The sequence below is a fragment of the Podarcis erhardii genome (genome assembly GCF_964252035.2).
Source record: "Podarcis erhardii genome assembly, chromosome: 2".
NCBI classification, from domain to species: domain Eukaryota; kingdom Metazoa; phylum Chordata; class Lepidosauria; order Squamata; family Lacertidae; genus Podarcis; species Podarcis erhardii.
In genome coordinates, this window is record NC_138498.1 from 98,500,188 (window position 1) to 98,621,279 (window position 121,092).

General features: G+C 42.7%; 2 protein-coding genes across 2 annotated transcripts; one reads left to right on the forward strand and one right to left on the reverse strand.

The window, feature by feature from the left end:
* Positions 1–53,734: 53,734 nt before the first annotated feature.
* LOC309336837 (uncharacterized protein) lies at positions 53,735–105,121 on the reverse strand. The gene is made up of 11 exons (XM_081853233.1): positions 105,008–105,121; positions 102,081–102,240; positions 99,564–99,655; positions 95,734–95,966; positions 85,925–86,161; positions 84,093–84,170; positions 82,130–82,343; positions 75,901–76,109; positions 72,823–72,895; positions 61,055–61,172; positions 53,735–54,692 (listed from the first exon to the last, which is right to left on the reverse strand). The coding sequence occupies exons 1-11, from the start codon at positions 105,021–105,023 to the stop codon at positions 54,497–54,499; spliced, it is 1,626 nt and encodes a 541-aa protein (XP_081709359.1). The 5' UTR covers positions 105,024–105,121; the 3' UTR covers positions 53,735–54,496.
* A 3,886-nt stretch (positions 105,122–109,007) lies between these two features.
* Positions 109,008–118,016, forward strand: LOC309336977 (2-epi-5-epi-valiolone synthase-like). The gene is made up of 5 exons (XM_081853545.1): positions 109,008–109,310; positions 112,290–112,923; positions 114,433–114,666; positions 115,973–116,225; positions 117,331–118,016. The coding sequence occupies exons 1-5, from the start codon at positions 109,144–109,146 to the stop codon at positions 117,411–117,413; spliced, it is 1,371 nt and encodes a 456-aa protein (XP_081709671.1). The 5' UTR covers positions 109,008–109,143; the 3' UTR covers positions 117,414–118,016.
* Positions 118,017–121,092: the final 3,076 nt, after the last annotated feature.

Consider the following 121,092-nt stretch of genomic DNA (forward strand, 5'->3'; position numbering starts at 1 on the left):
TGTTACTACTTAGCAGGAAGTTGGGTGCGGCATCTCCAAAGGGCCTGGTGAAATAAAAAGCTCTTCAATTGGCACTAGAAATATCTTAATGTGGTGCCAGGTGAGTCTTTTTCAGGAGAGCATTCCACAACAGGGGTACCACCACTGAAAAGGCCCTCTCTTCAGCAACCACCTGCCTCATCTTTTGAGGAAGGTGAAGAACATCCCATGCCTTTAGCAGGAGGTAAATTTTCAGGTATATGACGAATTCTGGCAAGTGGTTAGAAGTCATCTTTTTCTCAGGGTTACACAGTGAGGCCAATTGCTTGTAGTTTTAGGGTAGACAAAAGAAAATAGTTCTTAACCCAACACTTTATTTATTTGTAAAATTAGTTCTGGCTACCTTTTGCAGCATAGCCCACCACCCAAAGCAACTTAAGCATAATAAAAAGCACACACACACAATAATTCAAACCCTAATAAAACACAGCAGCTAAACAGTAAATTGACACTTGAGCTAGATGTGGCAGCAGTGTGAATTTCAGCAAAGATATGCAGGCAGGCTATGAATTCTAAAATAACTTTTTTAGCTGTAGAACGATAACTTTTTAAAAATTTTGTTTTCTTATTTTTGACAACAATCACTCCTCCTCCCCCATATGCAGGAGAAATTCTAGCATTATTTTTAGGACTGGAGTCAGCTTATCTTCCTAATGGATTTTATATATAAACACATATTCCACATTGTTGGTTATTATCAATAATGGATGATGTTACATCCTTTGATAATTAAAGATTTATTCATATGACCTTTTACAACACACACATACAGGCTTTGTTTTGGGTCAAGGAAAATTAAACGAATTAGAAACCAGGTACTCATTACAGCAAAGGTGTCTTCTAAAGTGAGTTTTAAAGAATGTGCTTGGGTTTGTTTCTTTTGCAGAACGTCAACCGTGTTTTCACATTAGAGGTTTTCACTGTATTATAATGTGTCATACCTATTTGTGTCTTCTTAGTGTAAGGTAAAGGTAAAGGTACCCCTGCCCGTACGGGCCAGTCTTGACAGACTCTAGGGTTGTGCGCTCATCTCACTCTATAGGCCGGGAGCCAGCGCTGTCCGCAGACACTTCAGGGTGACGTGGCCAGCGTGACGAAGCTGCTTCGGCGAACCGGCACCAGAGCAGCACACAGAAACGCCGTTTACCCTCCCGCTATAAAGCGGTCCCTATTTATCTACTTGCACCCGGGGGTGCTTTCGAACTGCTAGGTTGGCAGGCGCTGGGACCGAGCAATGGGAGCGCACCCCGCCACGGGGATTTGAACCGCCAACAATGCGATTGGCAAGTCCTAGGCGCTGAGGTTTTACCCACAGCGCCACCTGCGTCTTCTTAGTGTAGATTGGCCTTAATAGAAAATGAGGCCACATTTAGGGAAGAAGTTGCTCTAAAACATTTCGCCAGATACCTCCCCATCCTGTCCCCCATGACCATATGAGCCCTCCAGATGTTTTGGGGCTACAATTCCCATCATCTCTGACCACTGGTCCTGTTAGCTAGGGATGATGGGAGTTGTAGTCCCAAAACAGCTGGAGGGTCAAGTTTGGCCATGCATGCCATATGAGAGACAATAAGAGCATTCTGGGTGCCAACATATTGGTGGGAATTAGACAAAAGTTTCCAGATAAGAGCAGAAGAAAATACATTTTGTTTACTTCTGTTGTTGTTAAAAATGATAGTCTGGAGAGATTTAATGGAAATTCTTATTCCCCCCCCCCCAAGGGTCTTGGAGCTGTGAAAGAAATGAACCCACGAGAGTCACACAAATTAAAACGCTAAAATCCTGTGAAATACCAAGCAAAGAGAAATGAGAAAGTTAGTTGTTCTGAAGTCAGATTTATAAACTGCTTTGCAGATGTTGTTTACTTTTCAGGTATCTAGATTTCACTGAGAGTATACAACCTGTGTTCATAAAACACCTGAAGGCTATTCTCTGGTTGACAAAAAGCATATGGCAGCAACTGGAATCTCCTAATCCAAATCCATTCTCCTAAAAAGCGCTGACTGAAATTTAGCGGCCAACCCAGAATAGGGGCAAAGTGAGCAGCAATTGTGGCTTTGCTACATGCTGACAGGCAGCTTTGGGGATGTCTGATTCCCCCAACCCCACCTCCTTTTCAAAATTGCAAAACTAGCTGGAAAAGGGAGCATATTAGGAACAGAATACTGGGCTAGATTTCTTACATGTTTCTCTTAATGGAGTTGAATTGATTTAAAACACTTTGCCATGGGGAACCCACAACTTAAATGATTTAAGCTGTACAATATCCTGACACAAACAGATGTGTTTTCTTTTCCAAAGATATTTTTTTAAGTATAGTTGCCACATGAAGCTAATTGTAAAATCTTTTGGAAGCGGTATTAAGAAGATGATTGCTCTTCCTTTTTCAAACGTAAAATCTATATGGGGGGGGGGGGAATATGCATTCCAGTTGGGATTTGAATAAGCGCATGAGGAATATCTTGAGCAGCCCAACCCCAACCCCTTTTAGCAGTTTGGCTGGGAGACAAATTAAATGGAGCAAAGGCTTCGATCTTCTGCCCATTCTGGGAGCAAGCACCATCAACCTCAATGAGACTTACTTCTGAGTACACGTTTATAGGATTGATCTTCAACTGTATTTATTTATTAGATGGAAAAGATCCTATTGTCTCTTCTTAAAAGATAAATAAACAGCATTTTAAGATCATTGTGTATGAGTCAGATGTGCTAGGGGGGAATGGCCTCCTCAGAAATGGATCCTTAAAGTGGCCTTTGTTTGTGTGAATGTTCTACTCAGTTACAAAGAGCTCTGGCGAAGACTGACAGCCTGTCCTTCTTAACTGCAGTGCTTTTGGAACAAGCCAGAGGGATATTTCTGGCAATGTCCACACTACAGATAATCACACCTTCTCTAGAAAAAAATCCAATCTCTGGTTCCCTTTGGTTTCATCTGCAAGTTGAAGTTAGCAACAAAATATGTCTACAGGTTCTCCCCCTCCTCAATCTCCACAACAGCCCTGTGAGGTAGGTATCGCTCAAGGTCACCCAGAGCAGATTTGGGGGCAGCATGGAAGACACGTGGGGAAAGGAGAAAGGGGGAAATCCCATTGTGCAAGCAGAAGGCATTCTGCCCACACATTTATTTAGTTGAATACCACCCATACTTCCCCCAAAGAATTTGGCGATTGGAGAGAGTGCTAAGAAATTTCTGGTAGCCTCTCCCACCATGAGAGAGCCACAATTCCCTGAGTTCCTGTTAAACCAATTTCAGCCTGTGATGTAGATAATCCCATCCAAAATGGGACACCATAAATGTCCCTGGATATACAGTGGTATCTCAGGTTAAGAACTTAATTCATTCTGGAGGTCTGTTCTTAACCTGAAACTGTTCTTAACCTGAGGGACCACTTTAGCTAATGGGGCCTCCTGCTGCCGCCGCGCCGCCGGAGCACATTTTCTGTTCTCATCCTGAAGCAAAGTTCTTAACCCGAGGTACTATTTCTAAGTTAGCGGAGTCGGCAACCTGAAGCGTCTGTAACCTGAAGCGTCTGTAACCTGAGGTACCACTGTAGTTCTCCTTGTGAGGTCTGCAGAAGAAATTTATTCTTTCTTCTTTCCAAGACCCATTTCTACAACACTTGCTTTTATGAAGCTACAAGTATGACTCCCACAACCCATAGAACATTATTGTCCACGGCAGGCCACCAGGAACGGATAAACAGGGGCGGCAGGGCTAGCTTGCCTGCATGACGAGCGTCCTTAGCCACCCACCACCCATGTGGCAAGCGTGGGAGGGGGCGCCACTAGCCTCCTGCGGCATCATCGTCCCTAGCGGCCCGCCACCCGCACAGCAGGTTTCCGGGGGTGCTGCCTGCACAGCGAGCGGGGGTGGGTGGTGCGGTGATGTCACCCACTCTCACGGCTAACACCCGGTGCTCACCGCACCCTCCGCAGCCATCTTCCTCTGCCAGTGTGGATAAGAAAAGGAAAAGTTCTTACCAACTGCTTTTTATTCAGTATTCACGGAGAGAGGCTTGGAATGCAGCCTCTTGGCATAATGGTGTTGCCCTGAGTGAGTCTCCACCCCCTTCCTCTCTCCTTTCATGCATCATTACTATGGGTGCTGAGAAGGGCCCTCTAAGAGCCAATGTGGTGTAGTGGTTAAGAGCGGTAGATTCGTAATCTGGGGAACCGGGCTCATAATCGTAATCTGGTGAACCGGGTTTGCGGCGCCGCTCCTCCACATGCAGCTGCTGGGTGACCTTGGGCCAGTCACACTTCTTTGAAGTCTCTCAGCCCCACTCACCTCACAGAGTGTTTGTGGTGGGGGAGGAAGGGAAAGGAGAATGTTAGCCGCTTTGAGACTCCTTCGGGTAGTGATAAAGCGGGATATCAAATCCAAACTACTCCTCCTCTGCCTCTGAGCTCTCTACACTCCTACGTTCAATGCTTGCCAGATTCTGGGAGGGGGGGTCTGGAATGCTTTCTAAAGACATTGTGTCTGTCAGCTGTCCCCCCTTCGGTGCTTCTTCCTCCTCCTCTCCCATTATTTCCCAGCTTTCCCCCTCATCTGCCTCTAAGCTGCGATCTCCCTCAAACCCTTGTTGTAATTCTGAACTGTCTTCTCCTTCTCTGGAAAGCTCAGGCTGGGGAGGCTGTCTCCACCATTCCTCCTCTGCCCAGTCCCTGACATTTATGGACGATATTTGATATAGATATGGAACCTATTACATAGATTTTAAAATTGATTGCCCCACACTTGTGTATTTTCTTTGTTGTTAGTATTGTTCTATTTGTTTTACTTTTCTGTACCCTAAAGTTGATGTAAAAAATAAAAAAGGATGACTCCACCCACCCATTCTTCTTTATTTACATTACTAGTGAATGTTTTTAATCCCAAAACTATGAATGGGAGTGGGCCTCACTCACAACTCTCTGAGGCAAGGGTAACCAATGTAGTGTCGGAATCTCTACTCGGCCAAGCCGATAAGGCCTCATCTTCCTCCGAGCCAAGCCTTTGAAATTGCCTCCAACGTGTTTAAAGACCTCAAGCCTTTGATGAGGCTCCAAGGCACATTCTTTCATTCAGCATAGTTCCCAGCACAGGGAAGAGATGAGAGGTTTGGGCTACGTTGTAAAGAGTTTTATTTCTAAGCTACGCAGTCAGAAAAGACATCCTCTCTCTATGAAAACAGAGAGCAACCGAACAAAGGAACAAATGAAAAAAAGGAAACAGGAAACCACCAACGTCACATCCCGTCTCCTTTCCTGTGAGACTGGAAGGTCTCTGGAATGTAAACAGAGTCCTGTGACTCCAAGCAGCTGCTCAGTGGCAAAACAGAAACTAACATGTAGTACTCTCCAGATGTTTTGGACTACAAGTCCACAGCCAGCATGGTCAATGGTCATGGCCAGTGTAGTTCAAAATATATTGAAAGACACCTATCCCAGCTCTGAGGCATCTGAAATGTTCACATTTTGAAAGGGCATTTTAGACTAATGGCATAATTCTAATCTGTCTAGGTTAAAGGGAACTCAAGGATTTACTTATGAAGAGATGAGCACAGGTTTGCAGTGTTAGTGAGGAAGGAGAAGTTATATAATAGATGCTTTGGCAAAACAACATGTCCCCATACTCATATGAAGTGATCACAATACAAATGGAGATGCGATTTTGTAAGCAAACAAGAAAAATTACCATAGGCAACAATAGAAAGATATTCACAATGAATATCCCTCCCTAACTTTGCTGTGCATTTTCCCACTTAGAAATAGAAATAATGGAAGGGGAAAGAGCAGCAGATATTATTAGATCAACTGCATAAAAAGGATTCCATTAGTATATCGCAGATGAGAAATGAAAGGATTTACATCCAATATTAGTATCATAAAATTGTGCAGTTAAAGTAACATCCACTTTGGAAGAGGCTAAGAATTGTTAACAACAGTGCAGGAAAACCGCTGTAATTTTTGTTTATACTTTCAAAACTCTTGCTTCATTGCTTGCCGAATTTATCCCTTTGTGGCCGAAAATACTTGTATTTTGTATTGAAAGCTAAGCAATTTGTGCACAGCTGCCTTACGGTAAACTCCTTTGTTCATTTCTCTTCCAGTGAATTATCATTGTCCCCCTCTTTTTTATTTGAGTAAATATAGATGTTCCAAATAAACTATAAAGCTGCAAATCCACCTACCTGGGAATGAGCACAATGGGACTTACTTCTAAGTAGGCATGCATAGGATTGCATTGCTTCTCCTAAATTAAAATCAGTACTAGGCTCCAATCCATTTACTTCAAAACATTGCATAAAAGTGAATAATAGCAAGTAAATACATCTTTAGTTAAAATAATAAATTTGAGGTTACACCGTGTGACTTAGTGGAGTATGATGAGGTATGTGGATAACTATCATATATAATTACAGCAACACCACTTTCTCTCAGTATCTCCCCACACAGTCTGGTCCTGCTTTAAGGCATTTGCCATAGCGTGATAAAGAGAATGTCATTCCCCCCTCATATTTTTTTAAAGAAGAAACTCAACAAAAGGGGGTGAAGGGGACCAGATTTATATGTATCTTGCAGTCTTTGATACCACCCTAGCCAGTGGCTACACTATTGTGGTGACATGGAGACCTGGATATCCAAAATATTGGCCCCTCCTCAGAAACTGGAAGAAATATCTCCCATTGTGACTGCTGAAGAGTTACACTCAGACTGAATCAGGTAAGTGTTGGAGATCAATGAGACTGAGGGTATGTTCTGTCATATGTGGTGGACCTGTAAAAGGGTAAAAGAGTACTGGGAAATAATGCATACTGAATTGAGAAAAAAAAATGTTTTAAAGTACTTTTCAAAACAACAACAACAACAACAACAACAACAACAACAACAGAGTCCTTTTTGTTGGGGATAATTCAGACGGAAATTCCCAGGTGTCAGAAAAGGTTATTTATGCATGCCATTACTGCAGCTTGTGTTTTGTTAGCCCAATGTCAGGAATGAGCCAGCTCCAAGCAAAGGATTGCAGCCAACAGGAGAAAGCAGCCAGGAACAGAGAGTCTTCAGAAAGGTCATCTTGAGCAGTGATGCCGGAGGCTTTGTTAGAGCCGTCTGGAGCTATCTGTTTGTTTTTGCAATAAATCCTCCTTTTTAATACCTACTGTGTTATCAAGCTGGGAACCTGGACTCCTGCCACACAAAAATGAAAAACGAGCAAGTCCCAACTAAAGAAGAATGGCAGCGTAAACTGATGGAATATGTACATCTTGCGGACCTAGCATATAAAATAAGAGAACAAGAAGAACATACATTTGAAGAAGATTGGAAAATGTTTATTGAATATATGGAGGAAAATTGTGTATAGAGTCATACCTCTTATTACGTTTGCTTCAGGTTAAATCTTTTCAGGTTGCGTCCTGTGGTGACCCGGAAGTACCGGAAAGGGTTGCTTCCAGATTTCGCCACTCGCGCATGCACAGACGCTCAAAATGGCGTTATGCGCATGCGCAGAAGTGGCAAGTCACAACCTGCGCACGTGCAGACACGCAGACGCGGGTTGCGTTCTGCTCATGCTGCAAATGAGGCTCTGGAACGGATTCCGTTTGCAACCAGAGGTACCGCTGTATTTGAAAACATGGCAAGCATTAAGATAAACTCAACAGTGTAAATAAGTTTTGGTGGATGTAGTAATGGAATACTGAATGGTTTAGTTTATATAAAATATGCAGGGATTTATGTTATGCAAAATGAACCATGGAAAGAGAAGAAGTGAAGTCATTGATATTTTAAGGTTGTTTAAATGAATATTCTAAAATGTAAAACAGAAAATTTAATAATAATATATATATATATATATATATATATATGCTTTCGTAGATTTTCACGGGTACAGGAATGCAGGTTTTGGTGTCCTCGGGTGTCTTCCCGTGTAAAAGTTGGGGTGTCTAGGCGACGTTTCGACGAGGTCTCACTCGTCATCTTCGTCGAAACTCGTCGAAACTTCGAGGTCTCACTCGTCATCTTCGTCGAAACGTCGCCTAGACACCCCAACTTTTACACGGGAAGACACCCGAGGACACCAAAACCTGCATTCCTGTACCCGTGAAAATCTACGAAAGCAAATTGAAGATGACGAGTGAGACCTCGTCGAAACGTCGCCTAGACACCCCAACTTTTACACGGGAAGACACCCGAGGACACCAAAACCTATATATATATATATATATATATATATATATAAAGAGTTATGCTCAAGGTCCAAGTAGCAGAAGACGCTTTGAGATTTTGGTGGAAATGGTCAGAAAGGTAAGGAAGATATTAATCCCTCAGGGATCAATTATTAGACTGTGTATGTAAACACTTGGCCACCTCATGAGAAGAGAAGACTCCCTGGAAAAGACCCTGATGTTGGGAAAGATGGAGGGCACAAGGAGAAGGGGACGACAGAGGACGAGATGGTTGGACAGTTTTCTCGAAGCTACCAGCATGAGTTTGACCAAACTGTGGGAGGCAGTGGAAGACAGGAGTGCCTGGCGTGCTCTGGTCCATGGGGTCACGAAGAGTCGGACACAACTAAACGACTAAACAACAAATGTAAACACTGTAAATAGGGCTGTGCGTGTGATTGGTGTGAATGAGTGTGAACATAGGAGTGTGTAAATAGGGTGTATCGGGAATGTACAAATGGGTGGGAAATAGGGATACAGTGTTGATACATAATGGGAAAAGCAAGATATTTCTCAAATTCTCATGGATGCTTGCCTGTCTCTGTCCTATTTCTCAACTTGTTAAATTGTGTGTCCCCATAATGCTAAGGACACTTCATTGAGCCTAACGAAACTAAATATGTTGCACAAGCATAGGCGCCGACTCCATGGGGCCTGAGGGGGCCTGAGCCCCCTCAAAAATTCGTTTGGGGGGGCTCTGCCCCCCCAATAATTTAAGAAAATTATTAGTTATATTATGCTTTGTAAAATCACAAAATTATGTTGGTATTTTTTATTTTCCTTGTTTGACGATAGTTACCTTTTAAAATACATTCAGTAATGAGTTAAAACAAAGCCACTCCCGATCTAGAGAGGGGGTGGGGTTCCGGGCTCTCGACCCATCAACAATCTTGCGGGGCTTTCGTCAGCCCCGCGAGAAGCGGGGATTCCCCCTAGCTCATTAATATTCACCGCCCACGGCGGCAGCCAATCAGCTGCCGCAAAGGGCGGGCCCTCACAGGTTCACTTAAGCTCAGGGCAGCCCGGGGCTCGCCCCTTTCGTTCCCCCAGCAGCAGCGGTTTGGAGGTCTTGGGCCCCCCCAATATTTTTTATAAGTCGGTATGGCCCCCCCCCCCAATATTTTTTATAAGTCGGCGCCCCTGTGCACAAGTGCAGAAAAATCACTGGTAGGATGAAATTTACCCCGGGCTGTCCACAAGAGACCAAAAGACCAAATAACTGACAGAAGTCTGACTTCATTTTATAGAAATGAGTAGGCTGTTCTTTGCAGGTTTCATCTTGTGAATCAAATGTGCCTTTTCTTATGATATAACCACCACTTATAATTCCACATTTGAATCCGGACTTCTATTATTAAAAGAGAGTTTCTTGTAACCAATACACATCATAAAGCCATTATCAAGTGACAAGGGAACTGGAAAGATCCAGCTCCCTTCCAAACGTATATGCACAAGGTATATTTTTAGCTACATTAAGCCAGCCACATGCAGTTCCACACACTTATGCAATTCCAACATAAAAAAGTAATCCATAATATTCCAGAGGAACAAATCCAATTCTTAACCGCCTACATTTTCATACAAGTCCGCCAAAACCCATTCCAAAATCCTCTCCATCTCTTTGACAGCTAGTGTTGGAGCAAAAGACCGGAGTCCTCTTAAATGGTCGTTGAGCTTCCAGAGACTTTAAATCTAATAGTCCATAGCCTAGCACTGATCCACAAGCACTGAAGTCATGCAAAAAGTATTCTACCTTTATGAAAGATATACTATGCAGAGTTTAGCGTGGAACACAGTATAGTCCAAATCGATTTCCACCCCTCTAACGGATTCCAGCTGGGGGAAAAAAATCACATTGGTAGCCTTTTTTCAGTCACCTTACAGGTTGGTACCTATTCAGCTGACAAGGGTGTTACTTTTGTATTAAGCATATGGAAATGCTCCCAATTGTGGGAGCTATTTTCGGAGGTCTGCAAAACAGGAAAGGATTTGTACCTTTTTCAAAGACTAGCTGTCTCAATATGCAAGACTCAAAACATAGCAAGCCTTATAAAAAGATATCACTACTACAGTGTCCATTGCAGCAGTTGGTGGTATATATATTTCTCCTTTTGTGGTCTGTCTGTGGTAGTTAGATCTATGTTAAGGGCTGCTTTATGTCCTGAATACCTCATACTGTGCTACTTTTTAAATCCTAATAGGCTTTATCCAACAAATTCATTTCATAAGCGGAACAACATCCAGTGGCCCCCTCCATCTTCTCCATGTAGTGCCCGCCCCCCACAACCCCACATTCATTCTGGAGGTTTGGCAGAATCCAATAGCAGCTTTGGGGACGGTGTAGGTGCACCTTGGGAGAAGAGTGAGAGGAAGTTCTACAAGCAGAAGTTACTCTGCTGTGCAATAATTTCATTGGATAAACTGTTGCATTGTGTATTTCATTCTTATTTGTAAATTGATTTACAGTGGTACCTCAGGTTAAGAACTTAATTCGTTCCGGAGGTCCTTTCTTAACCTGAAACTATTCTTAACCTGAAGCACCACTTTAGCTAATGGGGCCTCCTGCTGCTGCCATGCCGCCGGAGCACGATTTCTGTTCTCATCCTAAAGCAAAGTTCTTAACACCAGGTACTATTTCTGGGTTAGCAGAGTCTGTAACCTGAAGCGTCTGTAACCTGAAGCGTATGTAACCCGAGGTACCACTGTATTTGTGTAAAATGACCGAGAAGCTTGATATATCGGGTCCTCCTCACAGAGGGCACGTGTTGCGGTGAGATAATCAGAAGTGACCTCACTGTTGTGTGGGTAGGAGCGATTGGATAGCCACAACAACCCGATTGGAGGTCCCTCGGTTGATGGGCAGATCTGGCCAATGGGAATTTTGTGTTTTAACCGAGTGATCTTTATGTACCGCTGCACGTTGCGTTGAGCTTCCTCTTTTTGCTTCGTGCACCGGATCACCCGCCCACCCCTCCCTATATTTAGGGTCTAGCTTTGACCTTGCTTTGTCGTCATGGGTCGTCTGCTTTGGGGGCAGGGGCCTGGTAGGAATTTTCCCATTTGGCAGATTGGCTGGTGCCATTTGGGTTTAGAAAATCGTCACAACTTTATACGGTTTGGAGGTTAGGCATTGGTTATATGTTGGTGTGGAGAGGAGGTCGGAGAACCAGACCCCTCCCATGGCAAAAGGTATTCCGTTAAAGGAATCCAGGGACTCACCATGCTTTTGTCAACCCCTTTCAGGGGGTAGGACCACGCAAGAGTCCCTGGGAGCATTTTGGGGTGAGCTTGAGTCATGTGCCTGCACCAATGCGCCCCCATGGTGTTTTCCTGCACTGATGATATGGTGGGGCCCAGTTGTCAGTGCTGCATCCTGCTGAGGTCAGGCGCAGCTTAGTCGAACTGATGCCTAAACAAACCACTCACTATCTGTAATCAATAAAGTTGTGGCCAAAATTACACCAATAACCTAAAACTAAATTCCGTGTCATGTGCGTAATTATTTATGGGGTAGCTCCTGGGGTCTTCACACGCAAATAGTGAAGGTGGAATACAGAAGCTGTATTCTGTTTATAGGCCATCAGAAGGCAATCGTTTCTGCAGAGCAGCTTTTCCCAACTTGGTGCCCTCCATATATTTTGGACTACGGCTCTCAGCAGCCTCAGCCAATACAGATATTGGGGACTGCAGGAGGCAGGAGAGGAAGAAGTCCTATCCCATCCCCTTGATATCACCCAAAAGGTCTACAGCTCAGCAATGGTACATTAATGCCATGAACAAGATGCCAGCCACCCAGACAAGTGCAGAGCCACCATTTCCCATTTCCCCCTGATATAAGGAGCGAGACTGGCATGTAAGCTAAACTAAATGTATTTTTTATATAATTATTCTGTGAACATTGGAGGCTGTCCATTCTTTCACAGGTGGGAGACTGGAATAACCTCAAAAGTGTGGTTTGGGGAGTAGAAATAGCTCTCTTTTCTACCTGTAGCCTGTACTACAGGCAGCCGTCAAGATCATATTCCTAACACCTGAGATCTGGCTCCCCATAGCTACCTAACTTTACATCTTGTTTCTGCAAGGCTAGAGCTGTAAAAGGGAACCCTTTCGTCTCATTTTATTTAATTCTCCTAATTCATTTTGCATGTGTTCAGGAATGAGCACAACTGCTAACGAGCAGTGCTTGATAAAAGGCACACTTGCCTCTCTCTAGCTCTTTCTGTTTCTCCAATGAACTTTTCTAAGCTTCAGAGCATAAAGACAATCTTTACTATGTGGGGAAAGTCACCTTTCACACGAGCCACCTTTCCCTATTTAACAGCTATTTAGGCCCCCAATCAAAGTCCCAGCATTAGGTCATTCTCTCTCACTTGTTCCCTCATTTCTAGCTTTACACTTTAGCAGTTTTAAACCGAACTTGCTGATTGAGTTGGGTTTTTAGGGCAAACTATAGTAATATTGGAACTCTGGCACTTGTAAATTCCCCTTTAAAAATACAGGCGACCATGCTAATGCCTACTGCACTATCAATAAATCCATTGTATGTTGGTCCTGAACTTGTTCTTTGGAATCTGAGATGGCCCCAATGCCTATGGCAACAATAAAGAACTAGGAAGATACAGCTGCTAAGAGCGAGATTTTGGAAATATGTAGAAAGTGCAAAGAAAGAAAGATGGTATTGACCAAGTATGGACAGACACTGGCCATAGTGAGAAACTGACCTATAAACACACACACACACACACACACACACACACACGAAACTATTTGGCAAAACTATTTTCTGTGCCAATGCTGAACACATCTGTGTGATCCCAGTAAAATGGACCAGCATCTGGAACTTGTAACTGCTTCTCAGTACCAGTAAATATGTTCATCTGAAAGACCTCCAAATATCTGGGTACAAAGATAAAAGCAGGCTCATGAATTCTCACTCATACTCCAGCCTGGTGCCCTCTAGATGTTCTGGACTACAACTTCCATCTTTCCTGACTCTTGGCCATGTTGACTACATCTGATGGGAGTTGTAGTCTGGAGGACAGCAGGTTAGGGATGGCTGCATTAGAGTATTAACTTACTTATTTGATTCATTTCTAGACCACTCGTCGGTTAAGTGGTTTACAAATTTGTTAAAAATACAAAATAAAACAGGGAAAGATTAAAAATATTACCAACAACAAAGCCAACCTAAATGCAATCATGGGCACAAGCATCATAAAATAAATATAAAGCAAACAAAATAAATTAGTGCAAGAAATTAGAAAGCACCAAAAATAGGAAGGTTTGTTGTTAGGTACTTAAAAGTATTGGGAGGCACACCTGTAACAACAACAAAAAATTGAATGTGCTAATTTATATGCCTATAAGTATTGCCAGCTATCTTTGTATTTATTCACAGCTGGGCCAAATTAGGGGAGTTTTACTGGTAATTTGGTTGACAACAGTAAACATCTAGTTCATGTGTGCTATGGGAATTGAAATCAAGAGACAAGTTTGAGATATTGCATCTTCCCAGATGGCTAGCTAACATTAGCATCATTCCTGAAGTAAATGTAACATATTGCTAGGATTTCTTGCTTCCTAAAACTTCACTTCAGTATCCACTTGTATAGAGCTACTTTTATGCAAACTGAGATGGAAATTTCATTGGATTATTCTTCCTTTGCAGGAGGGGTGGGAAGGAAAATTCAGCTCATTTGGGGAAGGAGGATAAATATTGCAAAGTGTTTAAGGGGCAGTGCCATTCATCTTAGTGGATTTTGTTGTTGTTGTTTTTATGGTTGGGTATGAGACCCTATTGCATCTAAATGGGTTTGAAACTGGTCTAAAGTCTTGGTGTCAATGCACACTCAGCACAGAGGATAGAGACCAAACTTTTCTTGCCAATACAGTCTCCCTGCTCTCCACTCGGAAATAAATTGATGTTCAGCATTGGCACCTCTCTAAGTTGTCAAAACATGATAGGCCCTGCCAGAACATTAGTAACATATTCTAGATCTTCTATACATCCATCATAAGAAAAGCAACAACATGTCACCACTATGCCAACTGCAGGCTATACCAGCGTTGACGTATTAGTCTGCTCACCACCGATTGTTATAAATACAAGACAGCCGCTAGATTTATGCTGATACTACAACAATGGGGAAACATGAAGATGACTGTATTCTTTTTGATACAGGCAGTCAGGGTCATATTTTGTTAAGAGTATTTCCAGGAAGCTCGGGAAAGCGCTGACCCACTGGTGCAAATAGGCCTTGCCAAGAAGCCAACTCAGACCTTAGCTTGTAACATCCTTCTACATAAAATATCACATTAAGATAAACCCCATAACAGCCAGTCTAGCATTTGCCCCCAATCTTTAAGTGAGTCTTTAAATCACACACAGTTTTAAATCAGGAGTGGGCTCCCCCACCCCTTTATAAATATAAGAAAAGCTACAGGTCAAGCAAAAATCACAACTCGCTATAGGAATGGTGCCATGGCATTTGCAGGCCATTGTTTTGCACAGATCCTGGCATAATAATAAAAAAATGACGCAGTGAAATAAACAGGAATTCTTATCATTTGTCCTTCTGATGCTAGGAAAAAGGGCCTGTAAAAAAAAATGGAGTAAAGCTATGTCAGTCTTTGAGGGAGAAAGTAAGCCTTGGATTGTAGAGTTACTGAGTACGTTCAGTTGAATCCAAGCAAGCCATTCTACTTGTGCAACAGAATTTCACCTTCTGCTCCTCTGCCTGATTTCCTTTCTTCCTCCTTCCCAATGAACTCTTGAGGGTTGGGGGAAACACCAGATCAGAGCTGGGTTTGTGGGATGCACAGAAAGAAAAAAGAGATGTCATCCTGTTCATGCAATGGCTTTGTATTTCTCAAACTTCCAGCGAACCAATTTAAAAAGTTAACAGCCACAATAAAGAGACTGTTGCAAACAGAGGCATGTGGCATGTCTGTGTAGGGGATGTGACATTTGAACAGCCACCCCACCTCCCACAGCATGCACCAATTACATGGAGAGCCTCTAAACCACAACTACATGCTTATGGCAGCTCCTGGGACTAGCATAAAGAGTCTGGAGTAATCTAGTTGATGAATCTTGGTAAGGAACACTGGATTATTGTGTATTTGATAAGCGGTAATGGCCCAGAGACCTTAAAGTGGGCATACTTGTACTATCCTTTGTAGCAGTTACAAAAGTGCCTGAAATACATCTAAGTACCTTTCAAAATGTTGCAGCTCCCATGTTGAGCTGCCGTTTTCAACAACCATAATTACCATAACCATTAAAATCTCCCGTGTTTTAAGAAAGCGGAAATACAAAATATGCACCCTGAACTGAACAGCTGACTTGATCTCCAGTCATTGCACTTTGTACCTCAAGTGCTCAAAGTGGCTGGTTTCAATAGCTAACATTTTAATCGAAAGCTCTGATTATCCATAGTCCCTCTCCAAAAATCTCTGTTATCTAATAAAACATGAAACTGTGAAGGTTGGCCTAAAATAAGCCCAGTAACCCTGCAGCAATAAACAGATGCCATTTGTGCTCCTTTTCATGGAATGAACAGGGTATGATTATGACGTTAAAAATAAATTTGTGTTCCCCTTTCCTTCAGATGGATGCAGGTGGAACTATAAAACCTTTCTTATATGAGTCAGAGAACCACGGCTGGCAGGGCTAATGGCACAACTTTAAAAATAGAGCAGTAATTAAATGAAATAACAACTAGAGAGAAAAAATGTCTTTCTTTTTCCAGAAACTGGTCCAATGACTATTGCTTGAAATTAATTAAAAATATTTTACCTGGACCTCTATCATAAATGCACTTAATGAAAAGTTGGCTGAAACTACCCAAGAGCAAACTACCAGAAAGTCTGTTTAGTAAATTCAGTTCCTGAATGAGAACCAACTAAATCGGTGTTATATGTTTCCTCATAGATACTGGATTCTTTAGGCTGAAATTCTGTATTTATGTAACTCAATGGTACTTAACTTCTCAGGAGGTATGTCTAGGACTGCACTGTTAAGCTGCACAAGATTTGTGTGGAAAAGTGGGTAAATGAAGACACTCAATGATTCATCTTAGAGCAGAAATCAAGAGGACACAAAAAGGACACAAGAGGCAGCACAATGCAGGGAAGTGTAACTTGTGTACATATGAGCCCGTTCTCCAACTGTCAGATTGGAGTGTGCGTGTGTGTAAGGTGAGGGGAAATGACTCCATTGATTGCTATCAGGGCTTTCCATGCAACTAGGACTCGTCTACACTTCCACTCAACCCGTACCTTCTAGGCATGGGTCCAAGCAATTTCCCCCTTTCCCTGCTCCTTTCCCAGGGAAAGCCTGCTCTTTTGTGCTAAATTGGAGCAAACATCAATCCAGAGAAAGAGAGAGCCAGTGTGGTGTAGTGGTTAAGAGTGATAGACTCATAATCTGGTGAACCGGGTTCACTTCCCCGCTCCTCCACATGCAGCTGTTGGGTGACCTTGGGCTAGTCACACTTCTCTGAAGTCTCTCAGCCTCACTCACCTCACAGAGTGTTTGTTGTGGGGGAGGAAGGGAAAGGAGAATGTTAGCCGCTTTGAGACTCCTTCGGGTAGTGATAAAGCGGGATATCAAATCCAAACTCTTCTCTTTTTCTTCAAATTGCTGTTTGCTCCAATTGGGCACTAAAGAGCAGTTTTCCCTAGGGAACAGCCAGGGGACAAGAGGCACTGTGGATAAGCCCTACATTTTATTCAGAGCAGGGATGTGGGTGGCACTGTGGTCTAAAACACTATGCCACTTGGGCTTGCTGATCGGAAGGTCGGCCATTCGAATCCCCATGACGGATTGATCTCCCGTTGCTCTGTCCCAGCTTCTGCCAACCTAGCAGTTCAAAAGCACACCAGTGTGAGTAGATAAATAGGTACTGCTATGGTAGGAAGGTAAACATCATTTCCGTACGCTCTGGTTTCCATCACGCTGTTCCATTGTGCCAGAAGCGATATAGTCATGCTGGCCACATGACCTGTAAAACTATCTGTAGACAAGCGCCAGCTGCCTCAACCTGAAAGTGAGATGAGCGCTGCAACCCCATAGTCACCTTTGACTGGACTTAACTGTCCCGGGGTCCTTTAACTTTTTAAATCTTTATTCAGAACAAACCCACTGAAATGAATGAACATGACTAAGGGTGTGTCCACATTACTGTTCACTGCAGCTCCAGTGCACTTCCACCACTTAGCTTCACAAGATGTTAGCCACAACCCATTTGTATCCTGTAGCTTTTTGAGAAATACTCCTCTTTGAACCTTTCCCTCTCAAACCAGCTTCCATCTAATATGCTGTGGTTCAACTGTGGTGTAAGCAGTTCAGGCAGCATTTGCACACATGCAGGTGACGGCACATGTGCAGATGAAAGCTTCACTGGAGGAAATACTGGGTGCTTGTGTGCATTAGCCTTTGTAAGGGTTTTCTGATAACTGCAGTTTGTTTAACAAGAAGCTTCATGAATATGTTGAGAACAGGCCCCCTCCTTCCTGTAACATTTACCAAATTACTTCGACCAAAATCACCTGCCAACAGGCAAGCGATGTTATTTTTCATCCTGCCACTTTGCGCACAAAGAAAGGGCAAGCAGCTTTTGACAAGAAACCTTTTTTGAAATGTAACCCACTCAGGCTACAATCCTATTCATGTTTGCAGGTGAGTTAGAGCCACTGAAACCAAGTCTTTCTTCTGAACAAGCATGTTGATGATCAGCTAGCTGTCAGGGTGTATTGTGACTATTATTACCTATTAGAACATTGTGGCATCATCATACACAAGCAAAACATCTGTGTGAGATAGTTTGAGCAGCTGAGGGACTGGTCCCAACAAGCAGCCATTTTCTTGAGGTCTAGAGCAGACGCCTATCCCATCTCCTGAAAACTGATCTTCTTGATGGGACATTTCAGTGACTGAACCTGAGACCTCCTGCATGCAAAGTCTGGGCTCTCCCAGCACACAGAACTGCACTGCACAGGTATGAAATACAGCTGTCACAGTCAAACACAACAGACAGCTTTCATCTCATCTGCCATCGCTTGGAACGCTTCCCCATAGAGGTGAATTACATGCTCATCAGTCAAGTCACACTGAGTGATGTACACATATGTGTGTGAAACTGGCTCCCATTCTCAGCCATGAGCTTTAGCCCTTCACCTTCCTGACAACATGACATGTTGCAAAGCATTCATTTCAATCCCCTCTAATAAGCTGGATACTACATGGGATTTTATTTACGGAAGTTTACTGCTCGAGGTAATGAGGGGTGAAATAAAAATCTATTGACTGTGGCTCATGAACAATATGAGTGCAGCCATTTTTATCGTTGACTTTACTACAGATGAAAAACTCATTGATTATCACTTTATTGTTTATCGTTAGTGCTTGTACTTAAGGCGTCTGAATCCTTGCACAGAAGTATCATAAATAATAGCACGGCTGTTGTGGATCCGGGATATAACTTGGACCATAATGTTTAGTGTGAGTAGTAAAATATTGCTAAGATGATGTGGGGGCGGTGGTGAGGGAGAAGGAAGGAAGGGGTGAGCCCCCTCCCTTTAAGGGGAGCCATTTCTTCCTGCAGGACATTAATGGCAGATGCAAATTAAAAGACCACACTCTTTTATAGAGAAAAATCACGCTCGTTCCATCATTGTCAATGACAGGTTTTTCAGCGCTCTATCACGAAACAATTTTAGCTTTAGATGGTACAGAAACCAAATGGGAGAGGGATTTGGGGGTGGGCATTTCAGATGATATATTACATTTTATATGGAAAGTTGAATGTTCTTTTTCAGACCTATTTCATTAAAGGAAAGTAATTAGTGAGGCATCATGGTATTTGACCACATGTAGATTATCTAAGATGTTTAGGGTGCAAGTGATTGGTAATGCAGGTACAGACAAAAAACAGGGACATGTACAATCATAGAGAAACAGAAAAAGCTCTCAGTCTCTACCCAAAGACCTTTTCAGGTGAGGGCACCCAGAGGAGAGCTCCAGCGGTAAGTTAAGCAGCTCAGCAAATTCACACACATATATATACACAAGCTCATGGAAAGGAGACCCAGCTTCAATCCACCATTTAATTTTATCTGGCAAGAATCTTTTAAGAATTGTTGCCCTTCCTTGAACTCACCAAGAAGCTGTTTAGGAAAACAAGACGAAATCTCCTAGAATCATTTTAAAAGGAGGCGAGCTATAAAAAGAATGCAAAGCATCATTCAAAGCTCAGAGTGTGCATTGTTGTCTATAAAGGAAGCTATGTCTCCTGCACATAAGGTCCAGTGGCATAGTGGGGGGGGGGACCATGGGGGCCGTAGCTCTGGGCTCACAATCTGGGGGGGATGAAACCAAGCGTGTGTGTATTGTTTATATATTGTATTGTATGGTGTTTTCTTTCTTTTGCTTCTTCTTTTTTTCTTTTCTTTTTCTTCTTTTTTGTAAGGTTTAAAAGTAATAAATATTATTTTTTTTAAAAAAAGAAACCAAGCGCGCGCATACACCCTGCAAAGACCCCTCTCATGCCTTGCCTGTGGTGGGGGCTGGGGAGCACAGAGGTTGAAGATCACCCTCTGCATGTCCTGCCCCTGCCTGGCATGCTCTCCTTTGCCAGGGTCAGTCCTGACTCAGGGACAGAGAGGGGCTGTGGCATGTGAGGAAACTCTTGCTTCCTCTAGCGGAGAGAGGGAAGTGGGCAGCAACGCTGGACTCTCCTACTGGGGTGTGTGAGTGTGTCTCTGTGCCGGTGCCGCAGTAGACTCCCTCTTTGTCCGGCCCCCTTGGGGGGGGGGCATCCTGCACACCTGACCCAGGTACTATTTAGATACGCTCTGCCACTGACTAAGCCAAACTATGGCTTCATTCGTGGTAGTTCAGCAAGGGAAGGGTGAGTGAATAAGCCACAAATTTCTGACTATGCTTGCTTGTTTATGCTCAGCCACAGTTTGGCTTTCTAGCATATGTGAACAAGGCCAGAGATAGATACAGATATATATATCTGTCATATATGTGTGTCTAGCATGTCTGCCCATCCACCATTTTAATTAATTCACTTTGGGTGCAGCCCAGCCAGACTGAAGCACTTGTAGGTCCTACGCGATTAACCCTTCCATTGAAACCAATGAGACCTAAATGTTTACGTTTGTCTAGATCATGCCCCATTTGTAGAGAAACACCTATGCTTCATTTTAGCCACTGTGATTATGTCATGCAGCTAGATTTTAGCTGAAAGTTAACACCGCTTGCTTTTTAAAGAGTTTGGGGTGGGTCATAAATTCAAATGAAAAGTCAACTCACACTGCATTTCAAGGGTTACATCATAAGAAACTAACCAGTTCATTTCTGATGAGTGGTAAATAAAATATTTCCAACATCTGCACAAAACATGTCTATACTCATTAGTTCAATTTTCCCAATTAAACTCAGGTTTTAGTGGTCAAAAGGCGTAGATCTCAGTCAATTCACTGATTTGGTTACAAAAATAATGAAACCCCCAGTAGTCTATTCAGGCATTTACTCTGAGCACGGAAGCATTTAAAATATCAAGTTATCCCGTTTAATGCATACAACTTGTTTCCAGAGGTTTAAAGAATGTCATAATCAGCCAACACACCACAACTGTACTTAAATGTATTATTCAGCGTAAGTTTGATGTTTTCTGAACCTGAACTGTTCTCTATGTAGCCAAAGTCAATAACCTATCTAATCAAAGCCCTGCAAAGCAATAAGAGCCTCTAGGTTTCTGCTCCTATTAAACGCAGGCCACTCTAGCTCCACTTTTCCAAAACTATCTTAACTCTAAATTTATTAGCCTGCTCTGCCAAGGTTACTTTTAAGCTGGCATGAATGCTGTATACTGCCAGCATTTTGTTAGGGAGTAAATTATTTTCTGCAATTATCAGAATGAGTGAGCCAACGCTTTAATAGAAAGCACAAAGCAGGAGAGGCCCCAGGCTGGATCATCCATAGGTACGTTTCCCACCACAAACTTGATCACAAGTTTGATTTCACTTTGATTAGACTTGTCACATAAAGGGGAAATGAATATTGGCATTTGATCATTCCTTAATTCTACATTAAAATGACAATAATCTTACAGGCATTTTAAAATCAACAGTTAAGAGATTCAGCCATTCTTCCATATGTTTAGTCCTGAACCATGAAAAAACCATTCTCATCGTAAAGAGATCAGTGAGCATTATGTATTCCTATGATATTTTAATCAGTTTCATACCAAACCTAGTGAATTCTCATAATATTGTAAACCTCCTATAATCTCATTAAATCAGTGACCCTGAAACTGTGACACACACACACACACACACACACACACACACACACACAGAGAGCTTATCATCAGAGACAGGTTTATAAGCCTCAAATTGTATAAATTTACCTTTCCTCTGAAAAATCAATTGCACTGCATTCGTATAAACACAGCATGAGTCTTCTTTAGCTTTTTCCAGCTGGTCCTATTTACTAAGCATGACACAACACATTTCTCCTTGTTCAGACTCTCATTTGCTTCTTGAAAAAAGAACTTTCTTTGAATGTGTTCTTTTCTAAGCTCCAGCAGTATTGTATATTCATGATCCCATAGTCCAAAAATCAATAGTTTCTGTGGCTCCTACTAACTTGAAGTGATTCTTCAAACCCAGGGATAAGAGCAATATTAGCAGATTCTTAAATGAATTCCACCTCTGTACCCATGAAGTGCAACACCCAGATTTTAAAGATCAAAGAGCTACACAGCAGGGATGTAGCCTTTGCTTATTCCTTTGGTACAGACATTCCTTGTCTGAGTGCTAATTTCTGTTTATCTGAAAGAATGGCTGATGAAATGCACTAGATGGAGTATTTCCAGTAAATAAAACTTAACATAGTTTAAGCAAGTGCTTTATTTCCTTGACTCCAAATGAACACCACAGTTTGTGTGTTTGGTAATTTAAAACTAGGCACATTGCAAGCAAACACTATTAACGTCAATTATATCCACTATGTCTCTCTAGGCGAAAGAAATAAACCCTGCACAAATCCAGAGTGGAGTCCCTAAGATAGTTGGATGATGACTTGTACGCCTCCTTCTGGCAACCCTGCAGCCAAGCTGGTGTGAAATGTATTGCTCTGCTTTCCTTTGGACCACACTAGCAAGGCCAAGAGGGGGGGTTTGTTGTCTGGGCAGCCAAGGACCTCTGTACACACTGTCCAGGCTTGTGCCCTTGCAAGGTCACTGCTGATAGCACAACAGTTTGACTTCACAGTGCACACTGTTGTTTCTCGAGACAGATGGATGCCAACAACATTTAGGAAAGCGTCTATAGGATTGCAGCCTAAGAATCCTAATAGGAGGCACACATTGGGCTGGTTCACAAATTGATGTGTCAACCATGGAACAAAACACAATGTTATTAAGCCAAATAATTTCAATAAATTGCTAAGAGAAGATGCCTCAAGCAATCTCTCAGAAAACTGAAGGAGACTGATTTCTCAAAATGCATTTTTATAGTATCTATTTGTACAGCTAACTTTTTGCAAGAGGTGACCTGTTCCTTTGCAGTTTTTCTTTCTCTTTTGTCTGTATGAGGGTGGAGTTACATCACGCTGGCTAGGGCTGATGGGACTTGGAGTCCAACAGCGGCTGGATGTCTGTGCAATGTATTCCAACACTCCCTGGGGTTAGATTCACCCCAAGAAAAATGCTAATGGATACAGCCAAAGGGGTGTGTATGTGAGAGGTCACAGCCCTCATTATGTCAGTTATGCTTTCTGGAATTCAAGACTAGAGAATGGCAAAGTCTGCCCCTAGATTCTGTGTTACTTACCTTTTCCATTGCATTTTATTAGAGTTCTTAATGATGCATGTTCATGGTGGCTCCTGTCATTTATCATGTATTCTGTGGTTAAACATATGTAAGCTGAACATAACAGCAAAGCAGACATTGATGCAGGATCGTCTTCTGAAAGCATTGCTCTTGAACTGTCTACAGGTCTCAAGATTAAGTGTGAAATCTGACAGGGAGTATACATATTAAGAGTACATGTTGACAGAGTGATTTGGTTGATAGTTTTAACAGTAACACATCGATTACATTTCCATATTATGCCCCCTTGCAGCATAGCTTATTGGTGTTTGCATTTCGCATCTTACGTGGGCACACTTTTTCCTCAGCGCAGGATGCAACAGGCACTATTTTCCCCCTCATGGGTTCACAATTGAGTCCTAACTGGGTGACTGGGGTAGGGGCAAGGCTAGCTCAAGAGGTGAGGGGCCTCCCAGTAAAATGCTTTTTGGTGGGCCCTCTGGTCAGTTGGCCCTTTGGTTATGACCCTACATGGTGACAGCGGTGGATGGCTGGGAAGCTGCCATTTTGAATTTTCCTCAATGTGCCCGGTGTATCCTTTTGAAAAATTTAAAAGGCCCACCCCAGCAAAGGACATCAGTGCCAGTGGGCCATAAGGGATGCTGGAGCCCTGGCAGCTGCCCAAGCATGTTGGTGCTGATGAGTTGTGGCTCTCCTTAGAGCTGATGGTGCCATTCTTCTCCAGCCAGGCACTTTCCAACTAAGCAGAAGAGGTTGTAGCAAATATCCCCAGAGTTACTTTCACAGAGTCCAGAATGGTGCATGTGAGTGGGGGAATTTAGAGTATGACTAAAAGGAGGGGACATGTTCTCCTCTTGTCCTGACTCGATTTATATTATGAAATATGTTGTTCTTGTATTGTGGCATGCTAGCTGCCTTGAGAAAGTAGGTGGGAATTAAGTTTTTAAAATAAATAATAAGAGGGAAGGGGGGGGGGACCAATCCAACACTTCCTTTTGTGAATGGAAGAATATGTTCATTGTCATTGGGCAATTTCTTGGCAACTCGTTATACCTTAACGTAGAGAGTTAATGGAGCAAGTTTTATCTGATATTATTTCTTTTTAAAAGATAAAGGTCTTAAACATTAAACCTTCAGCCAAAGACTTGTCTCTTAATCAAATGAAGTTGCTGCTCCAGCTATGGGTTTATGTTCTTTAGAAGGATTCCAGATTGCATGTTGTTTTTATAGTCTACCTGCATAACTACCTCCTACAGTATTTAAATTTTGTAATTTTCCGCTCCTAATGCTACCTAAATGCACACAGAACACTTTACATGTATCCATTTAATATCACAGTTACGTCTCATTTAAATATCTGTTTTTCAATAGCTTATTACTTGTAAATGTTTTTCAACAGATAAATGCTTAAATTTCATTTGATGTGGTTTTTTAAAAAGATTTTACAGAGGAAAATGATTAATGGTCCAGGAAGATGTATTTATGCTATCTGTTTATCTGCTTCACCCAGATATATCAGTGTTTTGAAAACTAAAGTACTTACATGCCGTTGCTTTTTATAGATGTTGGATTTTTAAGGCTTTAACAATATTGTTCATGTGAAACAAATTCCCTCTTTATTGCCAGTGATAAAACAAACATGACATATAAGATATGCATCATGTGTTAATGCAGAATTGTTTTTCCTCCTAAAAACTATTTCATATCCCTTAAAACAAAAACAAAACAAAAAAAGCAGGGAGATGGGACAGGATCTCCATTTCCCATTAGATTTCTGCCAGTTCAAAAAATACGAGGGGGGAAAGGATGGGAAATGGTGGTAATTACTGTGGCAATGCATACAACTATTATTAGGGTGCCCCACCACCTTCCCCTGCTCCAAATTAAGGTATTCATGGTGAAAATGTTGTCTGAAAATGTGTCTATGAATTTAGCTGCCTCTTCATCATAAATATTTTTAGTTTTTGTTCAACAAGGTCACATTCACACCATATATCTAAAGAACTCTTGTACTGCTTCAACAGACACTGCACCCTGCAAAGAATGCTGGGAACTGTTGCTAAGGAAGCTGAGAGTTATTAGGAGACCCTCCTCATGACTTCCCATGATACTTTGAGGCATAAGAGGGGCATAATAAATGTGCTTTAAATGTATGGTGTGTTTGTGACCTAAGAATTCGGCATGGTTATATGAATTATCCCCAAATCCTTTGTACTGAGAAGTACATCTGGGCAAGATTAGATTTACAGCAAAATCCTAACTGTGTCTACCCAGAAGTCAGTTCCATTGAATCAAATGGGGCTTACTCCAAGGTGATGTAATGGTAAGTTCAGGGTGACCTAGGTTGAAGTCTCCACTCAGCCATGAAGGTAACCTTGGGCCACTCACTCTTTCTTAGCCTCACCTATCTTTCAGGGCTGTTGTGGGGAATACAATAACTTTGTAAGCCTGAGCTTTCTTGGAGGTTGGTGGGATAACCATGTTCCATAGGACTTAGCTTGTCCTATGGAACACATAGTATGGTGTGTTTTGTTTACTTTTTTAGGTGACTCTAAAAGTGGAGGTCTTTGCAAACATCTATCAAGAGACACTGTTTCACAGGAACAAGCACTGCTACCCTGCCCTCCTAGCTACCTAGGACTCAATTCAAGGTGTTGTTTTAAGACTCTGTAGCACTCCAGATGTTGCTGGACTACAAGCTTACTTGGCTGCTAATATCTCCTTCATTGGCTCCTTCTGTTGCCCTGGGACCTTTTCAATTGTGGCACCTCGGTTCTGGAACATTCTTTCCAGGGAACAGCATGCACCACTAGTTTATATCTTGCTTTCTTTATATGCTAGGTGGGTCTTTTTATTTGCCCGTCCCTGCCTGATTCTACCTCTGGCCCAGCTATGTTTACTTCCAGCTTGTGTGGAGGTGGAACAAGGACAGAGATCAGGCCTGCTTGTCACCAGCCCATCACACAGACATTTCATGTTTCCGCTAGTTCTATAAAAGGCTCTGGTAAACTCATCTTAATATTTATTTAATAATGAAGATTTGAGTGTGTGCATGTATCTTAAAAAAATAAAATACTGACCAGTGAAAACTTAAGATTTTATCAGTCCTATCAAAATGGATCTGGACGAGCCACCTTAATCACAAGGAACATTAATATGCATCTTATTTCATGTGATACCCATGATTAAGAGAAGAAAGAGGAATGCTTGATTGGAAGATAGGCCTTGCTAGCTCCCCTACAAGCCAATTTGACTACAGCAGAGCTAATTAAAGATGTCTCCTGTATATAAAATATATCATCTCCAGATAACAGCATATTGCTAAATTTTTCATCTTATTAAAAGCTTACATTAAGGTTTTCCCAACATAAATTTTGACCATGGACAGGTGCTATTTGAGGAGCCTGACAATGGGGATAACTTAGATTAGGTTGACACTGCCAAGAGATGTATCACCCACAGCTGTCTTAAAGGGAAGAAGGATGAGGAATCCATTCTCCATTATTGCCTAATGCTGATGGGCTGACATTATCTCCAGAAAGCTGCTCTTCCTTTCTCCCCTCTCTTTCGGGCAATTGCGCATACTACTCTAAGCCTAAGAGCTCTTTCCATTTTGGATTTGATGGAGAGGCATAGGCTCTCTGGAATAACACTCATGCCTCAAGGAGCGAGGCAATGTCACCTCTGGAGATGAAACATGCCACTCTTTACACCCAGTCGCAAATGCACATGTTGCTTAAAAGCAATAGGGAGGTGAAGCAATGGAGATTTACCCACCTCTTCATCCCTATTAATTCATTCCTTAATTAAGCTGAACAGAAATGAGAGTTGGATGAAAACAGAAGGGCAAGGTTAGGCATCGAGTCTTTTACCTGATGCGAAATGTATTAGTTTTGATATGCGTGCTGGCTTTATGTGGGTTTGATGCTCCCAGTGTATGTCACAAGGATGGAGTAGGGGACAGTAATAAGCCATAAAATACATTATGGGCTGGACTTCAGGGGTCCCCATTCTTCAACTCTTTTATGTGGAAGAAGACCCCTTCCAACAGAGAATGGAAGATGAGTCCACCTGGGTTATCTAATCCCAAAGACTGATTGCCACAGTGGCCAACTGGCTGGTGTTCCTCTGATGGTAGGACTCCAATAGCAAAAGGATAAAGGGGGGGGTAGGCCATACCAAGGGCATGCAGGAAGAACCAACTTCACAAATATAAGATTGGGGGAGGGACAGGCACCTGGCTTATTAATAGTACATGTGAAAGTGATCTAGGGGTCTTAATAGAGCACAAGCTGAACATGAGTCAACAGTGTGTTGCAGCAGCAAAAAAGTGAATGCTGTTCTAGGCTGCATCAACAGACGTCTAGCGTCCAGATCAAGGGAAGTAATAGTACTGCTCTATTCTGCCTTGGTCAGACCACACCTGGAATACCATGTCCAGTTCTGGACACCACAATTTAAGAAGGATATTGACAAGCAGGAATGTGTGCAACCAAGATGATGGAAGGTGTGGAAACCAAGCCTTATGAGGAGCACTTGAAGGAGCTGGGTATGTTTAGCTTGGAAAAGAGGAGACCAAGAGGAGATATGACAGCCCTCTTCAAATATATCAAGGGCTCTCACATGGAAGATGGAGCATGCTTGTTTTCTCCTGCTCCGGAGAGTAGGACCCGAACCAATGCTTTCAAATTACAAGAAAGGAGATTCTGACTAAACATCAGAAAGAACTTTCTGACAGTAAGAGCTGTTCGACAGTGGAACAGACTCCCCGGGAAGGCTGTGAACTCTCCTTCCTTGGAGGCTTTTTTTTAGCAGTTTGGATGGTCATCTGTCATGGATGCCTTAGCTGAGATTCCTGCCTTGCAGGGGGTTGGACTAGATGGCCCTTGGGGTTCCTTCCAACTCTGGACTAAGTCTGCAGTTCTATAACCAACCCTTCTGTTCCCTCAACACTGTCCCAGAGCAGTGGAAGGAACTATGCCAGTGTTGGAGCTGGCATAATTTCCCTCCCACTGGGAGCAATGGAAACAATAGGTTTCTAGAAAGACAAACAGGCACAAAAGGCCGTATAAAAAAGGAAATCCAATAAATAAATATGGATGGCTGAACTACTGATTAGGTATTTTATATTCAGCATTTAACATTTGGTACTGACACCAGGCAGGCACATTCACTGTACTCTTTTTGGCGCCTGCTAAAAAAAAAATTTTTTTTTGTTTAGACAAGCCTACCCAGTTATGTAGATTGTTGGCATCTGTTTTAATTTGTTTTTAGATTAGCACTGATTTTAATTATATTTGCATGTTTTAAATAGCTGTTTTTACTGACAGTCTTATTGTTTTATTCTTGTAGTAAACGGCTTCGAAGGTAATCAAGCAATATATAAATTTTATGAAATAAAATAAATATTTCTGGGACACACAAAGCATTAGAGTAAGAGGTCGCAGTAATTTTGTGTTGCTTGGTATTGTGTGAATCATTTTACTATAGGCAGTCAAACTTGATCAGACAAATCCCAAGTAACAGTATAATCACATCCTCAGTTTTACACTTTCAGACAAGCTTTTAAGTTTGTATGCCTAACATTTGAAGTGGCTAGATGTTCTTTGGCTGAGATTTATGGGTGGTGGGTGAGTCAATGGACAAGCAGCAACTATTTGAATATTCAAGAGAGAGGAAAATACTTTTTTTGGCACCTGATAAAGCTGGGGTCCCATACATTAATAGGGAATCTGCCATTGACATCAGCACTTGCATTGACATTGTAAGGTTTCTCAGCATTAGACATTTGATTGACATTGTGACGGCTCATTCAAAGCACAGACAATGCGAGTGCAATCGTATTAAGTTCTTTTCTTGACTTATATAACAGCTTTTTCAGAAACGTTTTTCTCTTCTTCGTAAAATTCCCAGTGACATCCCAAGGGCAATTGTATTGATAGAGCAATGCCTCTCTTACAATGCCAGGATATGCAATGTTTGTTAGGGAGCTAGGGAGGGGGGTAGGGTACATCTTCTGTTGCTATTATTACTATCAATCATCAGTATCATATAGACCCTATATCATACTTCCCCAACCTGGTGCTCCCCTTGTGTTTCGGACTACAAAGCCCATCATCTCATGCTGGCTGATAGCAGTTGAATCCAAAACCTCCAAAAGACACCCAGGGAAGGCTGCTCTGTAGAGAGAGAGGCTCCGAACTCTCAAACTCTGTAGAGAGAGAGGCTCTCAAACTCTCAAACCATAAAATCAAATTCATTCAGACACATTCAAACTCCTACACATTGCCCCAATGATAGAAGAGAAACAGGAAGTAGTTGTGTTGATGCACCAGTACAGTAGCTCTTCACACATACCATACATATCCTGCTAATTGTGTGGACCAACATTTATTGAAACGGAGCCCTGTGGTTTGCTGGAGAATGGTGCTATGACTTAGGGAGCTATGAGTTTGCAACTGTTTTTATCGGACAAGTCAAGACAATGTGGGGAACATAGGTTCATCCCGTTCCAGCCCCCACAATCACCCAAACATCCTCACCCTTGAAATTTTACCAAGTGGTGAGGGATAGCAGTGGTGGACAGAAAGAGGTAAAGAAGGAAGCTCATTCTCTTTCGCCTCCCTCTCAGGTGGCCTGGCACAAAAGAGGATCGGACAAATTCATGCAGGACGAGGCAACCAATGGCTACTAGCCACAATGACTATGTTCTACCTCCACTGTCAGAGGCAGTATGGTTCTGAATACCAGCTGGACTGGAGCAGAGTGGAGAGGTCTGTTGTGCTGAGCTCCTGTTTTCAGGCTTCCCATAGCCATCTGGTTGGCTACTGTGAGAACAGGATGCTGGCCTAAATGGGTCATTGGCCTGATCCAGAAGGGCTCTCGTGCTCTTATGAACCAGTGGTCTGATTGGGCAGCTTCCAATATTCCTGTGCAATTATTCCTGTGAGACACATGCGTCTGCATTTAAAACCGAAGGATCAGTGGGGGCACAGTTCAATAGATAGATATCAAGAACAAAGGGTAGAGGGCAATTTTAAATCATTTTCGTTTTTTCCGAAAGGGTTCTTATCATTGGGAAGGGAAGTAAGAGCTACTTCAATCTGGCTGCAAAAGTAAGAGACACCGATGATGAGGTGACATAAACATGAAGATAAGGAAAGCGTTAAGTAGATGCTGAACTGGGTTAAAAAGTATTACTCCTTTTTAAGATAAATATATTACTCTTAGCAACTCAAAGACGAAAGATGTGCAACTCTGTTTTAACCACAGAAATAGCTTGTTTTTAAAAGCAATATCTGGATTACAATTCAAATTAACTTTGTAGAAAATAAACCTATAGGATTCCTCACTCCCCAGTACATAATGGTGCCAGTTTTTCTGCGTTGTAAATAGAATTTATTTTGCTCTTTCCCCCTTCAAACGAACAGTTCTATGTTTCTTTTTAAACAAAGGGATAGAATAAACATTGGTCTTCTGCATTTCAATTCAGAATCCTTATATCACGTTCAGTTCTTATCTAAAGCTTATGTTTGTTAGAAATAGTCTCCTCAGTGTTTAATTTCCTATAAGGAGAGGTGCCTGGGCTCCTTTTGACCCATTTCATGGTTCATTTAATTGGGGGGGGGTTAAAAGGTAAAGGTCCCCTGGATGGTTAAGTCCAGTCGAAGGCAACTATGGGGTTGCGGCGCTCATCTCGCTTTCAGGCCGAGGGAGCCGGTGTTTGTCCTCAGACAGCCTTCCAGGTCATGTGGCCAGCATGACTAAATCGCTTCTGGCACAATGGAACACTGTGACGGAAACCAGAGAGCACAGAAACGCCATTTGCCTTCCTGCCACCTATTTATCTACTTGCACTGGTGTGCTTTTGAACTGCTAGATTGGCAGGAGCTGGGACAGAGCAACAGGAGCTCACCCTGTCGCAGGGATTCGAACTGCTGATCGGCAAGCCCAAGAGGCTCAGTGGTTTAGAGTTGAAACAGCTTGTGCACTTCTAGAAGGGAGGGACCCTGACCATGGAGTGGGTGGTTATGGCTTTCTCTGAATTCAGTGGGGCTTAATCCCAGGCAAATCGGTACAGGATTGCAAAGTAAATCTCAGGTCACACATGCCCATCCAACCCAGCTCGAGATTTTCAAAGGACACCGCTGACTAGCATATTTCACTTTCCCAGTTATCACTCTCAAATTTCTGTGTTTCCAGACCATTCCACAGATCCTGAAAGTCACTGAGCACATACCTTGTCTGAATGTTTAGTGCTTCTTTCTTCGTTTGTTTTAATCCCAGGCTCATATACTTCTGCATGCTTTGGAAATCCCCAAATTCTACAGAATCCACGACCTAGTTTTGCAGTGGTCCATTTCACTGGTACTGAAACCCTCAAGTTCAGTCTTAAAAGGGATTTTGAGGGTGGACTGAGTCAGAATATGAATCAATGAAAATGCACTTTCTTCAGTTCTAGCTTCCCCACGGCTACTATATGTCATTCTACAGGTTTCATCAGGATAACAAAGAGGCAGCTTATTCATTAACATTTTAGCATAATAGGCCAATTTGCTGTCCATCACAGCATGGCTAGCCTGTATAATCAATACTGCACATTGTGTAATGATAATGAAGGCTAAAGGAAAATGCTAAAACATTTTAATGGGATAGTTTGGTGAAAAGTGCCAGTCAACCCTTTCAATATACTTTACTGGTGAGTTCAGAGATATTAGGCAGAGAGAAGGCCTAATACATGATATATCCATTCCGGCTTACCTGAGACATCCATTCTTATGTATGCCTTTCCTGCTAAAGTATGGCTTCCCCCAAACATATGTTAAAGCCAGGGCTTTAGAATGCTCCATATGTTCTTATAACATCTATCTAACATTTTTCTTGCCCTGGGTTCAAAGACCAGCTTGAGCACCTCACATTTCTGTGAGGTGTTCAGACTTGGATTTTGGGGAGTCTGCCGAGTAACAGGCAGCTGCATAATTGTGGGTCAGTTATGAAAAAGTCTCTCTCTTTGTGCACCTAAGGACTGCATATGGTACACAGATTATATAATTAGCAGGGTGTCAGTAATAGTAGCAGTAATCAGTCCTTTTTTCTAAAAAAAATGTTTAGGGGTACTCTCATTTTGACTCAAGAAAAACACCATTTTATGATTCAAATTGGGAAAAATAAATACAGTAAATGGACAAAAGTACAAAGAACATGCATTACCTTATATTGCACAGCCAACAGCTCACAGTAACTTCCACATTGCCATGAGGTTGGCACCATACATCCACATTCCACACTGCTTCACACATTAAATGCTCGCTTCCATCTGAGGCTCAGGAAACACCGGGAAATGAAATGAAGCCGCCATCGGAGGTGGTAACAACGAAACTGACAATTCACCGTGCTATTCAGTGGAACCAATGATTCACCATGCTAGAGAAGAAACTAATTTTTTTAAAAAAATTCTCCTGTTAGATTCACAAAATGTTTAGGGGTATGCATACCTCTGTGTCCCACCAGAAGAAAAGCACTGGCAGTAATGTATTTATTTCCTGCCTTTCACCGTAAGGTCCCCTTGTTGAATGTCTAAGAGCACATTCAGTGTGACATATTCAACTAACATTTACTCAGGGGAGACCCATTTACATTAAAGGCCACGACTCACTTAGGTCCATCAAATTCAATGGCTCAATTCTGAGTAAAAGGTAGTGGATACAAACCAAGGTTTTCAACAGCTACTAGTATGATGGCTATATTCTCCCCTTACTGTCTGAGGAGATGCGCCTTTGACTGTCAGTTGCTTGGAATCACAAGTCGGGAGAGCACTGATGCACTTGTGTCCCACTTGCATGCTGTCAGAGTCATCTGGTTGGCCACTGGGAGAGCACGATGCTAGACTACAGAGTCCCTTGGCCTGATCCAGCAGAGTTTATCTTATGTTCTTCAAAGGTGGATGTCCAATATCTGTATGCCAGTGCATGTGTTTTTGTGTGGCTCCTTCCACATTGTAAGCAGTTATGGGGGGGGGGATCTTCCCATTGGTCCCGAGTAGGAACATGCAAGGGGGAGCTGCTTAACGCGTCCTAAAAATTTATGGGCTGTTAATCAGGGTTGAAAAAGGTGACTGGAGGAGCACATTTCCAAGTGTGCATTTGTTTGTCAATAAGGCTTCATGTGCTATCAGTAACCTCTTGGTTATTCTGCTCATTCTGTCGATATTTCATAGCGGCGTAATGGTATTATATGACTGACTAATGGGAATGGCCATTAACGGCACTGATGCAGCTTGAAAATAGCAATCTATATTTTATGGACCGGAAAGAGCCCAAACCTTTACCTTAGACCTCGGTGAGAGTAACAGAGAGTGATAATATGAATGAAATGTGTGTCCTCGCATCCCCCAGGTAGCTCGTGATCAAAACCAGCTTTATTTCATTTGCAGACTTACACAACACTGTGTGTGTGTGTGTGTGTGTGTGTGAGAGAGAGAGAGAGAGAGAGAGAGAGAGAGAGAGAGAGATTTTTGCTAAAGGAGCATGGAAGCAAAGCATTGACACATCTGCTTCTGCTTTTGAGAAACTCACCCTTTAGTGGAAGGGAGAGGATGGGTTCTTCCTGGGAGCCAGCGAGGAGAGGTACATGAGAGGACCCTTGCTGAATGTCAGACATGGAAAACGTCCCTGGCATCTGTTTAAAAGAATGCTGGAAAAGACCTGAGCCTTAAAGAGCTCATACAGCAGGATGGTGCAGCCTGCCACAGAAGCCCACAGAGTGAGGCAGGCCAGAGTTGCAGAACTGCAGAGCTGGCCAGTTTGCTTCAACAAGGTCTGGGGTCCAAAGGAGGCCTTTTATGCTACCAGACCCTACAAGTGTGCCTATTTTCCAGGGACATCCCTGATTTAAAGAAGCTGTCCCAGTTTCTGACTTGATCCTGGGATGTCCTACTTTTCCCTTAGGATGTCCCTATTTTCATCGGAGAAATATTAGAAGGTATGGTAGGATGTCCCTATTTTCCTCAGAGAAATTTTGGAGGGTGTGGAGTTATCTGACCCCTGAGCCATCTGAAGGCCATCCTGTACAGTATAGCAAAGTTTAATGTTTTATTATGTTTTTATATATGTTGGAAGCTGGCCAGTGTGACTGATGCAACCTAGTAAGATGTGTGGGGTATAAACAGAAAAATTATCATTATGGAATGGGACGTCTCTCTTTTCATTGGATAAATGTTGGAGGGTATATGCTACTCAGTCCAACTGCCACTTTGTCTTTCCTGGACAATGGTGAGCTCAAAGAGCTAACCTCCCAGTCTGGAGCAGGAAGTGACTTGCTGGGGGTTGTTGAACCAATACGCTTCCCAGCAGTTGAGTCACCATTGCCGGTGCTTCTAGGCTTCTGCTCTGTGCCAACCTTCCCAATTTCTTTCTCGTCCCTCTTACCGTCCCAATAAGCAACTGTGATCCATCACCTGGAAAGCTAGTGTAGTGAACCACTTTTGTCTGGGGCTTAGCATTCTGTCTATTAGTTTTTCCCCTGGCATGTTGCCTTTATTGGTGACCTGGCAATGAGGAGATCTCCATGTGAAGGTCTCCTGGTGATCTGTCTCAGTGTCAGGGCTTTTGTCTGACTCTGGCCCTCCGAAGGCCTTCACTGCGCATCCTTCTTATGTGGCTGAGCCCTCCTCATCTAGGTCAGAGTCAAAGCTGCTGCTCAAGCTGGAGGTGTGTGTGTGTGTGTGTGTTGAGATGCTGCCAACATGGGTAGGAAGCACTGGTCCAGATGCACTAATAGTGTATGGCAACTTAATTTGTGCCTTGTAACAGGCACAAGTGCATTTTCCTCACTAACTATAGCTAGTTTTCCTTAAAGGTGGGTTGTTGTCTTTTAAAGGCCTTGTTTTCATTTCCTTTGTGAGAAGAATGTTCAGTCTTCCTCTGTGGTCTTTTTTCCAGCTGTGATCACTTCCAGAGGTTTGGAGGGTGACTCTCAAAAAAGTTTTCTGCAGTAATAATAAATACTGGTAATAATAACTTTTTATTTATACCCCACCCTTCCTGGTTCAGGAAACTGGGCTCAGAGCAGCTAACAATAAATTTAAAACACTTAATTAATGCTACAAAAAAATCAGCATAAAATATGGTATAAAGCGTAAATAACAATAAAATCAAGAATCAAAAGCCAATTAGTTCCTTGGTTGTGAAGCATCCTCCTTAGTCCACAGGCACATTTGCCTAGCTCAGGAGAATAATTTATTCTTTAACGTGATTGCCAGTGAGCAGATCTGCAGATCTCTATTTAAGACAAAATGGCTTTAGATAATACAGACACATGTCAGAGGCAAGCAAACCCTTAGAAGTGGCATCCTGTAAACCAGAGGAATTCCTCGTCTCAGAAAGTGCCCACAGGTTTTCATTAATTTATTGGATTCAAATAATTAACCATTTAAAATATCTGTTTCCTGATCATCGGGGTTAGATTTTATGGCAAACCAATATAACCATCTAAAGTAGCCCTGCCGGAAAGTCTCTGGCAGGCATAGCTAACGTGGGGCCTTCAAGAGATTCCATTTCAATTCAGTTCAATTTATGTATCCCTCCACATTGCCAGGCATCTCAAAGCGATTTATATATGCTATGTGTAACGCTAACATTCAAAACAAAATGTAAAACAGAAGTACATTAAAACAAAACACATATACTAAAAGTATTTATCCCTATGGAAGAATCACCAGTGACATAACATGACTACTCTTTCTACCCAATAAGGAACACCAAAACTAAGGATGAACTCCAGCTCCCATCAGCCTCAGCCACCATGACCAATGGTTAGGGATGATGGGAGCTGGAGTCTAACATATCTGGAGGGATGCAGCTCCCCCCTCACTGTGACAGACAATAGCAAAACCATGAACTGAAAGCCTTATCTGATACCAAGAACAGATGATATCCTGCACATGAACAGTGAAACTTTACTTATGAAATGTGGCTGGATATTTTCCCCCTCCCCCTCGTTACTCTTTACTCCAGACTCCCAACTCCCATCAGCTCTGGCCAGTATCAGATAAGGCTTTTTGGACCCTAAGTGGATTGACTTCATCGTTACACCCATCTCTGTCCAGTTGTGTACATGGAATCAACTATAAGTCTTCCCCCCACCCCACTACCACGAGCCAGATATGAGAGCCTGGTTGTTAAAGAACTGAGCATTTCATATCACTTAATGATATCATTTAGCTCAGAAGAAAGCTAATTTTGGACAGTAAGTGGATTGACTGACCAATTTGTGTTTTAAGATGATAATTCCCCCACGTACTGCACTTCAACGCGCTCCACGGAGAACCGCTTAACACCTTCTGACACTCCGCGGAGCAGCTCTGCCTTCCGCAACGAGTGTGGCAGAGATGCAGGGAAGAGTTAAAAGTGAAGCCTCTGCCTATTTGAACTGTTTTCTCAGCGCTGCGTGTACACAGATACACTTTTGATGTGTTAACTAGAAAATCTGACGGAAGAAGAACAAAGCAGCTGTCACTGAAAGGAAGACGCTGATGAAGAACCACACAGCCTTTTATTGAAGAACTGTCAAGATTGATCCTGCAGCACTCAGTTTGTCTGTAGTATTTATCAAAGACCCAGATCAGATGAAGGAAATTAAAAAAAAAAACCTCTCTCCACTGGACAGTTATTAATGGTATCTCAGATTGTGTTGCATTTAAAATGTCTAGGGAGGGGTGGCTGTATTTTCCTTCTTCTTCTTTGAGGGTTGGAATATGTGCACAACAAAGCATAAACAAATAGCTTTTCATAACTGAGCAAATTACTTAAGGGTGAATTCATGCCTTTTAAATGGATGATTATCCTTTTCTGGATCCCACATCCATGCCAGCTTCTATACCAGCTGATTCACTTATTTATATCGCAGCAGCTCCTGGAACTGGGTGGATGTGTGAGGGCTCTGGGATGCTGCTGGAGCCCTCCTGCTCCCTTCCCGAAGACCAGTAAGACCACCTATCTGAATGGGTTGCCCCAGCCACTCTGGGCAGCTCTATCTAGCCACACACCCCCAACAAGGTTGTGATCACAGAGTGCTTGTAGGAGCTGGGTATGTTTAGCCTGGAAAAGAAGAGACTGAAAGGAGATATGACTCCCTTCCCAAAGACCAGTAAGCGAGGAAAACCACACCTATCTGACTGGGTTGCCCCAGCTACTCTGGGCAGCTCTACTTAGCCCCCCCCCCCAAGGTTGTGATCACAGAGTGCTTGTAGGAGCTGGGTATGTTTAGCCTGGAAAACAAGAGACTGAGAGGAGATATGACTCCCTGGTGGAGTACAGGGTCAGATTTAAGGTGCTGGTTTTGACCTTTAAAGCCCTTCACGGCCTAGGACCCTCGTACCTATGGGACCACCTCTCCTGGTATGTCCTACGGAGAGCCTCAAGGTCCATAAATAGCAACACCCTAGAGGTCCTGGGCCCTAAGGAAGTTAGATTAGCTTCAACCAGAGCCAGGGCCTTCTCAACACTGGCTCCGGCCTGGTGGAATGCTCTGCCTCATGAGACCAGAGCCCTGCAGGATCTGATTTCTTTCCGCTGGGCCTGTAAGACAGAGTTGTTCCGCCTGGCCCCTCTTTCTTTTTCCTTTTTCCTTTCTCCTCCTGTGATGAGGCTGCATTTTAATATTTTAATGTTTCAATATTTTCATGTTGTATTTTAATTTTGTTTTTAAGTTGTATTCATTCAACTTGTTTTTATTATTGCTTGTTAGCCGCCCTGAGCCCGGCCTTGGCTGGGGAGGGCGGGGTATAAATTATTATTATTATTATTATTATTATTATTATTATTATTATTATCTTCAAATATCTTAAAGGCTGTCACATGGAAAAGGGAACAAGCTTGTTTTCTCCTGCTCTGGAGAGTACAACTAGAACCAATGGCTTCAAGTTGCAAATAAGGTGATTCCGACTAAACACTTGGAAAAAACTTTGTGAGAGTAAGAGCTGTTTGGCGGTGGAACAGACTCCCACAAGAGGTGGTGAACTCTCCTTCCTTGAAGGTTTCTAAGCCGAGGTTGGATGGTCATCTGTCATGGATGCTTTAGCTGAGATTCCTGGAAGGGACCACCTTCCAACTCTACGATTCTATGATTCTACCACTGAGCTAAGAAGACCCTTCCTCTAACTGTAAATCAGGCAAAACCTTTCCCTGAGCACTTCCCCACACCCCCAAGGAAGGATATCTTATTTGATAATGACACTATCTGAATCATTTTTATTTTTTATGCAAAAGAGAAATACTTATTACAGCAACTTACCTTGTACTGGAGCATCTCGAACTGTCTCCTGGTTGTTGGGAGTGTGGTTTGGAACAGCAGGAGGGGCAAGTGGCGGGTGCTCCGCTGTCCATTCTGAGAAAAGAAAACAGATGTGCATTGGCTTTTACTCTGTTGACACCAGGGGAAAATCAGCAATCAAGAGGGACTCGACATGCCGACCATGATGGCTCTTCAAGTGCCTAGTCAACTTTATTTGCAACCCTACAGAAGACTTGTCACATAGAATTATAGAGTTGGAAGAGACCACAAGGGCCATTGAGTCCAACCCCCTGCCAAGCAGGAAACACCATCAGAGCACTCCTGACATATGGTTGTCAAGCCTCTGCTTAAAGACCTCCAAAGAAGGAGACTCCACCACACTCCTTGGCAGCAAATTCCACTGTCGAACAGCTCTTACTGTCAGGAAGTTCTTCCTAATGTTTAGGTGGAATCTTCTTTCTTGTAGTTTGGATCCATTGCTCTGTGTCCGCTTCTCTGGAGCAGCAGAAAACAACCTTTCTCCCTCCTCTATGTGACATCCTTTTATATATTTGAACATGGCTATCATATCACCCCTTAACCTCCTCTTCTCCAGGCTAAACATGCCCAGCTCCCTTAGCCGTTCCTCATAAGGCATCGTTTCCAGGCCTTTGACCATTTTGGTTGCCCTCCTCTGGACACGTTCCAGTTTGTCAGTGTCCTTCTTGAACTGTGGTGCCCAGAACTGGACACAGTACTCCAGGTGAGGTCTGACCAGAGCAGAATACAGTGGCACTATTACTTCCCTTGATCTAGATGCTATACTCCTATTGATGCAGCCCAGAATTGCATTGGTTTTTTAGCTGCCGCGTCACACTGTTGGCTCATGTCAAGTTTGTGGTCAACCAAGACTCCTAGATCCTTTTCACATGTACTGCTCTCAAGCCAGGTGTCACCCATCTTGTATTTGTGCCTCTCATTTTTTTTGCCCAAGTGCAATACTTTACATTTCTCCCTGTTAAAATTCATCTTGTTTGTTTTGGCCCAGTTCTCTAAGCTGTCAAGGTCGTTTTGAAGTGTGATCCTGTCCTCTGGGGTGTTAGCCACCCCTCCCAGTTTGGTGTCATCTGCAAATTTGATCAGGATGCCCTTGAGTCCATCATCCAAGTCGTTGATAAAGATGTTGAATAAGACCGGGCCCAAGACAGAACCCTGTGGCACCCCACTAGTCACTCTTCTCCAGGATGAAGAGGAACCATTGATGAGCACCCTTTGGGTTCGGTCAGTCAGCCAGTTACAAATCCTCTGAGTGGTAGCATAGTCAAGACCGCTTTTTACCAGCTTCTTTACAAGAATATCATGGGGCACCTTGTCAAATGCCTTGCTGAAATCAAGGTAGGCTACATCCACTGCATTCCCTTCATCTACCACGGTTGTAATTCTGTCAAAAAATGAGATCAGGTTAGTCCGACATGACTTATTTTTCAGGAATCCATGCTGACTATTGGTGATCACAGCATTCCTTTCTAGGTGCTCACAGACTGTTTGCTTAATGATCTGCTCCAGAATCTTCCCTGGTATTGATGTCAGACTGACTGGGCGGTAATTATTTGGGTCCTCTCTTTCCCCCTTTTTGAAAATAGGGACAACATTTGCCCTCCTCCAGTCTGCCGGGACTTCGCCTGTTCTCCAGGAATTCTCAAAGATGACTGCCAGTGGTTCTGAGATCACATCTGCCAGTTCTTTTAATACTCTTGGATTTACTCTTCAGCTTCTCACCATGGATTAAAAAACAAAACAAAAAAAAATAGTGATAACTCATTTGTTTATTGGGATGTATAGTGTGTTAGAGGAGGGGCAGTAACTCTTGAGAGGGATCTGTCATGTTCATTCTGGGTAGTTAACCCACCTTTGGTCGCTACCCTGCACTCAGTTCTCACCAGTGGCACATAGAAGCTGTCAGCGTGTCACAGAGGCCACATCCCAGAAAAGGGCTTCGATTGGTTGGCTAAACCCAGTGAGGGTAGCCGATGGGCCTTAAATCTTTGGTGAGTTAGAGACTTGTCTATCGCCTGCATGCAAGGACAAGTTCCAACAGACTGATTGGACAAGGCTGATAGTGGGTCCAAGGGTCAAGCAGGCAGCTTCTGCATGTGCTGTTGAGGGAAATGAGGGCTCCCCAATCTGGGAAGGTAGCCCATCCAGGAGAAAGAAAACCTCACTGCATCTACTGCCTTGTAGCTATACAGTGGTACCTCGGGTTAAGTACTTAATTCATTCCGGAGGTCTGTTCTTAACCTGAAACTGTTCTTAACCTGAAGCACCACTTTAGCTAATGGGGCCTCCTGTTGCCGCTGCGCCACCAGAGCACAATTTCTGTTCTCATCCTGAAGCAAAGTTCTTCACCCGAGGTAATATTTCTGGGTTAGCAGAGTCTGTAACCTGAAGTGTATGTAACCTGAAGCGTATGTAACCCAAGGTACCACTGTACTCATATGTGAGGAAGGCTTTCAAAGTAAACCCTGAGGAACAATCCATATTCACTACCTTTCAGGACATCTTTGGGAGAAGAAAAGGCCAAGGAGTCAACGCAACACAAATCTGGAGTGGAGCCCCTAAGGCAGTTGGATGGCACCTTGTACGCCTCCTTCCTGCAACTCTGCAGCCAAGCTGGTGCCAAACTTATTGCTCTGCTTTCCTTTGGACCACATCAGTGAGGCCGAGGGGGTGGGTGGGTGTCTTGTCATCTGGGCAGCCCAGGATTTCCATAGACACTGTCCAGGCTTGTGCCCTAGAGAGGTCACTTCAGTGCTGCAATGGTAGCAAAATCAATGCGAGAGACAGCACAATACTGAATTCCAGCCTGTATCTACTGTATTTTTCTGTGTATAAGATGCCCCCATGTAGAAGACGACCCCTACTTTATTTAACCCAAAATTAAAAGATTAAGTTGTTTAGCTTTTGGGGTGGGGGGTGGGGAAGATCACTTCCACCAATTGCTCACCCGCCTGCCTGCCACGGCCGATCGCTTGCCACAGCCACTGCTGATCGTACACATCACCACAGCCGCCAATTGTCTGCCTGCTCACCGCCACCAACAGCCCACCCGCCCACTTGCTGCAGCTGCTAATCGCCTGCCTGCCTCACCACAGCTGCCAATTACCTGCCCAATTGCCACAGCCACAGCCAATCAGCAGCAGGCCTTGCCGCAGCCACCAATCACCCACCCACTCGCCGCTGCCAATCTCCTGCTTGCTGCCATTAATCACATGTCTCCCCTCTGCATTCACTATCTGTGTATAAGACGACACCCAATTTTCGCCTTTTTTTTTAAAGCAAATACGGTATATTGATACTTAGACAAAGGTCTCACTAAGTTCATTGCAGCCTACTGCCATGTAAGTTTGCATAGGATAGCAGTCCAAGGCTGCAATCGTATACCCATTTAACTGAAAGTAAGTCTCGGTGAACTCAGGGGGACCTACCTGCAAGCACACATGGGCAGGATCATACTGTTGGTGTCTATTCTTGCTTGACAATGCAAGCATTTCCTCTTTGCCAGGTCTCAGAAAACTGATGGAATGAGCTTGAGGATTCATTTTGCTAAAAAACCCAAAAACAAACCACCCTTTGTGGGAAATGAAACTGGCTGAACTACAAACTACTGTTTTATCCATCACTACCTGCTGTAGTGCATTGGCCTCTAGAGAAAGGATGGGAAACCTGCGGCCCTCCTGATGTTGCTGGACTACAACTCCCATCATCCCTCACTGCTGACCATGCTGGCTGAGACTGATGTTAGTTGGAGTCCAACAGTATTTCGGCGGCCAGTCACAGGCCCTCTGCTTTAGAGAGTGGCTTTTATTGCTTGCCTACCATAAATGTAAGGGATCCTTCAGCTATTATTATTATTATTATCTTCTGTTTTGCTTATGGCATTTCTTGCTGAAATTGTTTTAAATTTGTCTTATTGCTGGCACATATTGTTGTCTGTACTTCTCCATAGACTGCTGCTTTTTAATTGTATTTATTATCATTCTAAGCTGCCTTGAAGGCAAAGTGGAGTATAAATATTTTTAGTAAATAAATATGTCCAGAGGGAGTGAAGTTAGTGCAATTACTATGCCTGTTTTTGATTGGATCGGTTTCCCAGTAAACAACAAATAGATATCGGAAAAATGGTTCTGTTTGAGGAAACAGTAACTGTGGGGGTAGCTTGTGTTAGGCTGTTCACCTCTTCTAAGAAAAAGGCTGACACTTAGCAGGCACTGACATCGCACAGGAGTTTAGAATATGAAATATAAGTCATTTTCATCTTGCCATTGTTCTGAGCAGGGTTGGAAACATATTGCCCCCAAGCCTTATGAACCTGTTTCTTTTTTTTCCCTTTCACTGCGATTGGAACCTCTTGAGCATGCATGAACCATCCACCAGCTCAAGCCTCCCATCATTAATATACATTAATATACAGTGCAAATCCAGACTGGTTTAGAGGATGTTCATGGAAGTTACTGAGGCAATGAACGTGAGGTACTCTTGAGAGTTTGGGAGAACTTCCCCATGACTATCAAATGCTATCAGCACAGTCCTACACCTGTCTATTCAGAAGGGAGTCCTATTAACTTCAAAAAGTAAGTGTGTATAGCCAGGGTCAGCAATTTGGCACCTACAGGTGCATACATATGAGCCCGGCAATACCTTCCCTGTCACCCTCAAGGTCTCCTTCCTCTGGTAAAATTAGGCTTGAAAGAAGCCAGCAGAAAAGGTGGCCTTGTGCAGATGGCATCCACAACCTTTTCTCCAATATGTTGTTGTGTCCACAAATCCAAAGAGGCTGAAGCGTCATCACATAGCACATATAGTACTGTAGAGTTGGAAGGGACCCTGAGGATCATCTAGTCCAACCCCCTGCAATGCAGGAATATGCAGCTGGTCCATACAGGGATCGAACCTGCAACCGTTTGTTTTAGACAATAATTTCTCAGTTTAGAAAAGAAAAACCGTTCAGTGAGAACACAGTCTTTCTGTTTCTGTGAATATTTCTGCTGGCCTTTGTAGTCAGATGCTTTTGCCAAAGGGGCCGCATTTTCTTGTTGGGAGAGCTTTCTACACTAGCTTACAGAGCTCCTCTTTGGGGTTTCCTTTCTACCTTTTAATACACTTTCATAACAAAATACAAGCGGTCATTCAAACAGGTTTATTCATGGGCGATGCTCATTCATCTGCCAGCAACCAGAAAGAAGCAACACTGCTTTCTCCATTACAGAGAATGAATACAAAAAGGCCGCCAGCTTTCAGGGGAAGTTTGGTGGAAAGCACATTGTGGCTAGGAAGAGGTATCCTTTTCTTTCATGTAAATAAATAGATCACTTTACAGCAGATTTTTTTTTAGAGAAATGAATGTAGCCTATGAATGCATCCAGGGCCCTATATTCACTTTGAGAGTAAAATGTAAGCAGGCTGAAAAGAGAAGGGGTGGGGACAGAATGTTCATTTTCAAAAAAAGAAAGAAAAAAGATTGATACACAGGAGACAAATTTACATATAAATACTCTATTTTTAAGATAGAGAGAAAAGTTAACTACTAATACGATGCTGTCTTGCACTAATTCAGACTGTCGGTCCACCTAGCTCAGTACTGGCAGCAGTATCCAATGGTTTTTAGGCAAGGGAGATTCCCAGCCCTACCTACAGACGCTGGAGATTGAACCAGTGTTCCTCTAAATGTAAAGGAGATGATGCTGGCCCAAGACATTTTGACACCTGAGGCAAACCACAGAATGGTGTGTCCTCCTGCCTTGACAAGGGACAGAGGGCTGAGTGAAGATCTACATTGGGAACAAGGGTGGGGAAATCAATTTAACCTTACCCAGCAGTTGAAGTGGAAATAAGAAGCCATCGTGGAGGGGTGGAAGAGATCCTCTCTAAATCACACCAGGCAGTTGCAAAGCCTAGGAGAACCCAGTGTATTCACTGAGAGGCTGCTGTAGAGGCGGAATTGCCAAGGAGAAAGTAGATCCAGCCTCCAAGGAGCAAGTCACAGCCATTGAGACCACTGTAGCAGCAGCAGCCTGAAGTGGTTGCCTCAACTTGCCTCATGAGTGGGCCGGCCCTGAAAGAAGAAGGTCTGCCACTGAGCTATGGCCTTTCCCCATGTAAAATGTAGATAATAATGGTAATCTCCAGGCAGCCTGCATTTTCTCTGCAGCGAGTGCATCATGGTGAAGGAAGTTCTTTTCACAGATCCCCTTGCAGAATATGTGCCTTTGGAGCAAGTGAAAGGATACCGAAGCAAGGAGAGAAGGCTCCCAGAAGCCTATTTTCATGGAAATTTACTACAATGGGAAATTTGGCACAGATTTGAAAAATGGCTCCCCCCCCCCATTATTATTATTTTGTGAAAGTTGCAGATTTTGAAATGTTCACATTTGGACTGTAGATTTTGATTTTGGTGAATTCACTGAAATGAATGCTTAAATCTTACTTAGTTTAAATAAAGTTTAGGTCTTTATTTAGTCTTATTTAGTGTTTAGGTAATACTATCAGGCACTGGCTCCCAACCACAATACATGACATTGTTCTTAAAATTCTAACATTATATAATCGAGACTTTTTATTGCAACACAATTATGAGAATACTAGTGCTCCTAAATAATTTGCAGGCTGTTAGTCTTACTCAGCACAGCAAACTCATTCATTGAAAGTAATGGACATGACTAACTCAAGTCCATTAATTTTGATGGGTTTGCAATGAGTCAGGCTTAGTTGGATGCAGCCCTGTGAGCATGATCCATTCCTGAATGGGTTCAGTTCTGCAGGCCCTTGAATCATTTACACAACCGCACGTCAATCAGTGTGGTGTAGTGGTTAAGAGTGGTAGTCTCGTAATCTGGTGAACCGAGTTCGCGTCTCCGCTCCTCCACATGCAGCTGCTGGGTGACCTTGGGCTAGTCACACTTCTTTGAAGTCTCTCAGCCCCACTCACCTCACAGAGTGTTTGTTGTGGGAGAGGAAGGGAAAAGGAGATTGTTAGCCGCTTTGAGACTCCTTCGGCTAGGGATAAAGTGGGATATCAAATCCAAACTCTCCTTCTAATTATTTGTAATGGGGTGCCCCTATTTGGGGGGAGCTGGCTGCAGTTAGTATCAGTCCTGTGTAGAGAGTAGGATCATGGTGAAAACAGCAGAAAAGCAAAAGAATATCTCAGTTGACATCTTTTAATGAAGCAGAAATTTAGAGGGCAATTTCAAAACAATGTAGAAAGTAACCTGGGTAATGTAGTTCTGTATCATCCATTGATAAGAAGAGCCTGCTGGATTAGACCAATAGCCATGGGGTGCCAACTTGAATAAAATATGGGGGCACAGCTAAGCCCTGCCCTGCATAATCAATCACATTGTGGGGTTCACCCACACCATCTGAATGGCAACGGCCATCAGTTTTGTGGGGGGCCAGCCCCCTCCAATATTTTATTGGGGAGGCTGAAGAGACCTCCGCCCCTAAGAGTTGACTCCTATACAATAGCCCATCTAGTCCAGCATGCTATTCTCACAGGGGTCATCTTGTTTTTTAAGCTGTATTTCAATCAATTGTTTTTATATTTGGTGTTAGCTGCCCTGAGCCCGGTCTTGGCTGGGGATGGCGGGGTATAAATAATGATGATGATACTAATAATAATAATAATAATAATAATAATAATAATAATAATTCAGAAGCATAACTGCTTTCAACCATGGAGGCAGAGCAGCACAGGGAAATGAAGAAAGCAGTTTGTGTGGTGGCAGTAAATATATATTTAAATAAGTGATTGTATTTTTCTTTTAAACTTTTTAAGTAAGAAAAATCTGGTGGTTGTTTATGGAAACAAATATTTCACCTTTAAAAATGAAGTAGAGGGACTAAGTGATAAGATCTGGAACACAGTTTGCTTCTGCACGGCATTTCTGTTTGTGAAGGATTAAACTAACAAGAAGTGCGCTGTTCATAATGTCTCTCCACTCTAGGCTTAATTACACCCAATATTGAATTTTTGTTTTGTTTTTCAAAGTACATTTTCCCTGTTCCCTGCAAAGAATTGCTCGAGGACTAAGATAAGCAATCATTTAACTTAATTATTCAAGCCACTAATTGTACTTAGAAGTCTGCAGAACAAACTTTGTAGAGTTGGCCAAGGCCCCTTCTAGGCTCGATCCCACAAAAAATTAGTTGTGCTTAAGTTAAGACCTAACAAGACGAATTTCCCTGTCAACTCCATTGTTGCTTAATTGTCTCCCTTTAATAAAAGGCTGGAACCTTTGCTTCCTAGCTAATCAGGAACCAGAATACTGTATGTGAATCAGCAGCTGGCTAGCTTACACCCACCATACCACAACAGGATATGAAAACACGGGTTTCAACAGAGACAGAAACCCGTATCCACCCCGTATCCACCCAAGAGGGATATGTCTGCAGGACCATTTGTCTTCTAACATTATGGCACCATGCTACAACGTCTCAGAGCAATGAGTCCCACAGATCAGTTTGTGCACTGTTTGGGAACAAAATGTGTATGGATTAAGTATAATGAGTGCTTTCTAACTGGGAGCTAGAGACAGTGTAATTACTTCTTTATATGAAGATATGTATAAAGGAGTCTAAAATGTTCCTTTCAGTTCTTTTCTAACAAAACATTGTTTTAATCAGAAGTGTAATTAAAGCATTCTGAACAGTCCCTAGCAAATAATCTCACTTCCACATCAATATATCATTTGTGCCACAGTTTATACATCTGTATTTCCTCAATGTTTCTAAAAAAAAAAAAAAAAAAAAAAAAAAAAAGCCCACTGGTATTTTTTTAAAAAAATATAACAGGGTTTTTTGTTTTTTATTAAAGTGTGGAAAAATTACATATTTGCAAGTTTAATAGCTCCTCTAGAAACAGTTAGAGCCTATCAAACAACACCCCCAGCCCCGCCAATACAGTTAATGAAAATTGTAAAACCACATGGTGCATATATGTAGCCCAAATAATATAGGAATTGTAAAGGATAAATTTGAACTCCTCAGGAAAAAATTGCAGACAATGGTTGAAAGGATACACCAGGAGTTTTGATGCAAGAGAGGACATGGGAACTGGGAAAGCACAGGTAAGTTTCTTTTTCTTTTCTTTTTTAATACTGTTTTTATTTACTTTCATGGTACGGAAGATAAATTCTGAGAAAACCATTGTTACAACAGTAAACGACAAATAACTTGTCCTGATAAAATTACAGACTTTTATCACGCCATGTGTTAAAGTTTCATTTGATTACTCTAACAATGGTTCTCAACCTGTGGGTCCCCAGGTGTTGTTGGACTACAACTCCCATCATCCCTGAGCTCTGGCCTTGCTAGCTAGGGTTGATGGGAGTTGTAGTTCAACAACATCTGGGGACCCACAGGTTGAGAAAGGCTGCAAGAGATCATGCCACATTTTCCCACGAGTGCTGAGCGGATTCCTGCCACAGTCTGAACAATGCGTGTATTCAATCAACATTTGCCATATGTTTTAAAAGGAATATGGATTGTGTTTGCCCTTTGCCGCTCTCACCTGGCATGTTCGTTTCTCAGCCAATGCTCTGCTATACCAAGAATCAATGTTCAGCCCATCACCAGTTTCCCAACATCTGCCTAGGTAGGTTTCTGAAAGTTAGATTCCCACAACCAGATCCCTGTGACTTGCACTCGTTTATTTTGGTACGCCCTTGTTATCTCAAGGTGTTAGCATGCATATGCTCCAACTGCCCTGATCTACCAGGAATGCGCTCTGCTTCATGATTCCTATTGCTATGAATCTGTTTTTGCTTTTGGGTTGTTAACATGGGTTGCTAGAGTTGCCTTTCTTCATGTTTTGCCTTTCAGGCCTTTTCCCCTGGGTCTCTAGCAGATTGGCATCAAGGTGGAAGGTAGGATACCCACTTATGCATCTGCAAAAGAGAAGGTGGCAAAGGAAGCCAGAGATTTGCCTCGGGTTTGCACCCACTGATTTCTGACTGCACAGGCAAATTCAGAAATAATTATTATAATTTAGTTAGAAAGATGATACATCTCAACACAGTCTGAAAGGCCTGCTTAGCCTGATCTTCAGGTTCCAACTGCAAGACCTCTGCTCTCTTTCCTCCTTACGGCTCTTTGTAGGGCAGCCCTTCAAACATAGTTCATCAGATGTCGTTGCACTACAATGCCCATCATCCCCAGACAGTTTAGCCAGTGGGTCATGGATGATGGGAGTTGTAGTCCAACATCTGGGGAACCAACATCAAGGGACACTGAAATGGAGGGTTCCTTCAAATAGAGGACTAAGACACATGGCCACTCTAGTCCACAGGTTGCACTCTGCCTGAGTCCTGGAGCTGGCACTGTTTTGAGCTGTCTGTGATTGCCAGTTAGGTGGTGGCAAGTTACTATCGCTCAGAAAAGGGACACAGAAGTGAGTACTTAACTTCACATAGTTCAGTGGCAAAGCATCTGTCTCCAGTTTCTTTCAAGCTTCCGCTTGAACCCCTGCCAGTCAGAGCCTTACATGGAGTCAGACCATTGTCTCATACAGCTCAGTATTGTCTTCTCTGACTGGCAATGGCAGAGCTAGCTAGAGACACAATCAGTCATAAGGGAAATCACCTGTGCACTTGATTGGAGTATTATTGCCCACACAGTTCAATGCCTTGGCATTGAAAGCAATGGCCAAGCATGAACCCAGATGCAAATTAAGGCCTGCCTTTCTGTAAAGGGATGCGGGTGGCTCTGTGGTCTAAACCACTGAGCCTCTTGGGCTTGCCAATCAGAAGGTCGGTCGTTCATATCCATGCGACAGGGTGAGCTCCTGTTACGCTGTCACAGCTCCTGCTAACCTAGCAGTTTGAAAGCACACCAGTGCAAGTAGATAAATGGGAATCACTGCAGCAGGAAGGTAAACAGCGTTTCCGTGCTCTCTGGTTTTCATCACAGTGTTCCATTGCACCAGAAGCGATTTAGTCCTGCTGGCCACATGACCCAGAAAGCTGTCTGTGGACAAATGCCGGCTCCCTCGGCCTGAAAGCAAGATGAGCGCTGCAACCCCATTGTCACCTTTGATTGGACTTCACCGTCCAGGGGTCCTTTACCTTTTACCTTTTCCTTTTCACTGAGCTCTTGCTCCCATCAGGATTCCTCACCACCAGCACCACCCAGTCACTGAAAAGCCTTTTATGTGGGATGGGAACTAGAGCTCCATTTGCACAAACTCTTCAAACATCAGGGGTTAACCGAAACCCTTCCAAATTGAAGGAGGAAACAGATATGTTGGAAGCAGCAAAGGTCCTTCATGGAAATGGGAGTGTGTGTGTGAGTGTGTGTGTGAGTGTGTGTGTGTGTGTGTTCCAAAAGTACCATTACAGGCTGACTTTCCTTCATGATGCAGCTTGAGTGAGAAGAGGTCATCTGGCCTCGTATCTCCATTACTGGGGAAGGACTGTGGTGGAATCGTTTTAGATTTTCCCTTTGGATGCCAAACAGGCCCTAACGCTGTGTACACCCTGCCAAAGGCCTCCTTCTGCCCATTCCCTTCTCTGCCATGATCCTAAAGAGGTTAATCTCTTATTCTTACGGAACGTGCTAAAACAAGAGAAATGGAATTTATCCATATTAAACATTGGCTTGGCCCATTTCCCCTCAGGTTTGCACGCACGTATATCCACACCATCCACACCAGATCTCAGTGTGTCTAAAACGGCTGGAAATTGTGCTTGCGTGCCTGCTTAGCACAAGGGATAGGAGTCCTGGATCACAGAACATCACCCAGGATGCTGACTGCCATCTAAGGTGTCAGCTTGACACTTGTTTTTAAATGTGGCCATTGATGGATGGATGATCTGGGTATGAAGCAAGTATCCTCCTTTTCTCTCTCTAAGGCAGGCGTAAGTTCAAATCCCACTTTCATGTCAAGTTTACGGATACAGCTCTTTACATATGCAAGGAGGCTGCTTTCCCCCCTACCCCCTACCCTTAAATCTAATGTTATGCTTCTGAATACAGAATTTACCTAAGTAAATAATTATTTTTAAACCTAAGATTTAGGCAGCATTAGGATTTGATGTTATGCTAATGTTTGACAATTACTAAATGTGGGTATCAGGCAGTATTTTTTTTTAAAGTTTAATTTAAAGCAATTTGACATGGAAAGGTTATTACTTTAGTTGCCAATAAAAGCTGTACTTTTAACATAAGTGTACACTAGACCCTAGGGTATGTGACTATTATCTTTTCTGCAATTATGTGGTGTTCTACATAAATGCTAAAAAAAAAAAAATTAGAAATATCAAAAGTATGAACTTAGATACAATATAAAAAAAAAGTTGAATAGATAAAACCAGAAAGCAAGTTGACATGAACATAGACAGGTTGAGGTTTCCCCCTAGAGGTAATATTTGGAAAATCCTGTAGCATTTACGTTAATACATGAATTCAGATTTTAAAATTGGCAAAAACATAAACTCTGGTCAGAGTGTTGCTTTTTCTTGTAAATTCGTAAAAACAAACAGACCGTGAAATATGGATGAATCTGTCATGTAGGCATCCTGATATCTGTAATCAAGTCATTTCCTTTCAGCAACCCAGAGTAAGGCAATCCTTTACATTTTACCACATCCCCTCTCAGTTTTACTGGACAACCAACTTGGCAAAGAGCTCTGATGAACTCAAAAACTTGCTCACTTTTTGGTGGCATCTTTGTAGCCATAGATTGATTCTTCTTGTATCAACGCGATGTGTAAATTTTGCTGGCATGCCACAAAAGCAGGGCTTTTTCCCCCCCAGCTGGAACTCAGTTATGAAACCTCTCTGGTGGGCACCATTGCCATTATAAGAGAACAAGGGTTTGTGGTGAGTTCCAGCACCATCCAGCCTTAGGTGAGATGGGTGGTGACTGAGACAGAAATTTCTTGGTTGTGACACCCAGCTTCTGAAATTCCTTCTGGGACAGCTTACCTGGTCTTTTAAGTGCCAGGCAAAGGGCTCTTTATTTCCCATGACACCTTTAACACTGAATTGCACTGTTTTATTTCTGTTGTTTTGCCTGCTGCTATTGCCTGTTGTATTATTTTAGCTTGCTCTGGGGACTAGGAAGGGTAAAGGCGGTTGTGGAAGAGGAGGCAGGCCCTCCCAGGACCCTGAACAGGACTTCAATCACCTCACTCTTGCTCGCATCCAGTTGAACAAGAGCGCTCACTTTCGAAGTGAATTCATGTGACATCCCTAAAACACTGATCTAAAGCGACTTGGACAGGGGTCGGGGGAAACTTACATCAGATATCTGTGGAGTAAGTGGACAAATCCTGCAAAGGACTGGTAGCTGTTTAAAGAACAGTAAGCAGAGAGTAGAACTAAATAGCGAGATGTTGGCTCAACCCTTGGTGCTAGATGACAGCATTTATTGTGAAGGGACAAAGGGAACCCCCCCCCCCTGCCAAAGCAATGCCCCTTTAGCCTTCTTAAAGAAGCAGTTGGGGTTGTGGTGGATAGCTCCATGCACATCAATGCATATGTGAAGAAAAGAGTTCTACTCCCTCCCCAATGCTTGATTACACTGAACCACCTTTAACATTTTAATGCCTGGTTTGGGGATTATTATTTTTTGGGAACAACTTGGTGTCATCAGCAAAAACTCCATATTATTAACACCAGTCCAAAAGGAATCAATCCCAGTGCAGAGCTTTGGAGAAGCCTGCTTCGTACATCCCTCTGTTATGAGAACTGATTATTTTCTAGGCTACTCTGACATATTGGTGAAGGTATGCCCCTCTCTTGTACCCATGAGGTTGATCCTTTACACAAAGGTTTATGATCTATAATCCACGATTTGGGGATTTGGAAGCCCCTTGTAGACTGCAGTACGATCGTTTCTACTTAGTTCAGAAAATGCTGCGGTGTTACAGACCTGTTGGCATATTTATAGCTCAAGGAGCTAGTCCAAAAGATTACTAACCAATACCACTTTACCCGCCATTACTATGAAGAAGTATATACTCAAAGAATATCGTCGGTGGAGGAAGGGAGAAGCACCATTGATTTGAACAGAAGGACTAAATTATATGGTCTTATGACTACAATGTGATTCATATCATAATTTTGCCCCAGATGTTTCCAGTTTGAAAGTCGGAGAAGTCATTATTGGACATAAAAGGTTGGTTCGCAGTCTGCTTACTCCATAGTCTTTCCACTAGGTCTGGAAAAAAATAAGGCTTTTTTTCTTCTTATTATTATGCCAATTGCAAATGGTGGCTTATGTTTCAAATTAGCTGAAGTTTGTTATTTTCCCCTCTTAGGTAGGGTCTAAAACAAGCTGTTCACAAGAGGTCCAGCCACAGTATACAAGTCCCCCTAGAATTAGTTGGAAGAACTCCTGATGAGTTCACTCCTGTTTGTACATTAACCTTGGGATGAAAGGCCAGCCACAGTCATGTGAGAATCAAACCAAGTTTTCCAAAGCATGACACAATTTGATGGAAGTGTACGGGGCTCACAGAAAAATGTTTCGTGAGCCCAGAAAAACAATGAAAAAGCTTTAAGTTTTTAATGGTTCCACTTGAAGAATTACTAAGAGGTTGTTGACTCCAGAGGCCACACTGTAATATTTGAAAGAACAAACAGGGAAGGAAGAACAGCCAACTCAGCTTGTGATGGGCAGTAGAAAGTCATGAAGGTGGGTGGAAAATTAGGCTAAGAATACAGCTCATCTGCCCCCCTCCATATCAGCATTTGCTGAGAGCAAAAATTAGTATCCCAGATCAATGTTGGTGTTTGCATAGGCCCGTGTCCATAAATTTGTCAGATATACAACACTTTATGCTAAGAAAATATAAACTCCACATTTATAGGAGTAAAGGGCAATGGAAGGGCCACTGTGCCCTGCAGATGGACAGCTTTCCCCACCATTTCTAGAGCTATTGCCAGCCTACAGATGCATCACAAGTAAGGATGCTTGAGGAATTTGACCTTGCAATGCAACTGATCTCATCCTCACTTCATAGACTGAAATCCGGACTAGAAATTAGTTTAATCCCCCAGCTATCAGCCTTCCTAAATATTTTGCTGCAGTTCTCAGCACACCTGCAAAAATCAGAGCTACACTTTAAAATGTGTGTTTTGAGAGACACTATGTTTAAAAATGTGTATTTAAAATGCAAACTTTGTGCAGCGTTTTTTAAAATGGGATGCAGGTCAACGCTGGGCAAGAATACAGAAGACAGCACACAGTTCTTCCACTGCCTATTTCTGCATTACGGTGCAAGGGAAAGCATGCCACTGCTTACAAAATGTGGTCTGAGCATGGAGCACCACCAGAGCAAATAAAAAATGACAATATCAAAAATGAATTAGATAAAGTGATTTTAATTTTGCAATGCAGAATGCAATCCCAACACCTTTTAGAGAAATTGCTGGAATCATTTCCACTTAAAGCTGTGGGTGGGAGGGCTACAACACAAACTGACTAACACTGACTGGCAATCCTCAGTTTACTTTCTCAAGACAAAATCCTGCTGCAAGAATAACTTAGCATTTCAAGCATTTCTCTTCCCACCCCCTGTGCAATTCCCCCCCCTATATTTGACATTACAGCTGCAGTAGAAGTATCAACAAATTTTCTTGATTAATTGAAGCAGTAATTTAGCAAAGATTCAAGCACAACATTCAAGCTGGCAACAGGATGTCTTCTCTGTTGGCTAAAATTTAGGATCCTACTTTATTTTAATTTTTTTAAGTACAAAATTATTTGCATAGTGGCAATCTGTTTACTCCACTGAACTGAATTTGTCGATAGAGGGAAAATCAGTGTGTGTGTGTGTGTGTGTGTGTGTGTGTATTAGTACAGCATTCAGTCCAGGGCAGATTTTTTTAAAAAGTAAGCAAACCTCCACATGCAGACTTTTGTTAAGACAAGAGGTGCTGTAGATTGGGTCTAAAATAGCAGTTTGGAAATTAAAAGCTGTATTTTGGGGAGGAAGGAATTAATGGACAATATCAAGAGAGAAGCTGAACACTCGTAACTCGTGCAGAACTGCAATGTGATCAGGGGAGTCTTTCCTGTGTGCCTGTCATTCCTCCGCATGTATTGAAAGAGCGTTTCCATTCCTTTTCTACCATAAGCTTTGCCCTCCTTCAATGACTAAGTTGTGGCCAGTCATATAATCTGAAGCTTCAGATGCCAAGTATACGACGGCAGCTTGCAAGTCTGTCACTCGAGCCAGCCTTCCGGCTGGGATGTCCGTGAGCCAGCACTGCACAAGGGGTTTCAGCTCCTCAGAATGGATGAGCGGTGTTTCAACAATCCCCCTGTATAAACATATAAGACACAAACCGGCTTGTTATGGCTTCTTTCTTTCTTTCTTTCTTTCTTTCTTCCTTTCCTTTCCTTTCCTTTCCTTTCCTTTCCTTTCCTTTCCTTTCCTTTCCTTTCCTTTCCTTTCCTTTCCTTTCCTTTCCTTTCCTTTCCAGCACAAAATTGCAACAATACAAAAATAGCCCTGGGGGTACTTTTCAAACGAAGGATGAGAAAGATTCCAAAACTCCCTGGCTAAAAGCCACCAGAAACTTCAAACATGATTCCCATTAAATGTCTTTCTAATATAGTTTTTATGTATCATCATTGTGTCCTTCATTTATTTCCACATTAGCAATACATTATTTAGCATAACGTCCCAATTGAAAGATTTGCCTCACAAACAATCACATCATCTAAATTGAAAGTGACTTGCGAGCGTTTACCTACAAATAGATTTTTTGGAACTGGACATAGCAATTATTCTATTCATTAGGAGACACTGCGAAAGGGGGTTTACAATATGTTCAGCGAATGCAGGCGGTTCACATGCTATCATTTCAAGAGGAAGGCATAACCATTATTTATTTCTTTTCTAATTTTAGAATAAAAGTTCACGTTCACTAGGACTTTTCCCGAGAAGAAAATGTCAGTTAGTAAAAAGCTTGAAGGAACTGGCTCCTATTGTCTTCCAGCTTAGACACCTTCTCTGCAATATGACAGAGAATTTATCAGGAAATGTTTGCGCATATATATATATATATATATATATATATATATATATATATATCACCCCCCCCAAAAAAAAATATATATGAATGAGAGCCAAAGAATCCACAGCACTCCATAAACATTTGGTGGGTGTTTAGGGCTTTAACAATAACTGATTTGTCACCCTCCTCCTTAGCAACATATTTGTATTTTGAGAAATGTTATAATTCTCTCCCCCCCAGTCCCTTTATAAATATATTTACATAACTGGGCCTAACAAGAAATTACATTTAACTTCTCAGAAATGACAATAACTAAAACCTGAGCTGCCAATTCCACTTCATTAGTGTGGTAGAAATGCATTCCAAATGTTAATAAAAATTCCAACATGCTGATAAATTAGTGCTTCTAAGGAACATGTGACACCTTGGTTAACATATTCAACCTCAATTATATTTCTCTTCAGCACCCTGTTATCTGGAACCTTTGCTGGCAATCAGAGGTGCTGTTTTTCAGCGGCCAATTTTCTAGATAATGTAGCTTATCAACACTGTGGGTAAACTTGCCAATGAAATCAGACTGCACTGAACCACACACGCGCTAATTGCATCTCTTTTTTATGCATATTTACAGACTGTCACTTCAAAGAAATCAGTGGCCCATTGAGGCAGCCAGTTAGCTGGAAGAATTGCCTCTTGCAAATGAAAATTAGCAAACAAGCTAGTGATAAATATGAAATGAACAAAGTCTCGAAATGCCGTTTTGTTCTCAAACTTCATCCTCATCCCAATTTATGCTTCCAAAGAAACAGGGTTTAGAAACACTGAATTCTGGGAACGAGAAACCCCCGCCTTGTACTTTTGTTTTAAAAGAAACTCTTACGATATTGTTTAATGGATGTGGTTCAGACTTTGCTCTCTTTCTTATATACATGTTTTAAAATGTTTTAATTTTTTTGCTTAACCGGTGCACTCTTCCACAACCCGACTTTCTTTTCAGTCTGAAACTGACAATAAACAGGATAACTATTCAGAAATAATACCACACAAGGGCAACACGATTGACCTCTGGCACTATCCTTCATTCCAAAGTAATATTATAATCACAATATTATTTTCCCTAAGTAGTTCCCTATCCCAGTCTTCTCAACCCCTTGACTCTAGCACATGTTTTCTACAAAAACAATTTGATTTTTCAGTTGCAAAAGAATATCAACAGGCTTATCATTTACTGTTACTCAACAACATTTTTTCCCATATATATTAGACACACACACACAAAATATGAAACAATACTAGGCTTGGGTCACACTGATAATAATGACAATAACAACAATAATTATTATTATCAGAATGTGCTAGGTGCTCTAGGGGTAGTGACGGATGATCCAAAGAAGGCCAGCCCTATTATTTTATTTTACTTTTAGTAGACATTTGGAGACTGGGGGGGGGGGGCACCAATCCCATTTTTTCAAGCATTTCCTGTGAATCTCTGATTACAATTCAGTACCAGCTTTATTTGCAAATGTTAGCAGGGTGTGGCCTTAGGTTTCATGCTACATCATTTTATTTTCTATTCATTAGAAACTAGATAAAAAGTCTGACTTTGATCATTTAAACCCGATCCAAGATGCATCTCTTTCTATATGGAGATATATTCAAGAACCAATTGTGTAACAAATAGATAGATTGCTCAGTTTGTTTACCTTTTCACCAAACAAAAGGTTTTTTAAAAAATAAAATAAATGAATGGGTTTATTCAAATGAGGAATATCCACACAGAGATATTTGGTGGGGTGTATATGTGTGCAGTGATGCAGTTTGGTAATTTTAGACTCTGGAATCAAGGGGAAGAGCTCCTATTAATTCTGCTGAGTATGGCCCTGAACGTCTGCCTGAAAGTCCAATGGCACCCTTGCTGGGGGGGGGGGGCGCAGTCATCTCTGACAAGTCTGTCTGTGTGTATAGCGGGGAGAAGAGGAGAGCAAGCTTAGCTTCTCCCCACAACAAACAATACTGGGCGGGAGGTTTCTGCAGTAAGATCTTTGCAATTCTTCACTGGGGAACAAAATAGGATGAAGTAGGACTACTTGAATGAAACTTTCCACCTCTCTCCATTTAACAGGCTAAAAGGATCGTCAAACCTGTCCATCCATTATAGTCCTCTAAATTTCTCCTTTTCCAATCTTATATTCAGTTCCCCACATTTCCACAAGGTTTTGTTTTTTTAAAAAAAAACCCTCATGAATGTTCATCAGCATTTTAGTGTGAATTATTCCCAAAAAACACATTTTTTTGTATGCAGTTTTGACAAACGTAAACATTTTTGCAAGCAGTTATTCTTATTATACTGCCTTTTAATATGTTGTTTTCACTGCTATATGCATTTTTAGAACAGAACAGAATAGAATATCTATATTTATTGTTTGGTTGTCGAACTGCCTCACAAAATTCAGAGAAGCGTGCATTTTGAAGGATAGCTGTGTTTGGTTCACACATTGGTTCAAAATATGTGAATTAACTATTTTCTCAGTAAAATAAACACAAAATTAAATTTCGTCCTTAATAGCAGGACAACAACCAGCTTTCTGAAAGGAAGGCCTCAGAAACCCTCCTGAGCATACAGAAGTCCTCTGAATAGCGCTGCAGCCATTGCCTCCAGGCAAATAAAACCCAGCAAAACTGAAATTTCTGAAGTTAATTGTGATATTCATAAATTATAGAGCACGGTACCACATAGTAGAACTTAGGCCTTTAGTTTAATTATGCTGGCGGTGGGAGGAAATTGAACGTTTTATACTAAAGACAGCATAATTTAGGAAAAATAAGCAAACGAGAAAAATAATAACAACAACATCATAGTGGCTTGTAAGCACGCTTTTGGGTTCTTATACAAATATTAGATATGCCCCAGTATACTGCACATCTTCTGGGAGAGGCTCGGTGCCAAGATGGGCAATTTAATGCTGGAGATGGAAAAACCCTTTTAGGCAAATGTGCGTTGGCTCTTAACCATTCTGAGCGGTGACAAGTGCCAAGGCGTTAATTCTCTGCCTCATCTGGAATGCAATGCTGTTGCATAACAATGGCTTATCACACTATCTAGGTTCCCTTCACGGGAGATGCAGAACTGACATTTCACTGCTGACTGCGGGTTGATTTAAGACTCAAGTAGCCTCCAAACGATCCCACACTTTACGCCAGTGGATATGTTGGTCTTTGAGTGCCCTGTTTATCAGCTGCTCCCTTAGAATGCTTGCAAGAGTTCTTCTCCCAAAGTGTGTGCATTTGTGTGTTTTGGAGAAAGGGGTTCCCATCTGTGTATAAGTTGATTTCTTTCAGATGAGTTATTAATTTGAATGATTTAAGTACACTTCAATTACTCAGGAAGTGTTTAATCAGTAAAACCCACTTAATTGGGACATCTCCCAAGAAATTACATAAAAGCCCAGAGATATTTAAGAGCAACTGCTGTTGCTTAATGGGGATGGTAATGCTGGTTAATTGGGATGCCTTTAAGTGATAGGGCTTTGCTTGGTTCTTCCCTCTGGTGTCCTTTTATGCCAGTTCCATATACAGCGGAACCTTGGTTCCCAAACTTAATCCATTCCGGGAGTCTGTTTGATTCCCGAAACAGTTCAGGAACCATGGCGCGGCTTCTGATTGGCTGCAGCAGCTTTTTTGCAGCCAATCAGAAGCCAGGCATTCGGCTTCCAAAGAACATTTAAAAACCGGAACAATTACTTCGGGTTTTCGTTCGTTTGGGAGCTGAGGTTCCACTGTTTCTTTTAATTTCGTGACTGCTGTAACCATGTGCAGTGATCACGGAGCCCAAGAAAGTAAAATCTCTCACTGCCTTTATTTCTTCCCCTTCTGTTTGTCAGGAGGTGATGGGCCCAGTGGCCATGATCTTCGTTTTTTTGATGTTGAGCTTCAGACCATATTTTGCGCTCTCCTCTTTCACCCTCATTAAGAGGTTCTTTAATTCCTCCTCACTTTCTGCTATCAAAGTTGTGTCATCTGCATATCTGAGGGTGCTTATTGCCTGTTAAATAATGGAGGCCCATCAACAGGAACACAACAATCTTTTTTTAAAAAAAAAAAAAATACAGGTAGGCATGTTGGCCCATATGCAAAATTCCAAAACTCATCTTAGGGTGACACTTTTATTAGACCAGATGGCAACAACTGTGCAAGCTTTTGAGTTCGACAGGTCTCTTAATCAGGCTAGATGGCAAACAGAGCACTTGGGCTGGTGATGGTGGGGAAACAGCAAGAGATTGCAGACGTTCCATGAGGCTCTTTTGGACCTTTGTGCTTATCAGGTTACACCTAGGCCCTGCTGGCATAAGGGGTTCACCTGGTGGGGCAGAGCTGCAATACTAGCTTTCCCACAGAGGAGTCGCTGTGGCTTATTGGGAGGGAATGGTGGTGCTTGGGGTGTATGGGTACACTGGTGCGAGTGTAGTTCAGCTCCTCCAGTGTGCTTCTGATGAGTGTCAGAGACTCCACTGATGAGAAATCAGGTACATGGGGTATCCCTGTCACCTAGGTCCACCTCCATCCTGAGACAGAACATACAGGTTCCTAGATAGGTAGAAAACATGACTCAAGAAAAACTGGACTGTCTTCATATCAGCAAAAGTGGATATTAATTTTAAGTGGTGTGCTAAGCCAAAACGAAATTGTCAAAAGCCAAACTGGATGGCTTCACCGAGCCTTTGTAGAGAAGGTTCCCTCCGAAGTCCTATCTGTAAAACCCTACTTTCTCTAATTTAGGATTCTGCTGTTGAACACCTCACTTCAGTTGTTGGGTTTTTTCCAAGTCACATAAAGGTGGCCTTGTTGATCAGGCAAAAGAGAAGATGGTGTCCCTCCCACTCCAAAAATATATAGAAGCCCACCAGAGTCACAGTTGAATTTTACTTTACACTGATGACAAGACAATGTCCTCCAACATGCTGGAGGCTACAGGGGGAGCTTAGGGGGAGCCCAGGGCACGTAGTGCGGCACACACAGCTCAGGTACCCAACGTGGAAGAGAAATGTGTGTGCGCGCATGCACACACACATGCACGAGTCTTGTATTTTTCCTTTTCAGAAATTCCCACCTTTAAGCCTTCAAAAAATAGATAAAATGCAATTGATAATGGATATATTTCATAAAAAACAAAAAATATACCAAGGTGACTTGTAATTGCTACCGCCAAATGGAATTTCAATGATGGTAGTATAATGACGTCCCTTTTAAAGTGCCTGTATATTTTTCTGAGGTAAAAAGAAGGGGGGGGGGACTGGAAGGGGGAAAATATTGTCTGTTAAGTGTCAAACGCCTTTTCTTTTACCACAGAAGACTTGGACAGTAGCAAGGAAATATTTCACCTGGGAAAGAAATGTTAAAAACCACCCTTCACAAAATTAGAAAACCTGTTATGAAATGGCATGATCTTTTCAAAACTCCCAGAACATATACAGCAATAGAGAAGACTTTTTGCTACGCACTTGGCATTGGTGTTATGCTTGAGAGTATTCCCCCGCCCTTATTTAAGGAACTGAAGTTTTGCTAGCTAACAACTTCGCTTTCTTACATTTTCTTGAGAACTTCATCACATTCATCCTTATTTCCTTATTTCCTCACACATACCCCAAACCCTACATGTTACTTACGGAGAAATGCAGTTCACTCTCACTCCTCTATCAATCCACTCCGTCCCCAACGTCTGAGTTAACTTTACAACCCCGGCTTTCGAAGCATTGTAAGCTAATTGCTTCTGTGGATGAGGAACTGGGTGGTTGGGAAGGGAGAGAGATAGAAATTTAATTATTACTTCCCGATAGAAAAAGAGTAAATAAAAACTGAGACAGTTATTTGTAGAGGTTTGGAAATCAGGCAGGCATACCTTTCCATTGTATTATCCTGACTTTTGGAACATATGGAAAATGGAACAACTGCAAACAGACCCCTCGTAAGTACAGTGGTGCCTCGCAAGACGAAAAGAATCCGTTCCGCGAGTCTCTTCGTCTTGCGGTTTTTTCGTCTTGCGAAGCAACCCTATTAGCGGCATAGCGGATTAGCACTATTAGCAGCTTAGCGGCTATTAGCGGCTATTAGCGGCAAAGCGGCAAAGCGGCTTAGAAAAAGGGGGGAGCGCGAAAAAAATCGCAAGACTCGCAAGACGTTTTCGTCTTGCGAAGCAAGCCCATAGAGAAATTTGTCTTGCGAAGCGCCTCGAAAAACAGAAAACCCTTTTGTCTAGCGGGTTTTTCGTCTTGCGAGGCATTCGTCTTGCGGGGCACCACTGTACCTACATTTTAGTGTTACATATAGCAAACCTATATGCTATTTAAAAGAAACTGCCACTGCGTTCAGTAAGACTTATTATTCCCATGTAAGTGTGTGTATCATATGCCAGCCTAAAACTTATTATACCTGCAGATGCTTATTAAAATTAAAACTCAACCTATAAAAAGGCAAACATGCACAAAGCTATAGAGCATGGGTAGGCAAACTAAAGCCCGGAGTCCAGATCCGGCCCCATCGCCTTCTTAATCCGGCCCGCAGACGGTCTGGGAGTCAGCGTGTTTTTACATCAGTAGAATGTGCCCTTTTATTTAAAATGCATCTCTGGGTTATTTGTGGAGGCATAGGAATTTCTTCATTTTTTTCTCTCCAAAATATAGTCCGGCCCACCACATGGTCTGAGGGACAGTGGACCAGCCCCCTGCTGAAAAGCTTTGCTGACCCCTGTTATAGAAGATCAAACATTTATGCAGATATTGGTACACTTCTGTCCCGGAAATGCCAATCTCTCAAAGCAACTTGACTGGTTGGATGCTTTGGATGGGAGGGGGGAGGGGGCGAATGCACACATGTCACATGTCAGTCAGAAACTAAAATGATCGGCTTTGTTAATTATAACGTTCATGCTTACAAGCGACTTTGGTATATTCGCCTCCTCCTTGCCCCTTTCCTTAAGCTGATATACCTGCAAAAAGACAGCTTATTTTTAGCAACCAAACCATTCTCGTGACATTTTAAAACAGAGTTTAGCCCCCACCAGGCAGTATCTATGAAAAGTGCCTATGAATTGATTTTAGGATGAATTGATTTTAGAATGCATTTCAATTAATTGATTGAGATTTTATGTAAACTGTGTTACTTTAATTGTTGTTAGCCACTCTGAGCCCGGCTTCGGCTGGGGAGGGCAGGATATAAATAATTTATTATTATTATTATTAAGAAATTAAAAAAGAAAACTGAGAGGGAAATAGGACCATATTATTGGTCAATTCATAATTAACACGAATTTGTTGACAAGGATGTATTTTAGACCCATTTTTTTGTAATGCACACACAGAACTTTTCAAAGTGCAGACCCGTCATCTCACCCAGAAATACCCTTTTTAGTAATCTATTCTTCATCTGGGCTATTTTTATTCCCTTCCCCTCAATTTTATTCTGGCGTTCATTCATTTGCTTCAGTATTTCCATGCTGACTTTTAGGGCCAAGCCCTTGCAAGGCAACTTAAATAAAACTGTCATAAAAATCATTAAGAACAGTGGCTTAAAACAGCAGTGTTTTGAATAATACACAGGTGAGCAACATATCATTGCAGCTGAGCTAAAACAATTAAATCAGTTTCAGAATGTTGAAGACATATTTTTGTTTAATTGTTATTTTGATAATTATTGGGGTGGGTGTAATTCTGCCACAGATCACAAGACTGTGGAGTTTAACCATGATCTCCAATAGTGCTCAACCAGATCCCTGCATCACTACATTCCCCAGAAGCTCCGTATCAGGCCACGAAACACTCTGCAAATTTCCTTTTTTCAGTTTTTCTTTTTTTAATTACAGTAATAATAATATGCTTAAATGGTTGGAAGTGTGGTAAGATTTAGGATTTTTTATTTCTAGAAAGAATAAGAAAATACAAATAAAAGGAAAACAAAAAAAGCCCCACAAATCAATAGTTAAATTATTACTGCATGTCAGAGTGGTTTTCATTCAATTGGGAGCAGTCCTATAACAAAGTCAGGAGAATTTGACCAAATAAACGAACTTAGTAAAACAACATTTTAAAAGGCTGTAGCAGATTTATCCTTCCAATTCATGTATTTTGCTTGCCTGCCTGCTTTCTCGCCGGTTTCTTAAAATCAACACAGTGGAAAAGAACGTTTTTGTTGAATTGTACAAAAGCATGTAAAAACATACCACATCTTGAAATCACTTAAATAGACATAAGAATGTAATCCTAGCCAGCCGTTGCCTCCCTTTTTCCACTCCATAATAAAACTTGATTAATAACGATTTTTTAAAAAGAACCCCTTTGCTTTACAACAGAGAAATCATTTTTACAGACCCAACATATTTATTCAATAAGCTTTCATTACAAATATTTTCCCTCTTTTTGCTGTTGTTTGGTCTGGCATACCGGCAAGCAGCACTCCATGTGGGCTGGAGAAGAGGAGAGGAATCTAATTTCTTGATTAATTACTCTACTCAAGATCCAAGTTACATACAACTTTGGTAGTTAACCCCATCGCCCTTGCAAAAGTAGCACCTGCTAAAGTTTCCAAATATGCCTGTTTATGATAAATTACTGCATGTTTGCTTAAAGGGGCCAAACACTTTTGCATCTTTCCTATCTGAGAGTCTTTGTTTCCAGAAAAGCAGAAACTTATTTATTTATTCAGCCAGTTCTCTGACCTCTAATTCTGAACAGACCTATCAGGTGGCTTCCTGCAGTGCTTATCATACATTTTATAGGAGAAACTTTTGAGACTTCTTCCTACTTCATCCCACCCTTGACAGCATAAAGGTTTGTTATAGAGATGGACAAATTTGTCAATTCCCGTTTCTCCCAGTTTCTCATGTTTTCAGTCTGAAGTTCTGCTCTCTTTTCCACATTTCTGCATCACTTTGCTTATTTATTTATTTTAAAATCCTCATTCAATAGCATTCTATGAATATACACATTTCTGTGGGTAATTTTGCCTGACATTTGTACAAGCAATCTCCCCTAATATAATGCATTCTATATGTTCTTTTCAGCAACATACACATTTTTTGCACACATTACTTGTCTGGAAAACCGCGCCACAAAATTCAGAGACGTGCAAATTTCGAAGGACGGTTTTGTTTCCGTTCGTGTAGCGTTTTAGAAATTGCAAATTTGGGAGGTTTGCTCTTACACCGCATCAATTATTATCAGTGATACAGTCAGAGGGGGGGGGAGCTATGAAAGGAAATCTCTCCTTGTTGAGTGAGATGATGTGTATGCTTCGAGCTGTGCAGCTTGCAGAACAAAACTGGAAATTGGGAAGAAGGACCGTGCAGAAGGTCCCAAATCCTATCTCCAGTCGAAAGGATCAGATAGCAGGTAAGGCGAAATACCGTATTTTTTGCTCTATAAGACTCACTTTTTCCCTCCTAAAAGTAAGGGGGAATGTGTGTGTGTCTTATGTAGCGAATGCAGGCTGCGCAGCTATCCCAGAAGCCAGAACAGCAAGAGGGATCACTGCAGCGATCCCTCTTACTGTTCTGGCTTCTGAGATTCAGAATATTTTTTTTCTTGTTTTCCTCCTACAAGAAGGTCTTGTGGTCTGGTGCGTCTTATAGAGTGAAAAATACGGTAATTCTGCCTGGGGTCATGGAGAACCACAACTTGTCAGAGTGGTCAGTACTGCCATAGACAGCCAGCTAATCTGATTTGATCTAAGGCAGCCTACTTTGTGGGAAACAGCCATGCTTAAGTCATTCTCACTATTTCTGATGCTTGTACTGGGAGTGCAGTTTATATAGCCCAAATGGCATCATGAACATAAAAGAAGGAGGTACCAGCAGACTTGGAGGAATCTTGAGGTTTAAGGGGAGGAAAAGTCCTCATGGCGGGAACACCCTAAAACATCCGAATGAGGATTGAATTTAGGGGTGGGACTTTCCAAAAATCTCAATGTTATGATTGTCTGCATGGATTCTTTTCTTAATTCTCATCTCACAGCTTGATCTCAATTACAAGGGAATTATTCCTCCCTGGGTGGGTCCTTTAAAAATACAAACATATTATATGCATTATTATGTGTATCAATATAAATATAATATTACACACATATTTTATACATATACCACCCCAGTTTTCCTGAAGTAACCAGCACATAAGTAAATATATACAACAATGCCTATAAAAATACTTAAGGATTAATTCCTTAACGCTGCAGAAATATAATACCACATGCGGTTTGACTATTTCATACTTTTTATACTCTCTGCAGGCACCCGTATTAAACTGTCTTAGATGCCTCCTAGAAAACTTTTTTATTTGAAGAAGCCTACCCAAATACATAATTTAGACTTGTATTTTAATGTATGCTATTTTACCTATGTGTTACTGCTAATAGTTTTATGCATTTAGAGGGTTGTTTTCGTTTTAATTGTCTTACAAATCTTTCCAAATAAACAAATAAATAGGAGATGTAGTTTGCAAATAATTCCCCATATAATGTGCCAGAGTGGCAACCCAGTCAGATGGGTAGAGTAAAAACAAAAACATAAGAATAAGAATATTTAAATAGACTTCAAAAACAAAGAAACCGACAGTTTGCAGGTGGCTCAGACATAAGCAGGCACTCTGTGCAAGAGGCAGTCCAATGTGGGCAAAGCTCACCAAATCCCATATGTAAGGGCATAAAGCAAGCCAGTGTAAGTTAAGCCAGTGTAAAGATACACCAGCTATACCAAACAGAGTGGCTGCTGCTCTGCCTGAGCCTGGCAGAGGGAAAACAAGCCTTTTTAAAGCAGTGTTTGATGCTGGTCATGTGACCAAGGAGAAAGTATCCCCATGGTCCACAAACAGCCCCTTTTAGGGACTTAACACCAGGCTCAACTAAGCCAGATTTGGCTCACCTGGGATGAGCCCGTTATGCTGTCATATTGTTGGCTGAGCTGGGGTTGGGGACCGTGCCGATTTCAGGTGCGATCTTGCCGGTTTGGGGTGAGATCTCTCCCCAAATCACATGAAACATCATGCACTCTGCAAGTTCCCCATGCAATGATGACGAGATCTTGCCCGAAATCAGCACCAATGTCGGTGTCGCTTCTCCGCCTCATCCTAAGGCCTACCGACAGCGTTGCCTCCTCAAGGGTTTCTGCTGCTTGAGGCATTGGCCTCACTATTCCTAATGGGTGGGCCGGCCCTGGACTTCAAACTGGCTGAGCCAGGGAACAGAAAACAAAGGGAATGAAAGGGAGAGGATGGAATCCTGACCTCTGCACTCCACATAGCAACACTTGTGACACACTACATGCATTTCTGAGTAGTATTTTGTCGGGATTGATATCTGAGAACCCACTCTTGCAGAGATATGACATTAAGAAGATAAGAAAAGCCTTGTTGGATCAGGCCAAAGGCCCATCTAGTTCAGCATCTAGATCCCTATAGGATGCCCCCAAGCACTGGCGGAGGAAGAGGAATGCGGGGGCAGCGTACCGCCCCCGGCAGCGCGATCCCGGTGGGGTGCCATCGCAGCTGATCCCCACCTGCGCTGGGCGCCATGCCCTCACAGGCAGCGTGCCACACCCCCAGGATGCGCACCACACCCCTGCGGATGGTGCATCATGCCCCCAGGATGAGCACTGCGCCCCTGGGGTGCACGCCAGCCCCGCCCCCACCTGCTCTCCGCCCCCCGGTGCCGGAGCATGAAGCTCCGCCACTGCCCCCAAGCAGGACCCAAAGGCTTGAATTTATTGCAAACTTGAATTTTTAAAGTGCTGTTTGTTTTCCAGCCGAACAGTGAGCTCGTTTCCAGTGCTGCAAATTTAGGCAGAAACGTACTTTCAAATTAAATATTTCAGAGCAGAGTCGAAAAGAGATCAGTGAATCACAGTGCTGAAAATGCCCTTCTCGCGCTTTTAATATTATTAACAGGATCTCTAATCCAGTCGTATTATGGCAACAATGATATCAGTAAATTGTTTCTGGAAATGATTTTTCAGCAGCAGTGGATTACTCTGAACATGTCAGTTCAGCTCAGAGGAGTGCCGCTTTGCTGCTTTCGTGAAAAATAATGGTGTTTGAAAACATCTCTATATTACCCTAATCTGTTTTGCCTTCCCAGAATTCCTGATAGCTGTCTTGAAATAGCTGGAGGGGTGCTAGTATAGAAGATGGAGTGTGCATGCTCTCGCTTGCTCCAAAGGACCAATGGGTGGAGGAGGCAGCGGTGGCCAGCACTAAAAGAGGATTGGACAAACTCATGAAGGATGAGACTATCAGTGACTATAAACTATGATGGCAAGGCTCTACCTCCAGAGCTCGTGGCAGCATGTATTCTTGTGCTTGGGCCCTGCTTTTGGGTTTCCCACAGGCATCTGGGTAGGCACTGGGAGAACAGGATGCTGAATTAGAAGGGCTGCTGGCCTGATCCTGCAGGCTCTTCCTATGTTTGCGGGTTCTCCCAAAAGTAAGAGTGGGAACACAGTGCCTTGGGAGATGGTGGGCTCTCCTTCACTGGGAGCACTTAAGCAGAAGCTGGATGACCATCTAATTGTGATTTATCCTGCATTGCTGATCCTGCAGGATGTTGGAACCGATGACAGTACAAGATCCCTTTCAACTCTAAAATTATTACTATTCTCCCCCCCCCCCAGCTCCAGTTCTTCAAAATTTGGCATTATAATGTTCATAGTTGACAGACTTTGCCACAGTTGGAGGTACTGTTTTGAGCCTCATTTCTCTTTAGGTCAATGGATCTCAATGCATCATGAGGTGTTTCTAGGCTGCTCTCTTAATAAGAGCGAGAAGCTATTTATGCTGGCCTGACACGGAACGTTTAAACATTGTGAATGTCTAAACGTGATTCCTTTTCAGAGAATGGAGTCTAAAATGTTTGCAAGATCTTCTGCAAGCCTTTGACTTGCAAGCCTTTGACTTGACTAGCCAGTCCTTAGTGACTCTCTCCCTTATGGCTTTGGAAATCCACACTTTTCACCTAGAGAGAGAGACAGAAAGCTAAGCCTTTTTAGAAGGCTCTGGCTGAAAACTGAATCATATTGGGTACCACTGCTTACTTGAGGAATCTGATGTAGAACCAGTGTTCGTAATGCTTGTGTTTGCTTCCAACAGGCTTTGCTTGTATATTTTTAAGTAAACATATTACATGGTCTCTCGCGCCTTTATAATCCAAATGTAATGGTTTTGTAGTCCTGCCACTGAATTTCACACCAGGATATCCTAAAGAATAACACTCTTATGCTGCTCATTCATTATGCATTCATTTCTAGATGCATTGACTTTCCCATCTCTAGCAATTAGCTCCCAAAGACTGGTTCTTTTCCTTCTCTCCCTTTTCCAAACTTCCCAGAAGCTATTCGGTAATCTAGTTAGTAGCCAACACGGTGCCCTACAGATGATGTTGGGGACTAGAGCTCCCATCAGAACCAACCAGCTGAGAATTCTTCTCTGGCTCGGGTTAAAATCTATGCAGGTGAACAATTCAGGGATCATAATGCTCAGGGGATTGCTGGGAGAAAACAAGTCCAGTGGCGTCATTATGTTTGAGACGGATCCAGTGAGTTGCTGCCAATTAGGAAAAGACCGTACTGGTCTACATGGATCAATGGTCTGACTCAGAACCATCGCTGTGCCCAATTTGACATTCTGCAAACGACATTTAATTAATTAATGGTCCTCTGTGAGCAGCCTTTAACATGGCTAGCCCAAAATCCAAAAGGACAATCCACATACAGACTCTGTAACCTGAGAAATGGATGAGCCTTTGAGAAGAATGAGGAATATCAACGCTGGAGTAATGCGGTCAGCATCATGATTATGTCTGGCCTCTCTAGTCTAAATCACCAGGCCTACTGTTCTTCAGTAATTTGATAAGGAAAGTTCATCCTCGATTCTTTTCCTCCTTACTTAGGGAACACTTACTACCAGTCCAATGGTGTCTAAATTGCCAAGGTGTTAAATGGCCATTTTGTAATCTATATTCACAGTGCATTTTCAGCCATTGGCCTTTCAGCCTAACTGCAAGCCACATGCATCATGCAGCCCAGGCCCTTGAGCATTGCTGCTGTGCAATCTTCATTCCTGCAGACATTGGTGCAGGGAAGAGACTGTGCTAGACCATCAAGGGGTCATGTTTTATACCTGCCCTGCCCCTACCCTCTTCCTGAGACGCTTACAAGGAGGAACTGCTCCCTAAGGATTTACTCCTGCTCTCTCGGACACTTTTGTGGGGACTGGCCTTTGCCAGGACCGTGGATTTATTTGGACTTCAGTCTTTTTTTTAAAAAAAAAATACATTAAAAAGGTTTGCATTTTGTTGACTTAAACTTTTGAAGAGTACATTTTCCCTCCTTGAATTTTATTCTCGTGTGTGAACCTTTGTGAGCTGCCTTGAGAACCTTTTTGGCTGAAAGGTGGCATGGAAACAAGCTCTAACTATCGCAATCCCATTACTTCAAATAGGACTTCTACAAAAGCCATGATCAAATCTGGTGCACTGTAGACCTCAGCCTTTGCTTTCCATCACGTGTTCTGGGTCAGGTATTGGAGGGATCACTGTTTATTGTATATTACCACTGAACGATAAACAATATAGGGAATGCATTTATTTATTTTTTTATTTAAACCTTCCAGGACTTGATATTGTCCTAAACTGAGACCAGTATTTTCCTCCCCTTATTTTTAAAAAAATAACCTTATTTTTTGTTTGCAAAAAATGCCTTCCACTTGGGCAAGAGCGACATCTCTGGTATTAAAAACCGTTAAGTGAAACAGCTGGTAAAAGCACTTGGAAAAAAAATTAACAGCAACATTATAAATGCATTTTCCCCCCTGAAGAAACAGTTAAAGTTACTAAGTAATAAACTGAACAGAATGTCATAGAATGTCAAACTGGGCACAGTAAAAATAAATGTTATTCCCAAGGAAAATAAAAAGACTGCATATTTATGTAACATTCAGCAGATGGACATGATATTAATATCGAGCTTTTCAGTTGCACTTCTATAGCTACTGGATTTCTCTCTCTCTCTCTCTCTCTCTCTTTTTTTTTTTTTTTTTTTGCCTAACTTGGCAGCCCACAGGCACCATTTGATTTTTGGATTTGGACAATCCTGCAACAGATGTCCAGACCAATAAAACAAATTCCTAAAGGGCTACGCTTAATTTGTGTAATTGATCAATTTTTGTTACATGGGCCTCAGTTCACCAGCATGTAACTGCCTTCCAGATTAGCTCTGCAGTTGGGATTTCATTCCATATGTTGCAATAGTTTATTGGCTCCTTGATGACGTGGCTGATACAACAGCGCAAGTGGGGAGACACCTGTTGGCAAGAAGCATCAAATAGAACAATTGGTATTAGAGCAGAGGCAAGAGAGCCCAGCTGGCACACAAGGGTACACTCTCAGGCATGGGCCCAAGGCTGGGATCGGAAAGGTCATTGCCAATAACAAACAAAGACCTCTTCCAAGGCCTCTTCCAAGGCCAAATGGGCCTGGATAGACAAGGCGACAGGGCAGAGGGTGGGTACAGACATGGGTGTGAATCAGCAGAGGCAAGTGTGGCCCAATTTGGCTCTAAGAGCTAAAGCTGAGGTAGCTCTGATGCACAGCCTGCACACATCACACCCGGAATAAGGCAGGAGGCTGCCTTTTGATGAGTCAGACCACTGTGGCGTCTGCCGTTTGAATATGACTTTTGGACTAATGTGAAAATCCACACAGGACTACAACAACGTTCATTTCAACTCGCTTGTAGAGACTTTCAGAGATTATAAAGAAAGGAAAAAAATACAATAACAACAAGAAAATTGAAAGATGATTTGTAAAGGAAAACAACAAAGAGATGAATGGACAGAACTGTGAACATCAAAGCAGCAGAAAGATGAGAGGATTGGACCCTTTCTGAGCTTGAAGCATGGGTACCCCCAACAAAAATTTAAAATTCGGTTTTGTAATTTGGAACTAATGTGATTTGATTGGTTTGTCAAAAAAAATTATTTTTTTTAAAAAAATGAGTCAGACCACTGGGTCCGTCTAGCTCAATATTGTCCACATTGATTGGAAGAGACTCTCCTGGGTTTCAGGCAGGGGATAGTCCCAGCCTTGCCTGGGGATGTCAGGGATCAAACTTGGTACCTACTGAATGCAAAATGTCCTGTCACTGAACCACGGCTCTTCTCCTTCTGGAACCAGGAGCTGGCCTAAGGATATATCAAATTGTCTGAGCAATTCAAAGGACGATGCTGGAGACCAATCAGAGCTCAATTTCCATATACAGGGTGGCTCTCCACCTGCAGTATTTCGGGGCTGTTCTCCCCACTATATAGAATGGAGTAGTAGAACTATGGATTCCAGCATGTCAGCTTTAAGGTGGGTGTTAAAATATGTATTATTATTATTATTAATTATTATTATTATTACAGTCGTACCTTGGTCGACAAAGCTTTGCTAGTCGAACGTTTTGGCTCCTGAACACCGCAAACCCGGAAGTGCGTGTTCCAGTTTGCGAACGTTCTTTGGAACCCAAATGTCCGACGCGGGTTCCAATTGGCTGCAGGAGCTTCCTGCAGCCAATCGGAAGCCACGCCTTGGTTTCTGAATGTTTTTGAAGTTGAATGGACTTCCAGAACAGATTCTGTTTGACTTCCGAGTTATGACCGTATTATGTATTTAATTTATATACTGCCCTCAAGTTCTCGAGGCGATTCACAAGATAAAAATACAGGATAGAAGCACAAAAGAGGTCGCTGAAACAAAACAAAACAAAACAAAACAAAACAATAACCCCATGCTTGTATGACTTCACTTCTTATACTGCATAAAAAAACTCTCCAAGTGCCATGAAAACAGCACATTAGGCAGAACTCTACACTGTTATGCTCATTCCATACTCTTGTAGGAAGCTTCTCACATAAGAGAACTTTTTTATTAAAAACAACAACTATACCTAACCTACCTGCAGCCTCCAGTGCTACATTTCAGAATCCTACCATTTACCACATCATTCTGCATAATGGGTAGATTGGCTGTGAGCTTCCTGGGTGCATCGTGAGGTGGAAACATCCACCAAGCAAGGCAAGGAACTTGAGTTCCAGTCCTGTATATAAATGGTGAAAGGATTAACACGCCTTTCACTCTGAGGGTGAATGTAGATTACACCCAACACCTTTCTTACATAATAAAATGTGTCAGCTTCAGAGGGCTTTAACCCCACCTCCTTATAGGAGTAATAAGTGCTCTAAAATGGAGAGGACAGATAAATGTTGAAAAATGATATCAATAAAATTTTTGTAGTACATTTTCCCTAATACAAAATGTCAGTGATTTACTTCTGCGCAATACAGGTTTAATTGATTCAAATAGCATTGGCAGTAATTAAAATATGGATTCTGAAGCACAACTGTTAGCTCTCATCACTCACCTATTAAACTTGCCATAGATGCTGTGTTAATTATCTTCCCATATCCTTGATTCAGCATAATGCGGCCTGCAGCCTGTGATAGAAATTAAAGGAAAGACCAGTGACCCCTTTTGTGATTCCGCTAATAATGACATGATAATAAATTAGTACTCACTTTTCAGAAGAGTTTATGTGCTAACTAATTTTCCCCTTCTCTAAAGTGCTTGATGTAAAAACTTGATATGGGGGAAATGGTTAATGCGGGAAAGTTTACGTAGCCATTTTAGTGCACTCCCAAAGAGCGGCTCCCAAAAGCCGTCAGCAAATTTGGGGTCTCTGCTTTAAGTCCTTAGAGCTGATGCTGAAAATATTAGCTTGAGTTTTTGTATCATTAGTAAATGCAAGATGAATGAAGCATTCCCCAGCCCCCCCCCCCCCAAAAAATCTGTATCCATTGCACTGGTTGTAAGCCCAATTCAACTTGCTGGTTTTGACTTTAAAAACTCTAAATGTTTGTAGGCCACATGATTTGAAGGGCCACCTCCCCCCCCCCTCTTTTTGAGAGGTGGGGACAGATTGAAGAACTCCCTTCCAATTGAGCTGTGCATGGTCTCATTCCCAAGTGTTAAATGGATGTATAAAATACACCTCTTTAAGTCTGCCTTTTATAATTAAATCCTTTCAAAAGAGCTGGCCCTGAAGGGAGAGTTTTTGAGTTCTGATATTAATGTTTGGCTGTTCTTTTAAATTGTGCTAAAATGATTGTCTACATTGCTGCCATTGATGCTTAGTTTTATATTTTGCTATATTGAATTTGATATTCTCATGGATTTAGGAAAGAGAAATCAAGAAAACCCATAATTTAATTTAATTTTGAAGTGTTTATCACCCACTCTTCAATGAATGTTTTCAATCTCTGAATGAGAGTTCCATGGCAATTCCTTACATGTCTAAACCATGCTTTCTATGTTTGTAGCTTGGACTGTAGATCTTAAAACCTCCAGAAGCTGAGCCATAGCAGTGGGATGTTCTGTTACTGGTCTGTGCTTCTATACGCTTCTAATGGATAGTCTGATCCAATGAGATGATTATGATATTACTGAATGCTAACAAGAGGCGATTTCAGACGGAAGTTTATTGTGAAATCGGCGCCGTTCTTGCATTGTCCACATGACATCATCATCACAATGCCAGCCTGATTTTATTTATTTATTTAACATTTAATCTAGAGTTCCTCTTGGAAAAACTGGTAAGTAACAATAGAGCAATTTTTGGGTGGTGACATTTTGGTGAGTGGTCTCTATAGCCACATCTGTATTTTTGTTTGTGCCTCACCTGAGCACAGTCAGCCATTTTGTTTTTAGTGACCCAAATGATGCAAGCATGCCTCCCTCCACCAATTGCCACTTACCAAAAGCATTATATCATATCATATCATATATCATATCATATATCATATCATATATTTCCTTCTGTAACTCTGCAGGTGGCGAGATTCCTGAATGCGGTTATCTCACACACAAAAACCACCAAAAAACAACAACAACAGCAAAAACTAATCGGACAGTCATGATGAGAGTGCATGACGGATCTCGTCTCCAGTTCTCCTTTTTCTGTGAACCGTCCCTTGGATCTTTCCGGGCCCCAAGCCGTTACTGTCACTGCTCAATGACCCACCCTTGCATCGTGGTGTTCCCCTTCTGTTGTTAGATGTATTGGTTTTTATGCTTCTGTGCTTTTATGTTTGTACATATTTTATGGGCTAATAGCCATAAATAAATAAATAAAACATATCATATATCATATCATATCATATCATATCATATCATATCATATCATCATATTATATTATATTATATTATATTATATTATATTATATTATATTATATTATATTATATTATATTATATTATTATATATTTCAGAGTTTCAACCACTCAGAAAGGAGTAGCTATTCTATCAAAATCTCAACACATTGCAAGCGACTATGTTGCATATTGTGGTCAATATCCAGTTAAGTAATTCTGTCAGCTCACGGATTTCTTGCTGTACAACAGAACCTACTTTCCCTCCCTCTCCCTCAATCATCCTGTAAATCTGTTCTGGGGGTTACTGCAACCCTCCAGAGCAAATCTGGAGAGGATGAAGGGCACATGAGGAGAGATGTCCCTTACGGCGGTCAACCTTGCAACCTTGATGTTATCAGCACCACACTCTAGCCAACTTAAGCTATCCTTGTGTTACTACAAGGTAACAGCCTGTAGTTGTGGTACATACATCAGGACCTTTAAAAAAAAATTAAGTCAGAGGTCTTGTGCAAGACCTATTTTATCAGAATTTCAGTCCAGTTAAATATCAGACTTGTGCAGGATCTCTCTTTCCTCTTTTCCCTAGCCTTTGACACTTGAGGAGCCTATTTTTATGATCTGCCCTATTCCTGTGTCTGTAATTTGTTATAAACACTTTTTTAATGCTATTTTAAAAATTGTTTTAAACTACCCCAAGACCTTAGGGCATGTAACAAATCAAATAAATTAATTACTAAAAAAAAAAATAATGTGTGTTGTTTTTTAATTAAACCCCTAAAAAATAGCACAACCATCCATTGTGCCCATTGAGAAACCTGATTATTAATGGGTGGTAATGTTTCTCTTGGGCTCTTTTGCACACTTCCTGCGCAGACAGATATAGAAATTGCCTGCACATCTGCAGATCAGGAAAGTACTGTATAGTGGAAAGATAAGCAGTGGCTATTGAGGGGAAGTTTCAGAACACAAATCACAGAAACATTCCACCAAGGATCACCCATGGAAACAGCATTATAGCCATGCAAAACAGACTGTCATGTGTGTGTGAGAGAGAGAGCCCTCACATGTCAATTTTGCACAAAGAAAAATTGAGATCCGAGCAACTCATTTGCAAGATATACCATAACTTCCATCAGGAAACGCCTTAGTAAATATAGTGTCGGCAAATTATTTTTGCTAGAACCTTGTAAAGTAGTCAGGATCGTGCTAGCAAATCTCTGACAATATTGCTTTGAACGCTTAAAGATGGGAAACATGTTTTTATATAAAGCATTGCAGGGTCCTATACTCACCTGGCAACACAAAAACAAGCCTCGCAAATTCACATTGAAAGTTTTGTCCCATTCTTCCAGGGAGGTAGCTTCACTTGGTGAATTCATGTTGATCCCTGCATTGTTACATGCAATATGGACTGTGCCCCACTTATCTACGATCGTAGCAAGCATCCTCTGCACATCTTCCGGTCTGCTTACGTCTGCTGCTATAGCAATGCTTTTTATCCCTAAATGAAGAAGCAAAACAAACAGAAAACATCTGACTTGCTTGTGGTTTTGTTGATGTTGTCATCGGTTTGCTCTTTCAACCCTCTTAATTACTGTGTGTCATTGCAATTAATACAGTAGTGGTAATAATTTGCAGATGCATAATTTTCGAAGAAGCAAAACCATTTTCGACGGTGTACAGTGGTACCTCGGTTTCAGAACTTAATTTGTTCTGGAGGTCTGTTCTTAACCTGAAACAGTTCTTAACCTGAGGTACCACTTTAGCTAATGGGGCCTCCCGCTGCTGCAGCCACCGCCGCGCAATTTCTGTTCTCATCCTGAAGCAAAGTTCTTAACCCGAGGTACTATGTCTGAGTTACCAGAGTCTGTAACCTGAAGCGTTTGTAACCTGAGGTACCACTGTATGTGGGTTTTTTTAAAAAGTAACATTTCAAAAGGGCTAAGCACAATCAACCCCTTGCAAGGCTTTTGGATTTTGGCCGAAGCTTTGAACACCCTGCCATCTACTGGCAAAGGATTTCAACTGCAAGTCTTCTACTGAAACGTTTGAGATGCTGCTGTCGGTTGTTGAAATCTTTATTTGCGTCTTCTTCTCACCACTCTTCAATTTTAGAATACAATTCACTGTATTTGGTGTGTGTGGGGGGGTTGTCTCTTGGCTGCAAATATATCTGAGAATGCTACTACCCACAGCTGCCTCAGGAAGCAGAGCTATGGACACTGTGATTCCAGAAGGAGACTCACAGCTTTCAGGTTCTGTGAAGAAAGTGAAGAAGTTTGGGGAATGCCATTCAGATTGTCCATTTGCACCTATTTCAAATTATTAGAATCAGGGCTGGAGCCCTGAACTTCCCTTATGTCTTGAAAACTGCATTGTGGGAAGTGACTTTTACTTTTTCTTAGGGTACTTTTGCAACGTAGTTGGACAAGGGTCAGATTAATTGGCCCACCCTTCAGCCAGGAATTACATTTGGCAGTTGCTGCTCTCTGCTCATGCGATGCTGCTTTTTGCAGGCTCAGTCTGGAAAATGCCTTTCGTGCGATTGGGGATGGTGGAATCTGACAATTTCAGCCTCCCTCTGTTTCTGCATTGCAAAATTCAGAGAAGTGTGAATGTCAAAGAATGGCTGTTTCGGTCTCCGCAATTTTGTAGATCCATATTTACATGTGAACTGGATCTCCCCTGTCCCTCCCACACCCCTTTTCTGACAGTAAACAAAGAAGGCAGCTACTTTCCCAAGGTATTTGCTTTATTTCACTTCCCAACTTCCAGGTACGTGTAAATGTAACTAACCACTATGAATATGGTTGGGTACAGTTGCGGCCAAACACAGACCCCACCATGATTTATTGAGGTAATGTATTGGGGGATTAACTGCTTGCTGAATCCACAGTCAAATCCTGGCTGAGCTACTTACTCACCTGTCGGTCATGCTCAAACCCTTCTTTTTATCATCTACGATTGACCCCTGTGAAAAATGGGCCCCACAGGATAGTTGCAGGAACAAAATTAGGTAAGGATTTTAAAAGTGCATCTCAAAAGTGCCCTATAGTTGATTATAATTTTGCCGGTTGCATATTGTGCCCATTCTAGGGTCAGCCAGCTAAGTCGGGCTCTGAGATTAAACTGGCTCATTCTTATCAAACTGTAACAAGCATATAGCTGCTCCAGGATTTTAAGAGATTGGGAAGCCCAGGTTTCCTGGCTTCCTGATCAACACAGGCCTGGGCAGCTGATCCAATGGCCAAGCACAACACATTTCAACATTGAGCCAGTTAAACTAAAGCAGGGCTTAGAAGGGTGAAATGTTCACATTTTGATGATGATGATGATGATGATGATGATGATAATAATAATAATAATAATAATAATAATAATAATAATAATAATATTTCTTCACATATTCCTACATGAAACAAATCTCTACGGAGCAATAGTCTTGAAAATGCAACTGATTAAATAAATAAAATGTAAACATAATTATAATGTAACAACAACCACACCCTCAAAGCTAAAATTGAATATTGTATTGAATCATCTTGTATAGGACCATTTTCCTATACATTTGTCATTATGTTGGCCTCTAGATTAAGGTGGAAAAATCTGTCAGTTTTGGTTTCACTCAGTTTCTCATTTTGCCCCTTCAGCTCTCCCCATTTCCACATCTGTTTGTGAATATATACACTTTTCCCCTCAAGGAAATCCATAAATGCTTTAGAGTATGTTTCTCCTAATATATTTTGTATATTTTGTATGCAGCTTTGCCTAATATACATTTCTTTGAAAAGCAAATTCCCTACTGCTATAATACATGTTTGTTGTTTTTACTAAGATGTGCATTTTTATGCATACTTTACCCTAATATAAGCATTATTTGGCTGCAGAATTGCTCTATAGAATTTGGAGAAGTGCACTTTTTGAAGGCTCTTCATAATATTATATTACATGTTTCCCAAAGCCAATCTACCCCACAAGGCAAAGAGAGAAGGTACTGTATGGACCACACTGGAATGGAAAAACAAGCCTTTTGCCTTGTTATAGGGAAGAATAACCATCCTCTCTATGTCTTCTCTGAAGGAAGCCCTGCTGAACTGAATGGGGCTGACGCCCAAGTAAGGCTGCATCGGATTGCTGTCCTAAATCCTTATTCACTTGTATTGATTTCATCTGAAGACATTTAAGTATTTGAAACCAAACTTAAACCAACTTCAACTGCTGGTCCATCTGGCCCAATCCTTTCCAACTCCTTTTGGCAGCAACTCTCTAGGTCAGGCTTCCTCAACCTCAGCCCTCCAGATGTTTTGGACTACAATTCCCATCATCCCTGACCACTGGTCCTGTTAGCTAGGGATCATGGGAGTTGTAGGCCAAAACATCTGGAGGGCCACAGGTTGGGGATGCCTGATTGAACTGGAGGAGTCAAGGACTAACCTTAGGATAGCTATCAAGCAATGCTCTTTCCCTAGCTATGGGAGTAAAGGAGTTCAGGTTCGTCAAGGTCTCCTTGCAGAGTTTTCCTTGCAAAGGAGCTCAAGTCTTGCACAAATGTCTGCCTTCACCCAACCCTGCAGCTTCTCAGGTGCTCATTTTCATGAGGAAGCAAATTATTGGGGAGATGGCTTTAATGACATTGCTTTTAAAGCCTGAATGAAGATGGTGTTGACTGGGCTAGGGGTTTGGGAAGAGAGGCAAGGTCAGATTGAATTTCAAAGCCAGAGGCTCTCCCTTACTATCAGGTGTCCTCTCAATATGAGAGAGTTGGCAGGTCTGGATCCCATGGAAGCAACCTGATTTATTAATGCCCCCCTAGTGGAGCTGAGCCAGCATTTTTGATCCGGCAACCATTTTAGCATGTGTGATGCGCCCGTAACAATTTGCACATGAAAGTAATAAAGAGCCCTGGACGGCGTTTGATCAGAACTGGCCCTAATTTGTTGTGGCTATGCAGCGGATGTGTTCTCTGGTAGCATAAAGAGCAGGGAGAGCAATAGCTGCTGTTTGGCTCCACTTTGTTAGGGAAAAATCTTAAATGCCACAGCTGACACATGATTTATTGTATGGAACACCTTCTTTTGCTGGCTGATTGATGTGTATTATATAGAACCGGTTAACAAAAGATTGCTCTCCTCTGTTCCCGTCAGTCATGCCTCATTGTATGTTATTTTTCCTTCAAGTACCCCAATGAAGAATTCTATATAGGGTAATTTGCTTTCCTGGTTGAATCATCTCTGCTAGGCAACAAGGATCCGGCTAAGCTAAGTTAGTCCTTGTTTACCAACAAAGAGTTGAGGCAGTAGCTTTAGAGAACTTGCTTTATTGTTCAAAACAATCCCCTTGTACGGAATATCTCTTAAGCCGCAGGTCACATACACCCACCCAAATGTACTGATTCACCTGCCACCACCAATCTCTCGCCTGCAAGGTGAGTGCCATCGCTTTATGTAGCCTTAGAGAAACCTGACTGCAGCAGTACAGAAAATCTTTGGGATAAAAACCTCTAACTGAGGGCAAGGGAGAGGCCAAAAAAATAGCCCAATGAGGACTGAGCAATCTCAGTGGCCACAATATATCGACTAGCTGTTGGAGAAGGAAGTTGGGGAAACGGAATGGAGGAAGTTGGGGAAGGAAGTTGGGGAAACGGAATGGAGTCGACTGGAGTGGCTGGCACACTGATTGGCAACCCTCTGCACTGCAACATTTTGTTGCAGCGTCCCACTTGTGAACATCCCACCTCTGACCTTTCCATTGCTGTTCTAAGAAGAAACATACGCACCGTCTTTGTACAAGAGCCATGCTTGGGAACTGAATTATGTAAACTTGCCAAATGACACCGGGAGAGCTCGCGGCGGCAGACGGCAAGAGCAGAATCGTTGCATCCCGGACTAAGGATGTTACTGGCAATTGCTGGTCTGTGCTAACAAATGTTCTAGCCAAAGACAATGAGAGGTTTGTCAAGACAAGCAATGCCTGCTGGGCTGCCTTTGCCTTGGTGGGTTGCACAAGGTCCATACAATTGGATTTACAGGAACCAGCGCTGACAGCAAATGTTGATGTCCAGGTACACGCTAAAAAGTCACAGTTGTGTAAAAGACGCTGCATTGGATTCGGGTCAGTGACCTTTGGCACTCGCTGTTTCATATGCTATTCTCCTCGCAGGGCTGTTTTGAGGACAAAATAGTGGGGAGCAATGTATGCTAGCCAGAGCTCCTTGGAGAAAGAATAGAGTAGAAAAGTAAAGTAATATATAAACAAAGTGCATAATTGTTCTGAATGATGTCCAGAACATTGGGAGCATAGAAGATTATACTGTCAGAGGAATGGTCTATCTAGCTCAGTATAATTAACACTGACTGGCAGCAGTTGCCCAGGGCTTCAGGCACAGATCTCTGTCTGGAGATGCCTAGTGTGGAGCTGGGCAAATTTAGACCCTGGATTTAATCGTCTTCTGCTCCTGCTCTTTGGGTGGCCCTTCAGTTGTGAACATAGCTGTCAACCTCCCCATTTTTTGGGTGGGAAATTCCCTTATTCCAGCACCATTTCCCGCTGCTTCCCTCTGCTATCCCGGATTGCTAGATATCCCATAGACTGTCCCCGGGACCGGTGAGGCTGCTGATCCCTTATTTTCAAGGCTGCTGATCCCTTATTTTCAAATCTGAAAGTTGACAGCTATGGTTGTGAAACACACAGCATTTCCCTTCCTCCTACTATGCTTTACAACTACTTCTAGATGTCCAGATACATTAGAACAGGGTTTCCCAAACTTGAGTCTCCAGCTGTTTTTGGACTACAAATCCCATCATCCCTAGCTAGCAGGACCAGTGGTCAGGGATGATGGGAATTGTAGTCCCAAAAACAGCTGGAGACCCAAGTTTGGGAAACCCTGTGTTAGAACAACTACAGCAACAAAAGACAAGCCTGTTTGTTTGTTTTTAAAAAGTTACTCTGAACATGTGTTGTTTCACATTTTAAGCTCGCTTCAATCATAGCACCGTAAAGAGTTTTGTTTCTACTGTCCTGGTGCTAAGAACGTACTTACTTGGAATAGGCACTATTCCAAGGAAAGGATGATCCATATTTTTAACAGGAAAAATATATCAAAGTGAGCATATATACCCAATTACATAGCTGGGCCCCTGCTTTTTATTAAATTTGTGCACTGCCCTTCACCCACAGATTCCAGGAGGGTTTGCAAGATAAAATTACAATATAAACCAACCAATAATTCCCCCTCCCACAACACATTTAAAAGGCATTTGGATGCCAATCAGCCAAAGGTCTGGTTGAAAAGGAACATTTTCACCTGGTGCCTAAAGGTGTATAATGAAGGCACTAGCCGAACCTTCCTGTTTGCTACTGCCTTATGCATCTGCTGTTTCTGGGTGCCATTGGCTAGGGACCATAGGATAGGGACAGTGCCCCCAACCCAGCCCTAGCTGCACCACTGGAGACGCCAAGGATTGAGCCTGGAACTTCAGCACAAAAAGCAGATGTTCTCCTGTTGCTATCTGTGTTTCATACCTTTGAGCCTCAGCTCACATGCTACTGCCTCTGCTTTGGCAAGCACCAGGTCCGCCACAGCTACTTTCGCCCCTGCTTCCCCCAGCGCATGGCAAAAGGCTCGGCCGATCCCCTGGCCTCCTCCGGTGACATAGGCGACTTTGCCGTCCAGCTGCAGGCGGTCGAGGATGCGGCGGTCACGGTGGCCCCAAAACACGTCATCTTTCACAACACCCTTTTGTAAGCAAAACAGAGGAGTTCGCTGAGGCACGAAGGAAGCGAGCGTGACATGTAAAGATGAGCCGACACACTCTCACTTTCAAGAGCTTGCGATCTGGAAGCTCAGCAAGCCTTTCACCGTTAATGAGTGTATACATAGTGCCCCCATATGGATAAGACATGGATTTCTAGCATGGGCATTTTTCCATGCTTAGAAAGAGTTGCATTTGCTGCTGCAAGCTTTAGGAAGGATTCAGCCAGTCCAACCCCCAGGAAGCGTAATCGGAATTAGCTCAACAATTGCAATGGATAATCAACATTTAAATGAGGAGCAGGACTGTGCCCTTCTCCCAAACTTTATGCACTTGCTGAAGCTTTTTTTTCTTTACAAAGTTGTTATTGCACTTCACCAGATCTTAACCTATTACAGGAATTGCAAAACTGGATTCCAAATATCATTGAATTTATCAATGGCAAGTATGTGTTTATGTGCAAGTTGTTCATATGTTGCAAATTTGTATAAGTCTTCAATCCAATCGTAGAAGGGAGCCACATTTTTACTTTTCCAATTCATCAGTATCAGTCTTTTTGCCGTGGTAAAGGCACAGAGGGTCCACTCATATTGTCCTTTTGTAAGGTTCCATGTGCTGGGCATATAATTCAAAAGGATATTTCGCTCTGTAAGTGCAAGGTTGTTCTGTACAGTTCTGTTGATAGTTTCCATCAGTGCTTTTTTTCCCTGGGAGGACTCAGGGGGATGCATACCCCTAAACATTTTGTGAATCTTTGTATTTTGTCCATTTACTGTATTTATTTTTCCTGACTTGAACTATAAAACAGTGATTTTCTTGAGTCAAAATGAAAGTACCCCTAAACATTTTTTTTAGGAAAAAAAGCACTGGTTTCTGTTACCTTCTGCCCAGAATCTTTCAATATATGCACTCACTCAAACTTGTGACTAGAGCACACACACAACCTGTATGCATCTATAGTAGGGGTTGACAACATTTTTGATGCAGTGGGCACATTTCGAGTTTTGGGAAAGCGCCTTGAGTGCCAGTCCCAGAATCATAGAATTGTAGAGTTAGAAGGGACCTCGAGGGACATCTAGCTGAACTCCCTGCAATACAGGAACCTCAACATACAGTTGGTTCCTCCCCCCCCCCACCAATCTGAAAACATACCAGACCTGGCTTGGCTTTGCAAATATGCTGGCAGTTTTATAAGGGAGCACGGGCAGGAGCTCACTGTTGCAACCACAGAGATGTGCCAAAACAGCTGCAACTTCACTACTGCCCTTCCCCAGTCCTATCTAGCTGCAGCAATCCTGCTGTTAGGAGGCAGACTCCTTAGTGCTACCCCATCACGTGTATGACTACTTCTCGGGGTAATATGGTGCTATCATGATTAGTGGCCACTGGGTACTCAGGACTGTGTGGCTCAGGATTGCTGGTTAGGAAGTTTGACTTTATTTCCTTAGGGTAGATTTGTGTTTTGTGTTATTTGTTTATAAAAAAAAAATAGATATCACAACACTATCAAAATTCTTTTAGTATTATAGACATATATAATAAATACATATACAAATCAAAAGTCAGAGGCCATCAACTGGGGGAGCAAAGTTCTGACTGGCAGGGATGTAAATGTGTGAGGCCAGCCTTACTAGCAAGTCAATGGCATGAGGGGAGAAACTGGCCAGATGTTTTTTTGTTTCTTTCAAGTTTGAAATGCACACAAATTCCTTTAGAGAGAGGCAAATACATACTCCCAGGTTAGTCTCCTCATTGGCACATATCCGACTCCTTTGGAGAAGAATCAAGCCACCTTCCACAGGGAGGACCACCTTGACAAATGAAAACACACTTCATGAAACGCTTCAGATAAAACCTCATCCATTCACTTTGAGCCCAGTCATGGCAACTATTGCAGAGAGGAGTGTCAAAAACATTCACAATGCCCCTTCCTCTCCCAGTAACAGGGGTCCTTCCCTCCTGCCGTGGTCTCAGGAAACACTTGTTACTTCATCAAACCACCTTTAGATACAGCAAGGTCAGTTTTGAAAGGGATCAGTGGAAGGTTTTCTTCTATCTTGGTGGCGGAAACTAGTGTGTTTGCTGCTGGTCTGAACTGGATCTGTGGTCTTGGAATGCAAGACTTCACAGTTGCCTGGCTTCTGTCAGCTTGAAGAGGGAACATAGAGGTGAAGGAGGAGAAGAAGCCATTGTGGGCCTAGGAGACCTAGGAGTAAGCAGGGCTCTCCTAAAGCTGTGCATGTTTGAGTTTACCTGAAGTGCCTGGAGTCTAAGGCAGGCAGCCCTGCTGGGCAACAGCACACCTGTGTCTGCTCTTGACTTAAGACAGAGAGCACCCTTCCTTCCCTATCTTCCTTCCTTCTCTATTTCCCACCTGTGAACAGTGTGGAAAGATGCCCAGTGACAGCATGAGGGACATTCCCTCAGTGATGAGCGAGGGATTCGCTCGATTCTTTGCCAGACTTACCCTTTCTCTCAAATTCTTCTTTTGCCCAGAAGCACCAGCATTAGACCCTGTCTGTGTCAGACTCAAGGAAAAACCCTGGGACCCACCAGAAACCCAATACAATTTCACAGGCCTATAACTATCTGATATGTAGGAAAACCAGATTGACAGCTCCATCTCATTAGTGCCACACTAAGAAACTTACAGTGAAAAGCTACGGTGATCATTTTTATCTGATTCCATCTAGTCTCCCCCTGCCCAATGAGGCAGGCATCTCAGCTATCTTGAAACTTGTGGATCCGGCAGAGAAAAAGAAAATAAGCAGTTCTTAATGTATTTATTATTTAGTTTTACAGTGAATCCCACCAGAGGTTTCCTACCACTCTTTTTTTACACAAACACACAGAGAGAGAGAGAGAAAGAGAGAGGGAGGGAGGGAGGGAGAGAGGGAGGGAGGGAGGGAGAGGGAGAGGGAGAGGGAGAGGGAGAGAGAGTCTTATACAGAGGCACCTCGGGTTATGAACTCAATTCATTCTGGAGGTCCGTTCTTAACCTGAAACTGTTCTTAACCTGAGGTACCACTTTAGCTAATGGAGCCTCCCGCTGCCACCGTGCGATTTCTGTTCTCATCCTGAGGTAAAGTTCTTAACCCGAGGTACTACTTCCGGGTAAGCGGAGTCTGTGACCCGAAGTGTTTGTAACCCGAGGTGTTTGTAATCTGAGATACCACTGTAACAGCAAAAGAGAGCAGCAGACATACTTTGAATAAGCACTAAAAGCACCAAACATACTTTTAAAACTAGAGCATATATACCAAATCAAAAGGCCCGGGCAAATAAATTTGTTTTTACCTGGCAACAGGCAGAGCATTTCAGAGTGAGGGGTGGGGGGGAGAGAGACAAACAAAGAAGGCTCAGTCCTCAGTCACCACCCACCTCACCTTAATGTGATTATAATATATTCCTATTAGCGAGGGAAGCTTATATAAAGATAATCAGTATGTTTATGTCAAATGGAAGGGAGCAAGCAGAAGCGCCTAAACAAACATAGCACTTCCACCCTGAAACATGCAGAAAGCTATTATAATATTGATGTCACCCTTAATTGTATCGCACTAACCTGCTCCGTGTGAGGATCTGAATTAATTACTTGATTCAGTTTTTTGACACCTAATACATTTTCATCTGCCGTATTCTCCAGGTAGGCCTCTCCTTTCATGAGGGCGTTCTCTATGCAGAGCGTCCCATCCATTCTCAGCAAATGGTTCTCCATGACAAAGCGATAGTACTCTGCAGGGTTCCTTTGATCGGCATCAATAAAGACTATATCAAAATCTTTCCCCACGGCTGCTAACTCCTGGAATCAAAAATATTATAACCATGTCAAAGGAAACATCATAGCTATGTGTTATTTGGCCCCGAGGCCAAAACAAGTCAGGTGTCCTTGCTTTTAAACAAGCAAATGTCTTGCCTGCTTGCTTTTAAAAAAATACATAATAAAATCCAGCTGCCGGATAGTTCTGGTCAGGTCTAGACATGTTCTTACAACTCTTTGTGTTCTTTGTGGATCAACATGACCCGAGCCAGCATTTCTAAGCTTCGCAAACTTAATACACAGTGGGCTTCACCCTGCACTGCTAGTTGACAATGGCTGGCAGTGGCTGGTGCAAAGACAAAAACGGCGCTCAAGCTGGTATTGCAGAGACACCTAAGGAAAAGAGACCTGCTGTGCTTTGAGTATTCAAATTGGAATCTGGACATCTCCCAACAGCCCAATCAGACACTTTCAAACATGGCTATCTGGTTTCCTTTAAAACGAACAGACAAAGGATGGATTCTAAGGGAAGGCACTTCAAACCCACTGGCACACAATCCAAATAACTTTTCCGTACTAGTCGCTGGCCATGACAAATCTGAATAAAAAAACAAATACACATAAAGGGATGCCGTGCCGCAAATAATAGTCTCTATTTAGATCTCTACATCTCCCTTACAGTTCAATAATTCTATATTGTCCAGGGTCTTCTTTCTGATCTTTTTGGCTGCCAGAGGAAAAAAGGGTGACTTTATGAGTCAATGAAGCGTTTACATCACTAAGAAGCCATAGGACCTTCTCTGCTATGGGGAGAGACATCTTTCCTGTACAAATGGCAAGGTGAGAAATCACCTCCTGGGTCCAATGAATCTCGGGCAGTATAGTAAATAGGGCAAGATGCCCTCCATCCGCGGTTGCCCACATATAGAGAGTCTGTCTTCATACAGCGCTGGTACACCTTGGTGATTTCCAGTGATGCACCTTGTTCTTGACAGAAATGAGGTTGTAATTCTTCTATACTGCGGAATATATAGGATACGGCACAGGTAGCCAAGAAAGCACACTACAGATGTTGTTGAGCTATAGGTCCAATCAGCTATGGCCAATACTCAGGGATGATGCGAGTTGCACCTCATTGGCTACCCCAGGGGCACCTAATATACCTGGGGGAAAGCACACGGCCCTTTTAAAAACACCGTTGGAATATTTCACTCTATGTGGACATCTACTCTTGTTGCTTCTGGATGCTATTCTATTGAGTACAGTTTATATTCACTGGCAAAGCTAAATCTCGGGGGAAGCTAGAGAGGGAATGCAATTTCTAGTAATAACAGCTCACAACAGTGAATACTATCCACTTATCCCCACAATTTCCAGCTATTTTGGACTCCTTTCTGAATTAACCTTTCATATCAAAAGGAGCAATTCTGCACACTAGAGACTCCGACACAATTTCATGCATAATTTATTCACTCAGCTCAACATTAAACGTGGAGTCCTTGACTTTGTCAAGGTGGATTCTGTTGGCAGACTTCACAAGCAGCCAAACAGGGGGAAATGAGATCTGCGCTTCAACCTCTTCACCTAGCCTGTCGAAGAAACGAGAGGAGGGGATGACAAAGGCAGCAAAGTCCCTCGCGCACGTCCACAGCGGTGCTGCAATTACCAGCAGCTTTTGCAAATGCGTCCTTATTACTTCCCAGTATTATCTGGTTAAGGCTTTCAAACGGAGCGATCTGAAACTGCGCCTCCATCAAAATAATAATAAGCCTGGAGGGCGTGAGGGAAAAGTTCCAAACCCGCTAGATAAATAAATAACATGTTACAACGGTGCCTTACACGATGGGGACCCTGTAGCATGTCACCAGGATGATAATGTATGGTTTCTGCCTTAAACAACGTGAGGGGTATCAAACACTCAAAACGTTGAGTGGTTGTGGTTGTTGTTTCTGTAGTGTTTATTCTCATTATCCTTTTATTATGAGGCAATTGTCTCCCTTTATGGGCAAGGGATTAAGACACAAGGCAAAGGAAACGCAAAACCCCTGTGGCCACCACAGGGTATCAAGAGTCTGGCTATATCAGCAGCTCCTTTAACATGGCCTGGGTGTCTTAAAGAGAAAGGAGAGCATTCATGGAAGACTGCTGCATATGTTCTGCTCAGCATCCAAGCAAGCAGAGAAAGCCTGTGCAACAGGAGGCTACGGGATAATTTTGCTTGGCAGCTGTTCAGAACAGCATCTGCAAAGGGACTGGGGAACGTGCGAGAGTAGGTCCGCCCTGTGTTCACAACCATCTGCTAATTCCCTGCCTTGTGTACCCAAATCCCTACTGGGGCACAGAGGCAGCCTGTGGGCTGCCCTATCCTTCAGTCTATGATCTGCGGCATGAATTAGAGCTTGCCTCCTTTGACCTTCTGCAAAGCATCCGCACAGGAAATCTTTGGCTTTAGCTTATTGGCGCGTCCATGCGAGACAATGAAAAGCTCCACGTAGCCAAGTCTCATATAAGCTCAACAGGGGCTGGCCCGAAACATTTTGATGCCTAAGGCAGCAAAGGAGAAGACAGTGCCCTCTCCTATTCCAGGTACAGAAACCGAGCAGACTGGCAGCTGAATCTTGCTTTGGCGCTGGCAATGGGACAGCATCTTCCTAGCTCCCCAGGCGGATGACCCATCTCTTCCTTCTGCACCATGCCGTCTTTTATACACAGCCAGTGTGGTGTAGGGGTTAGTGTCTCGGACTAGGACCTAGCAGACTAAGGTTCAAATCCCCACTCAGACTTCAAGCACACTGGGTGTCCTTGGGCCAGTCAGTGCCTCTCAACCTGTCAACCTGAAGACTGGTGGTTCGAGCCCACACAGCGATGCCTGTGGGCAGGATTCCTGCATTGCAGGAGGTTGGTCTAGATGTCCCTCGGGGTCCCTTCCAACTCGTCAATTACATGATTCTATGAATCCTTGGAGGAAAATGTGGGGGTAGAAGTGAAATAAATAAATACTAGTGGGTTTCTTTGTCTATTTGAACACTACTTTCTTATTCCCCATTTAGTAAAGCCATCTTGCATAGGGTTGCCATGTGTCCTCTTTTTCCAGGATACGTCCTCTTTTTCAGGGGTAAAAAATTGAGACAAATTGCATTTATTTGCTTTGAATGGCCACCATGGCATCCTCTCTCTTTTGGCTCTTGTTTCTAGAGTCTAGAAACAAACATGACCTTATCTCAAGCACCATAGCACTGTTTGGGCAGAGGGCCATGTTGAACTCCTAAGAAAAAAGCTAAACTCCATAGTATGGGAACACCCTTATTAGCAAGCCAAATGTCACAAAAGGGTGAGCAAGAAGTCTTTTGCAGGCTTGATGTTGAGCAAAGCATGGGAGAGGCGGGGGAAACTGCCTTGGTGCTAAAGCCATGAAATCTGTGTTGGAAGACTGTGGCTAATTTCAGTCAGAGTCTCCCATTACTATTATATGGGTGGCTACTCCACACTGCAGGGGCCTGATCTGGTCCCCCCAAGAGCTCACCAATTCTGGCCAAAAGCATAGGCCCCAACTCCTAGGGGCTGAGGTCCCTTTCTCCCCCCCCCCAATAAAATATTTGAGGGGGCCGCTGCCCCAAGTTGATGGGCATTGCCATTCAAATGGTGTGTGAGGGCTACATCTTGTGATCGATTATGCAAGGCAGGGCTTACCTGGGCCTGCCCAATATTTTATTCAAATTGACACCCTTGAACAAAAGGGGGAGGTATAATAGACATAATACTGGGATGAGTGGAGCTCCGAGCCCCGACAGATGCAAATAGATCCCTCCCATCAGATAAATTATTTAATAAGTAGAGATAAGGCAGCAACCCTGATCTGCACAGATCAGCTGAGGAGGGGGGGGACTGTGCACCTCTCTCTCTCTCTCTCTCTCTCTCTCTCTCTCTCTCTCTCTCCAGTTCTTGGCTGCCAAATACTGTGCTTAGTGCTGTGCTGACCCATAACGGCAAATGCTACTATTCCCACTTAATAAGCATCAAAAGCATGCCAAGTTATGTACCATCCTCTTATGCCATGCCTTTGTGCTTTCATAGGATCCCTTCCACTTCAACCAAAGCTTTATCTTGACAAATCTTAGTGCCAAGGTGTTGAGAGCCTTAGCAGAAGTGGTGAGATCTCCATATCAAGCCTATGCGCCCAACACTATATGCTTCTTCTATTTGATCAATTAATATCTTGCCCTTCCTCCTAAAGAAGCCCAGGGTAGCAAAAAAATAATAATTCTAAACATCTAAAAATAATTCCTTGTATTAACTTTTTAAAAAGCTATAAGCACCAAAAGACAAGCAGCAAGACAACTGTGTGTTAATGATCCTAGAAAGAGATCTTGAAGAAGCTGGCCAGAGCAGTCGCCTAAAATGGACAGGCCCATACAAGAGCTTCCAGGTGCTTCTTATTTTGGGGGCTGAGCAACAGAAGGAGAGAGAAGGCTCCTGCTCTAGGTTCCAGTCCTAGTGTGGCCATGGCAGGAAGTTCTCTTGAAGGAGTCTTCTATTTGAAGTGTTGCCTAGCCCAAGTCCAGTTTAAAGGTAAAGAACTCTAAGAGGCCTTTTGCAGTTGCCCCAAAACAGTTAGCACACCTCAGCAGGCTGAAGAGGCCACCTGCGTCACCTGTTCACAGACCTTCCCACTATGGCGAGGAAATCACAGGAGCTATTTCTAAATTTGCACATCTATGCAAATAAATTAGCATAGACACAAAATTTATGCAAACTGTACCAAATTTTTTTAAAAATTTTTTTGCGAAGGGTAAGTGTCTGCCCTATCCAGAGTTGCCTCAGTTTTGCTTTAACATCCCAGGCCTCATTTGCCTCTATGTGATGAATTATTTTTCAGTCTTTTGGCTTTGTCATCTTAAAAACCCTCCCCTCCACACACACACACACACACACACACACACACACAAACTGGCAAGGAACAAATCTGGCAAGCAGGCAGAACACATAAGGCACCTCCATATGGCACTTATTTGAGAAGATGGCTCTACACACTCTCTCTCTCTCTCTCTCTTCTCTTTCTCAGAGCAACTCCATCCCTCATTCAGTATTGTAATCTTCTTGGCCCATCTAACCAGAGTGTTTACTGCAGCTCATCTTCAGTCTGAAGAAGCCCTTTTCTCCCTTGAACGGGCGCACCTTCAGGCACCAGGAAGCCTCTCTGCACTAGAGAGGATGTGCTTGCTCCAATACATACAGATTAGTAAACCCTGTGTTTGCGGGAGTTTCAGTGCTTTAATGATCATGAATGAAAGCTAACCACAGATATGGGATAAACCAGAAAAGGGCAATAGGGGGACAGGGAATGTTGTCTCTAATGCTACATCAATCCAATCCAATGCACAGATACTAACAAGGAGATCCTATGAACATTCTGCTGAATTTCTACATGAAGAGGGTTGCCACCTGGAAGGATGTGGCTGCAGCCTCTCCCTGCTGCTCAACCACATCATTTTTTTTTTTTTTAATAATTTTTATTAAGGTTTTCCAAATTAAAACAAATTAAATCCAATTTATAAACTTTTTCCAATAACTAGGACTTCCCCTCCCCACCCCCTCATGTATTCCAAATCTTCCAAATAAACAATTAGGTTCAACAAATTCTTATCCCCAAATTGCAATCATCCTCCATTACCCAGTTTAGCGTAATTCCCATCCCCCTAAGATCGATCTATTCCCTTCCACGAGTTTCCCCCTTTCAAACATAATACAAAAAAACAACAACAACAACAACATAGAATTAAATAATAATTTTACAACCTTTGGATTCCAACTTTCCCTCCCCTTTTTCCCTGTTACGTTCCTCCTAGCCCTCCATCTCTAATATCTTCCTGGAGTTCCCACATTGCGTTAAACCCACATCCCTCTGATTCTTTGCCAGTCTTATTAATTGCGAATGTCCAATCATTAAATTACGAATGTCCAATCCTAAAAGAAGTCTAACGAGAAGAGGGTCCATTTCTTCTATCCAGATTTTTATATCCAGGAGTAGAAACTCCAATTTTAAATCCATAAGCTTGTCAAATCTGGATATCCCAAATATCCCCTTTCCCATTTCTGTCCAGTTCTTGTTATTTCCTTATTCTTGTCGGCCATTCTCCTCCTTTTTGTTTCTCTGTTCTCCCACAGAAATGTTCTTTCTCCAAAAGTTTCTAATATCCCTGCAGAGGCTTGTTGTTCAGGAACAAAACATTACATCATGATCCTTTCATTTTCCAACAGATAGTTCCATTGTTTCCTGTAGTGTGTAGACCTCTGTAGACAAAATAGTGTTCCATTTCTGCAGTTTCCCAGGAGATTAAAAGTTCTATTCAACTGCACAAGTTTCCTGACAAAAACACATGCAATATCCCTCAGCTCCTCTAGATGGATTCCCGTAACAAAGTTCCCTTCCAAAGCCCATCCACCAGTCCAAATAGCTTGTTTATCCTTATTTGAACAATTTGAAACAATTTATACCCAACTTATATCAAATGTAACCGGCAAAGTCCATAACCAAGTCTCTGTTACATTCTTCCGTTTTGACAGCTCCTTGACAGCTGTCAAAACCTGTCAAAACCTCCGTTACTCTTCTCCAGGCATTTTCACGAATCGCTCCAGGGATTCCGGGGGGGGGTGTTGCTTTTTAATACAAATTCCACTTTTCTCCTCCGGCTCAATCTTATAAATTTCCCTCGCGAAGTTGCTAATTCGGTGAAATAAGGTTACTCTCGATCTTAGTTATCCATTCCTTTGTTTTGGCTCTTCTACAATTTCGGGGGGGGCTGACTTCCTTTTTTCCACCTCCCCCGTTCGCTCCAAATTTTAAAAATTTGTCCCCTTTTTTTAGTCCATATTCCAATTACTCACGGGTTCTTCTTTTAGATCCAAATTTTCAATAGAAGAAGTCAGCGCTCTCCGCCGGATGGCATGCGGCTGCGCTCGGCAGGGATAGCAGAGAACTCAAGCACCACGCTTCTCCCCGGCACCCGATCCGGAGCCTTTAAAAAGGCTCCTTCACGAGTCGGGAGGGCGCTAACGGTGCCAGCCGAGTCTCCATGTCCACGGCCTCCTCTGGCCGTGGTTTTTAAGGGTCCCCGCATCGCCGGTGCGGTAGGACCCAGCCCCTGCCGAGCAGACTCCCTCCGGAGCTCGGAGGGAGTCTGCCATTCGGCGATGGCGCCAACCCGGAAGTCTCCCCTGCTGCTCAACCACATCAAAGGTGGTTCAGATCGCAGCAAGGTCCACTACCACAAGACCTTCAAAAGCTCAGATGTAATCGACGTCCAAGGTGGAACCAATCACAACAAGAGCTCAAAAGTGGGCAAGAATATTTTCAGTTGATCAGTGTGTGTGTGTGTGTGTGTGTGTGTGTGTGAGAGAGAGAGAGAGAGAGAGAGAGAGAGAGAGAGAGAGAGAGAGAAATATATTCCTGAATGCAATATGTTTGGTGGACAATGACCACCATGGGTAAGACATGTGGTTAAACAGACAATATATTTATTCCTCTTTTGGCATTTCCTGCTCTCCCCCCCCTCTCTCTTTCCACCCTCCATCTTTGGGAGCCTCTGTTCCCTCATTCTGGATGTTCAGGGCTGAGAGAAAAGCAGCAGTGCTAAATGTGCTACAAAGAGTTTTGACTCTTTCCAACTTAACTCCACTTTGGAGGTATTGAAAACGTGCTCCTTCTGGCCGCGTTTGACAATCTAGATCACTTAGCCTTTCGCAAGGGCTGTTTACAGCACGCCGTCGGAAAATCAACTGCGGCGCTCTCCTTTAAAGGTTCCATTTTCATGTCTTCGCTCCCATCCAGGGCCCTTCTTTAATCTTCACACTGCATGTACTCTGCTTGCCTCTAGATATTTTTATTCACAGTCAGTTACACTGAATGAGCACTAGAGAGCAACAGCAATTCAATTAATTTCACACTCTTTGCAGGGAGCCAAAAAGGATTTTTAAAACCATGCACCATTGCAGGTGATCTGTAACATTCTCTCCGCCCCCCCCCACCACTCAGTGTATCTGCCAAAATCATTGTATCAAGGTGTACATATTTATTTCCTGACAAGCACACAGCGACAAAAGAGACCGAGAAGCTTGCAACCATTTAACTGAGAACCAAAGGGAAGACAGCAGAAATAATGCAAAAGAAAGCTGCAGTGAGGAAGAGCAGGAAGAGCATATGAGGATCTCAGTTGGCCCTAACTAAAGCCCAGCTGGGTAGTGAGATGTTGGGCCTTTTTCAAGCTGTATCGTTGACTGGGAGGCCTGATCTCTAGCAAGCCCACCAGAACAACTTTATATCCTCCTCTGTGTCCTCTGTGTCCAGGGCAGCTGTTTACCAGCTCCATCTGGTACGTAGGCTGAGACCCTATCTGCCTGCGGACTGTCTCGCCAGAGTGGTGCATGCTCTGGTTATCTCCCGCTTGGACTACTGCAATGCGCTCTACGTGGGGCTACCTTTGAAGGTGACCCGGAAACTACAACTAATCCAGAATGCAGCAGCTAGACTGGTGACTGGGAGCGGCCGCCGAGACCATATAACACCGGTCTTGAAAGACCTACATTGGCTCCCAGTACGTTTCCGAGCACAATTCAAAGTGTTGGTGCTGACCTTTAAAGCCCTAAACAGCCTCGGTCCAATATATCTGAAGGAGTGTCTCCACCCCCATCGTTCTACCCGGACGCTGAGGTCCAGCACCGAGGGCCTTCTGGCGGTTCCCTCACTGCGAGAAGCCAAGTTACAGGGAACCAGGCAGAGGGCCTTCTTGGTAGTGGTGCCCTCCCTGTGGGATGCCCTCCCACCAGATGTCAAAGAGAACAACAACTACCAGACTTTTAGAAGACAGCTGAAGGCAGCCCTGTTTAGGGAAGCTTTTAATGTTTGATGTATTACAGTATTTTAATATTTTTTTGGGAAGCCGCCCAGAGTGGCTGGGAAAGCCCAGCCAGATGAGCAGGGTATAAATAATAAATTATTATTATTATTATTATTATTATTATTATTATTATTATTATTATCCTCCTGAACATGCTTCCCCAACTCCAATATTTCTATATACAGTAGTACTCAAGAGTTCAGATTTAAGGCAAGCAGCATGAGGAACTCTGAGGATTGGGGGGAAAGCAAACAGCGCCCTTTTCCTTTCGACTCTCAAACCTCCCTCCCTGTGTAGCACAGATAGGTGACCTTTACAACCACAAAATGTGCATCTTTCTGATCCTAATTCCACTCCAGGTTAGTATGAAGGTCAAGGTCTAGAAGGCCGATTTCCTCTTTCCTTCCCTTCATTTTATGTAAACCACCTGGAGGCTCATGAGCAAGATGATTAATACATACATTCCCCCCCTTCCCCCACCCAGATAAGACCCTCAGTATTTTGCAGCAGTATTCTGCACCAGGCAACTTGTTAAATGCAAGGGTGGGGTAATCTTATGAGCCTAGTCTAATTTGTATGACCTTCGTTCATGGAGTCAATCTTTGGTGGGTCTAATGAAGCAGCAAGGGAATTTAGAATACAGGTGTATGTGAAGCTTTGCAATAATTTACAGTGTTTGTCACTTAGATTCCACAAACAGTTCTTAAAGGAAAACCGTACCTCCAAGGAGTCCATTATTGGTCCTATTTGTGCCCTCATTTTGTTGCCATGAGCTGAGAAATCAAAGGCCTCCTGGCTGGATTCTCCAAAATGGGGCTGTGGGGCACATAGGGTTATGCTGCTATCTTCTGGCACCAGTTCAGCCATAGCCAAAATGGATGGGACTTTTAGCCTTCCTATTATCAAAACCGTTTTGGCTCCCGTCATACGCACCAGCATCCTGTGAAGTTGCCCTGGGCAGAAAGGAAAACAGGATGCAAATACATTACATTTCTACCATTTTCACTTCACATACACAAGTACCACTGGCAATGTCCAATGCATGAAACTTTTATATTTATACAAACTGACTAGAAGCTGCCTTGGGGGGGGGCGGAGCTGTGATTCTTAGACTGCCAATTTCCATGAAAACAAAACACTTCTAGCCCTTGCGGTGGAGGTCTTGAGGAATATTGTGGGATGTGTGCTTAATATCTGAAAAAGGCTTAAAAATGGTTCAGGTCTGTGTAGGGCTTTCACAGATATTGTGAGCAACTTGTGTGGTAAATTTCTAAAATCGGATTGTTTTGTTCCGTTACATTTTGTCATTGTGCTTCCGTGGCTTATGGAGACCCCAACATAAGTTAAAAATTATGGTTCCCAGGGAGTTTTTTGTGGGGAAGAAGCCATGTCTGTTAAACATGGTATTCCTGTTGATCCACAGCGCAGCTGGGGCCAGAGTTTCACTCAAGAGGTACTCAAATGGCAAGCGAAGGTGCAGAATGATGATACAAGAACATTTCAGAATTGGGACTATAACCACAAAGTGACAGCATCAACATGGAGCTTCAGGAAGTAACAGTCAATCATTTAAAATGTTAAAAGCCTTTTTGATAAATGCCAGCTAGCATTGTTCTAAAGCAGGGCCTGAACTGCTGAATATTTGAATATTAGCCCCTGTGAAAAAGGCTTCAAGATGTTTCACATATCATGTTCCTGGGACATGTTAAGTCAGTGGGGGGTTTGAGAATCACGAGATTACCTTGCATTTGCTCTTAAAGTCATTATCCCCAGACAGCAACATCATTTAAGAGATTTATCATCGCTGCTGCCCTTTGAACAATGTATTCCTGCTATACGTTTCCAGGGCACTTTGTTTCAATGATGTATTACTCAAAAGATGGCAACATCTGGGATGCACGAACCTGGCGATTTAGTGTAATAACTTCACAGAGGAGCAAAGGCACTGAGTGTTGAAATAATCTGAAATGGACCAGTATTCATCCCTGACAAATCATCCTCTATAAAAACACCCAGATTTTTGCAGGAATAAAAATTTGACTCCTCCTTCATTAATTTAATATCCTTAAAGCCAGCAAAATAAGTAAAGATGGCTTGAGGGGGAAAGGCTGTTCACTCATATCAAATGCTTGGACTGTGCATTCTTCAGGAACGGAATAGGTTGCTACTGGTGTGATGGCAACAATGGGTTGGATCAAATGTTAATCCTACTCAGAGTAGACACATTAAAATCAATGGACACGAGTAACTTCGGCCCATTAAAACTTTGTTGTATACAACCCTGTATCTCCACATCTTTATCTCCCATTTGCATGATTTTGAATTTATAACTGGAAGCTTGTTAAAGCTTGTCTTCAGCCTGCGGGTGTGCATACCTATTACATTTTATCTCTTTTGTGGGGTACAAAAAAATTAGAGTACCTATGGACCATAATAGGATTGCAAGCCCTCCTCTGAGACTGCATACTTATAATTTTCAGCGTGTTGATGCAAATCATGGAAATATCTATGGAAAAGTACCTCTTTTCTAAAATTGAAGTATGACGGCTACTACGCAGAATGTGGAACCATTACTCCCCGGCACCGGGAGCAGCGTACATCCAGGGGCGTGGCTGGCATGCGTCCCAGGGGGTGTGGCGCACCGCCCGCGGGGGCGTGACACGTGTCGGGCAGGTGCGTGGCAAGCAGTGCGCATCCCTGGGCGTGAGCGGTGAGCGCCCCGGGGGTGCATGGCAGGCACTGAGCATCATGGGGGCGGGGGCGGCCATGATGTCACCCCCCCCCGGGATAGCACCCAGGGTGGCCTGCTCCCCCCACCCCCACTTTCGTCTGCCAGTGTGTAGGATTGCCTCCTTTTGTGGCAAGGATAGGAAGGGAGGAGAAAGAGAACTGTGGACTCAATTGTACAAAAACTGTGGTTTCTGCTGTGTATGCATAGCTGTCAACATTTTCCTTTTTTTTAGGGAAATTCCCTTATTCTGAATAGGATTCCTTGCAAGAAAAGGGAAAAGTTGGCAGCTATGGTGTATGGTTCATACAACTGACTGCCTTCAAAACTGTTTAGATGTTGCCACAAGCAGTACCCAGAATGCTCAGTTGGCAAGAGTGCTTTTCACCAGCTTAAGTTAGTTCACCATTTTTACCCTTTTTGGGGATAGAAACAAGTTAGTGCAAGTAAGTCATGCTTTGGTGACATCCTCTAGACAATGGTAACACACTTTAGGCAGGGTGTGGCTTTTTGGGGACTGCAACTGTTCCAGAATGCAGCCGCCAGGTGGCTAACTGTGCAAACCAAATGCTTCTTTTACATATGCTGGCTTCTAGTTGGTTTCGGGACCCAATTCAAAGTACAGTAGTTCCTCGGGTTACGAACTTTGTCGCAGGAGGAGAACGGAAATCGCGCACCAGTGGTGCACTGGCAGTGAAAGGCCCAATTAGTGAAAGCACGCCTCAGGTTAAGAATGGTTTCGGGTTAAGGATCGACCTCCGGAACGAATTAAGTTCGTTACCCGAGGTACCACTGTACTGGTTTTCACAAAAAGTTTCAGACTAAAACTCCCATCACCCCCAGCCAGCATGGGTGGATGGGAATTATTGTCCCATACATCTGGAGGGCACCAGGTTGGAGAAGGTTGTCATAAATGGTCTAGGTCTGGGATACACTAAGGACCATTTTCTTCCAAGTGGACCTTCCCACACATTGAGGTCTTCCTTAAATTTCCTGCTCCATTTATCCCATTTTTTATGAAGAGGGTAGGGCTTTCTCTATTGTGCTTTATTGATTCTGTTGTGTGTGTTTGATGTTGGTGCTGTGTTTATTTGTTTTAGTTTTTATTGTGTATTGTAATGTGAAATTTTTTTTTCAATATTCACCAGCTAACTTATAGAATCCATAAAATGGAAAGGCAGGATATCAGTATTTTAACAAATGAAGGAATGAATCAGGCAGACAGGCAGGCAACAACATTCACAACATTCCACAAGAAATACCGTATTTTTTGCTCTATAAGACTCACTTTTTCCCTCCTAAAAAGTAAGGGGAAATGTGTGTGCGTCTTATGGAGTGAATGCAGGCTGCGCAGCTATCCCAGAAGCCAGAACAGCAAAAGGGATTGCTGCTTTCACTGCGCAGCGATCCCTCTTGCTGTTCTGGCTTCTGAGATTCAGAATACTTTTTTTTCTTGTTTTCCTCCTCCAAAAACTAGGTGCGTCTTGTGGTCTAGTGCGTATTATAAAGCGAAAAATAAGGGAGTTGTTGCAGCCTATACACTACATGATATTGTAATAAATATAAACTACACTGGCATAAAGCTAGTCTACTCTTGGGTATAAATAAATAGTGCATGTGATCACATCTCTATGCTTGCAGGTATGCATCTCATGGTTTCTTAGTTCTACCCAGAATTTGGAAATCCATATATGCTTTGTGAGTAAACATATAGGATTAGATGAAGCCTTTGTTGAGGTTTGCCAAATTTTACCTGCATGCAAAGCCTAAACTCCATTATCAATGTGCAAAACATAGTTATTTCATAATGCAAAGGACTCACCTTCTGCATAGTTTGAGAGCTGCTCTTCATTAGTTTTGACCTTCATTTCACTGAATTGGACATTCAAAAGGCAATCCTTGGATGACGTTGTCCTAATAAATGGAAAAAGAAGAAAAGGACCAACTCACTGGAAACAGAATTTTTTTTTGTACCCCTTTCTAAGAAATCCTTAGGCGATGACCCTAGTCTTTAAAAAAATCAATTTGCTACCTCAATATGTGTTGATGAACACAAGCTTAGCTTGCTTTAGATAAATTTGTGAAGGACAGATCTCTTCATGGATACTTCTGGTTTTGAGGTACCAGGAGCAACTAATAGAACAGGTGTGGGGAAACTTTGGGTCTCCAGCTGTTGCTGAACATCCATCATCCCTGGCCATTGGCTATGCTTGCAAGGGCTGGTGGGAGTTGTAGTTCAGCAACATCTGGAGGGCCAAAGACTTCCCACTGCTGTAATAGAAGATGGCCATGATCTTCAAGTCCTACTTATAATCTTCTCAGAGCCACCTAGTTTGCTGTTGTTGAGCAATAATACGTTGTTGCATGGAACTCTGGCCTGATCCAGCAAGGCACTGCTTATATGACTATGGCCACCCATGTATAAGAATAGTCATTGTCCAGGCACAACAGACATCAGAATGATGAACCCCCAAAGAAACTGTAAGCTCTAGATCAGTGGTTTGTACATTCCGGTGAGATCACCTTGCTCAAGGAGAGCATTGCGGAACCATCTTGTGTAGTTGGTCATTTTTGGCCACCTAATTGGCAATGCTTGACAATTTTACATGCATTTATTCCACACTGAGCTAGTGTGGTGTAATGATTAGAGTGCCGGCCTGCATCTCTGACTAACCTACCTCCCAGGGTTGTTGTGGGGAATAAATGAGGAGGGGAAGAACCATGTACACCACCTTGAGCTCCTCGGAGAAAAAGGCTGGGCATAAATACAATCAATCAATCAATCAATCAATCAATCAATGTAGATAATTAGGATCACTCTATGCAGCTGTTTTTTAAGGGGGTCACAACATCAGCTGCAATGTTCAAATAGCCAAGCATTCCTCCTCCTTTCAAAGAAATGAGATCTGTCTCAGTGGAAGAAAGCAGAACCCCACAAGGCTTAGGTATGAATACCTCCAGGCCAGCATTTGAAATAGACATCATCTGTTCCTGCTCTGCTCCCCACACAGTCTTCCATAATATAAGAAAAAATTCATAACCCATAACAGATATGCTCAGCTACTCCAAGACTGGAAGAGTAAGACATTTCAGGTAACCTCTTTGCTGCCCCTCACCAGTGCTTGAACAACTTTAATAAGATAATGTATAGCTATTATCACCAGCAAGCGTTAGTCAGACAACTACCGACTATTATTTCAGCAACAGAACCAACACTCAGTTTTCCTATAACCTACAGACTGGAACAGTTTACACATTGGTAGCTCCTAAGAAATGAACAAACTTTTTTCTCTTCCCCGCATAGCAGAATATATGCTGATAAATGGGAACTATTTAGCAACCCAGGTATTATTGTTATAGCTGAGAAAGGAATAATGACAGTCCCAGCCAGGCTGCTGAATTAATGATACCTAAAATTAGCTTAATTAATTAGTTTAGTTACTAAAGCAATTTAGTTAGCAGATTAATTAATGCTCACAGAGTAAGTTATTTGAAGACCCAAGCTCTGGTGCATCTAAAAGCACAATCTTAGAAGTGTCTAAGTCTTTAATGGAGTTTTATTCCCAAAATAAGGCTGAAATCCTAACCCCATGTATCTGGGAGTAAGCCCGATTCAATAGTATACTTGGTTACAATTGCAACCTGTGTAATATTGTAGCCTAAATTAATTGAATAACTGGAGTGGGCCCACATCTACTGTGTATTTGTTTACTTTTCCACAGACTGAAATAAGAGCCATGCTTCATTCATTAAACTTTCTGATCTCCTATTTTCCTGATCTCCATTGCTTGGCTTGAGAGGCACGTGAGTAACAATTTTACTTGCATGTCTCATTATTTGCATTGTTCTATGACAGGAGTTGGTTTAAGTTTGTCATTGTGAGCTCCCCTAAATAATTCTTGCTTGAGCTGAGGAATATAACTCCCCTCTCAATGCTGCAATTTGGCATGGGAGGGAAGCTGTAATATCCCAAAATTGTTTCTTTCGTTCCTTCACACACAAACAGACACACCAGCCTATTACTAGGGGTAGGTCAGAAGTGTCACCCTCACCAAACTCTGATTCTTCTCTGTTTGCAAAACAATCCCAACAGAGACTATCAAGAAAACATTTTCTAAGAATTAGATTCCATGAAGAGAAATCACCTAACCATCATGGGCCATTAAGAAATATTAATTTTTTCTCCAGATTTCCATCAAAACATTTGTGATAATCCCACTCATGGCAGTAAAGGAGCCAACACATAACAATAAATTGAACTATACATTCACAATGTAGAGAAGGTAGCAGAAGATAATTAGACGCGCCTTCTGTCACAGCCAGATGATAAATGTGTTACCTGTTAGAACTTGCCTCTCTTGTCAGGTAAAGGTCCAATCCTCTTGCTGCATCAAGAGCTTTCTGCAGGTAACATCCTAGCTCTTCAGGAATTCCAGGGTGACCATGTGCTACCTCTCTCGCTTTCTTGAGGTTCTCAACTATAGACCCAATGGATAATTCTAAAACAAAAGACCGAAGGCAAGAAGTTTTAAAAAGAAAATCTGTGAGACATCTCCATTCCTCAGGCACCTACGGGTGATGGTGATGAAGATGAAAAACTTGGTGTGATTTTTGTAGGAAAAAATAGATTTGTAGAAAGCAGTTGGCAAAATAATATGGGTTTACCTATTGCGGATTGACATTTTCTAAGTTTCAGTTAAAAAAAGGAAAGAAGAGCAGGGGCAAAAGTGTTTCCTTTAAAGTCAGTGATTTACATAATTTACCTACAAAAGCACAGCTAACTGCTAACTGTGCCTTGCTGCCCGTGAATTATGGCCTTGGCATCTGTAGTTTTATAACCCAACTCCACCCTTATGGGTTATAACACCAAATGCAGGGCTCTAACATGGTGTGGGAATGATGACTGTCGAGCATCATGCTTGACTGCATAATAAGATCAGAAGTGAACATGGCATTTATATATTCAATATGGCATTCATAATGGATATTACACGTGCAGAATAGGGCACCACATCCTAACACTAGACAACACTGATGCATTTCTTTATGCAAGCCCATAAACATGAGCCACTGAGGCATCCCCAGGCAACGTGTTCAAATGGGACCTTACCTAGACGAGAATTTATGCAAACATTTGTTAATATATCTATTAACAAGCCCTGAAAGGTCCATTATCAGGTGCATTCAGTTGTTTTGAGAGGGGAGATCATGTCTAGCTTGTTTCAGAAGACAGCTCTTTTGCAATAACTAGGAGCATCTTGGAAGTAGGAAGCTATTATTCAAACAAGAGTGACACAATCATGCAATAAACAGCAATTCAGATTTCTGACAGTACATGGAATATAAAGCATGAATGTATAATATTCATACCCCCAGAGCAATGAAGACTAGAGGACATTCTAAGAGAAAACAATGTTTTATTACAAATCTTTTAGGCGGCAATGTTTTATCAGCAATCTTGGTCACAAAGTCATATTTCCCCAACATGAAATATTTCTTGCAAAAACCCCCAAGGTGCATTTATTTTTAGTATTAAAGGTAAAGGACCCCTGACAGTTAAGTCCAGTCATGAACGACTCTGGAGTTGTGGTGCTCATCTCACTTTACTGGCCAAGGGAGCCAACATTTGTCCGCAGACATTTTTCCGGGTCATGTCGCCAGCATGATTAAGCCGCTTCCGGCGAAACCAGAGCAGTGCATGGAAATGCCATTTACCTTTCCAACGGAGTGGTACCTATTTACTGTTGTTAGCTGCTCTGAGCCCGGCTTCGGCTGGGGAGGGCAGGATATAAATAAATTATTATTATTATTATTATTATTATTATTATTATTATTATTATTATCTACTTGCACTGGTGGGACATGGGTGGCGCTATAGTGTAAACCACAGAGCCTAGGGCTTGCCAATCGGAAGGTCAGTGGTTCGAATCCCCGCGACGGGGTGAGCTCCCGTTGTTCGGTACCAGCTTCTGCCCACCTAGCAGTTCAAAAGCACGAAGTGCAAGTAGATAAATAGGTACCGCTCCGGCAGAAAGGTAAACGGCATTTCCATGCACTGCTCTGGTTCGCCAGAAGCAGCTTGGTTATGCTGGCCACATGACCCAGAAGCTGTACACCAGCTCCCTGGCCAGTAAAGCGAGATGAGCGTCGCAACCCCAGAGTCGTCCGCGACTGGATCTAATGGTCAGGGGTACCTTTACCTTTACTTGCACTGGTATGATTTCGAACTATTAGGTTGGCAGGAGCTGAGATAGAACAACGGGAGCTCACCCCATCGCAGGGATTCGAACCGCCAACCTTCTGATCAGCAAGCCCAAGAGGCTCAGTGGTTTACACCACAGTGCCACCAGCATCCCTATTAACAAGGTACTAAGGACCCAAAGAGGCAAACCTGGGTCAGGTCAGCCTCATGCCCCCCTGCCCACCCCCTGAAGGTCTCAGTAATACAGACTTGGGCTGCTGCTTCACCCACAACCAAATTGTGGATGACTGATGTTTTATTATGGGATGACCTAGTGTTCAGGGTCAGCACACACATATCCCACATACAATGGTCTATTGATGTTCTAATTTCTAATTTCTTTTTTTAATTTTCCCTTCCTTTAAACTTGTTTTCATGTATTTGTAAATTGCTGTGATACCTTTTTTATGATACAGTGGAATTTGGATATTTTTACAAGCAATAAATAAAACACAATTAGGAAGGCTAACATAAGAGCCTAAATCTTGTTGGGTGGGAGAAGGACCAGAAAAGGGCAATAGCTTCCAAATGTCTAAAGCCCCTCTCCTTACATAACTAGTCTTACCTCCAATATCATACATCCCTCTAGAAGCCACAATGAACCAAAAATTACTTTTCCCCCTTTTGATCACCCAGGTACTTGTCAGGCCCTGCCCTTACCTAAAACAACCAACAACCAGATCAAAATCTGTGACTGCAAATAATGGTTAAAAGACGGACTAATAACAACTGTTGAAAATCATGCCCCAGGGGAAAGGCATCATTACCAATACACTCATCTCCTCCCAGTCCCCAACTCCATCCTTTCCCACCGCTGCTGGACAGAGAAACGAAACGAAACAAAACAAAACAAAACAACAAGGCTTCAAATAAAATAAACAGTTCAACCAACTTAACGTGTCACAACAAAATGTCTTCTCCCGCCCCTTTCGTGATGCAGACCCAACTTTGAGGTTGAAAGACACCTCTCAAAAAGAAAAAGAAAAAGTGAAACACAAGGAAGTTGCTCAGAAGTAAAGGGTTACCTGCAAAGTGTGGCATTGTGGTACCCTTCACCCAGGCTTCTGGAGATGTTGCGGCTGATTGTACGAGATCGGTTTTGCAGAGCTGGGGAGGGGTGCATATCTTTTTGTCCACGTGACGGGCAGGGCCAATTATGCCAGCACGTTGGAGCCTGTGGGCCCTCTTACAGAACGACTTGGCTGAGGTGCAAGATCAGCAAGACTTTCTGCCGCCCTGGGGCATTTTCAAAATTTGCTCTTTGGCTAAGGAGTATAAGGACTTCTGACAGTATCACACGGCAGCAGCGGCAGCACATGTGCTTGTTTGCTTTATATAAGCTGATATAAGTCGGTCTTGGAGAGGGGGCTCTCGTTGAACAAGACGTATGCCTGGAATCTGAGGGAGGGACCAGCAGGTGCACTGAATGCAAAATGAGACCATTATACTGGGTGTCATGAGGCAGGACATGCAGATTGATTACAGTTGGAATCTGATGGGTCGCTTGTAAGATTCCCGGGGGCTGCAAGAGACTGGCCAGAGATAGTAGTAGTACAGTGGTACCTCTGGTTACATATGCTTCATGTCCAGAGGAGGGCAACCAAAATGGTCAAAGGCCTGGAAACGATGCCTTATGAGGAATGGCTAAGGGAGCTGGGCATGTTTAGCCTGGAGAAGAGGAGGTTAAGGGGTGATATGATAGCCATGTTCAAATATATAAAAGGATGTCACATAGAGGAGGGAGAAAGGTTGTTTTCTGCTGCTCCAGAGAAGCGGACACGGAGCAATGGTTCCAAACTACAAGAAAGAAGATTCCACCTAAACATTAGGAAGAACTTCCTGACAGTAAGAGCTGTTCGACAGTGGAATTTGCTGCCAAGGAGTGTGGTGGAGTCTCCTTCTTTGGAGGTCTTTAAGCAGAGGCTTGACAACCATATGTCAGGAGTGCTCTGATGGTGTTTCCTGCTTGGCAGGGGGTTGGACTCAATGGCCCTTGTGGTCTCTTCCAACTCTATGATTCTATGATTCTATGATTCTATGTTACATACACTTCAGGTTACAGACTCCGCTAACCCAGAAATATTACCTTCGGTTAAGAACTTTGCTTCAGGATGAGAACAGAAATCGGGCTCCGGCGGCGCAGCGGCAGCTGGAGGCCCCATTAGCTAAAGTGGTGCTTCAGGTTAAGAACAGTTTCAGGTTAAGAACGGACCTCCAGAACAAATTAAGTACTTAACCCGAGGTACCACTGTAGTCACAACAAAGCTTTGATCTGACCTAGCACAATGTCAGCACTTTTGCTTTTGTCTTGATGTTGGCTCTTAAGAATGCATTACCTTTATAAAGATGGTAACTGCTTCACATGTGATTTAAAAGGAAACAAGAAAGCATGGGTTTTATAAGGTGTACAGGGTTCGCTCGACAAGTTGCTAGCTTATTTTATGGAGTGCCAAAGGAGTTGGAACATATTGAAAGGGCACTAACTACAGCACCTTCTAGTTTATTTTCATTATTATTAGGATTAGGCTTTCTCACCCATCCTTCAAAATAAGGTCCCAGGAAAGGCTACCACAACATAAAAATACAATATTACACCTCCCCTTTTTGCCTGTAAGGTCTTTTATGCAACACTTTCTTTTCAGACCCCATAATGAATGTCCTCATTGGGAGAAAATATTAAGTTTTCATTTTCTAATAATTTCACCAGTTACAGGGTTATTTAGTATTTAGCAGATTTAAATGTTGAATCTGCTTCACTACTGACCCCTGTCATCAAGCCCTTTGGGAGGGCTTCATCCAGGGTCTCTAGAACCCTGCAATGGGCCAATGTTTTGCCATTGATGCTTCCAATCGAAAACATGTAAGTGATATGCCTGAGATTACAGTTAAAAGGTTAGCAGCAGCTAGACTGGTGACTGGGAGTGGTCACTGGGACCATATAAAGCCGGCCCTGAAAGACCTACATTGGCCCCCAGTATGTTTCAGAGCACAATTCAAAGTCTTGGTGCTGACTTTTAAATCCCTAAACAGTTTTGGCCCTGTATACCTGAAGGAGTGTCTCCAACCCTGTCATTCAGCCTTGACTCTGAGGTCCTCCTCCGAGGGTCATCTGGCGGTTCCCTTACTGTGAGAAGTGAACTTACAGGGAACCATGCACAGGATCCTCTCTGCAGTGGCTCCCTCCCTGTGGAACACCCTCCTATCAGATGTCAAGGAAATGAACAACTATCTGACTTTCAGAAAACATCTGAAGGCGGCCCTGTATTGGGAGGTTTTTAATGTTTGATATTTTACTGTGTTTTTATATATGTTGGAAACCACCCAGGGTGGCTGGGGCAACCCAGTCAAATGGGTGGGGTACAAATAATATGTAGTATTATTATTATTATTATTATTATTATTATTATTATTATTATATCATTTGGGGTGTGCCTTGAAAAGCCCACAGAGCTGAAAGAAAAAGTGACAAAGAGTGCCACTCTTTGGACTTCCTCCTTTCACTCAGTGCTATTTTTCTAGAAAAAGAGCTGCTGGAACTCGCCATGAACGCTCCCTTTTTCTCTTATAATGGCAATGGCGCACACCTGAGAGGTGCTGGAAGTGAGTTGCAGCAAGTTCTGGCTGGAAAAAAAGGCCTGCTTCCGCTCTGTGTATTGTTCAGAGGAAGGGGCAAAGATAATCACCCTCACCATTTCATGATAAAGGGGACTGTGAGTGGGGTTCAAGGGAAGTCGTCAAGGGCAGCATTCCACCCAAGGTACCACATTGGCAACCCCAGGGCTTTGGGAAGGTGGCGCATCTTGGTCCATGTTCTGTGTCTGTGGAAATAATATTGCATACTTGTATAGGGGAGAGAAATCATGCAGGAGCCCTGAAGAAGAAGAAGAGTTTGGATTTGATATCCCGCTTTATCACTACCCTAAGGAGTCTCAAAGCAGCCAACAATCTCTTTTCCCTTCCTCCCCCACAACAAACACTCTGTGAGGTGAGTGGGGCTGAGAGACTTCAGAGAAGTGTGACTAGCCCAAGGTCACCCAGCAGCTGCATGTGGAGGAGCGGGGACGCGAACCCAGTTCACCAGATTACGAGTCCACCACTCTTAACCACTACACCACACTGGCTGATCATTCATAACTCTAGATTAGAATGGAAGACTGAATATTTTAAAAACACACTTTGTTTTTGGAGATGCTTTGGACTAGAAGACAACATGGCATCAGCAGCTGTGTGACAGTATAACATAGTGGATAGTGCTGCAATTTGGATGGGAAGACCTGCCCTCAAATCACTGCTTAGACATGACCTTGCATGACCTTGAGGCAATTAGTTTTAGCCATGTCTATTTCATTGGGCTGTTACATCAATGAAATGAGGTGGGGGAGGCAGAGGTGTATTACTATGGGCTGTACTAAGGACAAGTGAGCTACAAATGTGAGAGAGATGAGGAGAAAACAGAGATTGAGAATTGTTGTGAAGAAGATCTCATGCATTTATTTTATGTACTGCATTTACAAACAGCTTAATATTTTTTTAAAAAAAAAAATCTCTAGAAGTGCACAGTATAAAACAAACGATATGTTTAAAAAACACAGCATAAAACCAACAAAACAGCAGCATAGAAGCCCATAAAAACAAATATAAAACACACAATTCAGCAGTGCCTTAGTATCCAGTTCTACTGTATAATATTATGTGGCTCTATCTCAAATACCATCAAGGCTTACATAAAGTTGTGTTATAATCAAAAGGGTCAGGAAGTTGAGATAAATTCCTGGAATCCTTCTTTTTATGGCATAGAAATGATTCAACATTAATCACTGCCGTTTCGTTGCAGGGCCTCCTGTTAGAAGTTAAGTGTACTCTAATTGTACTTTTTGATCATTATAAAACTATTGAGTTATACAACCCTAGGCTCTGCATTTTCACTGTACGCGTGTGTATGCACACGTGAGCACACAGGTCCGGGTGATGTGACCACCCCTCTTTCATGTCTACAGATTAAGTAATGATAGTTTTGTAATCCCCCCCCCCGCAGCCCAACCTTTTCACTCCACCAGGTGAGGAACACCTCCCATTCCAAACTATGGTCCCCGTGGAGCTTTTATAAGCAAACAGCAAGTCCCCCTCTTACCAGACACCTCTTGAACTAGACATTGCAACCATGCCACAGTCCAAAGAGATCTTCCTGGCTGATACAAAATCTGGAACACAGGGTTCCAAGCAAACAGACTTCCAGCTAGTGCGGGTCAAAAATACTTGGTGCCGAATCAAGAAAGATGAAACCATTCATGATGCTGAGAATGAGATCGTGGTCTCCCAGGCTAAAATGTAAGTAGAGGAGGTTACTACTAAGAATAATTTTATTATTTATACCCTGCCCATCTGGCTGGGTTTCCCCAGATACTCTGGGCAGCTTCCAGCAAAATATAAAAACATAATAAAACGTCAAATGTTTTATTTGTACAATACTCTGTGATGTGAAGCAACAGAGACACTGTTCCTCTTATTTGGGTTAAGTAATCATGCATGGTCTCTGCAATGGGAAAGCATGGAGCTATTAGATGTCGATGCCTAGATTATTTGTTCTCATATATTGTCCTGACGAGTGTCATTGCTAAGCTTTCAATTTCAATATCAATATTGACATGCAGCCCAATCCTAGGCATGTTTACTCAGAAGGAAGTCTCCCTGGGTTCAATGGGGCTTATTTCAATGTAAGTATTTTACTGGGTTTTCTTCTTGTTGATATTTACATATATATATATTGTATTTGCAAATTTAACAAGGAAGAGGATAAAAGATAAAATATAATTAAAGAAGAGAGAGAAATGGAAAGAAACAAAATAATAATATACAAACAATGCTGAGAATATGGGTAGACCATCACCAGCTCACACCGTGGATACATTGGCCGTCAGCACACAAATATTAAAATTAAACATACATTATAAGCCCTCCACGTGTCCGAGTAGGTATCCACGCAATATTGATGCCTATATGTAATATGCTTTAATGTAGCCAGGGTGGTAAGGTCCTCAAACAACTGTGTAATAAGCGGTTGTTATTTATCCTTTAAGGCTTAGAGTGCACAGGTCTCTTAGCCATCTGAGTATGCCTGAAGTTGGAGACAACCCTTTGAATTCAACAGGGTTGAAGCAGCCTATGGTCAGATCTGCAGCCTAGTCAGAATAAGAAACCAGTTTCGGTTGAGCATAAGTACCGAGGCACAAAAAAAGGAGACTGCAGTGGCATGACTTAATGATGTTGCCTCTCTCATTGTTGTGCTAAAGCTTTCTCTAATGCTTGGAAAGTCTTTTGAGCTAAAATGGAATTTGATTGGGGTTGGGAATTGAACAGAGAAGGGATTTTCAATGGCAGACATTTCCAAATTCACAGACACGGGTAATGAACTCCAGAGATGGGGGAAAACAAATACAGTGATACTAAAAACCATCAGCTTGATCAAAAAGCATAATGCATTTGTCATAAACTTCAAGTGAAGTTTGCATCCTGCAGCAACATTAAAGGGGGGAAAGTCACAGATGGGTGAATGTCTGACAAGTTTCCCCCTAAGGACAAACGTTACTTTCTGTACAGGAAAGTCATCTCTCCAGTTAATTAACCTTTGAGTGTAGGACAATCTCCTTCTTCTTGCAATAGAACACATTTGTGACCATTAAATATTAACCATGTTGTATTACTTCACATATTGCAGATTTCCACAATATTTGCAGTTGTGTAAAGATCATAATCATCTTTGTAGAATCAAGATGAATTTTGATGTAGACCATCAACGGTTACAGATTTTTAGGCTGCATTTTACAAAAGTAGAAACACACTTCGGTTCCTGTTCATTCTGAGTCACTGTGGAGCTGGCAGGTTCTAGCAGTGCAATGACTCTGACAACCTTGCCAGCAACAGTGTGAGTGAACTACAGAGATTCTTTGACTGTTGCACAGAATTTATGACAGAAATAATGTGTTTGATTCCCCTCCTCCCCCACCAACTTGCAATTTTATCCTTACAACAGCCTTGCGAGGTAAGGTAGTCTGAGAGGTGGTGACTGGTTCACAGCCACTCAGTGAATTTCACTGCTGGGTTCTTAAGCGTGTCTCTCCACTTCCAAGTCGGACACACTAACCACTACACTGCACCTAATCAGGCCCACCAGGCCTCCCCAGTTGGTCTTGTGACAGGGTTGAGCCCAAACCATGCTCACCTATCCATCATCTGACAACACACAGCATAAGGAGCAAAGCAGAAAAATACCTGAGATGCTATATTCAAAAGAAAACAAATCATTCCTTCCAGCTGCTGCTTGACTTCAGCCTTTTAAAAAGTTGGCACCTTCTTTTGTTGCCCTGCATAGCAACAGAAAAAGACATCAAGTTCAGAAAGTGCTGCATTCGAACTGAAAAGTAAAAAAAATTAAGATCACACCGAGGCCCCATCAGCGGCACACATTTAAGGCAGACCACTTTAAACAAACATGGCTTCCCCCAAAGAATGCGGGGGGGAACTCTTGCTTGCTAAGGGTGCTGAGAATTATTAGGTAGCCCTCATTCCCCTCACAGATTTAGGATTCCCCAGACTTCCCTGGGAAGAGGAATTGATTGTTAAACCACTCTGAGAATTGTAGCTCTGTGAGGGGAATGGGGTGTGTGTGGTTTTCTTACAACTTGTGGCTGTGGTAAATCAGGTATTTCTTTTCATGGTAGCTAGAGGTTACCATTTTGTTCTCCTGAGCGTACCCCTGTGAATGATGTTACTTCCTCAGTATGTGATTTTGTACACCCAACAGAAAGAAAAAGAGAGAACCCAAGGCTTTAGAAAAGCCACAGAAAAAATTAGCAGAGGAGAGAGCAAAATACAGAAGTCTGAAGAGAAATCTAAGAGAGCTTATTGGGGGAAATGGCAACCCCTCATTTGTTCACATTTGTTCACCCCCCCCCCAAAAAAAGAAGTGCCTCTGTCCTTTAGAAGGACATCACATGTACATGTTTCATAATCTAGGTGCATTCCAAAGGAGAGAAAACAGCAGCCAGAGGAGGGGCCTCTCTACCAGGAAGAGCTTCAAGATGGCAGTGAGAGGGCAGCGAGAATAGCTTTTCAAAAAGATTAAAAGGAAATGATGCTGTCACTGAAGATAAGAGTGGGTCTGATTTTCAGCAGGGTCTCCATCAAATGGACTCTGCCCTTCACGTGCAAATGTGAGAGTGAAAACTGTGGAGGGCATTTTGGCTCAGCCATAGACAAAACTAATGTATATTCCATACTACTCACCCCCACCCTCATAATTCCCAACAGATCTGAAACTGTCTCAGATGGAGAGGTATCCTGGATAGTGGAAGCACCTATCTACCTTTGCTATAAGGTGGTGGAAACACGCGGTCTCCTGGATCCCTCCAACAAGACATTGCTGTACGGGCACATCAGAGATCCAAAGGAACTGGAGAGAGCCCTTCACAACAAAGAGGCCCAGAGGCGTTTCATTGTAATCGATAAGACGGTCGATGACTTGTATGGCACCGCAGTCAGAGAATATTTTGAAGCAAACTTGGTTCAGTGTAAAATCCTTTCCCTGACCACCACAGAAGAGACCAAATCCATGGATTTGGTGCTTGATATCTTGCAGGAAGTGCAAATCTTTGGCATCGACAGGCGTGCTGAGCCTATTATAGCAATTGGAGGAGGGGCTTGCCTGGATATTGTGGGGCTGGCAGCATCGCTTTACAGGAGGCGCACCCCTTACATTCGGGTCCCCACCACCCTCCTGTCCTATGTGGATGCTAGCGTTGGAGCAAAGAACGGCGTCAATTTCCTTCAGTGCAAAAACAAGCTCGGGAGCTATGTACCTCCTGTTGCCACTTTCCTTGACAGAGCCTTCCTCAAAACAGTCCCCCGCCAGCACATCTCCAATGGACTTGGGGAAATTTTAAAGGTATGATGGTTTTGCTGCAGAGACTCCTTCCTCACTTTCACCAACTGCTTCCACGCTCTCTCTTCTCCTTGCAAGCTCATTTCCACGGATGCTCCCTGTTTATTCATTTCTCTCACAGTGATTTTTGCTATGTGTCTCTTCAAGAGGAAACTGGAAGGACAGGCCTCTTTCATTTTTTGTTTCTGCATCTCTCTGCGACTCCTAAAGTGGTACTTACAACCCCTTTTACCCCTTCCTGTGCACATCCCTCTACACATGGAAATGAGTAGTCCCGTGGAGGGGTGCTCACCTGACCTCCCATCATGCACATTGCTGCTGCTTTCCAGAGGTATACGAGGAAGGGAGAGGCAGCAGTGAGGTTAGTGTGGTGCAAACACACCAGCAGAAACACCAGGTTCCCCAGTGTGTTTGCACTGCAACAACTTCCCCACTGTCTTTTCACTCCCCCTCTACCTCCCAGTAAGCAGCACTGATTCAGGTGATAGGAAGACTGGTGAGTGTCCCCACCCCATCAACTACTTGGCAATAGCAATCCAAGGCTTCAGGTCTGGGTCTTTCCCAACCTTCTTACCTGGGCTTCTTTGCCTGGGCATGCCAGGGATTAAATTTAGAACCTTAAGCATGCCAACTATGCACTGTACTGCTTTTAGCTATGTCCTCCCCAATTCTTGCATATCCACTCTCAATGCCACTACCTTGCTATTATATCCTATTCCCTGTATTGGAAACATCTTCTCCCTTCTTGCATTTACTGCTTATCTTTTACATATTCAGAGTCTCCCCACAAAACCCACTCCATTCACTTTCCTGGATCACTGCATGTCAACTGTTACACAGAGAGCACCATCTCCCTTCCTTCCTCTAATCTGTACCTTTGTTGTTTCTTAATCAAACTCTGTCCAATGTCTTGATATTTGTCCCATATACAGTGGTACCTCAGGTTAAGTACTTAACTCATTCCGGAGGTGCGTACTTAACCTGAAACTGTTCTTAACCTGAAGCACCACTTTAGCTAATGGGGCCTCCCGCTGCTGCCACACTGCCGGAACACGATTTTTGTTCTCATCCTGAAGCAAAGTTCTTAACCTGAAGCACTATTTCTGGGTTAGCGGAATCTGTAACCTGAAGCGTATGTAACCTGAAGCGTATGTAACCCGAGGTACCACTGTATCCTATTCACAATAGCTTTCACTGCATGCACTCCTTATGAAACGCCTCTCTTCTCTTGTGGCTCATGTACCATATCTATTATGTGGTCTTTTTGACTGAAACATCTACAGGACAAAGCTGTTGCTTCCTTTTCTCCTGTGACTGACTTTCACTCCCAAAATATCAGCTTCATGTGCATGCTAAAGCCACTCAAATTGCCTATGATCATCTCTGAGATCTACTCAGTCTCTTGTTTTATGTCTACAGTGTGAGGTCCATGCTTTCAAAGCAAGCCTCTTCCTGGCATTATTATACAACCCTCATTCAGTCCACTGCAACCCTTCTTTCTTTCTGTTCAAGATGGCACTAATGAAACACAAGGGCCTGTTTGACTTGCTGAAAAGTCATGGGAAATTCTTACTGGATACCAAGTTCCAGTCGCACAGCGGCTTAGCTGACCATGGTGATGCTGCACTGAAGACGACCAGAATTGCCATAGAAACCATGCTGGAAGAGCTTGCCCCCAATCTGTGGGAAGATGATCTGAATAGGCTGGTTGATTTTGGCCACCTTATAAGCCCAGAACTGGAAATGGTGAGGAGCACATAGCATATTTATTGTGGAACAACATTTCTATCCTGTCTTTACACCCAATGGGCTTACAATAGTAATATCTTAATTGCATGCTTCTGCATTTTCAGCTTGTGACATATCACTACTTGTACCCAGAAGTGTGTGATGATATTGGGTGGAATTTAGTGTTACAAACTATTATGATTGTTCTGTAAGCGCAAGGATGGATTTCTGCTTGCCAGGTGAAAAGATCTCCCCCTTTGCCTCCCCAGTGCACTATTTTGGGGGTTCTCCTGAGTCCCCCCCCGAGCTAGTTGTGGGGGTGCAAGGGGAGGTGAGGGGGCAAAGCAAACTCCTAGCTCTGGCTCCCACTAGTCCAACTATTTAACTGAACCCAACCCTTTGCTTTTATATAACCAAAAATATTCAGCAGGAAACACTCTTCACATGAAAATCACATGTACAAGTAAATTATTATTATTATTATTATTATTATTATTATTATTATTATTATTATTGACATACTCCGCCCATCTGACTGGGTTGCCCCAGCCATTCTGGGTGGCTTCCAGCATAATAAAACCACAGCACAACGTCAAACATTAAAAACTCCCCAATACAGGGCTGTCTTCGGGAGACTTCAGTAAGTTGTGTAGTTGTTTATCTGTTTGACATCTGATGGGAGCCACAGCCCCACTTTCCCCATACATGCAATTATCATGTGAGGTGTTTGACAGGGGGCTGGGTTAGCATTTCCTGCCTTCTCCCTTAATATCACAAACTTTGGTTTCCTTTGGAAGGAGGTTTATGGCATTTTGAAATGTTTGGGCTTATTTACAAATGTACAGATTGAGCATAGGTGGAGGTGGCCCCATGAAACCTCTCCTGTCTAAATTCCCAATCTCGCAACAATATTGATATGCTATAAAGGTAATGGTACCCCTAACTGTTAGGTCCAGTCGCAGACGACTCTGGGGTTGCGCGCTCATCTTGCTCTATAGGCTGAGGGAGCTGGCATTTGTCCACAGACAGCTTCCAGGTCATGTGGCCAGCATGACTAAGCCACTTCTGGTGAACCAGAGCAGCACACGGAAATGTCGTTTACCTTCTGGCCAGAGTGGTACCTATTTATCTACTTGCACTTGACGTGCTTTCGAACTGCTAAGCAGGCAGGAGCTAGGACTGAACAATGGGAACTCACCCCGTTGCGGGGATTCGAACCACCAACCTTCTGATCAGCAAGCCCTAGGCTCTGCGGTTTAGACCACAGTGCCACCAGCGTATATGCTAAACAATATAATAAATGCTTGTGCGTCCTTCATTTCAGAGAGTTTTACCAACGCTGATGCATGGAGAAGCTGTGAATATTGATATGGCTTTCATGACTTATCTGTCCCACGTGAAGGGATTTTTGAGTGAAATTGAGAAGGCTCACATCATTCAGTGCATGGTCGCTTTGGAGCTCCCAGTGTGGCACAAGAAATGCACATGGCATCTTATCAAAAAGGCCTTGACGGAAAGATTGAAGCACAGTGCTGGGCACATGAGAATGCCTCTTCCAACTGGACTAGGAACAGCAGGTGCGTCATTACTGGGTCCATCTGCTTTAAGGGCAAGCTCTGCACCTGAAATCTCAACCATTGCAGCCCCACAAAAGGGATGTACATTAGCATGCCCGTCACACAATTTGCAGTTCCATGCTTATAGTTTTAATTGGGTTTCCCTTTTAATTACAACCTTTTAATAAACTATGACAAAGCATTTCCTTCAGATATTATACAACCACCAGAATTATTATACAACCTCCAAGATGTAATTAAACAGGCAACTTCAAGTAATTGCATTAGGGTTGACTAATTCCCTTTGTAAAGCTTAGCGGGTATCAAAAGCATTTAAGCAGCATGTGTAATTCCCATTACAAAACCAGACTTAGGCTCCAACCCTGCTCACACATACTTGGGATTAAGGTAACCAAGTCTGGAAAGAGAAGATTCTGATAGTGGGAAATCTGAAAGAGCCAGGAAGGACAGCTGACAGAAAATGCTTTCTTCATCTAAGACAGGGACAGGGATCCTGTGGCTGTCTAGGTCCCCTCTCCCATTAGTCTCAGCCAGAATGGCCAATGATCAGGGATGATGAAGTTGTAGACAAGGAGGACTACAGGTTCCCCATGCCTGTTCAAAGATGTACAAGCACTGCAGATGGTTGCGAGTCCCTTGCCATCAAGTGATAGCACCCAACCCTGAGGCCACCTTAGCTCTACCTAACAGAACCATGTCACGAGCACAAAGCAAGAACTAAGAGCGACTACAAAGACATAAACAGGACAAGTCTATCTGCATACTGCCCATCAAGTCACATGCATAGCTGTCTGATTTTTTAAAAGGAAGTAAGCATTCAGAAGACATTGAATCCATGGGCAGAACACAAAATGCACACATAGCCAAGCAGCACTCAAGGAAGTGAACAAACTTAGCTGCAGACCGTGATATATATTGTATGGTTAATTAAGCATTCACGAAACGTTTACTCAGGGCAAAAATGCACACACTCACAACGCAAATACAGAACATAAACACAACAAAACAACTGCTCAATTTACCAGAAACAAAAAGAAACTAGGTAACAGTACAAATCTTAGTTTGGCACTATTTTGGATTACTGATTAGAACTTTTGCTTTCCAGATATATTCAACGACATCAGTGAGGAAACCCTGGAGAGGGCTTACATTCTCTGGACCAGTGAATGCAAAAACATCTCTGCATAAGCATGAATACAATGGAAGCAGATGAAAACAATAAATCACCACCAGAGCAACAGGCAAATTGGGAATTCAGATAAACAGCCAATGGGCACTCTTGAAGGACCAACCGTTTGGCAAAATCCCAATACCTGTCTACATGAAGTATGGCGAACAACATGAATCCAGGATGAAATACCACCAGCCACGCCTTCTTCCTCCTTCTCCAAGATGGCTCTTAGGACTAATCCTTATACTATCTCTGTAGTATGGTTGGTTGTAGTCCCCATCTGATCAGGTTCAATGGGGAGACTTCCTGAGAGAAGCAATGCCAATACAGTGGTACCTTGGGTTACAAACGCTTCAGGTTACAAACTCCGCTAACCTGGAAGTAGTACCTTGGGTTGAGAACTTTGCCCCAGGATGAGAACGGAAATCGCGCGGCAGCAGTGGGAGGCCCCATTAGCGAAAGCGCGCCTCAGGTTAAGAACGGTTTCGGGTTAAGAATGGACCTCCAGAACAAATTAAGTTCGTAACCCGAGGTACCACTGTAGCATGGAAAGAATCATGTCACCTACCTGCCTCAGGTAGTCTTCCTGGTTCACATATGACAGAATTAGCAAAAAAAAAATCTCTAGTTACAGATAGGTAGCCGTGTTGGTCTGCCATAGTCAAAACAAAACAAATTCCTTCCAGTAGCACCTAAAAGACCAACTAAGTCAGTTCTTGGTATGAGCTTTCGTGTGCATGCACACTTCTTCAGATACCAGATACCATGCACACTTCTTCAGATTGTTATCTGAAGAAATGTGCATGCACACGAAAGCTCATACCAAGAACTGACTTAGTTGGTCTTTTAGGTGCTACTGGAAGGAATTTGTTTTGTTTTAAAAAATCTCTACTCACTGGATACTGCTTGGGCCACTCCCAAACTTTCACGACAAACCATCAACTGAAGAACTAATTAGTTAAAGAATGTTTTTAGATTAGCAATGTAGAATCCATCTTTTCTTTTCGTTTATAGTTTTTTGCTGTCTTTCTTCCAATTTTTGTTCTACACCTCGCAGTCTATCTCAGAGTTATTATGTGAATTGCTATTCAGTTCAATCCAATTCACCATGCAAGTCTTCACAAGCAAAAGTTTGACATCTAACAGGCGGCTTGTCAACTTGGGAGTCCAGATTTGCCCTGAGGAATGCAATTAATTTGATTTTGTAGCAAGGAAGCATTTCCATTTCGAGGCATTTTGTTGTGTTTTCCTGTAACTGGTGATTTGTGTAGAAGATGTGTACAGACCCCCTCCCCCCACACACATTCGGTAGCTTATGCGCTTCAAAGTAAAGAGAGCAAGCAGCCTGAGCGATGTTTGTGGCACTTTTTCTGATGAGCTTCTTTTAACATGCTCAGATATGAGAGTCAGGTTGTATGTATTTTCCCCCCTCCACGAATGCTGCTTCTTATGTGCATTGTACTGTATTGTATTTTGTAGCTTTCATTAAATCTCCAAAGGTCGTCTGAGGTTTAAGGAGTTCATTTAACAAACTTGTCTGAGAGTATTAAGGAAGCAGACTTATCTTATTACTCCTGTTGACTCTTCAGCCTGAAATGCTACTGAGATTTGTACGCAACAACAGCAGCAAGAATCCTTTTGGCGAAGTATTGGAAGACTAAAGAATTACCTACTCTGGAAGAATGGCAGACCAAGGTGACTGAATTTATGGGACTGGCAGAGATGACCGGCAGAATCCGTGACCAGAGGAAAGAGACAGTGGAGGAGGACTGGAAAAAATTTAAAATCTATCTTAAAAATTGTTGCAAAATTTCGGAATGTTAAGATGTCAGGGGATTGGACACAAAGAATTACAGCTATAAATCGAAATTTATAAAGCAGAAACTCTTTTTAAAGAGAATTAAATATAAAAATGGGATGAAGAATTGCTAAAAATTTTGAAATTTGGATGCAGTGAAGGGGAGGTTTGGGGAAGTCGCATTATGTTTGTTTGTTTTTTGTTTATGTTGTAAAATCAATAAAAATTATTATAAAAAAAAAAAATGAAATGCTACTGAGATTTGAGGTTCTACCTTTCCCTGGAGGAAAGGAGAGGAGATGGGGAGGTTCAACCAACTCTGCCGTAAGTCTGAAGTAGTTCAGCAGGGTTGGAGGGGGGCTGCTCCTTTCTTGGCTTGAAACCTAAGCCAGCAGATAGGGGCAGCTTCACGCTTCTCCTGCTAGAAGGCTGAAGTGATCCCATGGGGAGAGGAAGGATGGTGTGAAGTCTTCCTAATGGCACATAGAGGGGGAACAGAGCTGAGGATAAGGCAGAGTGGATAATTCATGAATAAGAGATAAGGAGGAGAAGGGGACGACAGAGGATGAGATGGCTGGATAGTGTTATCGAAGCTTCTAAAATGAGTTTGACCAAACTGCGGGAGGCAGTGGAAGACAGGAGTGCCTGGCGTGCTCTGGTCCATGGGGTCACAAAGAGTCAGACACGACTAAATGACTAAACAACAACAAAAGAGATAAGGACTGAGGGGGTGATTGATATACAGTGGTACCTCGGGTTAAGTACTTAATTTGTTCTGGAGGTCCGCACTTAACCTGAAACTGTTCTTAACCTGAAGCACCACTTTAGCTAATGGGGCCTCCCACTGCTGCCACACTGCCAGAGCACGATTTCTGTTCTCATCCTGAAGCAAAGTTCTTAACCCGAGGTACTATTTCTGGGTTAGCGGAGTCTGTTACCTGAAGCGTATGTAACCCGAAGTACCACTGTAATGAACTGAAGACCATTTGGCAGGGAGGTAGGATACAGTAAAATCAGCAGCAGAGGATAAAATTATTAGGAGTACTTTCAAACAGTTCACAAAATCTGGTATAAATCAGATTACCTTAAGGGAGTGCCTCATTCCGTATATCCATAGCAGTCAACTGGGCTCCTCAGACGGGGCACTGCTAGAGTTCCCATGTGTGCTCTTGCTCTGGACTAGAAATTGAGCCTTTACTGTTGCAGCTCTAGCCTCTCCCACACTATTCAAGGGGTGGTCTGGTGGTGGTGGTCCCCAGCCCCTAGAGCAGCTTTTAAGGGAGCTGTCAAGGAGAGGGGGGATTGTCAAAAACCACCACCCCTCACCCTTCTTCGAGACAGATATAAATCAGGCAGTCTTGTCCTCAGTGTTTAGCCACTGTCTGTCTTGAGCCGAGGCTGCCGGTGATGCAAATTACATGCTACATCCAGACAAAAGTACTTACAAATTGGAGTATTAAATCACGATTCGCATTAGAGCAACATGAATTTCATTGGGTCTTCATTGGATTAGAACTGATCATATGGAACTAATCTAATGTGGTGTGTGGATGTCACATTAGTTCTGCATTTGTCAGAGAAATTATGCAAAGCTGCAACGTGCAACAGAAATAACAAATCTGGCATGCTGGGCCAAGCCCGCGAACACAGATCTACCTTCAACTAAAGCCTCAGGCACGTCAGTTACCTGCCACCCATAGTCATTCCTACTCCCCGTTTGACTTCCCTCCAATAAAAGCTTGGCTGTACCTTGAGCTGCGCATATTGTGAAAATTTGCGTCCTTTCTCCAAGTAGAGAGCCAGTGTGTGGAATGCCAAACTACAACCTGAGAGGCCAGGGTTCAAATCCCCACTTGGCCAAGAAGCTTACTGGGGGACCTTGGGCCAGTCGCTGCCTC

Excerpts from the sequence above, each read along its gene's own strand:
- LOC309336837 (XM_081853233.1), bottom strand. Across the intron at positions 61,173-72,822 it reads ATCTATGGCAAGTTTAATAG|TTCCTCATCCACAGAAGCAA; the intron begins GTGAGTGATGAG and ends CCAACCACCCAG. Across the intron at positions 54,693-61,054 it reads AGAGTGAACTGCATTTCTCC|GGGGATTGTTGAAACACCGC; the intron begins GTAAGTAACATG and ends ATGTTTATACAG.
- LOC309336977 (XM_081853545.1), top strand. The coding sequence starts at position 109,144 with ATGCCACAGTCCAAAGAGATCTTCCTGGCTGATACAAAATCTGGAACA. Across the intron at positions 114,667-115,972 it reads TAAGCCCAGAACTGGAAATG|AGAGTTTTACCAACGCTGAT; the intron begins GTGAGGAGCACA and ends CCTTCATTTCAG. Across the intron at positions 116,226-117,330 it reads AACTGGACTAGGAACAGCAG|ATATATTCAACGACATCAGT; the intron begins GTGCGTCATTAC and ends TTTGCTTTCCAG.